The sequence below is a fragment of the Triturus cristatus genome, chromosome 5_1 (genome assembly GCF_964204655.1).
Source record: "Triturus cristatus chromosome 5_1, aTriCri1.1, whole genome shotgun sequence".
Lineage (NCBI taxonomy): Eukaryota > Metazoa > Chordata > Amphibia > Caudata > Salamandridae > Triturus > Triturus cristatus.
In genome coordinates this window covers 321,590,534-321,734,712 of record NC_140587.1, presented here as the reverse complement: position 1 = coordinate 321,734,712, position 144,179 = coordinate 321,590,534, and the positions used below count along the sequence as shown (strand labels likewise).

The following is a 144,179-nucleotide window of genomic DNA, read 5'->3' as shown; positions in this document are numbered from 1 at the left end:
GATAAAACACAACCACAAGAGCCTCCCCCATCATCCTCTTCAATGTATAAACCTCAGCTGCAGTACACTATGATTAGCATCATTTTTCAGCATCTCAACCTGCTCTGTGTTTCTTTCTGCCATAGCTGTGTTTAACTTTAAATGAACTGTGATTATATCATTGCAACTATTTTCAAAACCCAACACACCTTTTGTTTATTACACACTTCTTGGCTTGAAAGGTAATAACTACCATGGACAGTTTTTAACCTTGGAAAGTATGGCTGCATATGGTGTTGAGACTTTGCTTAGCAGGTTACAAAACAGTTTTGCCTTTTCCTAAAAGCATCAAACATAAGCACGCGTTGGGGTAGAGATAAACAAGGAACCCGCTATATATATACACTATAAAAAGATTCTGTCTTCCGCGAAAAAACCTAATTGTCCCCACAGATTACGATTTATTTGAACTCTTTGTGTAGTACCAGAACTGACGAGCAGTATGTTGCTTACTAAAGTTTTAAAAAACATACAATTTGGTGTATGAGAACAGGCACAGGGATGCACTGTGATGCCATGTTGTCCCTCTACTCTCTAATACATGTGAAATCATATTACTCGTCCTATTTTGGAAAGGCTCCTTTGATGGATATAAATGTTTTTGTAATCGCCTCCTTTGACAGCACCTAAAGCTCTTACCCCTGCTGAGCTCTTTTTAACACCTACCTCAACTTTACAACATTGGTAATAAGGGCTGATAGGGGCCTCTTCCTCATATTTATTAAGGTGAGCTTACCTCTGACACTGGAAGACATGTATAGCCAATGCTGAAAATGCCCCCACCCGACCTGCATGACACAAAGAGAATTAACATGCCCAGCACCCTCCTGCTGCTATCCTGTCTCCCCTAAGACAGTAAGGGCCAGTCGAAGGTCCATGCAGGAGGCTGGATTCGATCACTGTCGTCTTGACATCTCCTCTTACCAGGCACAGAGGGTTTGGTGGGAGCAAAACAAAAGATCATGGGGGGGATCAGATATCTCATTCTTGCAGTTATGGACATTTGCATGAAAGAGCAGGGCATTGTGAAGTGAGGCCCATACGTGGTACTCCTGTGCCCCCCTCTTCAAATAGATTGATGGGTGCATAAAACTCACCCCAGCCCCATCAGCGCTTTAAAAACAATATTTATCACAAAGGGGCACATAAATATGTCATACTGTTAGTGTTGGAGAAGACTGGTTACAGCAATGAGTTTCTGGATTTGTCTACCACATTAATTCGTCTTTTCTACACTATGCCCATGGGTCGTGTCATGACCAGTCGGATTATTCTAACATGTGAGCAGTGGAGCAGGGTATGTGGAAGGGATGTCAATCTCACCTTTACTCTTCACACTGGCGATGGAATCATTGACAAACATTGTTCCGATGGAGGGAATCTACAGGGGAATCATGTACTATGGCCTTTGATAGAAGAGAGATGCTTTTAGGTATGTGGAGCTTCAAATTTACAAGACGGATGGTGATGTTCTTGCTGAGAATCACAACCTCAGTTTGAGAATCAGCCTCCTCCTGAAAGCAAATACCTTGTACTGGTCTGAAATGCGCTATCCAAAAGGATTATCCTTCCATGACCTGTACACCACTTTTCTATGTACCAATAGTCATCCCTTAACATACATTTAAGGATCTAAACCTGCAGTTAATCAACTTAAATTCGGGTCTCGGCCTGAGCATGGTGGCCCTCCCTAACTCCAGTTCCCCATGGCAGAGATTGGACTTGATTATGAATCCCATTATTAGGCAGCACAGCTGCAGTGGGGTGATGCTTCTACAGCCACATCTGACAAAAGAACAGTATCCAGAACAGGTGTCGGTGAGAGTGAGAGTGGCTGGGGCTTTGATTGGTCACGATCAGGGATGCTGCTCATAGGAGTCCTATCTGATAATGGCAGAATGCACAACACTGAAAGTCCTAGATTTGTATATGACATCCCTGGGGGACAGTTTTTGATACAGGGGTTACTCACTGGATCATTCTGGGGATGGAAATCAGCTTTGACTATGATGTGAAAAGGCCTCCTGACAGGATAGATTTTCCAAGGGGTAAGGCATAAAAGATCATTACATGTGCTCAAGAAAGCTTACTACAAAATCATTTCATGATGAGAATATCTATCATGGGAACAGCAACACGTTGGATGTAAACTTCAACAGGAGAGTTGCAGACTTGATTAACGTTGTACAATTTAATTACCTTACTGTAGTAGTTCTACCAAAGTGCATCATGGCAGATGTGCAGAAAATCTGCTTGCTCGCATTTTTCATAGTATTTGTTGATCACTATTTCCATATACTTACATTTATAAACATTCCGTTTCAATTTCTGAATTTCCACTCGTAAATTAATATTTGCCACACCGAACTATTCACAAGTATGGTGAATATTCACTATGAACAAATCTGGTACCAGGGACCGTTTTGTGCTGGCACTACAGAGTGGGGCAGATGTTAGTCAACAACATACAAAAAGTTACATGTCTGTGATTATTTGCAAAATATTTGTAAGCTGTTCTTCACCCTCAAAATCATTCGAAATGTACTTTTGTCAAGCAGAGGATTAAAAGTATTTTTGACGTGGGATCTCAAAGAAATGTTCCAAAAATGGCGAGGCTTCTTCACGAGACAAAAATATTTCCGCTTCCGGGAAATAAACAAAATAGGTTAGGAAGTGCAATTGTAGCTTAGTGTCTTATGTCTGCCTGTTGATGTGGTGGCAGATGCAAATAGTCCTGGAAGTCTGGACAGTTACAGCTTTCCAAGTATACTGCAGGAATTCTCTGACAATTCCATGAAAGTCCGAAGATTTCCTCAAAGGAAAAGTTCGAAAATCAGGCCCTAGGAACCAGGATACTTTGAAGGAACTGTACATGGGATGCAATTTATGTACTGCTATGGTTGAGACTAATTTCCAAGAGATTCATGCAATTAAAAACCTCCAGTGGCTATTGGCATATTTTTCAAATCAAAGCAAAAGTATAAAAAAAGTGATGGATGGAATGTTTCAATTAATCCCAGCCGGTGGTAATTTCCTAGGCCACATTCCAGTCCCTAGTTCTTTTGCACACCATGCCACCTCAGGTTAGACCCAGACATTTGCAAATCAGTCATGACCCTCTCCAATAGGAACAGCTAGACCTAAACTACCAGGTCAGGTCCTCCCTGAACAGGAACACAATCAGCTCGAGTCCAGTTTCGCCCTAATTGGGTTTGTCAGTTGGATGCACCTTGGGTTCAGTGGCACAGTGAGCATGGGACCCATGTCTGGGCATACCCGTTACACTTAGGACATCGCATTAAAGAACACAAAAAAATGATGGATGAGTCCATGAATTAATGTCAGCCACTGGTGGCGTCCAAGTCCATTGTTCTTTTGCTCACCATGCCACCTCAGTTTGGACCCAGCCAAATGTAAATGCCTTGACCCTGTTCTAATAGGAACAGTCCAGCCCGAACTGCCAGACCAGGTCCTCCCTAAACCATAACAAAAGCAACACAGGACCAGTTTCGACCTTTTTGGAGATCGCCAGTCGGGTGCAGCTGGCAACTGGCAAGAAGTGATGTAAATCCCAGGGTCCTCCATGTACCCTATAATTTTTAGGCATTGTACTTAGTTGAGCTATTTTGCTACATTTGGTTTAACATACAAACTGTTTCGTACATTCTACTATACATTATGAGTTATTTAGTGTGCCTCTCTTACTCTTCTAGGAAGGTATAATGCGAACGGTATAGGCTCTACTGCCATATAACGATAGATTAATATACAAAATGAGTAGGGAAGTTAGTCACCGCGTTTGAAAACACAAAGAGGGCGTGGTAGCGGCGCCGAAACAAATACTTCTTTCATTTTAATTCAGAGAAGCGAATCCGTGATTGGCCAATAAGTGTTGCCAAGCAAATTAACATCAGGAAGCCAACAAACAAAGGGATCATTATTTTACTCGAACCAAAAATAATCACCTGACAGAAGAGAATAAGATCTCCGGGCATCAGCCAAAATATTTGCAGAAGCTTCGGTGTTCTGTTGTTTCTCACACCTCCCTAAATCCGCTACTTGCACCACTCTTGGCACTGAAACAGCAAAATTCAAGAAGTGCCCACCTCTGTCCCTGCACAAGCATCATTACAAGAACTGAGGGGATCAGCACCTGTGACATAAACAGTAGCTGTGTGTAGGTTTTATGACCTTGACGGGAAGCACCGGAAACCTTGACAAGTTTATAAGCAGTGACAAACAAAGAACGAGGAAATATGAATCCTGCACAACACTGGGCATGGGGGAGGAATACACTCTCACCAGCAAATGGAGCTAAAATGTGGTTCCCAGCCCCCTTCTTCTTTCACAGATATTAATGGCAGAGCCATATGGACATGTATGGAAATCCATTTTTTTTCTGTAAACCCACCATATTTTGGGCTGCCAGGCAAGTGTCAGCTTCAGGGTACTAAAATCAACAATTTTATGTTTGTTGTGGCCTTGACATCACCAATGGCGCCTAACGCTGGGCCTACCACTTACCAGTGATCATATTAGTATTAGATTAGCATAAATGAGGTTAGCTCTTTTTTACCCTTGGGCTGCGGTGGTGACTCTCTGACCTTTTTGCTGGTGCTGTGCCTGGTCCCGTGTGTGCCCGGTGTCTCGCCGCCGCTTCCAACATCTACTGCGGCCGCGGAGCAGACACCGGACACCGGACTCCATCCCCCAGAGCTCCTAGCGGCAGGAAGCCGCCGCCCACGCCGTCTTTCGCGCCAGGAGGCGCATATGAGACAGCTGTGACTCCGGCAGAGCGGGCAGCTCTTTTTTACCCTTGGGCTACGGTGGTGACTCTCTGACCTTTTTGCTGGTGCTGTGCCTGGTCCCGTGTGTGCCCGGTGTCTCGCCGCCGCTTCCAACATCTACTGCGGCCGCGGAGCAGACACCGGACACCGGACTCCATCCCCCAGAGCTCCTAGCGGCAGGAAGCCGCCGCCCACGCCGTCTTTCGCGCCAGGAGGCGCATATGAGACAACTGTGACTCCGGCAGAGCGGCCAGCTCTTTTTTACCCTTGGGCTGCGGTGGTGACTCTCTGACCTTTTTGCTGGTGCTGTGCCTGGTCCCGTGTGTGCCCGGTGTCTCGCCGCCGCTTCCAACATCTACTGCGGCCGCGGAGCAGACACCGGACACCGGACTCCATCCCCCAGAGCTCCTAGCGGCAGGAAGCCGCCGCCCACGCCGTCTTTCGCGCCAGGAGGCGCATATGAGACAGCTGTGACTCCGGCAGAGCGGGCAGCTCTTTTTTACCCTTGAGCTGCGGTGGTGACTCTCTGACCTTTTTGCTGGTGCTGTGCCTGGTCCCGTGTGTGCCCGGTGTCTCGCCGCCGCTTCCAACATCTACTGCGGCCGCGGAGCAGACACCGGACACCGGACTCCATCCCCCAGAGCTCCTAGCGGCAGGAAGCCGCCGCCCACGCCGTCTTTCGCGCCAGGAGGCGCATATGAGACAGCTGTGACTCCGGCAGAGCGGGCAGCTCTTTTTTACCCTTGGGCTGCGGTGGTGACTCTCTGACCTTTTTGCTGGTGCTGTGCCTGGTCCCGTGTGTGCCCGGTGTCTCGCCGCCGCTTCCAACATCTACTGCGGCCGCGGAGCAGACACCGGACACCGGACTCCATCCCCCAGAGCTCCTAGCGGCAGGAAGCCGCCGCCCACGCCGTCTTTCGCGCCAGGAGGCGCATATGAGACAGCTGTGACTCCCGCGTCGCGGGACGCGCGCGGGCGGCGCCGGGAGAAGCCCGGGACAAGGGCGGGACCGTCTGTGGCCGTCCGGGGCTGACCGTGGCTGGGCTGGGCCACCTCCCTTGATTTTCACCACAGGTATTTAGCTGCTCTCTCATTCTAAGGGGTTCTGTGTATATATTGAGCGTAGGGTGACTGTGAACAATGGGGAAAACTACACGGATGGCCACTCGTTCGTCTGTTAAAACTAAAGCCCCAACTAAGACCCCTCTTCCAAGTCTAACAGCAATAGACAGGATGTTGCAAAAAACAATTGGGGTAGTCGCCAATGCTATTGAGAGCACCGAGAGGCGGCTATCACTACCTCCTAGCCTATGTTTGTTAGCGCAACAGCAACAGGACACAGAGGATCACTCTAATGCCATGCTGAGTATGCAATTATCGCAAGAATCTATATTAATGGCCTCTTATACGGACTTCCCGGTCAAGGACTCGAACTGTGTTGTAATTTCGCAAACTACACCTCCTGATGATTTTATGAATCGAGAAAATAGGTTGTCTTTAACTCCTAGATTAGGATTAAGTGAGGGACAATCTAATACAAACAATGTGCCTGATCATAGGGAGGAGATAATCATTTGTGAAAATGAAGATATAAACACTGTGGGTTCGACAATTGGTGTAACCTCCCTGCAGGAGATACAGGAGAGTAGACCAAAAACAAAAGTGGCGCAGATTGTGCGCAAGAAAGGGAAACCAAAAGGGAAAAATAAGAAATTTGTTTTACCCCCCCGCCAAGAGAATGGAGTCAAAAGAAAGTCATTAAATAGTATTGAAGATAACTCCACCCTACAAGAAGGCATTACATTGAGTGATTTGGTAGACTTCATGATAAAAATAGAGCAGGTAATGAAGTCCTTGATATTGCCAGTGGTAGGAAGATTAAAGACCCTTGCTGATAAAATTGAGGGCTTAGAAAAGCAAGGGGCAGGTACTCTAGAAACTTTGGAACATTTTAGTGCACTAATTAAATCTAAAGCTGCATTAAGTACTATTAATACAGATGATGTTGTTATTAATGTTCCGCATACATTAGTACCTGCGACTCTACCTGAAAGGAGCAAGAAGGATGATGCACCCCTTATCCTACCTACGGGGACAAATATGTCGAATAAAATAGATACTGGTGGAAAAAGAATTGAAAAAGAGAAAGGTAAGGGATATGATGAGAAGGAGGGAATGGCAGACCAAAAAATCTATAATCGAAATGATAAGGATAAAAGAATACATATTGACCTCCCTCCACAGTCAATTCCCTATACCGTAGTGCTGACAGGGGTACCAGAGTTGAGTAACGGAAAGGTAGAAAACTATCAGGAACTCAAGAATAAGGTAATTCATTGGCTGAATCATAATAGGCCATTGCCTGGACAAACTTGTGTAGAAATTCTAAATGTTAGGAGGGTACACTGGATTGGACAGAGGCATAAAGATGTTCAAGGAGATTGTATTATCGTGAACTTGAGGGACAGAAGAGCTGTGAGTTTTATTTGTCAATGGGAACCTAACTATAACACTGGCAGAATTCATACTTTAGACCTAACCTACTTTTACCCGGTAATGGATTTAAGGAGAGATGATACCTGGCATTCCGGGGAATATAGGTTCAGACATAGAGGTAATGTTAGCCCAAACTTTAAAATCCCTCTAGCAAATAGATTTCAGATCCTGCAGGCGCTAGAAGATATTGACTGACTCAAGGGAGACAATAGACCTACTGATTTGAATATTCTCAAAAGCTATAAGATAAGGGACCAAGGGCTTCGGAATACCTCCGCCGAAATAGAGACAGCTAAGGTGGTCCTTATTAGTGAGAGCCCACAAATTGAGGTATTTTGTGGTGAGGAAATACCTCTTGATAGTAGTAATGATCTAGAGGATGATCGATCTAGTGGGGAGGCTTGGACCCTTATGAGTTGGAACATTGCAGGACTGAGGTCCAAATTGGGCAATGAAAACTGGGAAAAACTGGTAGGCAACTTTGACGTAATTAGCCTCCAGGAAACATGGACAACTGAACCTATACACATTAATGGATTTAAAACATTCTTTTCTCCAGCAGTCAGCTCAACTCATGGTAGGGCTAAAGGAGGTTTGTGTACTTATGTTTCGAACCTGCTAGTAGGAGTTAAAACTGAGTTAGTTTTTAACAATGTATATTATCATATCATAAGGATCACAGTTAACAAGGGGTTTTCCATAATTTTGATTAATTTTTATGATAACATCCAAGGAGAAGACCCAATGGATGTTTTTAGATTATTAGGTAGTAACATCATCTCAGCAACTGGGCGGAGGACAGAGGATACCTGTATTATTTGGGTAGGAGACTTTAACTGCCAAATATGCAGGAGTGGTGAGAATGGGCTATGTGGGATAAAATTAGATAGAGACATTGGCTCTAGTCATTTTGAACACTCTGGACGAGGGGATTGTCTAAATGAATTAATATTTGAAAATGATTTGGACTTTGTAAACAAGCTGATTAGTCCGGAAATCCCCTTTTTACCAACGTTTAATGGCAGAGGGGCAAATACAACTATTGATTATGCCCTAATGACTTCTAGACATAGGGATATGATACGGAACTATAGAATCCTGGACTGCCCACTTAGTGATCATTTCCCTTTAAGCTTTAAAATAACCATGGGACTTAAGAAATATCGTGGTAGGGCCAAATCTAAAGTGATAATAGATAACATCGTTATGGCCCGTAAAAATGGCTATGCTCTGAAGTGGACAAAAATTTGCCCCGCAGATTTCCAGGAGAAACTAATAAAAAGCATGTTGCTTCAATTTTATGTATGTACAGATGAAAATGCCAATGATTCTGATTTTATTAGTAATTTTTTATTGATTATTGCCCAAACAAGGAAGTTATTGTGGGTTGGTACAAATGGAGGGAACACAAGGAAGAAGAGGTGGTTTGATTCTGAATGTACTAAGGCTTATAGAAGTCTAAAGCATGCTATACATGCTACAGAGAAGGATACTGACTTAATCAGGAAGTGTAGGAGTGTCTATAAGCAGACCCTTAAAAATAGGAAAAATGCTTTAAAGCTGGAAGCATGGGATGCTTTATGTGACGCCTCGTTAAGCAAAGACTCTGCCTCATTCTGGAGAGTTGTTAATGCCCCTTTTCTAAATTTCAGCGATACGGACCCACTAGATGTAGCAATCACTGAGAATGAGTGGGCCGAATATTTTACTAAGTTGTATTCCATTGTACAGGATCACATGGTTAGTACCAATGATAATAACCAATTGAGAGATCATGCACAGAGGAGTATCCAACTTGAACCTGAAATAACAATAACAGAGGTGCAGAAATGTATTGATGCAAGTTTGGCGGGAAAAGCACCTGGCCCTGATGGAGTCCCTGTTGACCTATTTAAAAATAACAAGGAACTTTGGGCACCAATCCTTACACGTTTGTTTAATGCCACTCTGAAAAGAGGCCTCCTCCCATCGTGGTGTGAATCCCTGATAGTCCCAATTTTTAAAAAGGGTGACCGTGAAAACTGCAAGTGTTACCGCCCAATATCACTCCTGGATTCTACTATTAAAATTCTAGGAAGGGTAATCTTAGATAGGTTACATATATGGGCTAATGAAGCTAATATCTTAAGTGACCTGCAGTATGGCTTTAGGAAAGGTCTTGGCACTATTGAACAGTGTTTGAATTTGCATATTTTAATTGAAAAATATACCAAAGTGAAAGAGGGACGAATGTTTTTAACTTTTGTGGATCTTACCTCAGCATTCGACTCAGTAACACATTGTAAACTTTGGTTAGTAATGGACAAACTGGGTGTGGATAAGCAGATTATTGACTTCCTGAGAGATCTTTATGCAGGAGCATCGGCCAGAGTAAGATATGGAAAAAATGGTGAATGCACTAGATCCTTTGCAGTCAAAAGGGGTGTAAGACAGGGCTGTGTCCTGGCGCCGTTTCTTTTTACACTTTATATTAACAACGTGGAAAAGACATTGATAACAGAGTGTAGGGACGTACTAATGGTAGGAAAAAGATCAATCCCAATTCTGTTATATGCAGATGACGCGGTACTGATGGCTAGAACACCGCAGGCCATGCAAAGAGCAGTTACTTCCTTTTCGGATTTTATGAATCAGCTTGATTTAAGCATAAATTGTTCTAAGACATTCACCATGCACTGTGGGCCGGGTGCACAGAGGAGGAAAAAAGCAATTTATATTGGAACTACCCCAGTAGAGGACACCTTAACATTTCCCTATTTAGGGGTCTTAATTGATAGCTCCGGGCTATGGACGATACAATTAAGACAAGGAAACTGTTGTACTGTAAATCTATCATGGCTTTAAAAAATTTTAGCCGAAAAATAGGGAGAAAACCAATTAAGGAAATAATGACTGTTTACAAAGCAACTTGTGTAGCTATCGTCACTTATGGGGCAGGCCTATGGGGATATGCAAACGCCAGCATATTACAAGTGGTCGAAAACAATTTTATGAAATATCTCCTAGGTGTCCCACAGAGTGTTTCAACATATGCTTGCCATATAGAACTTGGGGAACCATACTTAGAAGATATAATAAAAACTGCACCAGTACTATTATGGCATAGAATATGGACCGCAGATGAATCTGGTTTAAACCGAATGATTATGGAAAATGCGATGGGCCTAGAGAAGTGTGGTAAAATTAGATGGCTGAATTATATTAATAATTTTCTTACGCTATTAGGGCTAGGGGACTATTATACAGACCCGCCCTCTCTTTGTAATATTTCTAGGAAATGTCTAAAAGATAGATGTATGACCTATTTGCAAGAGACCAGAGCTAGAACAGAGTTTAAGAAATCTACGGTAGTAGCTCATGAGCAAATTGTAATTTGCAATAGCTTACAGCCATATTTAAAGCTACAAACGAGTGATTATGAAAGGTTCTTACTGACACGTTTTAGATTTAATCTACTATTTAGATCACTCAGCTTTCCAGCTATGAATAACTGGTCAAAAACTATGAGCAAATGTCCCTGTGATGATTTATCAGTGCAATCGGATATGCATATACTTTTCTTTTGTAAATTTTATACCAGACCAAGACAAATGTTTGTTGTTCCTCTGCTAAAAATGATGGAAATTAATCGGTGTCGCCCTGCTTTTTTAGCTGTACAGAAACTGGATAATATTTTAACAGTCATATTTATTTCCTCATTCCTTAAAAATGTTTTTAAATTACGGAAAACAATTGAGATCTGAACTTACTCGGTTTTTAATATGTTTGGTCCCTATAATTGTCATTTTTTATATATGTGTAATTATGTCTTTGTACTTTTATGGTTATTTTGTATTAATAACCGAATAAAGATCAACTTGACTTGTTTAATTGATTTAAATTAACATACATAATGGATCATTACTCCACCCTATTGCAAACACGAACTCTAACTTTAAAAAATGTTAAATATTCAATTATAACAATTTAATGTGATTTAATTGATTTCTTTTTTTGTGTTGTAATTCTTTTTAAAATTTTGCATAAGATTTCAGCTGCACTTTTACGATAGACAAGTAAACACATTAATAAAAAACAAGTGAAACTTGAGCCTCTTAATGGTTAAGAAGAAGATGCAAGAAAATATAAATAGATATCAAACTCAGGGAGCAAGGGAAAAGGGAGGGGGAGGGGAAGAAGTACAAGGAAATCCGAGAACTGATAAGTATAACAATAATAGCAAATTCAGTGCTGACCTAATGCGTGAAGACCTAAGAGTGGGAGCTTTGTTCAGATAATACATATCTAATGGTAAAATATTTCTACTAAACAGTATTCGAACATTGAAGTGTGGAAAGCCCCATTGGCCAGATGTAAATGTAAATATGAGGTCTTATAATGTCTTATGCGTAGCAGTAATGTACAATGAATTGAAGTCTGTGTATACTTCTAGAGCTGCTTGTAAATCGGTTATATCAACTTGTGACTCTGGGTGAACGCTCACCATGCTGCTAAGTGTAACTACTAGCCTAAAAGGGAGGGAGGCAGGACCAAGTCTCGTGAGAAAAGGGAATTGCGATAAGCCTCTTTTTGCAGGTTTACTACTAAGCCTTTGTGCAAAGTGTGGAGTAGTGCGGAGTAGTGCGTCTGCGTTGCTCCAATGTTGCGGATCCAGGGAGGTAAGGGTATGAGGAGAGAGTGATGGGGGGGTAATGTTAGATAGACAGCAGGTGTGTAGTAGGAAAGGAAAAAAGATTATCGGGATACGTATCTGAAGGCGCAAATAGCCTTGAATGTGAAGAATGTAGGATGAGTGGTACAGAGCATTTCAAACATGACCATGTGGGAGAGAGAGAGGAGGTGAGGATTAAGATATATGCAAGACTATGCGAGTGCTAATGAAGGAGACAAACTCTAAAGTGAGGGACAACTATCCATTTTTTTAGTTTAGAGAAAGTCAAAGTCAACTAATGTCGTCATTGTCACTGCTTGATTTGGGTTATAAACTGTGAGATTTTTGTTCTTATCGCATAGAAAGGGTGACCACACCTGAAGGAACAGATCTATCTGGTCCTGAAGGTTGTAAATGACTCGTTCATAAGAGGCCGTAGGTATCATGGCTACAAACCATGCCTCCTGCAACGGTAGGTTCGGTGGTCTCCACAATATACATATATTGGCTGTGGCTAAAGCTGTGTGTAAAAGTCGGCGTTGTGGTTTTGAGAGCTCTTGTGATTGACGCAAATCATGTAAGGGGATAGTGGCAGATGTAAGTGGGAGGTGTAAAGGCATCGTAGTGCATAAGGCCTTGCCCACATAGACACAGAAAGGTTGTATCGACGGGCATTCACATATGATGTGAATAATTTCACAGCCAGTATCAGTGCATCTCCAGCAGTTTGCATGAGGAAGTAGCCCTGCCCTGTGTAGTTTTATTGGTGACCAGTGCCAGTCATGGAGGATTTTGAATAGACAAAATTTCAATCTTGCCACTCTGGTGCCATTGTTCAAATCATCTAGGATCTCCATCCATTCATCGTCCTCATATGAGACTGATAACCTGGTTTGCCAACTGGCGCGCAGATCTTGCAATGGGGGTTGCGAAAATAGATGGGATGTGAGTACTTCGTATAGGCCAGATTTGACCCCCTTGTGTCTTCCCCAGGTATGTATGTACAATACTACTGGTGCGGTCTGTAACGACCAAGGTTGCAGTCCTAAGCTTTTCTTCAGACATTACCGAAGTTGTATGTATTCCCCGGATTGTTGCGCAGATAGGCCAAACTCCAGTTGCGTGAATGTCTTGAGACCTCATCATGGAGGAGCTGGTCCAGGGTATGAATGCCTGCTGCCTTCCATGGGGGCCAGGATATTGCTTGTCTGTTAATGAGAATGCTTGCATTTCCCCACAGAGGGACTTTCTCATGGATTCGAGGATTCAAACCCAGCAGTCTATGCGCCCATTGCCAGGACCTGCGCATGGCTCACAGAATCGGATTAGTGGGATCATTGTGCCCTGTCCCTGTCCCCTATAAATTGGAAAGACCTGCCTCTGTTGGTAATAGATGCCTTTCTATATGCACCCATTGCGGCACATCACGAGCCGTTGATAACATGTAGGACATTTGGGATAACTGTAGTGCAAGGGCATAATGTTCCACTGAGGGAAGACTCATTCCTCCGCAGGAGCGATGTGCCTCCAGTTTCAGCGCTGCTAGACAGGGTCTCGCTGAGTTCCACACAAAGGATTTTATCTTGGAATCTATTGAGCGCAGCATGGTTAGAGGAATCTGAAGAGGGAGCATGCCAAGAATGTATATGAAATGTGGGAGGGTGACCATCTTTACAGTTTGTACTCTACCCCACATTGAGAGCCCCAATGCCTTCCATTTTACAAAGACGCGTTGCATCTGGGTTTGCAGGGGAGTTAAGTTGTCTACAATCATCCCTTTCATACCTTTGTTCACCAGTACGATTAGATATTTGAGGCATGAGGGATGCCAGTTAAAGGGGAACCCATGTATGGTCACTTTGTGTCCAGTCTGAAATGGGCGGTGCTTCACTTTTGTCCCAATTATTTTTGTAACCGGAAAAAGAGGAGAAATCATCTATAATTTGAAGTATGGATGGTAGGGAACGGGGTAAATCTGTGAGGGTAAGAAGAATGTCATCCGCATACAAGTAGATTTTAGATTCCCCCGTTGGGAGGCGTATGCCCGTAACATTGTTAGCTTGACGTAATGTGGCTGCTAAGGGCTCCATAGCTAGGAGGAAGAGGAGTGGGGATCGGGGAAACCCCTGATGCACTCCCCTGCGGATCGGGAATGGCTCCGACACAAAGCTTCCACAATTTACCCGTGCAGTGGTGTTATTGTATAGCAGTCACACTTTGGCTATGAACTGATCTCCCAGTCCAAATCTTTACAATACTTAAAAAATATATCCCCATTCAATTCGATCAAATGCCTTCTCCGCGTCAAGTGACAATACTAGTGCATCAGTTTGAAGGCGTTTTGCGGACCATAGCATGTGGGCCAGGGTGCGGAGGTTATTCCTACAGGAGCATCCTGGTGCAAATCCCAATTGCGTACAGTGAATCAAGGAGGGTAAGACTTTGCGTACACAGGATGCTAGGACACTAGCCAGAATTTTGATATCATTATTTAATAGCGATATGGGACGGTAACTGCCACAAAGTAGGGGGTCCTTCCCAGGTTTGGGTAGGACTGCCATTACAGCTTTATTAGACAGGGGACCCAGAGAAGCCTCACGCTTTGCCTCCTGAAACACAGTCTGAAGCCACCCCTGCTCCCGCCCATCGGTAAAACTCAGCTGAAGAGGCATCTTCTCCCGGGGTCTTGTGATAGGGTAGGTGAGCTATTGCATGTGAGATCTCCTCTTTGCTGATCTCCCCTTCTAGAAGTTCTCTGCCTTTTTCCGAAAGGCCAGGTAGATTTGCCCCTGTAAGGAAGGCATCCAGCTTGTCACCGTCAGACTGGGTCCCAGGAGTGTAGAGAGACTTGTACAACAGGATAAATTCATTCACAATGTCCTGGTGTCTAGTTCATGTGACTCATCTGGCTGATTTTATAGCCTGTATGAATATGGCTACCTCTCTTTGTCCTAACTGCGCAGCCATTAGCTCCCTGCCTTTTTTTCCCTGTTCGTAATGTCTCCCCTTCATCCTTTGAAGGGCGTATTCTGCCTTGGAAGTAAAAAGATTATTCAACGCCATACAAGCTTGCTCCAAAGATTTGCGGTGCTAAAGGGTAGGTTTTGCTGTGTAAAAGCGGGTGTAGGACACTATATCTTGTTCCAGTTCTTTCTGTCGAACAGTTGTTTTTGCTGTCTTTCTTTTAACTGGCTTTAGGATCTGCGCACCTTACCACTGCTAACGAGTGCTAAAGTGCTCTCTCCTTTAAACATTGTAACATTCACTTACACCCAATTGGTACATGTAATTTCCTTTTAATTCCCTAGTAAAGTGATACTACATGTACCGAGTGCCTGTAAATTAATTGCTGCTAGTGAGCCTATAACGCTAATTGTGCCAACCACTTAAGTAGCCTTTTAAACATGTCTTAATCCTGCCGTTGCAGCCTGTGTTTGCAGCTTTAAACACTGCCATTTCGACCTAGCAAAATAAACCTCTTTCCATGCCTAAAATCTTAATTTTTAATACATATGCCACTTCTAGGGTAGGCCCATAGGGAAGGGTGCAGTGCATTTAAAAAGTTGGACATTTACTTTTAAGTTTTACATGTCCTGGTAGTGAAAAACTCCTAAATTCGTTTTTCACTGCTGTGAGGCCTACCTCTCCTATAGGATAACATTCTGTTGCCTTTTTACTTTTAAACTTCCAAGCGGAAGGAAATAGGAATGTTGAGTTTGCTGTTTAAAGAATTGTAATTTAAAACCTTTTTAAATGTAAAGTTGGGTTTTAAGTCAGTTTTGGAAAGTTGCCACTTTATTTTCCAACCATTTGGTGCCTACAGCCTGTATCCTGGGTCACATGACTAGGTGTAGCTGGCCGTTGGCCTTTGTGTATTTCTCCCAGACAGTGAGACAAAGGGGGAATAGGTGTTGGCAGGGTGGCTCATCTCTGACTTGATGAGGGGAAGGAGCTATCACCTACCACAATTGCACATCAGAAAGGCTCTGCTCGGAACACTCACAGACACGCTGGGGCCAGGGAAGGGAGGCAGGAAAATTCCAAGCACCTCTATGGGGTGGAAACCTCCGGAACCTTCTCTTACTTCTAAGTGGGCACCAGGTTTAAATCATGGACCCTCAGGCCCAACTCTTCAGTACAACTCTGGACATGTGGAAGATTCAGAAGGACTGCTGTAGTGCTCCACAAGAAGCACTGCTACTCTGCTACCTTGCTGCCCTGCAACCTGAGTAAGATGGACTTGACCTGCATCTTGAACCCAGGAACACCAGAGTGACTCCAAAGTCTAGTTGGCTGGCCTCCTGATCAGAGCTTCAGGGACAGAAAAGTCTCCATCCACCTTGAACTCAGCACCTGGATTCTGACTGCTGTGATCCCTACCCCTCAAGTGGTGTTGTCCATTCTGAGACCCTTGGAAGTGGGCCTGAAGGTGCTGTGCCAGCCCAGCTGTGGCCCTATGGGCAGAACCGATGCAGCACAATACATTTCCTCGCAGCTCCACTTCACAACCAGTGCTGCGCAATGAATCCCTGACTAGGATCTTGCACTGCAGCCTTGCAGCTTCTTCGGAATCACCAGCGCATGACAAATCTTCGATGTAGGACTTTGCATTTCAAGCCCATCGTTGCCGCATCCTCAAAGGCAGCGCAGGACTCCACATCGCAGTCCCACAGCTTCCTTTGAACCACAGCTGCGAGACGCATCCTCGACGCAGGACCTCATAACGCTCTGAAACCAAGATTTAAGGTACTTTGCTCAGCAGGCCTAACTTAGTCTCTGAATCTGCCCGAGCTCCATCGTGGTCAGCCTGAACTTATGACTTTGTCCCTGTCCGGTGTAACCATATAACCACAGTTGGCGTTTTGTACTTCTAGGCACTGATTTAACTTAAATCTTTAAATCGCAAATACTTTATTACATTTTACTCTATTTTTCCAAAATTGGTGTAGGATTTTTCTTGTGTTGTGTTTTCACTTTATTACTGTTTGTAGTATAGAATAAATACTTTACACATTGCCTCTAAGTTAAGTCTGACTGCTTTTGTGCCAAGCAAACACAACAGGATGATGGACGGAGTGCGGAAACTTTTCAACCGCTCACCCCAGTCACATATCTGCGTTTAATACATCATTCTTTTGCTCAATATGCCACACCAGTTTGGACCCAGCCATAAGCAAATCAGTCTTGACCCTGTTCCTCATGGGAACAGACCAGCCCAAAATGCCAGGCTAAGTCCTCCCTGGCCCAGAAACAAGCATCCTTGGACCAGTTTCCGGGTATTACTCCTCATCAGCCAGGCTAGCTTGAATCCAGTGGCACAGTGAGCAAGAGACCCACATCTGGGCATACCCTTGGCCAAGTTACCACAGGGTTAAGCACAGGTTAGTTTGGGGTTTGCTTGTGTTTCACCCTGACAGAGATTGTGGTTGCTGCTTGAGTAAGGTTTCACTCCCCTAAACCAGTAACCAATTTACTACAATTCATCTGTAATTGGCTTCCCAGAATTTGGTTATTACTAAACAAGCTTATTGCCAAAATCTGTATAAAGAGCACAAAAAGAAGGGTGAGGGGGAAAGGACTCTAGTGTCTTTGTCTTGACACAAAAAGGTTTGACAATCTGTTTGATGCTTTGAAATTATGATAAAGAACCTTCTTCATCACATTCGTTAAATTAGTTGGAAATCCAGGCTTGTCCCTAACTGTCGATAAGCAGCCCCATAAGCAGCCCCACTGAAATAGATTGAAGACCTTCTCCTCATCTACCAGAGTGACCTTTAATCAAAGGGAGAATGATGCTGGTACATCAATGCCTGATCGAAAAGCAGTGGTATTATTGTAGTCTAGTGTGCGATTTAACAGGAAACCTTGTTGAGCGACATGATTAATTTTCTTTAATATCTTTTTGAAGCTGTACTGCAATGATTTTAGGGAGGATTTTACTGTCATGATTTAACAATAAAATTGGGTGGTGTGAGGAGCAAAGATCTGGATTTTTGCCTGATTTACAACTTAGAAATAAACTAGCTACTAACCAGGATTGTGGAACCTGTGTTTGCTTAATATTTTCATGCATAAACTTCAGGAGTGTTTCCAATGTTTGTGGTTTCAAATATTTTCAGAATTTGCCTTGGAGGCCAGCTGGTCACGGTCTGTGCCTCCTTTCATCGAGCTAATGTGGTATGAATTTTGACAGTGGGGATTTCCTGTCTGAATTCTTCTTGATCAGACTCAGAGAAGGAAAAGATTAGAAGGTTTGAAGCAAACTGAGGTAAAAGATTTAAATTGGATTTTAGACATTTCTTGATCACGTCAGTTAATTTTTCTAAGGCATTAATTAGAATCCACTGAATACATAGGGCCCGATTCACAGAACTAACTTAAGACAAAATCCGAAACGTACTACCATTTTGGTATTCACAGAAGGCACTTACTCATTTTGGTATTCACAGAAGGCGCTTACTCATTTCGGTATTCACAGAAGTTAGGTGTCCTAACTTTAGGACTCCTAAATGCCTTCTATGAATACCGAAAGTCTTAACATTAGGATTTTTCTCAGTTTAGGAGTAGGAAAGTTAAGGCTCCTAACTTTAGGATTCCTAAATGCCTTCTGTGAATACCGAAAGTCTTAAAATTAGGATTTGTCTCAGTTTAGGAGTAGTAAAGTTAGGAGTCCTAACTTTAGGATTCCTAAATGCCTTCTTTGAACACCTAAAGTCGTAAAGTTAGGAGTTTTCTCAGTTTAGGAGTAGTAAAGTTAGGAGTCCTAACTTTACTACTCCTAAACTGAGAAAAATCCTAATTTTAAGACTTTCGGTATTCACAGAAGGCATTTAGGAGTCCTAAAGTTAGGACTCCTAACTTCTGTGAATACCGAAATGAGTAAGTCCCTTCTGTGAATACCAAAATGAGTAAGGGCCTTCTGTGAATACCAAAATGGTAGTAAGTTTAGGATTTTGTCTTAAGTTAGTTCTGTGAATCGGGCCCATTGTGATTGTTTTAACTTGTCAAGTTTGTCAAGACAGTGTTCTTTTACAGTATAATTTGCAGCCTGTTCTCAATGTATCCGTGCTTCACCAATCACTCCTGTTCGTTTTGCCTTTTATTGCATGCCCAATGTTGATACCCCTGATAAAGGCCATGTATGAATCCCTACCAACAAAATATTTACTGAACCCAAATGCCCATCATCTCCTAATTGATAGCTTATTATAAATACAGAATGCATGGCATGACCTGATATGTGTCATGGGTATGATCTCGCCTGAGGCTTGTCTTGTAAAAAAGACTTTGAAATGAGAACAAAGCCTATTTATGAGAGGGTTTTGTAACTCAAGGAAAATCTGTATATCCTGGATCCTGTGGGAATTTTCTTCACCACACATTGAAGAGATCAAAATTATGAATACGATTTTGCATTGTCTCTAAGGTTTTATGTTTCGGAACACCTGATGATAAATTTGAATAACCCTTGGCTATTAACACCACATTCCAATCCCCTGCCAATATAACTGGAGGAGGAGCCCGCTCAGTTCAAGCCTTAGTTTTATATCGCAGTTTGGTTCATCAATATCGGGCCCTTAGAATTGAAGTATACTAGTTTTAAATACTACAATGGCCCATCACACAGTAGGGTCTGCAATAGATTTAACAATATTAATTGCAACTGTTTTTTAATCAAATTTGCAGGGCTTCGAATGGTGGCTTTTTGTTCAGAGGTGCTCAGTATGCACTTAATAAGTCATTTTTTGCTAGCTGGGATGTCTCTTGATTCTTTAATTTTCATTTAATTCATTCCTTCATTTAATTGTAAATCACTCTTTTGTTTCCAGCACTATGTCACTGACTTTCCATGTATTTATTCTAATTGTTTCATTTTATACAGAATTTTACCTCCCAACTCTAAAAATTCTCCTCTTACCACTGCTGCTACCTAGTATTGTATGCAAGCCACAGATACATATCAGTGTTTCTTTCTCTAATACCACCTACCACCATCCCGTCTACGGCCCAGCATTCTTGCCCCCTCCCTGCACAGCCTGCTAAACCCACCAATCAAAGCCCCTGTCATTGTGTTCCACAGAATCTTCTGTTCCTATAGGACAGGTACGGTAGGACTAAAATCCACACCTGGGTAACTAACACTGAGTTTTTTCATTTTTTCCAGTATATCAAAAAAGAATCAGACAGTTTAGTCAGTAATCTTTTTTCTTCTCCACTGGAGAAAACTAACTTTGGGTTACCATTCACCAGAACTTATATTTGGAAGACAATTACAGGTAAGAATCTTTCCCTATTGATTTGAACTTGCCAATAAATTGTCCCAACATTCTTTCTTATCTGATGCCTTCTTTTTGCCTCATCTGGGTGAATCAGGATATTGTTTTTCTCCTAGGATGTAGGTCTTCTGGTATTTTGTAGAATGGTATCCGCCAGGATGTAATAAAAAAAACTGATAAGCATTTTTTCGGTTTGGAAGTATATTTTGTACTGGTAGACTAAAGTTTACGAGGTAGTATGTATGCATGTTATGTTAAGTTACATTACATTATGTTATGTTAACCTGTTTTGTAGAGTACACGTTCACCAAAGGTTTCTTGGTCCTAATGGGCTGATAGATAAAACAAGTTAGAAGTTAGAAAGAGGACAGTTAACCCTAATAAACTTGTTTAAATAGCCAAGTTTTCAATTTTTTTTCTGAATAGTCTAAATTATGTTTCCGGACATTGATGTGTCGTTAATGGGTTTCTTATAGATGATACTTTCACTGAAAAGCGGGTCTACCCATGCAGGGACAGCTAGTAACTTAAAACTTTGGCGTGGTGGGGCATGGCACGATGCTGAAAAACTCACCAAGATGGTGATGCTGCCATCAAAACTGACTGCAATCCAATCCGTTGCTGTCCTCTCCCCAATAGATAAAAGGGAAGGAAGGGGTTTGACTTCCTGTATAAATCCAACCAATTCTGGAGCTGCTCGCATACTGAGAGCAGCTCCAGGATTGGTTTGAGAAGGCTACCCCAGCTCTAATTTTGAGGCTGGGAGCCTGTGAATGCAATCCCCCAGCTGCTTTGCAGTGCTCGCATTTGACAGCCGGCCAATCTGACATGTGCACTGAGCATACAATGCGTCGAAACGTTGGAACCAGCTACCTAATCATATCCACCTTGAGGATGATTATTTGTCCATTCGAAGACTGCTTAAAACCTTTCTGTTTCCTTGATGTTTAGTGGCTGTTTTGTGATGGCTCTGTTCCTAGCGCTGGGAGGCCTTCTGGTAGCCATGCGCTTTACAAATGCAAATTCATTCATTCATTCACAGGGGCAGCAGTCATCCTGCACTCTGCAGGAAGATGCTCCACCCACACCCTCACATTGGCATCTGAGCAGCACAGACCAGTGGTACACAGAATAATAAAATGGTAATGACCATTTTATTATTCTGTGTGTAACGCTGTTCTCACAGCAGGTGGGGCGATGTTACTCCGCCTGTGGGGCAACGTTACTCCGCCCGTGACGAGGAACCGCCACTGTACCAATGCCTTTTTTAAATCTGGCAATGAATAGGAAATTTGAAATCGATGACCAAAGAACACATGTTGGAATATAGTGTTTAATTCTTTTACCTGCAAAGTGGGGACCACGGCCCCAAGGAGCCTTGAAGGTAACGCAACAAATCTTCAATTATATTCAAATAGACGTATTAAGAAAGCCAGGAAAACTTGACTGACATGTAACTTTCTATTCATTTAAATCATTGCTTCACAAACAGCACGTGCCATGAATTAATAAGCACAACATTAATTAACTAACATCAGCAGTTCCCTGTTGCAGTGCCTTCTGTTTGCTTCTTCTTTCAACATTTGCATCGTTTTGGACTTTTAGGGACATTAAAGGTAAATCTCTAGGACATATAAAAATAAGGGTTAGTGTGTGCTATATAAACATATAGGCACTGTGACAGAGCCAGCGAAGTGATATGCAAGTGCCCAGCTACAGGAATGATGTTAAACACTATATTCCGGCTGTGCAAAGGTCAATTGTGCCCCCAATCGAGAAACAAAACAAACCCCACACGTAGGCCTATGCAAGTTAAACGCCATAAAACGCCTTCCTAGTTAAAACTCGCATTACTTTCACACTAACGCATGCTACACATCAAATCTAAGCAGTGTACACATTCTCTACCAACCATACACACAAACAGGCACCGATAAAACCCCACACACTGTGGCATGAGGATTCTTCTAGTTCGATTGATGGTCATTACAGGTCGGCGTGATAGAGGTCCAGATAGGGAATGCGCTGGGGTGCCACAACAAAGGTAGTCGGTGCTATGCAGTGTAAATAACCTAACCTATTCTCACGGCATCTAGCCTAGCTTAACCTAACCTAACCGCACAGAGCAGAACATTCCATAACACAACTATACTAATGTAATCTACTATTTTTTGATTCTGCAGGTTAAAAAGACGTGTCCTCATACTGACACGGTACACTGTCACATTAAATGATTTTTAATATGCGTTAATAGTTGGTATTTTATATTAAAAACCTACTTACATTTATTAACATACATTTTTGGTTCATGGAATATTGGGCACTAACAAGGCAGACAATAGCCGTTATTTTGTAACAACACTAACTGTAGCAAACATTAAATCTATTAAAAACTAGAAAACAAAATATGTCAAATCGTCATCATGAATACTACATTTATGTTTTCCTTATTTTCCAGCCATTTGTCCACCTGTACGTTTGTACATGGGAATTTCTGTCATTTGGCCTTTAACATTTGTGGCATATATAGCTATTTCTAGCTTTTTATTTTGTAGAACTTTGCATTTTTGTACATGTAATTTTGGGTTCGACATAGGTATATGATTGGGTGTATGGAAACCTACACTTGTAATTTCTGTAAACATGGGAAGCTGTAGGTGTATAGACAAAGTGCACAGATGATCATATGTGCATTACTCTGTGTATCAGAACTTGCAGATGTCTTGAATAGTCTACACACATGTATATGTGCATCTATGTCTTCAGTGTGCATCTCTGAGTCCAATGCAGCGCAAAAGTTAGCCCTATACCGTGCGTCTATGCTTCTTTCTTTCTTTTTTGTCATTTGTGCAGCTCTCTGTTTCTGTCTCTCTTCGGTTTCCCATGACTCACCCTAAACACTTATGTGGAGTTTGTCCAAGTCACGCCTCAGTGGTATATGACGAAAATAAAACCCTCTTCAAATATGAGTTATGTAACTAAATCGTAGTTTCATTTACATACCTTGTGGTCTTATTGGGCAAGATGCTCTTCCATCCTGCTAGGAATGATGTACCTCAAACCTTCAAGGTGACATAACACTACAGCTCTAGGTGATGACTAACTGAATACCAGGCAGTCTTCTCAGTGTTTCCAAACTAAAAATCATCTGTTATTTATATAACACTTTTGCCGTAGATAGATCATTTCAGTGTACCAGGACATAGGAAGATATAGACGCAAGGAGACATAAACACAGAGAGAGACAAATAAATGTTAGAAATGGGTGTCGCTAGTTGGCAATGGTTTGCACCTTTGTCCAAATAGGTACCCTTGCTTCTAGTCAGGGTAAGGGGGATACACTTCTAAAATAACCCCTGCTCACCCCCTTGGTAGCTTGGCACGAGCAGACAGGCTTATCTAGGAGGCAGTGTGTAAAGCATTTGTGAACACATACAGTAATACAGTGAAAACACTACAAATAGACACCACACCAGTCTAGAAAAATAAGTAATCTTTTCTAAAGCAAAACAAGACCAAACGACAAAAATCCACAATGCAGTAATAAAAATATGACTTTCAGATGGTAGAAATAGTTCAGTTAAAGTAAATTGCAGATGCAACACTTTTCACACAACGTACATTGGATGCATCATGCAAACAAACAAAACGGGCCACAGGGAAGGTGATGCGTCGGTTCCTTACACTCAGGGAAGGTGATTCGTCGGTTCCTTGGTGATGTCTTGCTTCCTTACTGCTGCGCAGGGGAGCTGATGCGTTGGTTCCTTACAGGAGAGGAGGTGGTGCGACAGTTCCTTATTGCGTGGGGAGGTGAAGCGTCATTTTATTTACTGCATCCCCCAATGATGTGATAGATTTGGTGCCATGATGCAATGATCCGGAACGATGCGTGGATTCTTGCAGCCACACAACAGGGCTTGCATCAGAATCGGTGCAGTGATCTCGGACTTCAGAGATCGTTGCACTCGATGCGGCATGCAGTGATTTCTCAAGCCGCGGCAGGTGCTGCAACGATTTCTTCGGCGATGAGTTGGAAACAGGTACGGATGCATCACGCTTCTCAGTGTTGTGTTGATTTTCCAGCTCCCAGCGGAAAACAGTCTCTTGAGGTGCAAATCCACATCAGGCACCTCTTTGCAGCTCAGAACTTCCAGTAAGGCAGTTCAGGGGAGCTGGTGGTGAAGTTTTTGTGTCCCTGAGACTTCAGAACAGGAGGAAAGCTCAGTTTCAAGCGTTTGGAGAGCTTCTTCAAGCAGGGTACACAGCAAATGGCAAAGTCCTTTTCTCCTTTCCTTGGCAGCAAGTAGCCACTGCAGGACAACCCCAGACAGCAAACAACACAGGGGCAGTATTCCTCCTCAGCTTCTCCGGCTCTTCTCCTTGGCAAAGGATCCTCTTGATTCCCAGAAGTGATCTAAAGTTCTGGGGTCTGGTCCCCAACATTTATACTACAAAATCCTTTGTTCTCTGGTGGTAGCTCTCTGGCAGGCGGTGGAGACAGCATTGTGTTCAGGCAGACTAAGCCCATTCAGGTGAAAGGAAAGCTCTAAATGCAGCCCAAAGTCTATTCAGCCCAGCCCTGGCTCATCAGGCTCTCTCAAACCACTGCTCCTCGCCACCCCCTGTCATCAAAAGCCAGACATGCAATACACAAACCTAGCAGAGGCACATTGGATGGCTAAGCAAGAAAATACCTACTTTCTAAAAGTGGTATTTTCAAACACAGAATGTAATAAAAATCACCTTCACTCAAAGATGCATTTTAACATTCTGAGTTCAGGCAAACTAAACTTTTTTTCCTACCTTGTTCCCAGGGGAATTTATGTTTATAAGATGTTATAAACAAACTCCCAATTCTATCCTATGGGAATAGGTAGCCTTGCAATAGTGGAAATCGAAATTGGCAGCAATTCACTATCAGGACATGTCACACACACCAGGACATGTCTACCTTTCACGTACACTGCACCCTGCCCAGAGGGGTACCTTGGGCCTACCTTAGGGGTGACTTACATGTAAGAAAAGGGAAGGTTAGGGCCTGACAAGTGGGTGCACTTGCCAGGTCGACATGGCAGTACCAGACTGCACGCAGGCTCTGCAATGGCAGGCCAAAGTTACATTTACAGGCTGCTTATGTGGGTGGTACAATCAGTGCTGCAACCCACTAGCAGCATTTGATTTACAGGCCTTGGGCACACACAGTGAACTGTACTAGGGACTGACTCAATCAAATTAGCCAATCATGGAAACACCAATCCATAACAACAATTTACAAAGGGAGCATTTGCACTTTGGCACTGAACAGCAGTGGTAAAGTGCCCAAAGCATCTAGACTAGCAAAACAGAGTCCAACACACAGCTAAAACACAGAAAGAAAAGGCAAGGGCAAAAAATGCATGGGAGACCCACGCCAATGGTGCCATATCTAACAGGAGACAATTGTGATAAAGACTAAGGAGGAAGGGGACATGAAGAGATGCTAATAAGGGGAGACATATGTGAAAGAAGATAGATATTGACGACATGGACATGGAGAGACATGAATACAGTGAGACACAATAATGAGCATTCCGAGTCAAAGACATGAGAACACGCGTGCACCAAGAGGCATCCGAACATGGGCAGATGCAGACACAGATATGGACACATGCAAATGTTAATGATTGCTGAAGGTGCACTCCTGTTTTGTACTTATCTAAATGATTTACTATCTGATTAGAAAGGGTGCTGAGGTATTATGTCCGCTGTCACTGCGGATATGTAAAGCATCAAGAACAAAAAAGTGGGAAAACCCACTTTGTGCCTCACTATTCTATTATTTGCATTGTGTTTTTTATCATGATTGTACACTCTATTAAGAATCATTAATATGATGTTGTTTACATTTGTTCTAACAGCATTGTTAAAATGAAGAATTGACAACTGTATCTGCATGTGTTTAATCAATAAACATAGTGATCCACCCACAGATGTATATGTATGTCAGAATTTCCCCGGACAAAGTGTAGATCCCCACAATGGTAGAGAGTTGTTAAAATACCCCTCACACACCAAAAGGGCCCTTGGTGTCATGCTTCATCATAGGGGTCTTCCCGCCCCTCTACGGGACGGGGCGTGCTACGACCTACGTGTACGTGGGAGCACTGTTATTATGAGACAACTATGTGTATTGTGAGGGTGTGAGAGGAAGGGTCAGGGGTGAATGGAGAAAGTGAGATAAAAAATACCTGCCTCGTCGGTCTAGAAGACTTTAATATACCTATGAGCTGGTATTAATAAAAGGTGGGGGGAGGAGGTATGTATGCCTCAATGAGCTGTGCCTCCTATGTCCGCCGACATGTTTCGAAGCTCCCCAAGCTTCTTCTTCAGGACCATAAGGATCCCTCCCTAAACTCACAGTGGTGTGTAATAACGTGAAAGAATCATCGTGTAAAGAAAAAATGTTCTTATAAGTGTTAAGTAAATACTGCCTCAATGGATCTTTACGGCCAATATACCTGGAAAGAAACACATAAATGGGGAAAGAATAAAGACATATGTCCTCTGCTAGATGTACCTTCCATCGTGAGCATTCAGTGACCTGAGAAAAAGTGATGAAATAGTCTGCTTTTATCATTAATCAGCTTGCGTGACGTGTCTTAGTGCTACGTGGGGCAAACAGTAGTACATTGACAAAAAACAAACAACAAAAACACACATAAAACATAAAGCAGGGGGCGCTAGGTGGCGCTGGACCGTCATGGCCGCACTTCTGTGAGGCTCTCGCCGGCCGGGCGAAAATACATCCTGCCATACCATCCTCCGGGCCGATAATCTACCCTGAAACGCTGTGAAAGGGCAGCGTAACTGAGCGGGACATCCTGGAGCGAGTTTGGAGGGCATCGGTGGCCGGACGCGGGAGATACTGCCTGCGGTTGCCGGAAGGCGCGGAGCAGCATTCTGGGCGGAGCTGGTGAGCGGCGGACTCTGCCTGCGCGAGCCTGGGGATCCGCGAGGCCCTGTGGGCCCGGGTCGAGACGCTGACTGTGGCTGAGGTCGCTTCCCCCCTGCGGACTATCTGGAGGCTGGACCGGTCCCCCTCCCCCGTCGCGCTGCCCCCGATGGTGGATCCTTCCTACAGCGGACGTGCTGGGCCCCCGAGGTGAGGTCGCGCTGCCTCTGCGTCTTCCGCGGTGGAACCGCCTTGTGCTCGCCTGCCTGATTGAAGCGCCTGGGGGCTGTGGCACGCTTCCCTGAATCTGCCTGCTGCGGGGGAGCTCGGAGAGGGGATCCCCAGCGCTGCCTTGGGGTGCGGCCGTCGCCCTTGATCTGGCACCGGAGGGAGCTGATGGAGTGATCTGGGGACCCCCGCTCGGCCTAGGCCCCGAGACCCCTGGTGTGAGAAGCCGCGGTGCTGGTGCTGAGGAGGCCGCTGAGAGGGGGCGGGCTCCCGTGTGGGGCTGAGCGACACGCGTGGAGGCCTTGTGGACCCGGGTGCCCCTGCCGGCCTGCGGGGGACTGGACAACTAGAGGGCCCTGACACGGCTGGTCACTTGTAGCGCGCCTGGGGTCAGATCGCTGAAGCTGCTGAGTGGACTCTATACTGGTGGCCTTGGGCCCTCGCTGGCAGTCGCCATGGGCAAGTCAGAGGCGAAACAATCGACGCTCCAATTCAACGCCTCTAAGAAAAAAACGCGGGCGCCGACGGGGGATGGCGGAGAGCGGGCCCCCGGTGAGGAGGAGGAGATAGACTGGAAGACGATCCTCCTAAGCATGCAGAAGAGCCTCACCTCCATCGACGCCAAAATCGACAATATGAACACGCGACTGGAGGCGGTTGTACACCGGCTGGACCAACATGGGGAGCGCCTGAAGGAGGCGGAAGGTCGCATTTCGGAGCTGGAGGATGGCGCCGTGACTGGCAGGGCCAAACTGTCGCAGATGGACCGACTGCTTAAGGTCATTGCTGACAAAAATGAAGATCTAGAAGCGCGCTCCCGACGCAACAACGTGCGCCTGGTCGGCCTAGCGGAATCTAGCGGTGGAGGCCGCATGGAGGACTTCATCGAGCGTTTGCTCATTGACAAATTTGGCCGAGACTCCTTCTCGCCGCAGCTTGTGGTGGAGCGTGCCCATCGCTCCTTGGGGCCGCGGCCTGTCCCCGGGGCTCCGCCGCGCCCAGTCATCATCAAATTCCTCAACTACAGGGACCGTGATGCCCTGCTACGACTCGCCAGGGAGAAACAACCGATCCTGCACGAGAATGTCACCATTTCCTTCTACCCTGACTTTACCCAGGCGGTGCAGGAGGCTCGCCGCAAATTTGCCGGAGTGAAGAAAAAGCTGCAACAACGGGACATACCGTACGCCATGCAGTACCCTGCCAAACTCAAGATTACTCTCCACGGCAAGCCCCTGTTTTTCGGTAACCCGCAGCAGGTGGAGGACTTCCTGCGGGAGCTGCCCTCTGCGGCATCACAACGTCGTAGCCCTGGGGCGCAGTCGGGCTCTTGCTCCACGCTGGATGCATCGGAAGGATGAGTACTGCTATCCTGGTTATTTCTGTTTCTCTTTCCCCCTACGACTGTCTCTTCCCCGTGGTGGGCACGGCCTTGCCCCTCATTGCTCCTGTTTCTTACAGCTTGCTGGGATGGGGACCGGGCTGTTGCCATGGAGTGTCTGTTTGTATGAGGGGGCTCGCCTCTGTCCTGGCAGGAACTGCTACTGCCCTCTGCCTTGTCCTCCGTGATGGGGGGCTGGCGGCCTCTAATTTCTGGAACCCTGCTTGGACCGTTGTCCACTGCCTATGCCGTTTTGGACCGGACATTGAACTGTTTCGCCCTGGCACTCCCCCCCCTGTCCCACGTAGTCTCCTCACCCGCAGGGGTGTTGGTGCGGTGGGTGCAAAGAGGGATTGGGGAGGGTGGGTCTGGCACCCTAGTGGCTCCTATGGAGGGTATACCCCACTTCTATTGTTATGTTCGTTGACAGGGAGGGGTGGGAGTCTAGATTCCGGCAGGATTGGGCTGCTGCGGTGGGTGGGGGTGGGTTGGGGGTTGGGGGTTGTTTCAGGGGATTGATGTTTGGGGGAGGGGGGATTTGTATCTGTGAAAACACACTTCAATCTCGGCACATGCACTGTCCGCTATTTAGGCTCCAGCTCAACTGCTTTGGGTATTGGGGCCTGCGAGGGGGTGTTTGGCACTGTCCTGCTACTGGGCGGGCTGCTCTGCGGGGAACAGGGGGCAGCCTGCGGGATATCACCAGGATCAATGAATGGGTTCTCCACGAGTAACATTGCTTGGAGAACGGGGGGAGCAGCTGGATCCGCACTGTAAGCTCAATATCTTGACATGGAATATTAGGGGGCTGGGGGACCCGCGCAAGCGTCGCCAGGTCCTGGGTTATCTAGACCGCCACTGCATACATATAGCGTTATTACAGGAGACCCACACTGACCCCCATAGGGCGCCTACATTCGCGTCACGGTGGGCTGCATACAGTCTCTATTCCTCCTACTCCACTTACTCCAGGGGAGTGGCCATCCTTGTCAAAAAACACACCCCGTTTGTTCCCCTGGGGGATAGACTTGACCCCGAAGGCCGTTTCTGTGTGGTGTGGGGACGGATGGGCAATGCTACTGTTACACTTGTCTCCTCCTACGGGCCTAACGTGGATGGTCCTGCACACTTCATTGCCTTATGGGAAGTTATTTTGGAGATAGGCTCCGCACACCTGATTTGGGGAGGGGACTTTAATGTCACACTTGATCCCGCCCTGGACCGTTCCAGCGCGGGCGCGGCGCATCACCCTCGCTCCCAGGCTTACGTTCTAGACCTCATGGCGCAGCACTCATTGCTTGATGCATGGCGATACATGCACCCAGGTGTTAGGGAGGGCACGCACTGGTCGATGTTGCACTCCACTTGGGCCCGGTTGGATTACATGCTCCTGTCGAGGACGCTGGGGACCTCTCTCTTGGGGGCAAGACACTTACCTCGCACCTACTCCGACCACGCGCCTGTGCTCCTTACCTTGGCCCGGTCCGGCCTGGTGGGGGATCCGCTTCCGTGGCGCATGCAGCCTCACATCCTCTTGGATGAACTGTTTAAATTTGAGATGGGCCAGGAGATCACAGAGTTCATCGATCGTAATCGGGGGACAGTGGATAGCGTGGCGACAGTATGGGAGGCCTTTAAGGCCACCATGCGGGGTGTGTGTATTTCTAAGGGCTCGGGCATGCTCCGCTCGCTTCGCGCGGAGTTGACGGCCTTGGAACGAGCTTTGCAAACGCTGGAAACTGACCCTGCCTTCATGCGTGATCCTGCGATCCAATTAGACTACCGCACTAAGCTGACTGAGTTCAAGACTGCGGCTGAGAGGGAGGTGCGCTTCCGCGGTAAGCACTTTAAGGCACGCGCGTATGGGGAGGGTGAGCGCCCCGGCAGGTTTCTGGCGGGAGCGGTAAGCCCCCCCCGCGGCACCAATCACATATTGGAGGTCAGGGCTCCGGATGGCACCCTGCAGCGCGACACACCCTCCATACTGTCTACCTTCGTGTCTCATTATTCCGCCCTGTATACGTCTCAACGGGTAGCGCCCCTGGAGATGACCGATTACCTGTCTGGGCTCACCCTCGGATGGTTGTCGAATGCCCAACGTGAGTTACTGGCGGCCCCTATAGGCCTGGATGAGATCAAAGAAGCCATCATGCAGACTGCGTCGGGAAAATCCCCAGGCCTGGACGGTTTCCCAATTGACTATTATAAAACTTTCATCGACCCGCTCGCAGCGGTTCTGCGTGAGGTGTTTGAAGAGGCAAACGAGACTGGCTCCCTCCCGCCCAGTATGTCGGAGACGCTCATTGTCTCTTTCCTTAAACCGGGGAAACCCCCGGATAGCTGCGACTCATACAGACCGCTCTCTCTCATTAACAGTGATGTGAAGGTCCTGGCCAAGGTGCTGGCGAACCGGGTAAACCTTCTGGTCGGGGGGTTGATACTGCCGGACCAGGCGGGTTTCATCCCGGGCCGCTCCACATCCCACAATCTGCGGACGCTTTTCTCGGTGCTGAATAATGCGGACCCCTCTCTTGCTTTGGTGGCGGTTTTCCTGGACGCCACCAAGGCGTTCGATTCGGTCGAGTGGGATTACCTCCACTTGATCCTTCAAAATATGGGTATGCCTGTGGCGTTTTCTAGGTGGGTTCAGATACTCTACTGTAGCCCCAAGGCGAGGGTTCTTATCAATGGCCGAGTCCCAGCTCCATTTCGGGTGACTAGGGGTACCCGACAGGGATGCCCGCTGTCGCCTCTTCTTTTTGCGCTGGCAATTGAACCTCTGGCGTCCCGTCTTCGACAGAACTATCTCGCGGCCTCCCTGCGATGCCAGCAGCGGCAGGTCCTGCTGTCGCTCTATGCAGATGACCTCACACTCTACGTTAAGCATCCGCGGGATAATCTGAACCCCATCCTTCGAGAGTTTGTCCGCTTTGCGCTCTACTCGGGAATTCACATCAATTGGGGCAAATCCACGGTCTTCCCCCTCACGGATGGTATAGAGAAAATTCCACTTGACTATCCGCTGGAATGGTGCGATGAGAGCGTGAAATACTTGGGAGTTTGGGTCTCCAGGGACCGGCAGGAGGTACTGCGTATGAATTATGGCAGGGCGCTCGAGATCATACACTCGCATGTGGCCCGGTGGCTGACCCTGCCCCTAACCATGGCGGGTCGAGTTTCCCTTATAAAGATGGTCGTGCTCCCCAAGCTGCTCCACCTCTTCCTCAATATTCCGTTTCACCCGGGCGGTTTTTTCTTCCGGGAATTAAGATCGGAGCTTATCTGTTTGGTGTGGGGGGGGAAGAGACCTCGGCTCAGGTGGTCGGTCCTTACTCGGCCTTATGGGCAGGGCGGCTTCGATATACCGGACTTTCAACTTTATTATCACTGTGCTCAGGCGCACTATGCGTACTACTGGTATCGACCTTTGCCCTTTATGCCGCAGACGGCGGTGGAACACTGGTTGGCGGATCCGGTGCCGCTTGAGGGGGCAGTCCTCGCGGAGGTGCCATCGTCTCGTGCGGATCGCAACCCCGTGCAGGCTACGGCGCATGCTTGGGGCGCGATCGCGGATCGTCTGGGGTCGTCATTTCTCTACTCCCCACTGATGCCCCTGGTGTACCACCCGGCTCTTCCGCTTCTAGGAGAAGAACTGTTCCGGAGAATCAAGCTGAAGATGGGGTTTGCTAACTGGGGTGACCTCTTTCATGCGGGTAGATTTCGCGATCTCCCGCTCCTCTACGGGGACGTTGTCCCTACCCCCCTGGAAACTTTTGCCTTTATTCGCCTCGAAGCGGGCTACAGAAAGTGTTGCCGGCATATCCGAACGAACCTCCAGTTCTGGAGCCGTTTCATAATATGCTTTCTTCTCCTTCGCCTTCGCATATGGTCTCTGCACTGTATCGGGGGATATATGACCGAGACGGGGGCCTGGTGCTGCGGTCCCGTGCGGGCTGGGAGGCCGAGATTGGCACTGAGCTCACGGATGAACAGTGGGGGTTCTGCTGTTCGCAGACTGAAATGATCTCGTCTAGTAGTAGGTTCCGCATCATCCACTACAAGTTTCTCCATCGCCTTTACTGTACTCCTGCCCAGATGCACAGATTCCGTCTCCGTGACGACGACCGCTGCGACAGGTGTCATTCTCCTGGAGCGGACTTCTTGCACCTGGCCTGGACTTGCCCCAGCATAGACGAATATTGGGATCAGGTGTATGAGGCCTTGGGGGAGATGCTGGGATCCCCGCTGCCGCCCTCTCCTATACAGGCTCTTCTGGGGTATACTCGGGATGTGCCGAAGCCGGATCGCCGTTTTGTAACCTGCGCACTGCTGCTTGCCAATCGCCGCATAGCGTGCCGATGGGGGCGGGGAAGGCGGCCCAAATTTAAGGAATGGCTGCGGGATATGGTTACTTGTCAGGAGAATGTTCTGTTGTATTCAGAGTTGCTCCCACCCAAATCCCGTCCCCCCGACATTTGGGGACCTCTGTCACAGTACCTGGCGGCGAACAGCGCCCAGCGATCGCCGTCTGCCCCTGTAGGGGTGGACTCACCGGCGGGTGGCTCCGGCTAGGGGGGATGCATGTGGTGCGGTTTCCCCTGGGGAGGGTCGTCCAGTCTGCGGATGGGAGGGGTGGACGCTGCTGGCTCTGGGGGTTCCCCTGACGGCTGCCTTGCGATCTTTCTCCCCCACGACGTGCTGGCACACTGCCTCTATGGCCCGTATGGGCTCTCCGCGAATGGGGATGGGACGACACGACTATGTGTCTGCAGGGGTGCCCTGTACGGTTGGGGAGGGTATACAAGTACGCGCTGAGGGGTAGTGGCTCTATGCAGACTAGGAGGGGAAAATGGAAGAAGCTCTGGAGAGGAGGGTTCTGGGCTGCCACTTGTCAATGATTAGACTGTTAACTGTGCTCTGTTTTGCTGATGGTGCCTTTTTCATTTACCCATATTGCCAATGTCCGGATAAGTGTGTAATGCTGATGCACTGTATGACAAGAAAAGTTAAATAAAGAGTTATAAAAAAAAAATAAAAAAAATAAAACATAAAGCACACACTCTAGAAAATAGGACAGCACACCAATAATTTTTTATGTCCAATATCTATATGCTGACCATTAGTTGGTGGTAGGGCAACAAAGGTAGAATTACTTGATTTCTGTAAATTCTACAGCGTCATGAGCCTGATGCACGGGTCGTAGGAGTGCCTGATAGGCTATCTATAAAAAGAATAGGCAAAGTACATGCCTCTAGGATTGATCAAAGGTTGCAAGCCAAATTCTCCTGATTGCGAAGTCTTCTAATCTCGGCTGTGCCGTACTTACGACTCCCGGGTTCACTGCCCTCCTGAATACGACCTCACCGTGTGGCTCCGTAGGACAAGTGAGTCCGTGGTGGAGGTCAGTTTAAATACCGCAATCCGCCGATATTGTTAATTGGTACTGGCGCGAAAGCAGATTTGTGGAGCTTGCAGGCAGGGCTCCGCTCGTTCTGCCATGGATGATCCGGAACCGGAAGTGTCCGGGTCCGCGTAAAAAAAGTAAACATAGGGAATAGCCCATTACGGGAGAGTGCCGTAATCATCTATACGGCGCTTAGAAGTCGGAAGGGAAATGATCTTATTGTCACCCAAACGGCTGTAGGTATGAACACCAAAACCGGGAATACTCCGGTTCTGTCAATGTGCGATCGGGGGGTAATGTGGAAAAAGGGGAGAGAAAAACAATAAAGTATGGCAAAACACTCAGGGGGGTGTTATCCTGGGGCGGAGGAAGAGGTCAAATATGCATCGCTAAGCGCGAGTTCAATCATTACGTGGTTCAGCCCATAAGGGGAGGAGAAAGGCGTAGTGGAAGCGCCAGAGCAACACAATATGATCTATGCATATTTCCAGACATGCGTATGGGATCAAAAAAATGTTATTTATTTATTATTATTTTATATTATTATTTCCAGGGAAAAGGAAAAGGATAGCTTGCTCCATAATATATGGGGGTGCTGGTGTTTCCAGGATGCACCACAATACACTAACATGATTGGTCATTCTCACATGAAAGGTGTATGTATTCCCTAAGTTACATTATGGGGATAATTCGACCCAGGGGGAATTAATTTTGGACATATGAACTAAGAAACTCATCGCACAAGAGCTCATACAATCAAGATAGGTGGCAGGCTGTCAGAGGCTCACAATTATATCGGATTATTCTTGTCTTTGTTCCCAAAGTGTGCAAAAAAATACTTGCGTAGGGAAGTCATTGGTATATACATACCCTTAGGTTAGGTCTGTGGAACGTTCAATTCTGGAAGTATAAATGGGGACATATGGACTCATGTCCTCATAGTCTACACAGGAGGTCAGCCATCCATGCAACATAGATGGCAAGTTGAATGAAATAGTATTATTCCAGTGGCTCAAGTATATTCTGTTGTTCATCGGTGGAATTGGTTCCATGGGATCTCATCGTTAAGTCCCTGGATGTGTGTTCCCAGACGGAACACCCAACGTTGTTCCTTCTCAAAAAGGCCGTTTTCTCCTTCCAGTCGCTCTATCACTGTCCATTGTAGGTCTTCCACTCCGTGTGTTGTGGTTAGGTAATGGTTGGACATCTTTGTTGTGCTTCTCCCACATCTGATGTTACTTCTATGTTCCCCAATGCGTATTTTTACCGGTCTAGTAGTCATACCTACATATTCTAATCCACAGGGGCAGGTGATTAGGTATACTACATTCTTGCTGTTACAATTGGTGAAACTCCTCTGGTCCCAGTCACTGCCATTCCTGAACTTGATATGTGTACTCCTGTTTGTAAGATGGCACGTGCTGCAATTTCCGCATGGGTAATGTCCCTGTACAGGGGGTAGTGTGCGTTCAGGTACGGTCCTCGGTATTCGCCTTGGTCTTGTCCAGACGAGCATATCTTTCAAATGTTTACCCCTCCTGTGCGCGAACATTGGTTTCGCGATGTTGAGATCGCAACTATTCAGGAGGCACCAGTGTTTATTCACTATTTTTGTGATCTGGTTGGAGTGAGTGTTATACGTGGTAACACATATAGGCCTTTCTTCAATAGATGTTTCCACTCTGTCTTCCAAAAGGGCTTCCCTATTGTTATTTTTTGCCCTCTTCATTGCTTTGTCAACTATTTTTCCAGGGTAGTTGCGTTGTATTAACTTACTACGTAAATCAGTGGCCTGTTGCTTGAAATCTCGTAGTTCGGTACAATTCCGAATTGTCCGTAAGGTAGATTCTCCCTCAGATGTCGGGGGTGAAAGCTGTTAAATAATAGAAGACAGTTTTTGGCCGTTACTTTAAAGTGTGTAGTTGTCTTCAGTGTACCTTCCTCCGGGTAGATGTTCAGATCTAAAAACACCAAATTCTCACCAGATATTGTGTGTGTGAATTTGAGAAATGCATTCTGTTGGTTGAGCCATACTAAGAAGGATTCAGCTGAGTCACTGTCACCTTCCCATATTACCAGAACATCGTCGATGTATCTCTTCCAAACCTTGATGTGGTGCAGGAAAGGGTTGATGTTATTCAGAATATTATTTGCTTCCAGGTGGTGGACATAGAGGCCTGCCAGACTTGGAGTAAATGTGCTTCCCATGCTGGTACCTTGTCGTTGTTCATAGAAAGTGTTGGCGTTCATAAAGAAGTTCTTGGTAAGTGACAGTGACTCAGCTGAATCCTTCTTAGTATGGCTCAACCAACAGAATGCAAACTCACCAACTCAACTCACAGTGGTGTGTAATAACGTGAAAGAATTATCGTGTAAAGAAAAAATGTTCTTATAAGTGTTAAGTATATACTGCCTCAATGGGTCTTTACGGCCAATATACTTGGAAAGAAACACATAAATGGGGAAAGAATAAAGACATATGTCCTCTGCTAGATGTACATTCCATCGTGAGCATTCAGTGACCTGACAAAAAGTGATGAAATAGTCAGGTCACTGAATGCTCACGATGGAATGTACATCTAGCAGAGGACATATGTCTTTATTCTATTTTTTCTTTACACGATAATTCTTTCACGTTATTACACACCACTGTGAGTTTAGGGAGGGATCCTTATGGTCCTGAAGAAAAAGCTTGGGGAGCTTCGAAACATGTCGGCAGACATAGGAGGCACAGCTCATTGAGGCATACATACCTCCTCCCCCCACCTTTTATTAATACCAGCTCATAGGTATATTAAAGTCTTCTAGACCGACGAGCCAGGTATTTTTTATCTCACTTTCTCCATTCACCCCTGACCCTTCCTCTCACACCCTCACAATACACATAGTTGTCTCATAATAACAGTGCTCCCACGTACACGTAGGTCGTAGCACGCCCCATCCCGTAGAGGGGCGGGAAGACCCCTATGATGAAGCATGACACCAAGGGCCCTTTTGGTGTGTGAGGGGTATTTTAACAACTAGTGTGTACTCTCCACCATTGTGGGGATCTACACTTTGTCCGGGGAAATTCTGACATACATATACATCTGTGGGTGGATCACTATGTTTATTGATTGAATCTTGGGAGGACGTATCCACCTCCACCACTCAGGTTGAGTGGTACCTCTCTACTCCCCCCTTTTGTTTTCCTTAAGTCTGAATGTGTTTAACCAAATATATTATTGTAACACGTTATTCATCTAAGTTTGTTTTGAACGTAAGTTTACTCATACGTGATATTTTTGTTTTTGGATAGTTTCCAATCCAGTGAATAGTGCGAGGCACAAAGTGGGTTTTCCCACTTTTTTGTTCTACATGCAAATGTTGACATAGGCAGACACAGACATGGCAGATAAGGAAATGGTAGGCAAGAGGAGACACAGACAAAGGGAGACACAATCATGAGGAAACACGTGAAAGAAACATATGAAAATAGCTAATGGATCAGCAAGACATGGGAAAAGGGAGGAAGACATTAATTCCCTGATGTGGACATGAGGACACTGGGAGAGAAATGTGCTGGCAACACCACAGAGATAAAGGCAATGGGAAAGGGGGCCTCCAACGTGGGCATGATGTGACATTGGATATGACAACAAGCGCACAGGGGAACAGAAACATGGCATAAGGGGGCAATTTTATGAGAACGTTGTGTACTCTCTGCATATTTAACGTGTGGACTGCTGAGGCTGCTGGAGAGTCATCTGCTTGAACAAAAAATACACATTCACCTCCCCGTATATCAGGGCACAAGTCCTAAAGAAAGAAGTGTGGGGGACTAACTTAGTTAGGCAGTATGGAAATGACATCAAGACGTGTGACATCAAGGCGCACAACATCACGGTGTGTGACATCAGATATGGCATCATAGCAATTGACATCACAGGAAGTGGCATCACAAGCCATGACTTTACAGCAAGTGGCATCACAAGACATGGCATCATATCTTAAGACCTTGTGTATATGTTTAGCAGGTCTATTACTAGTACATTTGAGTGTATTACGAGTATACAGTCAAACCCTCCTGATTTAGGCAGAAGATTCACACTTTTGTAAGCTACACATACATTTTTTTTTGCCTTTTGTCAGCATAACGCTTCCTTTACCCAAGGGATAAACCAACTAACTCCACCTCCAGCTTACTCAGCCAGGCATAATATTCCATATGCAGCACAATTCCATTTAGATGTGATAGCTTTAGCTGCATGCCCTCTCCAGAGGTGAGACCGCTCTCTTATGCAAAGTATTCTCACTCAGCCTTACCCACCTGCACTCATTTTAGGAGACTGGGACTCATTTTACACCAGCAGACCACGACTAAAAGCTAGATAGAAAGAAAGAAAGAAAGGGAAGAATGGTCAAAGAGATATAAGAAAAACAATGATGAAGGCAGAACGGGGGAGGAAGAACCTGCAAGAGTAAGTAAATGTAGGGCAGTGAAAGAAAAAGGTTATGGCAACCTTGGCTTTTAGCAATAAGACCCTCAGAAAAAGTATGGCGCCCTGCAGTTATGTTTTTACACAATACACAATGCCCCCCAAAATGTCACATCCACCATTAGCAGCAGACTGATTATAGGCATTACTATATCTAAACCACCGTCACAGTCACCATCACAACCTGTCAGCTCACCCTGGAATCAGTACCATTAGAATGCCCACACAAAGAATAGACTATACATTTTAAAGTAAGAGGTTTTAGCTCTTAATCGAAATATATGTAAGCCGCACAGTATCCAAGGATGAGTAGAAAATGGTGACAAAGGTAGTGTACAAGAAAAAGGTACATACAATTCCAGTCCCAACTAGCACTTTCAAGAAAATATTGGCCTTCAGAAGGAAATATGGCATGATACCCAAGTGGGGAGATGTAGGAACAGTGAGAGACACCACAAACTATGGGCAGTAAACAGAATCTACACTAGACTATGCTCGCTAATAAGAACAAATCCTAGACATGTTACACTGCCAAAATGGTGCACTGGAGACAGCCTACTTTTTTACAGTAACACTGACTTTTGGGCCCGCCTATTCATTATAACCTCATGCTGAAGGTGCCAGCCCTAGGTAAGCACACATGATCTTTCATTTCATACATAGCAGAACTCTGAATTACATCAGTCTCCCAGCCCTAAGAGAATCAAAACAACAACACTCCCCTGTTTATTGTGTTATAATACAGTATATTGCAATCTTTTCAACATCGCTGCAGTAGGTAAGTGTGAGAATGACAAAAAACAAAAACGCCCACACCTTGGCAGGTTAACAGCTTGCCAAAATTTAAAACAGCTATATCCAGCTATATCTAGAGCCCGGAAGCTCCGCCTCTGGCCCGGAAGCCCCACCTCCGGCCCAGAAGCCCCGCCTCCGGGCCGGAAGCTCCGCCTCCGGGCCGGAATTTCCGGCCCGAGTGCGGACGTAAAGTTAGTAGTCGTAAATCCATTCTGTGAATAGCAAAAGTAGTACGTTTATTCTGTGAATCGCAAAAGTAGTAAGTTCATTCTGTGAATACCAGAAGTAGTAAGTGCATTCTGTGAATACCAAAATGGTACTAAGTTTAGGATTTTGTCTTAAGTTTGTTCTGTGAATCGGGCCCGAAGACTTGTGTCAGCTGCCCTCTTCCAAACTGACTACTAGGAGAAAAACAAGGGAACCCTCAAGGTGGTTAAGGACCTTGGGTAACAGTTATGTAAGAAAAACAATGGTCCTTAAACAATTAAGATGACAATGAGATAAAAATAGATTAGAATCAATGCTATATTCAGAGTGTCCAGCCGGACAAACGATTTAATATAGGAAAAAAGCAATAAACAATTATGAAAACAAGATTCTTGTGGGACACAGTCCTGTATCCCATGGGGAACATAACAAATACACAACACACAAGGACATTTCAGGCAAGACAATTATGGCTTGTAAAGTATCAATTGTGTCAAGCTTTGAAAAACAGTCAATGCACTTTTTTACACAATGGATTAATGTGCAAGCTGTTTTTTGGGGTCGACGACGTTTCGATCCTTTCAGGGAAATGGTAGGATCATCATCAGGACAATGATTAAGTACATGCCTGATTCAAGAGAAATTGCCTGTGGAAAAACAGGGATGGGAGGAGAAAAGTGGGACCGGGGGGGGGAAATAGAGGGGGTTAGAAGGACAGAATTAGAGCAACCTGATAATGGTTGAGCTGAATTAGATCATAGGTTGAAAAAAAATTGGTGCGAACGTGATGTCCGATGTGTCTGTGAACATGCGTCTTGCCAGCAAGTGGTGAGACCGTATCAATTCAGTGGGACATCAACGGAGATGAATGTGTGCGGTGATGGTAGAGGGGCGGAGGTGAAGAGGGTCCTCAACTACCACGAAAGGAGGGAAAGTGCCACGAATACGGATGAATTGAGACAAGTGGCGATGGAACAGTGTGATTTGAGCATGCCACACGTGGTTGGAAGCAACCAATTAATAATCACGAATTTAGACAAGGCGTTAGAGACTTGTAAAACGCGAAAACGATAAGGAGCAAGTGCAAGGGAACGATGTACAGGTGAAGGAAGACTTCAAAATGGCATGTGGAACCAAGTTAAGCCTCACCTTGGTACGATGAACGGAAGCGCGCTTTCCGTGTCAATAGGTCTGTCAGTGGCCCGGTTGTAAGGTTGTCGAACCACTAAGGAAAAAGAAGGATTGGATGGAATTTGTGCTGGGGTCCTGCTGTGTGTAGGTGAGTATTGGAGTGAAGGAATAAAAGCGCTCACCTAAAGCAGAATTAGCCGAGTAAGGGAATCTCGGCGGGAGTCAATCCAGGTTAAAATTGGTCCGGCAGCATGAAAATGCACTGAGGAAAATACAATACAATTAACGAGCATGGTGGAGAAGCGCCGTAACCAAAACTTCCAGGGAGCTTAACAACCAAATAAGGGGTGCCAGTGCTTACCGATTTACTGCAGCGTTCGCAATGGAGCTTTGGCCGAGTGACTCTGCATGCGCGCTGCGCTCAAGGTTAAAAGCGCTCGTGACTAGAGACGTGGTGCGTTAACGGACGTCATCTTAGGTGAGGAGATGGAAATAGAAGAAAGATTCTGGAAAGGGGATGGGGACGGTGGGTGAGGGACAAGGTTATCTCAATAAAGAAATAATTACAGAGAACGGCTGAAACAGTTACAAATAAACAATAGAAGCATAAAAAGCAGTAAGACCGAGCACAGCAGGGAAAATCATGTAATGAGAGAAATATGTTAAGGAAAATAGTGAGAAAAGATATATGGGTTACATTACAAATTATGTACAAAAACCACGCAGTTCCTTAGTAAAGATGGCAATTACCAATAGAGCTAAAAAAGGGGGTGAACCCAGGCAAGGCAAAAGGTTGTTAATGTAAACAGGAGACATAGATGGAATAAATGCTTAAATTATATTACAACAGTGTGGTTTGTTAAATGAGGTTGGTCCAGTCCTCATTTCGATTAAGCCCATTTCTGATGCTGTTTGTGCGGATAATCATTCTTAGTTCTTCTTTGTTGAGGATTTTGGCAATGTCTCCACCACTTGGTGGTTGTTTGATGACTTTCATTACAGTCCATTTGATGTCATCCTCTGTGTGCCCCATTTCAATAAAGTGTTCCACAAGAGGGGCATTTGGAGATTTACAACGCACTCTACTCCTGTGTTGTCCGATTCTTAACTTCACCTTTTGTGTGCTCTGACCAATGTAAATTTTTTTGCATGGGCAGGAAATCAAGTAGATAACATTGCAAGTATTGCAGTTGGAAAAGGAATTCAGATTAATAGAAACATTGTTGAATAAAAAATCTTTACCTTCCATAGTAGTACCACAAACATTACAATTTCCACATTTGGCATGTCCAGTAAGATGTTCTAAGCCCCAATGGGCATCAAGAGTCATGGGGGGTTTGGAGGATGGTAGGGCAGCCCTTACAAGGTGGTCCTTTAGATTCCGGCTTTTTCGGAATGCAAAAAGTGGCCGTTCTATTGTGAGATTTCCAGCATTCACTATTGGCCAGTGTTTCAAAATGGACTTGCGAATAGAGTTGGAGGCAGGGGAGAAAGTGGTGACACAGACTAGGCGGTTGGAATTGGTTTTCTGGTTGGGAGAATGTAGGACTTCCCTTGGGCAATACCAAAGCCTGTTTCTGTGCATTCCGTACTAGCCCTTTTGGATAACCACGAGCTCTGAGCTTACTGGTCAAAGTAGAGGCTTCAGAGAAATAGTCGTGCTTAGAGAAGCAATTGCGCCTGATGCGTAGAAATTGCGAGTAAGGTAAGGAGTCCCTGAGTGCTCGTGGGTGGTGACTTTCGTACCTCAATAGAGTGTTTCTCTCAGTACTCTTTCTGTATAGTTTGGTGAGTAACTCCCCATTGTGACGGTAGATAGTTAGATCCAGGAATGGTATCTGCGATCTGTCATGTGTGCTTGTGAAGTTAAGACCTGAGCAGTTGTTGTTGAGCCAGTGTAAGAATTGGGAGAGTGTTTCTTCGTTGTGATGCCATATCAGGAAAATATCGTCAATGTAACGACGCCACATTGTTACTCCGGTGAGAAATGGATTGGTGGTTGAGATGATGGAAGTCATCTCTAGGTAATCCATAAAAAGAATGGCTAGATTGGGAGCAAAAACCGTGCCCATTGAAGTGCCCTTCACTTGCTGGTAGTACTCATTATCAAAAAAGAAAAATTCCTAGTCAGACAAAGTTCAAGTAATTGGATAATGAATAGTGTAGGGACCGGGTGGGGACGTGGTCTGGAGTCGAGGATCCCTTGAATCACAATGAGTGCCTGGGTTTGTGGAATATTGATGTAGAGGGATTTCACATCCATCGTGCAGAGTAAATCATTGGTGGGATCAAAGGGGTGGTGTTCAATCAGGTTAATCGTGGCCATGCTATCCCTGAAGTAGCAATAGGTCAATGGGACGAAATCTTTAATGAAGTGGTCAATGTATTGGCCAAGTGGTTCTAAGATTGAGCCACAGCCAGAGACTATGGGTCATCCTGGGGGATAGGTTTGGTTTCTATGCACCTTAGGCTGAGTATATATAACTGGGGTGCGTGGGGATTTTACATTCAAAAAGAGGTATTCTTTCTGACTGAGGAAGCCGTTTGATTTATCTGTAAAATCAGTGTCTGTAATTCTTTTGTTGGATTAGTTGGTAATCTACAGTAATGATCTGTGTTGGATAGTTGTCGTTGGATCTCTGCTTTATATGTGTTTTTTTCCTGGAGCACAATACCACCACCTTTATCGGCCGATTTTATGACTAATGAATCATTCATTTTGAGTGAATCAATGGCTTTCTTTTCAGGAAGAGTGATGTTATAAGGAATGAATTGTTTTTTCGATTCCAAGATGGTTAAATCATTCAGTATGAGTTTCTCAAAAGTGGCTATTTCACCGGGGATCATATTGGTGGAGGGAGAAAATGTGGATGGAGGCCTGAAAGGAGTATTTGAAATGGACAGAGGGGATGGGTTCAAAAGAAAAAAGGCATGTAAACGCAATCTTCTGAAAAATCTGAGAAGTTCGGTATGTAGTTCTAGAAAATTGGGGTGAGTGGTAGGGACAAAAGATAGGCCCTTACTCAGCTTTTTATGCTTCTATTGTTTATTTGTAACTGTTTCAGCCGTTCTCTGTAATTATTTCTTTATTGAGATAACCTTGTCCTTCACCTTGAGCGCAGCGCGCACGCAGAGTCACTTGGCCATAGCTCCATTGCGAACACTGCAGTAAATCGTAAAGCACTGGCACCCCTTATTTGGTTGCTAAGCCCCCTGGATGTTTTGGTTATGGCGCTTCTCCACCATGCTCGTTAATTTTAATGTATTTTCCTCAGTGCATTTTCATGCTGCCGGACCAATTTTAACCTTGATTGACTCCCGCAAATCCCGCCGAGATTCCCTTACACGGCTAATTCTGCTTTAGGTGAGCGCTTTTATTCCTTCACTCCAATACTCACCTACACACAGCAGGACCCCAGCACAAATTCCATCCAATCCTTCTTTTTCCTTAGTGGTTCGACAACCTTACACCCGGGCCACTGACAGACCTATTGACACGGAAAGCGCGCTTCCGTTCATCGTACCAAGGTGAGGCTTACCTTGGTTCCACATGCCATTTTGAAGTCTTCCTTCACCTGTACATCATTCCCTTCCACTTGCTCCTTATCGTTTTCGCGTTTTGCAAGTCTCTAGCGCCTTGTCTAAATTCGTGATTATTAATTGGTTGCTTCCAACCACGTGTGGCATGCTCAAATCACACTGTTCCATCGCCACTTGTCTCACTTCATCCGTATTCGTGGCACTTTCCCTCCTTTCGTGGTAGTTGAGTACCCTCTTCACCTCCGCCCCTCTACCATCACCGCTCACATTCATCTCCATTGACGTCCCACCTAATTGATACGGTCTCACCACTTGCTGGCTAGACGCATGTTCACAGACACATCGGACATCACGTTCGCACCAATTTTTGTTCAAGCTATGATCTAATACAGCTCAACCATTATCAGGTTGCTCTAATTCTGTCCTTTTTACCCCCTCTATTTTTTCCCCCCGCCCCCCCTTTTCTCCTCCCATCCCCGTTTTTCCACAGGCAATTTCTCTTGAATCAGGCATGTACTCAATCATTGTCCTGATGATGATCCTACCATTTCCCTGAAAGGATCGAAACGTTGACGACACCAAAAAAGAGCTTGCACATTAATCCATTGTGTAAAAAGTGTATTGACTGTTTTTCAAAGCTTGACACAATTGATACTTTACAAGCCATAATTGTCTTGCCTGAAATATCCTTGTGTGTTGTGTATTTGTTATGTTCCTCATGGGATACAGGACTGTGTCCCACAAGAATCTTGTTTTCATAATTGCTTATTGCTTTATTCCTATATTAAATCGTTTGTCCGGCTGGACACTCTGAATATAGCATTGATTCTAATCTATATTTATCTCATTGTCATCTTAATTGTTTAAGGACCATTGTTTTTCTTACATAACTCTTCCAAACTGAGCCATTTGCTGTGCCCCACCCAGTCACTGATATCTTTATAACATTTCATGTATGGTGGTCTATGGAGCGAAGAGGGGGCGTGGTCGTGCTCGTCTCCTGTACTGGTTACACAGGACAGTAAAGAATGGATACATATAGGATTTAGGGAGCACTTGGAGGCTGCTGCTTCCTTAACCTCTCTACTTCCTCTGCTACAGAAACATACAAAGTCACACTCACAAAGCAGATCCCTAGTCACTTTGTCATGCAGATTGTTGCATAGAGTGGAAAAATCTCTTCTCTGCCTTATTTTGTTTTTTAAAACATTATTTTTTATTTAAACAATTAACACAAAAAACAACACATTATAGACAATATCGTACATCATTATTGCAATCTGCAATGCTCCACGTGCGAGATTTATCAACAGTCAGGGTAACAATATACAACAATATATCAATCAGGTGGCATTCAATCCATGTCCATAATTGGTAGAACTCTCAGCGGCTCATAAAGGTCCCCCCGGTAAGCGTTCCATTTTTGCCAAATTTGCGACCATTTATTTGGGCATCCTCGTGAAATATATACCGTTTTTTTCTGTGAACATACAATAGTCCATGTCATTTTCCCAAAGTCTCAGGAACGGTTTTTCGCTTGCCCCCCACAATTTTGCAATATTTTGTTTGGCTACCATCATTCCCAATTATACCCATACCTTATCTTTGACATTTAAATCTGTAGGGGACCAAATATTTAAGAGGCATTATTTTATGTTGCAATCTGTATTTATCCCCATGACTTCTGTCATGCAGTTCGTTACCCTCTCCCAGTTTCTCTGGATTAACGGACACTCCCAAAGTATATGTATAAATGTACCATCAAGCCCACAGCGCCTGACACACAGGCCGTCCTCCCTAAAACCCATCTTCAGCAATATTGGCCCCGAATAATATATTCTATGTAATGTTTTGAGTTGAACTAGTCTTTATCTGGATGAGACAGCTTCTTTTGGGGATGCTAGTGCTTCTAACCATTTCTCATCATCCAGCCCAGCTACATCATGATCCCAATGTGAACGGAGTCGGAGAAGGGTATCGGGGGAATAGTTTATAAGTTTTTTTTATATATAATGAAAATTGCCTTCTCCGGGAGGTGGCCATCTAGTATTCTGTCCTCTAGCGGTGAGGACTCAGGTGCATTGTCACCCTTGGATATCACCGATTGCAACACAAGCTTAACCTGGAGATATCTGAGGCCGCAAGGTCATATTCGTCTCTCAGCTGGTCAAAGGAGAGTACTTCTCCATCTCTCCATAGGTCACCTACTGAGGTTAAGATAATTAGGTCCCATTTGTCAAATCTTTTTGTGACTCTCAGATTTCAAAACTGGGCTGTGTCCCAGAGTAGGGTGGCCAACGTGACTTTATCCTTCCACCCCAAACTCAGAGTGGCTTCTCTCCATACGTTAACTGAGTGGTTGGTAGGCCCCGTTAGTTTTAATTTGGAATGATTGTCATATAGCGCTCCCCTGTAGCTCCCCCGGGCAGTAACCATTTGTCCATGCTGAACCCAGGATCCAACTGTGGCCCGTACGTACATTGATTAATGGCCGCAAGATGAGATGCCCAATAATAACGTCTTATATCGGGGAGAGCAATGCCTCCGTCGTACCGCCCCTTTGTGAGCTTAGCAAGTGACACTCGTGGAAGTTTCCCCTCCCACAGGAGCTCCCTCAAAACTGCATCAATTGATTTGAAATGTGTTTGTGTTACCAGAAGCAGTACATTTTGGAGAGCATAAAGGAAACAGGGGAGTGGCATCATTTTAAACAAGGCGGCTCTCCCCAGGAGGGACAGAGGAAGCGATTTCCAGTGCACAACATCACTTTTTAGAAGCTGCAAAGGGGGAAGTAGATTCTGACCGTATGATAGTGTCAAGTCTCTGGAGACATGAATCACCAGATATTTAAAACTGGTGGGGGCAATTGTTATGGTGAAACCTCTGGGTAAGGTTGGGGTTTTCGCGCTCAACACATATAGGATCCATTTAGACCAGTTGATGATGTATACTGAAAATTCCCCAAAGACCAAGAAGATGTGGAGCGCTCGGTTTAGAGAGGCTGCCGGTGAGGCCAAATAGAGCAAAATATCATCTGCATAAAGTGATATGTGGTCTTCCCAGTCTGGCGCCCATTTCAATCCTCTAATTATTGGATCCCTCCATATCCACATCGCCAGTGGTTCCAAGATGAGGGCAAAAAATAATGGGGAGAAGGGGCACCCCTGACGAGTACCCCTGCCCAGCGCGAATGGGGAAGATACCCGATTGTTGACTACTATCCGTGCCAGGGGGGCAGCATAGAGGAGGCGTACCCAAATGAGGAAGCCAGGGCCGAATCCTAGTTTTCGCAACACAGCCAACATATACGGCCATTCAATTGTATCAAAGGGCATGGCTGCGTCGAGTGATATTACCACTGAGTCTTCCTGAATAGTGTCAGCCCTAGCCAGAACTCCATGAAGTCTCCGCAGATTCAGTGAAGTATTCCTGGCTGGCACAAAGCCGGACTGGTCGGGATGTATGAGTTTGGTGATCACTGTCAGAAGGCGGGTAGCGAGTATCTTGGCCAATATCTTGGCCTCTGCATTTAAAAGCGATATCGCACTATAGGTTCTCTTAATGTGAGAAACATTCTAGGTGCAAAATGTCTGTCATACATGCAAATGCATTTATTGCACAACTAATGACCATGTTAACACACAGCTGTACAATCCATGTTGCATGTAACATCAACAAAGATAAAAAGCCATGCCAAATATATCACTGTAAAAGTTGATTTGGATTTAATAAAATGTGTGCTTAAAATTATCGACATTTCGTCTCTAAAATGAAAACATTGCACTTGACAGAACTGTATTTTACTCTGAATGACACAACTAAGCCCGAGTTTTGCCTCACTTCCATCTTGGATTGTCTACATGACTACCTCCACTGAGAAGTGTTTGCATTGTCCATGAACAAATATTGCAGTCCTTCTGTAAGCAAGTGTCAAAGTTATGCAATTAATGGCTTGGCAGCGCAGTTCAGATATATATGCACCCAAACCTCAGGTATATCAACTCTAATGGAATATCTTGAGGCATTTGATTAAAAGTATGTCACCCCTGCCGAGAAGCGTTGGTGCCGAGAAAATTGTAGGGTTCCTACAGCGAAGTGCTGGTTCAGTGTGATGTACTCTTTATCAGTGACAGAGTGGGAACTCAAAGCAGCCCTAGCAATTTGGCCGGACCAGCCCCCGGGGGGGGGCGGTCGGGAGGGAGGAGTGGGTTGCAAGTGTGAAGCACTGCTGCTTCTATTACTGGGGGCCCACAAAATTGCCCCCAGTAACAAAACCAGCAAGCACTGCTGCAAAACTGGCTCCCAGCCTCGCAGAAAAACGCCCAATGAACGGTACAGCCAGTCCGGCCCTGCTCTTCATTTCACCTTTTTAACAATGGGGCATTGTAGGGGCTAAACTTTTGGTTACCAGGTAGCCAAATACTGGAATTCCTTCTCTCGGTCTTTGGAATCTACTGCCCTTTATTTGCCTTTTTAAGAAATATTTAAAAACTATCCTCTTCAATTTTTCAAGTCTAGGATTTTGTGTGCTTTTGCTTCCATATTTTTTTTTTTGTTGCTAAGTCCCTAGCACACATAAAATTTACAAAAGCACAAACAATGACAGCAGTAGCTATTGTATGTCCACAAAAGTATATACACAAGGCAAAATAGATTCTGCAATCTTTCTTTTATTCTGTGACAGAACGAGAGCCGACACGTGTTTCGTCGCTTCTGTTACATGCACACGCAACTTTTTCAAGGTTATATGAGAGATAGACCACAGTCACTTGTTGTTATATCACTAATAAATATATGGATCATCGAGACAAAAAACCACTTAATCCTCAGTCGTGAAGAATACATATGTTAAAAAAAAATGTCTCTTGTTGTGATATAATGATCAAATTGGTACAACAAGAACTTTTGGTTTTTTTGGTAAATAAACTACCACCGTAACACGTAAATTCATAACAAGAAGGCCTCCAGAACATATGTGTTATGACACATTGCAATTTCCCGTGACCATGCCATACAAAATGGCACAAAGGGTAAACTTCACCGCAACAAGTGAATCCACAAACAGGACTAGTGACAAAATGTACTACCACAGTTCTAAACCTCCCCAATGTGTGTTATGTGTTATATAATCGTCTAATATGTGACTATTCACCCTATTATCTTGCACCAATGAGTAAAAAAACAACTCCCAACAACAACCACGCACTCGAACTAAGAGTCCCTCTAACACCATAAGTGAAGAGAACCGTAAGGCACGGACCTCAATCGTCTTTGCTATGCAATTGCTGCAAAAGATGGCAAGAAACAAAGAACAGGAGAGATGTGTCAGCATCCATCCTCACTACTGTGAAACATTGTTAGAACTCATACGCTTAGAGTGTGCAGCAGTAACTAAATTAATACATACTTCACGTGTGGTGATATTTCCAACTCACACAATCCTCCGGCGTGGGGAAATAAAACATGATATGCTCCAAATAGCGACACTCGCTCTTTCCAGTAAGGTTTTCGAAAATGAGAAAATAACAAATCAGACAGATAGGTCTGAGAAACTGTGCAACACCACTTTTAATTATACGTTAACATGCTTCACAAGATTAGTATCATCTCGTGCTTTGTTAATAATCATCTTGTCTTTTTAATTCTCGTTCGGTTTGCATTCATATCTCCGGACCGTCTAATCTAAACATCCTCTCTTAGATGCCAGCTCACCGGAAGTCATATTAGACTATTAAAATACTCTGCTAAGTACACCCCAAGTTTATTACTTTCCAAAATGCCTTCTATGCGGATGACATGGTTTTGTTTACTAGATACCCAGACCAAAATTTAAATGCGCTTATTCGAAAATATATTAAGTTTGCATACTTTTCCGGTCTATGTATTAACTTGGACAAATCGGTGGTCATCCCGCTTATTCCCGCGATGACCAAACCGTCCCTTGATTACCCGCTGCAGTGGCTGACTGACCCTATTAAATACTTAGGTAACTGGATACATTGTGATACTGAAATAGTGATACGCGAAAATTACGGCAGGGCAATATCCAAACTGGAAGACCAGGTGACTAGATGGATCCGACTACCCCTATCGCTAGCCGATAGAACTGCGTTGCAAAAAATGATAGTGCTGCCTCAGTTTTTATACTTATTTATGAATATACCTGTCTGGCTGCCATGGGTTCTGTTTTCCAGATTGTGCACGGTACAGCTCGGCCTAACCTGGGCGGGAAAGCACGTGAGAGTGGGCTGGAAGGAATTGACAAGACCCTGCATCCAAGGCGGCTTTGGCGCACCAGACCTGCAACTATACTATTACTGGGCACAGGCACAACATGCACACTATTGGCTACAGCCACATGGTCACGTGCCACATATTGCGGTGGAACACGAAAGTATGCTTCCCATTCCACTTCTCTCGCTTATATCCTCTCCCAGACACTATGTTTCCAATCTGGAGATACACCCAGCGATTTGCACCTCGAGGGCCTGGCATACACTAGCGAAGAGGGAACACAAACTTCCAGCAAATGCACCAGTACTTCCCCTCCAACATCACCCACAACGTACGGTGACACAAGAGCAGAAAATGGCACAGGAATTACACGAGATGGGACTCCATACCATGGGAGACGACTTTCCGAACAAAGAATACATATCGCAAGACGCTGTGGCCTTAAGCGCATATCGCACCCCCTTAAAAGTTTTTGCATACCTACGACTACGCATGGCGATCAAAGCCTTGTATCCCTCCTCCCCGGCTGAAACGCCAACGCATAATGCACTGCAGACACTTCTGACATCCACTACGCGACAACGTCTAGTTACAAAACTATATACTATGTCACAACATGAACAGTTCCGCGTGGTGGACGGACCCCAGCTAGATGGGAGGCAACTTTAGACATATCCATTGCCAAAGCAGATTGGGACTTTGTGTGTATGCAATTCCAGCTGCTCATGTCTAATTACAACCTGAAAATCATTCATTTCAAGTTTATTCATCAGGTATATTACACACCTAAGCAACTACATACATATGGACTAAGGACTGACGACCGTTGCCTACGATGCCAAGCCTCCAGTGCAGACTTTTTACATATGGCATGGGCGTGAACAAAACTTCAGTTCTACTGGCAGGATGTCTCTGACACTCTCACGCATATGCTAGGGGAATATATAGGGGAATATATTCCAAATGCACCCCTGGTGTGCCTGCAGGGTATCTATAAAATTAAACAAGTGCATAGACACAGGTTCTTAGCAGTGGCACTGCTACTGGCAAAGAGAAGAATAGCAATGAAATGGTGCAGTAAACAGACACCAAGACACATAAATTGGATCAGAGACATGTCTTATTGTAAAGCACAACTAGACACGTATGCAGAAAACATACCCCAATCCTCAGGACCACGCGATTTCTGGAACCCACTAGGGCAATACCTGCTTTCCACGCAAAAGAAGGACTGATTCTGAGCTTAGGATGGCATACAGGCATGATGCGACGCATGTGGTATATGACTCATCAAGGCTATTGAGGGCCCACAACGGGACCTCTATGTATATATATGTGCCAGATATAGTACCAATGCTATCTGATAACTAGTTTCATGATGATACTGATGCATCATTTATCTTTTTCTTTTAATGTGATGTCGGCTGAATTGTCAATTCATTGTCACTTAAGGCGGAAAATTGAAGAATGCTGATGTGAAACCCTGCTGTATACAATTCCATTGTACTCATATGTGTACGCAATATGTGCAGATGTTCTGTTTGACTGACCACGTAAAATAAAATAATTGATTTTTTTTTTTTTTTTTAAGTTGCCAAACTGCCTGTAAAACTTCTTAAAAAACAGCATATTAAATTGTCCGGTGGATCTTAACTTCAACTAGCTGTAGATATTCATAGCACAGAATAAAAAATATATACCTTTTCTCAAATCCGTACGTACACTTCCGGTGAGCTGGCATCTAATAGAGGATGTTTTGATTAGACGGTGCGGAGATATGAATACAAACCGAACAAGAATTAAAAAGACAAGATGATTATTAACAAAGCACGAGATGATACTAATCTTGTGAAGCAATACTTCAAGTATAATTTAAAGTGGTGTTGCACAGTTTCTCAGACCTTGTTGCGGTTATTCTACCCTTTGTGCCGTTTTTTATTGCATGTTCACGGGAAATTGAAATGTGTCATAACACATATGTTCAGGAGGCCTTCTTGTTATGAATTTACATGTTATGGTGGTAGTTTATTTACCAAAAAAAGCGAAAGTTCTTGTTGTACCAATTTGATCATTACATCACAACAAGAGACATGTTTTTTGAACATATGTATTCTTCACGACTGAGGATTAAGTGGTTTTTTGTCTCGATGATCCATATATTTATTAGCAATGTAACAACAAGTGACTGTGGCCTATCTCTCAGCTACCCTTGAAAAAGTCACGTGTACATGTAACAGAAGCGACGAAACACGTGTTGGCTCTCGATCTGTCACAGAACTTACTTATGAGAAGAATCCACATCAAGGATAAAAGACAGATTGCAAAATCTACTTTGACTTATGCAGATACTTTTGTGGACATACAATAGCTACTGCTGTCATTGTTTGTGCTTTTGTAAATTTTACGTGTGCTAGGGACTTCACAAATACTACAGTTGCAGCTGAGGCCACAGAATCTGGGGAGGCAGGTGGCTCTCTCCACCTTTTAGCAGAGGAGAATAAATACACACATATAGTTAATAGATCCTGTGGCGCCTGTCCCGATGAAAAATACCACCAGTCAATCTTCAGTATGCTTTTGCTTCTTGCTGGATTTAGCACCAAATCGCCTTCTCAGGTAACAGTTTGAGCTTTATAAATCCTTATCCCATAACAGGATGGGATATGACACTACATGGCATGACTATGACTTCTCACTGGTTTATTTTATAGTATTATGTGTAAATATATGAACATAACAAATAATTATCATGTGGATGTATGAATTTGTTCATAACCAAATGGTGAGTGATAACAAAACTTCGGGCCAGCTTTACAAAGTTCACACGCAGCGCAGGGCAGCAGCCGTAAATGCTGCGCTGCATGAGGAGAGAGTGACAAATTCCTTGAAATAAGGCACTCTCCTCGCCTCTCCCTATCGCCGGCACTGAAATCTGCTGCTATATGCCTCGGAGAAACCTTTGCGCCATGGTGCATGGTGAGTATAGCATAGGTATTTGTACTGGAAGGGTCCCCTTCCATTTCAAAATACCATACATACACTGACTTCAACCCTTTTCTGACTTTGTATGTGTGCTGTAAACTGCAGCACATGTACAAAGTTGGAAAAGGAAAGAGAAAAGAAAGCATTTCTCTTTCCTTTTCCCTACTTTAAAAGGGCACCATTTTCTGATGCTAAACCCTGTCTACTTTGTTTAGTAAATTGGGTCTAATGTCAGAAACCTTGGGTGGTTTCATGGGGACACCCATGCTCCGCCCCCTCGGCACTAAGTAATGCAAATCCATGGTCTGCACTGCTTTGAGTTACTTTCACATTATTTCCAGCGCTAAACAAGTTTAGTGCTGGAAAGTAAATTCGAAGATAAAAAATTGCACCCATTTGCATCACTTTTGTGAAGCAAGCACGGCGTAAAATCTTAGTAAATCCCCCCTTAAAATGATAACATAATATTATTATGGTAGTGTGCGCCAATATGATTTAAGGGTAAAACTGTAATATAGCATTACATATGCATCTCATGTTCAGCCACCATTGAATTGTGTTGCATTGTGGCTTGAACATCTGTTTGCTCAAACTGATAATACTTTTAATAACGCTCTCCTCAGAATACCAAGCACTGCTCTGGGATGTCAGAAGGATTGTTTATGTGATGTTCTGTGAGACTTCAGAGACATGGTGACCCTTGGTCACTTCATTAAACCACTCAAAGCATAGGAGACACTTGGAGAACAGGGCACTGATTTCGGGTAGGAAGATGATAAGTCATGCAAATTACAGTAAATGTAGTTTGAAGGAAATAACACACAGCACTCAGAAGTAAAAAACGTTTGTTCAAATAATTTATTTTCCTTTTCTCATATTTTTAATTCTTTAGCAAAATAAGAAAACTTCTATAAAAATGTAACAATAAAAAAATACATACAAAATAGAAAGTCGAAACATCAATTGAATAGAAGTAGCTTATGGAATACAACGTTAATGTCTGTTACGCAGATTCAAACACATAGCAAAATATGTACATAAATATATACTTTTGAGTTCGTTCCGAGTGACAGTGATTCTTTCTTTAATCAGTCTTAATAGTAAAAGTTATCTTGGGATTCTGATGCCATAAATATTTACTTTAAGTGCTAGTTATATATACAAGTAGTTTGAATTAAAAAAAAAGTTGCAGAGGAAGTTATGTATAATGCATTTCCAGTTAAGACGACTCTATCAGGATTCCTGGTATGTTTATTCCAAACCTCAGGCCCTGGTTAAACAATTTGAAGACACCATTAGGAAGTTCAATGTATATGTTAAGGATTTAAATTCCAATGTTTTCATTGGTTTTAAATGTGGAAACATTTTGTTGGTTGTTTTATTAATTAATATGATTGACTATATTGTTTAAATACTGAATTTGAATTGGTTGGTGCAGATAGAGTTATCGTACTTGTGAGATCACATGCCTAAATTCTGATTCACAAAATATCTTACAGTCACAATCATCATTTATGATCGAAACAAATAGGAGGGTTCATTATGAAAAGTGACGCATCGCTGGGCAAAAACAGCGATGCATCACTTTTTATAGCGCCATCCTCACGACACCATAAATGTGCCTTATTTATAATACGGTGCTCCATGGCGCAAGGATTTACAGATACATCAGGAATTCTGACGCAACTCCAGAAATGTGTCATGACCCATGGGCGAGACCCATGTATAAAGACCTGCGTCAATCCTTACGCCTGCTTGAAGCAGGTGTGAGGATTTCGATGCAGTCAAGTTGTAGAAGTGGCGTAGTGAATTCTCATAAATTTCACTGCGCCACTTCTACAAGGCTTTTCTTATGGGAGAACGCCCACCCTGCATACATTATACCTGAGGCATTATGTCTGCCTAGATGCGTCACTTTGTAAATAGAGCGCATTGATTACGCTGCCGCAGCGTCACAGAAATATGGTGCAACGGCGGTGCAAGCCCTTCATAAATAAGAGCCTATATTAATACTTAAATTCCCAAATCCTTATTCACAGAATGAAGAATTGTGTATTTTTAAGCAGCAACTTGAAGTTTCTACAGCAAAATACCTCTGCACATTTGGCAGATGTTTCAGACCCGTGTCTAGAGTTTAATGTATGAACATGGATATTTCAAATGGAGGGGTTGTGAGGTGCCTTTGATAATGTGACATTGTGGATATTCCCAAACATTTTCAATGGTTTTTCACTCAATTTCCATAATCCTACTGCTAAACATGCCTTAGTAAGTGTATTAGTAGTTAGTAGGAAAGTGTTCAAATCGGTGGTCCAAAGATTGCTAAAATCCCATATATTTTAGGGGCAAATGGGAAATAAATAAAATGTGCAAATGCATGTTTCTGTTCTACAAAGTACTGAGTATACTTTGGGTTTCCTGTGAATCCTCAAAAACATTGCTAATCTAGGCAAATCATGTAGCTAGTCTACAGTAAGTAGATGTAGTCATTTTTCATGCTTCTTCAGAAATTCTAAATCTATCAGACAAAGCCCTATCAAGGATAGGATATGCCACAACGTGTACATCTTACTCTATACCACAATCCAAAATGACGTTTTAAGGAATTATTCAGCTGCGGTGAATACAAAAGTCAAAATTTCTCCTTCCATGTTTTTGTTGGTAGCAGTTTTTCAGGAATGTTCAATAAAGATTAAACGTAAAATGCCCTGCTTGTTTTCCTGGCTGTCATTGTTCTAGGAGCATTCAACATTGCCAGTAACAGCAATTTGGTGAAATTAGGAAATTTTGAACAGAGCTTTGTTTTGATCAATAATGTTTTTGCTGCTAAATGGTCTTTTTAGAGTGCTAACAAGTTAAAGGTTGATAGAATCAAGACAACCAGATTCATTGAACAGGTTGAGGTGGCCTCTGGCTCTTGCCTTTGAGGCAAGTTCGTAGTTTGATGTAAAGAGAAGAATGTTTGCCATGTACCAAGGACTTAGAAAGTCTGAGAGTGACAGGGAGGACATTCCTGAGAGTCGAGCATCGTAGATAGGAAGTCACCTACTAAAGCATACATACTTGCTTGGAAAAATAGCCATCAAGTTGTAGAAGGTGGAATTTAGCCATCTGTATGGCTGGTAGGACTTGACAATCTGATTTAAGTACGGAAGTCTACAGTGGTTCCAAACTTTCTGATCTCCGTTAACATCCTAAAAGTCAGGGTAGAGACTTCATGTTAGGAGCAATTTGATAAATCCTTTTAAAACCAAAGCCTGTGAATGTGACTTGCTTCAAGACCCTTCCTATGTTGCTCAGCTCATTGTAATAATTAGGTGGGGCATGAAACATTCCGTGGGCCAAGGAAACCTGTAGGGGGTTATCAGTAGGGAATAGCTTTCAAATAGAATGGGCAGAGGCAATGTCCTCCTGGGTGAAATTTAAGACCCAAAGCTACCAAAATACGCCTAAATAATTAAATGACACCATGCCATCCTAGCCCTAAAGGCTCACCACTGCCTCTCAGTGGATACCAGGTTCAAATTCAAGATACTCGTGACTATCCATAAGGCCAGTGGAACTAGGACTCAACATACTTCCAAATACTCACCCCACATTACACCCCATCCAGAAACCTTCATTCTGCTGCACAACATCTGACCTCAAAATACCTATACAAGGCATGCAAACATGTAGACATGGTGACCAATCCCTGTTAGTACCTGTCACCAAACTGCAGAATGGCTTACGCCCCCAAAGCAGAGCTGAACCAAACAACCACTGATTCAGAAAACATCTCACAACTAAACCATTCAAGGAATCATTTGTCTGAGTTCCCTTTTGGATCAAGATCTAAGAATGGAGGATGATGGTTTATTCTCAAAACGTGGACTACTGGATATTATTTGCATGCTATCGCACCTTTAAAAATACAAACACCTTTAAGTTATTGGAAGATGGTACTCAGTGCTTTACATTCTTTAATGGGTCACTAGACATCGCTAACTCCCTCACAACAGTGGAGATAGAGTCTGATAAAGACAATGATCCCAGACCCACTAGCTTCATTCTTTTAAACAACAACAGAGAAATATTTACAACATACATATTATATTCATACTTAATGACTGACAAAACATATGCACGATCATATCAACTTTACATTGGGAGTCTTCAAAAACCGAATGTTGTACATAAACCTGCTGGCAGACTTTTTGAAATGGAATTTGTGTCAACATTTTGCAGAACGTCCAACTACATTTTATTCGCACTTCTTAAAAGACATATGTTTAATTTATGAAAAAATAATATAACACTTCGTTATGAATTATGCGATTCTGCAGCATCATGTTTTCCATGCAACTACGGATTGGCCGCACTTGCCCCATAATCCCCTAAATTCTGCATAAATTGTTTCTAGCTCAATCGGTTCAAAAGTTAGAACAAAGATATCAAACAAGGTACAATGCTTGGGACAGCTCTTTTGCAAAGCTTAACTGAACACCTTTCAGTTGATGACTGCTTTATTCAGGAGTTAAACTGGTACTAATGAGGTGAAACGTTTGCGCTGGTAGTATTTATATATGTTAAACTGAAAAAAATAGCAGAATAATATTGCCACAGAATCTGTCATTTTTCTATATAATTTAGTCATTCCTGCTGCATAATTAGGTCCTTCATTGCCACAGTGGACCCTCATTTAGGACTTAATATACATTTTTAAATCTCACACTACCACACACATGCTTCAATAAATAATCAAGCTGAAAAAAATAACTTCTTCCAGGCCACTGTTCTTTCAGCCACTAAAATAGTTTTTGTTTGTAGTTACAAGCAGCTATGTTTCAGTGACTGCATCTGATTTCCAATAATTTCCAAAAATAATTTCTGGTATATTCTATACATCTTTGCGCCATGAAGGAACTTAACCAATTTCTTTAGTTTCTGTCCTAATTCTTCAGGGAGTTTTCTAAATTTCAAACGCTGCAGTGCTTTAATTGTGTCAGGATTGCCACTTTTCGTCCTCCATAGGCTGAGCAGTTTCAGAATTTGCCTTGAAGGAGGACATGTCACTGGGATCTTCTCCACAATCTCTTGTCTTAGTTTCTTGCCTGGCAAAGCGTGCTTAAGCGCCATAAGATGCTCCAGGGTGAGATTCAAGGTTCCGATATGATTAAACACCTCCTTTTCACAAATATCTATGTCTGCATAAAAAAACACAAGACAAGCAATGAGTAATATTCATTAATCTCTGGGGATAGTTATAATTACAACTTGTCTCAATAGGGGAGTAGAGTGATGCCTCTGAAGAAGGTGTTGGCTTTGCTCTACACACATACTGAGGTTTTTTAAAGTGCTAACTTATTTTGTTTCATTCCATGCCATGTGCATTACTTTGCTTCTATTTTGGTATTTAGAGGATCTTTTATAGTTTGCCATAGTGGAAGCCTTACCTTGACCCATCAGGACTCCCGCTCCTCCACTCCTGAGGTTTTCTCACCCCATTTAAAACTGAGGGTACCACTGATTTATCAACACTCCAGCTCTACAATTGGTCATTCCTTGGCCATGATCAATTCACCACAGGCCTCTTTTTTTAATGCATCTTGAACCTAATGGTTTCAATCATTTTCATGCAATAAAAATACATAGATCCCTTGTGCTCATTCCAACAAAGCAGATATGGATGTTTTATTAAACTTTAAATATTTAGGGTGCACTTATCAGTGGCTGTTTTTTATTTGTTTTCAAGCTAACTACATACCTGACGTGACATTTGAAAGCCATTGTTAATGGTATTTCCTATTTGCAGCCTTGGAGCATGGTATTCATTTATTCTTTCAGAAGAGAAGTAACATAAAAAAATAAAACATGACACAGATATCTGCATCTCAATACATAATTTATGTATACCATTACATACCATTTAAGGTCCATGATATTAATGAGGTCTGGAACCCTTCTATCAGAGCCAAGACCCAGAACTTAAGAAGAGTTGGCTTGCTTTGCCTTGTGCCCATAACCAGTACGGCTGAGGGATGTGAAAGTTACACCAGCCCATGGTGCTGATGAGCAATAAAATACCTTTCTGTCAATCTCTTGAACCTCTGAAGCAAGCGGATTGAAATTGTGTAATAAGGTAGGTCTGCTTGATCAGTTATAAGCCACACCAAATGACTTTGCCAATGCTTGTTTTTAACTAGCTGTATTTGGGTGGCATTCTGTGTCTGTACCACTGCCCTGCAAAATGCCTCAGCACACATTGTAGTACATACTATACAGGCTCCAAAGTAGCAGGATGGCAACCGAGAAACCTAACTCCAAATTACACATCTACCATATCCCCTCAGGGGCGGAAAATGTGACTTTGGGAAACATTTGCAGCTGCAGAAATTATGAAATAAACCATTGGTTGACTGGGCCTCTACCATCAAGATGATGGTGCAGAGAAATGGAAAATGTTTGATGCTGCTGGGCATGCCAAGGAAGACAAACGGTTCCCAGAGGTGTTAAGTGTACAAAAAAAAACAATACATGAAACAATGCCTCAAAGGATATTTCAGATATGCTCGAGAAGGTCCGTGACCCACACAGAATAAGCAAGAGGTGAAGCCAGGCCCTAACTAAGAACGCTACAGAAGAGACGTTGCGCTCTTCATTTGTTATTCAAGGAATTGCACAACAAGTCTAAATTCCAAGGCCATTAAGGACCTATCAAAGAAGAAACCCAGTCTAAGGCATTTTCCTGGGCACAGACTGTTTACGGCAGACTGCATCTTGCAATCAGTTCAGTTCAGTTCATGACCAAGTTTATTTGGACTCCACAGTCCTTAAACACATAAAAACAACTTAAATACCATACATACAATCATACATTTTTTTTACATAAACTCATCATCTTAAAATTCATGATTTAAAATACTATACCATGTTTCAGACCTAGTAGTTCACTTTACATACCATAAGCCAAGCCTTCCATTACTAACTCTGGTCGGGTTTCTTTAGATTTTATATAAACTCCCCCCAGGCGCCGGCAATTAATACATCAATTTACAATTCTGGATAAACATCCTTAAACCTTCATTTGAATCATATGTCTTATCTCAGCTGTGTGAACAGGGGGGCATAAAGATACTAGACACCTTTCAAGTTTTCTTTTACTCTTTGCATAAACCTCCCCAGGGCACAGACTGTATCGAAATTCTTCATTTCAGTTAAAATCTTGCAATCCCTACCCTGATGGTGAGAGCCTCTTGGCAGGTCCAGGTGATTTTGTGCTTTGTGTTAATTTGTGTTACTTTGTGACTCTAAGATGAGTCAATAAAGAACATAAAGTGTTGGAAGAAAATTATTGGACTAATCATAACTACTGATCATTCACCCAGGTAAAATGATTTTCTTTAATTCTTTGCTTTGCTCTGTCATTATAGAGGAAGATAAAGTGTTTATACCATCAGTCTTGGCCCTGCCACACCAATAGCAGTTCAGCACCTAAATTACTAGGGTATGTCCCCTCTGCACTGGGGCACCAGGCATGTTTATTCCTCATGTGTCCTCATTCGGAGATACAACTTCAATCCCTAGGCACGGCAAGTTATGGGAACCATGTCTGGACTTATCTATGCCTCTTAGAACGACCCAGTGAGAAAAACAAAAAGGAATTTTTGTTTCTGAAAGGCAGTAGAACTAAGGTGTGGTGTTACTGAGTTAGAATGTAAAACGTTGTTGGCTATGCAGTTTAATGCATGTAAAGCAATCTATGCACCAGAGTTTCTCCCTGTCCTTAGCAAAAACCAATTGGCTTCTCATATGAAAACACTTGATGACAAATGCAGGGATACCAATTACAAGTGATATGAATACGAAACCTATAAAATGACAGCATTTAATCTCTCGCTTGCAAGTGGCAGCTATCTATTGCAAAAAGGTATGAGCCACTATTTTGAGCCCCTTATGAGTGGGGATGTTTTCTCATGCCACTGAAATACAATAAATAAAAGAGAAAAACTAGAGACCTCAAACCTTTAAATGGTTATATCCAGTGCAAAGTGGTGGTAAACTAGTTGTCACAGTTCTGCCACACATATGCGAATATGTGACAGACAACCCAGAAAGGCACTGGCTGCAGGGGGTTCACACAAGAAAAGCCAATAGTTGAAGTGGGCTGACCCAAAGCCACTCTATGTTATATGTAGGGCCGGACTGGCCGTAGCGGGCACCGGTAGCCGGTTTTGCATTAGTGCTGCAATATCAGCCACTTGTAACAAAATCGGCAGAAGTGCTAAAGCAGCTGGTGGCAGCAGTGCTTCTCACTATCACCCCTCCCCCCCCCCGTGCCACCCCTCCCCCCAGTCCAGCTGTATTGCCAGACTGGTTTGTGTTACCTGTCCGGCCCTGGTTATATCCTGTGTGCTGTGCTGTGCTGAAATGGAATTTGTCAGGCTTTATCCAAATCCCCAAAAAGCTAGGCACACTTGTGTGTGCTTCCTGGCATTGCCACTAAGAATAGTATAGCTCTGAAATTTGACGCTGTGTGAAACAGTTTCAGATCGCAAGTGGTTGGGTGAACTTTGATTGGATACTTCGATGAATCAGACACAATGTAGGCACTTTGGGTCTTACCGTCTTTTTCATTCTGAATATGTTCCCATCATGCTCCTCAAACCTAAAAAAGACCTCCTCAGTGACTCGAAGCATCTGCTCTCTATGTAATGTTGCCTAGTTAATGTCATCTACGTAGAAGAAATGCATTCGAAATGCTGGTTTAATGGCAGCGCCCTATACCTCTTTCCCCTGAGACTGTATGCCATTCTCTATCTCGGTCTATCATGCATGAAGGTCACCAAACATGTTTCTGTACATAGAATGGTCGGTCTGTTTAGAAGTCGTCTTATTTGAATACAGAAAAAATCTCTGCTGAACTGTAATGGGATGTTTTAGAGCTTTCTAAGTGATTTCATTGATGAGTGATTTTTCTTTTGCGTTTGTGCTGTTTTTCTTCGGACCCTCTTCTCATTCCTGCCTTTTGCTCACGATACTGGCATTCCCTTACAGGTCTTAGCAATAGTTTGTCTCCTTGCCTCGTGGCTCTAAAAATACTTTCACTGACCTGTGCCTATGGCCCCCGGTCTACCTGCCTTGCTCTTCTCTGCTATGTAAACACAGTTATGTGTCTACCAGCTGCCATCATTATTGGTGTTAAATAAATCCTAATTCTCATTACCCTTTCATATAGAAACAGTATTGAAACAACACTAGCCGTCACAGACTGAATGCAAACCTTAAGGTAGACTTGGTACAAAGTTGAGCCGTGAGCAAGGTACATCTTGGCAAAAGAAGTTAGGACCAGTTCTTTGACTGGTGAGCTCCCCGTTGCAGAGTGCAGTCACGGGTCTTCTTCCACGGCAAAGGGCTTCTGCCACAACTGGCATTGCCCATCATCCAGGGGAGGTCAGCAGACTTTGTGGCATGGGTGGTGTCTCTTGCACCTGAAGATGGATTACACCATTTATTTCTCACCACTTTAAAGCTGTCTTTTGGTCTCCCTTCTGCTCCAGGTTTACATCACTTGCTTTTGGAGCACCATGTGGCTTGTCCACGGCCAGACTGGCCGTAGCGGGTACTGGGCGTTTCCCCGGTGGGCTGCCAGGGTGGAGGCTAGTTTTGGACTGCAGGGGGACCATTTTTGTTGCCAAGGGGTGGTTTTGCAGCATAGATGCAATATCGGCCACCTATAACAAAAGCATCTGTGTGTTTTACACGCATCCATCCCTCCCCCCTTCCCAGCCCGCCTGACTCAATTGCCAGGGCCGGTTTGTGTTCCCAGTCCGACCCTGGGATTGTCCCTTAGCCCCACTGCAACACTGAATATTATATGTCTTTCCTTGATTCTCTCTGTCTTGCTTCTCCCTGCCTATGATACACAGATGATGGTCAGGCTATAAGGCCCTAAAAAAAACAGGCCAACGCTTTTGATCTTGTTTAGTGACAGACTGGATAGCCAGAAATACGTTTGGACAAAACTCGGATAAAACTGATGTTTTGATGTCTGGTGGGATTACTCCAGTCAATAAAATTCACTTGGTGGTCTGCTCAGCTATGGTCTAAGCAAGATTATACAACCAGAGGTTTTATTTTTGACGCCTTTGTTGCCCCAGCTCCTAAGCAGGGCCACCTACTCGGACTGGCCGTAGCGGGAATTGGGCGTTTTCCCCAGGAGGCTGGAAGGGTAGGGGACGGTTTTGCCACAGTGAGTCCCGGTTTTGTCACGTGGGATCCATTTTTGTTACTGGGGCTGGTTTTGCAGCTTTGCTGCAATATCGGCCCCCAGTAACAAAAGCAGGAGTGCTTCACACTTGCACAGCCCAACCCTCCCAAGGGCTGGTCGGGCACAATTGACAGGGCTGCTTTGGGTTCCCAGTCCGGCCCTGCTCCTGAGTTTAATAAAAGCACTTATCAAAGCACTATGGAAAATTCTACCTTTTCTAACTACTACAGGCAAACGTCTGTTGATTCTTGATGTAATGCCATCTTGTCTGGATTATGCAATCATATTGCAATTGGGCTTTCACAAATATATATTCTGAACAGGATGCAGCACTGATCCAGAATTGTGTCCTGCTTGTATCTTGCCATATTTAATTCGGACCATATATACCATCAATTAGCCCAATTGCACAGGTCCCAGTAGCCAAGAGTGTATTGATTAGGGCCCTCTAATACCTCAATTCTGAGTTTGTCTTAACTTGGTAGTTCTTTATTTTTCAGAGTTGATAAATACTGTAATTATGCGTTTTGCATGAAAATTAAGAACAACGTACAGATTTTGGTTCTTACCACACCGAATTTTTGTGCCCTGCATTTACCGGGGCTTTTTCACCCAGTCCACTCCAGCAGGGTTGATATTACAAAATGTATCCAATGAATAATATGACAGTCAGAAAAAGTTGACATACAAAGAATTCCGACACACGAGCAAACAGTGGTATGCAAAGCTGTTGGAACTTTACCTTGCACTTATAATCGAAGGGTTTGAATAGTTCATCATTCAGTACACAGGAAGTGTACTAAGTACCTACATGCTCTCTCTGGTCTACATCTCAGGGACTGTTGCTTATCCCTTGTATTAAGGAGGAACATCCGGGTCTTCCTCTTATCTGTCAGCCTCTAATTGGAGCAAGCCTCCTATCAATCTTTGCTTATTAGAGATCCATTTTGCTTTTCATATACAGCTCAAAACAAATGTGTTCCTCTCCTTGTAACTGCCTTAGTTTTCTTTAGTCTCAAGGAGAATGCTTGGTACCTCTAGGTTTTTAAATGTTATAATCATTCAATTACTCTTTTAGTAAAACTGATGCATTCTGATATTTTTATGTTTTTCTAGGTTCAGCCAAAGTTGAAGTGGGTCTGACAATTGCATTGCTCTAGTCAATCACTGTAACAATCAACAGATTGCCATAACACCAATGTCAATGTTCTTATGTACTTTCAAACACCACATTTCACACTTACCTTTAATAATCTTACGGACAACATTTTGCCCCTTGTTTTGAGATTTCCATAACTTCAACAGATGAAAAATCCTTTCATGGGAGTTATGCCTTTTATCAATCAGTTCTATATTTTCTGCATGCATTTTCATGCCAGGCAAGCTCTGCATTAGGATGTTCAACCATTTTGGAGCAAGGTCCGTAGGAACAGCAAACCGGAACAATGCTTCCTCACACAGAGTTATATCTGCAGAGAAAGGAGAAGTAGTGATTTAAACAAACATACATCATATCCTGCCTTGCATAGGAGTACATTTTAAACCATTAGAAACTGCATGGAAAGAATGTAAACCACATATTTGACCAATGCATGAAGCAGAAACCAAGTTACCTCGCTCATTCATTGAAAAGAACTATCTGAAGCATTTTTTCTTTTCAGACTGAGGATGCTAAAATGTTAGTCCTTAAAAATATAGAATTAAATGTTATATATCATCTCTTATAAGACTACTCCAATAAAACATGAATGGGTAGAAGTACAAAGAACTGGTTGCAAAAGACGGGTTGCAATTTGCGACAAGTAAACAATTTAACAAACAGAACTATGTACTAATAGGTCGGTTAATAAAATTCAGATTCATAATGGTTTGCAACCTGACAAACCTCATGAATGTAGGTCGCAAATTGTGACTCACTCCATTTAATGGCCCTCAAAGGGAAAGTTGCCTTTTAGAGTCACCAGACCCCAATACCTTTTACTGCCTTTAAATTACTTTTTCTAAATATAGGCCATTTTCCTGAACCACAGCCTAATCCACAAAAACCTTTCCCAGTGGGACCCCCTGCGCTTTTGCAACTGGCTGACCACCCTTACTCTGGTGTCAGTAATTTGTTTTGTGACCAGGATTTAGACACAAAACAATGACACATCTCATATGTTATCCCTATTTTTAAGGGATATCTACAACATACTCCTACCAAAGAGCGACTCCGTATGGAGTCGCAAACACATTTTAGAACCCTGTAAAATTGTACTGATTAATAAAATGCCGTAAGTACATGGCAAAAAAATGTTTTTACAGTCACAAACAACGATTTCGACTGCTTGCTACATTAAAAACATTCAATACTTTTGCCACGTAGATCTAAAAAAAATGAGTAATTCCTGATTATTAGCTTCCTTAATTTTAAAACTGGTCATAGTGCACGCTGTAGGACATGATCTATTTTCCCTACTAAAACTTTGCAATGATGTTGGTCTCTATAATCAGAGTTTAGTATTGTCACTAGAAGACTGGCATCATTTAAAAATCACTGCGCCTTTCACAAACCTCTTTTCAACCAGAGGTGCTTGCATGCAACAGGTTAAGTAGTACTATACCTATTTCACATTTAGAGGCTGAAGGATCTGCTGCAAGTTGCTGACATATGTTGTCATGTGTTGTGTTTCCTTTGAAGACCCTGGTTAGTCCCATTTTTTCGCAGTCTGTGTGCCTCTGACACGCCGCTCTTGTTGAGACCTCATTGGAGAAGAATCCTTGGGGGCACCGCCCACAAACAGTGTCGCTCTCTGGAGTGCCTTGAGGAATGTAAAAAACAATCTTGTAGTGCAAAATAGAAAACAAGTAGAATTTGAAAATAATAGCATTATGACACTGTAAATGATGTTTTCAGCTTTGATGTATATTGTTATTATTTTTTTTTTTGCATTACTTATGTGCTGAGCAATGATGGGATTCTGCTTTACATTATTATGCATGGTATTCCATGGAGAGTCCTAGCTCAGGGAGGTATGGAAGCAATGGTGTGCTTCACAAGACTGAAAACACACAACATATATAATCTTTCATATTTCAAGTATAGAAGTTCTTTTGACCAAGAAGTGAGATGTGATCCATACTTGAAGTATGCCTTCAACGCAAACATTCTCAGGAGGAGATTAAACTTGGAGTTAGGTGAATTGTATCAAAGCACTGCTCAAGAGAAATCTTGATTTAAAAGTGTTGGGTGTTAATTTAGAGTTTAAGCAAATGGAAGAAATATTTGGTTTTAAAGAGCTAAACGGTGCATTTAAAAATGTTTTCCTACTAATATATTGCTGCATTTTTACTGCTTTGGTGGCCCGTCTGTCAAAACATTATTATAAGTGCAGCCTCTACCATTAAGCACTTTTCTGTGAAGGATGCTCGCGCTATGATCCACTTGGGAAATGATAAGCGACTAACATGCTCTTTTGACCATCCACAACGTCCATGGCATCCCTGGACCTCCTTCCTCTCCTTTTTAGGGAGCACACTGCTTCTCATGTGGCTTCAGGCCACTGTTGACTGCACAAGGCTGGTTCACAGCTGAACTATGAACAGGGTTCCTGTCCAGGGAAAGAGTCACCACCATGATGTCATTCTCCTTCACTGAAAGCGGGACAGCGCTTCGCTTTCTGAAAACTCAGGTATTAGGATTGTGGCAACAAAAGATGACTGACCATAAGGATGCCTCCAGAATTGTATCACATTCTCATATCCTTTGAGATGTCATCAATGATGAAATTGAACATCTCATGAGTGATGTAATATGTAAGGTCATAAAAAATTCATGGCGGGAGTGCAAGTTATAGTTAGCTCTGTAAACTTACTGGTGTGTTTCAGTGGGTTTTTTACACAGTTTTTATTTACTTTGAACACTTAGCTATAATGTCAGTTAAATATTTGCATATTTCAGTGAATTTTAAGGTTCTTTTGAATGTAAGTTAACACCCTATTACCATATATACCCATTAAGTCACTTTAGGCTTTGGTTTTTCAATGAATTTCTGTGTTTTTTTTTATCATATTCATCCAACGCCCCCATTGCACACTGCTTTCGGCCATGAGCTAGTGGGGTTTGGCCACAGGACTTGGACTCTGACCAAGGTCTGTGCCCAGCCTCCTTCAGGTGGTGCCCAGCACCCAACCTACATTTTCTTGTCTTCCTTTTTAAGAATGTTTTTGCAGGTACCATAGTACTCAGGTACCACAAAAGATTCCTCAGTGAAACTTTTGTGGAACTGCGGTACAATGGCCAGCACCGGGTCTTGCAAACCAAGTTGTTTTTAATTTGGCATTTGACCGTGTCTCTCTGGGTCACCCCACATGTGCCAGACAGTTGAAGGTATCCCTTAGACTCTATTTTTATTAAACATTTCTAGGACATGGGGACCGATTCCCCGAATCCTGTAATAGGGCAAAAAGAAAAACTGTGCTGAGGCCAGCCAATCAGATTGCCTATGCAGCGGATTGGTTCCAGTCCGTGATACCGAAATGGTCAGCAGTAGAAAGAGTCCCATCTGCCAAATAGAGGGACTTGTTTTGGTACCGCTGGACTATTGCTAGACCAACCATTCAAATATATCTAATATTTTAACCCCTTTACGCCTACCACAAACCTTTCTTTAAATTCCATTTTCTCGAAAATAGCTAAATGGATTTCCATCAAATTATTAAAAACATGCGTTCTGAATTAAGTTCTGACTTTCTCCAAAATTTGGTGTAATTCTGTTCATCCTTTTTTTCTGTATCAGAAGCAAGGTTTCCCATAGGAATTAACATGTGAAATCAATGTTTTGGGACCTCCCCTTTGCCTTGTCCTCCACTTGATGAATTGGAGCAAAATCTTCTATGAAGGAGCCAAGGTGGATAAACGTCCTTTTCTTTCAGGAAAGTTTTATGAAGATTCATAAAACAGCCTGGACCTGACTTGGCAAGTTGAGTTCCGGCCACGCAGAAGTCGACATTGGATGATGCCACTCAAGCTCTGTATCAGAGTCAGATATGATGATGGGGTCAATCCTACTGTGGGATCGGCACCAGGAATGACGTCGCTGGAATGGGCTCCGGGGAAGGTCGCAGTCTCGCAATCTGAGCCAGTCCAGATCCAGAACTGGATCCAGGGGGCCTGACTGGAGCCAAGGGTGGATCTGCGGGCAGAAATCCAGTTGGGGCATCCACTGAACCCATGGGGCCTGAGGGTGCTCCAGATGGGTTGGGCCACTTAAAGATGAGGTGCATGGCCTCATAAAATTCATGGAGTTGTGCGAGGGTCATTCCGGCTCCAGGAAATTCAGGGATGTGGGGAGTACACTTGTGGTTCATGGACCGCAAGTCCTCACAGGCCATGGAGTCATGGTCTGGGTCCAGGCACCAGAGTCAAAACAAATGGTGGTCTGTCATAGACATCTGTTTAAACCCCACCATATTTTGGTGGAGGCATCCCTAACACGCTGGAAGACAAAGTCTAAAAAAGACTCAACAAAGTGCTAAAAAAGTTGTCCAAAAAGTGAAGAAAGGTAGCTCTCTCTAAATCTGCGCTGATGGCTTGGAACAAAAAGAACTGATGTCAGCAGGTTTAGGTGAAGCCTATATAGGCTCTGGGCATGCCACTACCAGGGAAGATGATGCAGAGTTTAATGATGCAACCTGCTGGCACGCAGAGGTACTGCTCAAAAGCTTCTGGATACAGTCTGCACCTTGGGGAATATTTAAGGTAACGAATCTGAGGCTAGAAGTCTCTATCAGATAGAAGCAAGCTCACAGAAGGTCTTCAAGTAAAACCACCCGATAGAAGGACCGAAGGATCCTGACACCGCTTGTATTTCAGGAACTGATTTCCTTTGGGCCTACGTACGATGTGTGCAGGTGAGTGTGACTTGAAGGTCAATAGAAAACTTCTTGTGTTTGCATTTTTCCATGAGAGCCATTGGAGGACCCAGGCACCAGCATCTCACTGACCCTGCAGCCAGCATATTTACCTACAGAGGGCATGGGAAGCATGTAAGATTGCTCACCTTCTTTGGTATATCTTACACCTGGGAAAATTTCATCACACCAGAAAGCCATATGATTACTAACAGAGGGTGGGTAAGTAACAAGAGGGCACTCCTTGGGATATAACTGTACTTTGCAAAAATGGAAACAAGCAAAGCTTGTTGGGCACCCCAGGAAGCCACACGGGTGGCAGAAACTCCACCTCTGCATGCCTCACAGCAGTCTGCCCACTATGTTGGAAGTTTGCCATTGCTCCAGTGGGCCATTTTGTAAAGCAATTCATAAACCACATGACTAGTCAACACATGCCCTCCAATAACTATATATTTCTTTATGACCTAAACTTTAATTGGCATAACATAATACTGTAGTAAAGAAGAGACTTTGGTTCTGTTGGTAAGGTGACCCTATTTATTACATCTAAGCCAATAGAGTATTAGCAGTAGCAATCTCAAGACTCTTCTGCTTTGTAACCCCAAATAACTATTCCAACCCCGCATGCAGGCAGCAGGCTCAAGACAAATGACTCAGCATGAAAGGAAACTGCCTTGTGGTGCCACGATACACATACATATCAAACCTTATGTAGGACTTGGCCTTTTTGGCTAAAGTTCCCTAAACTTTTTGCTTTCCCCCTAGACTGTTTTCCTGACATAGAGTTGTCAATTTAGATGCTTTGTATGCTTTGCCACTGCTGATCAGTGTCAAAGTTCAAGTGTTCCCTATGTAAAGTGTAATGGTAATTGGTAGGCCATGATTGGTATGTTTGCCTTACTAGTAAAGTCCCTAGTGATGTGCACTGTGTGTGCCAGGGCTAGTAATGCAAAGGCGTGCGGAGAAGGGAAGTCAGGCCTTCAGTGTAGGGCCTGCGCACAGAGTGCTAAGTTAGCATGTTGTCCTGACAAGTGCAACCACTTGTCAGGCCTTACTTTCCCTTTTGCATACACATGGGGCACCCCTGTGGTAGGTCCCAGGTAACCCCCTGGGCAAGGTGCAGTGTAGGTAAAAGGCAGGACATCTACCGAGGTGTGTGCTATGTCCTGACAGTGAAAAACACTCCATTTCGTTTTTCACTGGTGAAAGGCCATTCTGCCCATAGGACAGAATGGGGGAGGCTGGGTACTGTATTTTGTTAGCCTAGTTTCCTGTAAATTTACAATGGAGAGGTGAAGTTTACTATATATGAACTCACAGTGTCATAACACATCTTTCTGTGAAGGTGGTTTTGTCACTGTGTGTTCAGAAACCACTCTTTTAGAAAGTGGCTGAGTTTTTGAGTTTTGTGCTTTAAGCATTTCTGTGTGTCTCTGCTGAATGTGGATTGACTGTCTGGATCTGTGAGGGTAGAGGAGCTGGGAGAGGTCTTGACCCAGGGAGGTGTGCAGATGGCACCAGGCTGCCTGGCATCTGGAGAGTAGGGGGAGGAGAAGCTGGGAGGTGAAAATGCCTGGGCTGGTGCTATAAAGCAATCTCCTGCTGAGTGATTAAGGATCCAGTATCAAAGGGAGAAAGGTGACACTGGAAGGGAGACACCCAGAACTGATTTAGGGAGGGGTCAGGGACCCCTGAGCACAAACGAACTTCAAAGACATTAAGGGATATAACTATGAGAGCTGAAACCCCTGAACGTTGGAATGAAACAGAAATGGATTGAGACTGAAAAGGCTTGGACCCATTCTGTGGTCAAGAGGAACCTCTGCTAAAGAAGGAGCAACTGAAGAGACTGCTGTGGAAAGACCAATCCTTGCTTCGTGATCTGGGGCTGGTCTGCAGTTTGCTGTTCTAACTAAGGTCGAGACTGTTGGGACTGTGCTTGGAGGCGCTGGGTCCCCTTGCTTGAATAGGACTGTGCTTTGTGCTGTGTCTTGAACCCCAAGGGCCTGAGGTGAGCTGGCTCCCTGTTTGGAAACACGGGAACATAAATGTTTCCGGAGAAGTCCCAAGCAACGCGGTGTGCGCGTGCTTTTGCAGCTTGAGACCTTCAGAAGTTGTGCCTTGTGATCGTGGGCACGCAGGAGTAAGCAGAGTCTTGGACGCGCAGGGTACGTGTCGTGGTGCAGGCCAGGGCATTGGTGAGGAGCACCTGGTCGTTGTGTGCACCAAACGAAGAAGTGGGTCTCAGATGCGCAGAGTGCGTGTCGTGGTGCAGCCAGGATGTTAGTGAAGAGCGCCTGGTCATCGTGTGCACCGGGAGAAGAGGTGAGACTCGAAAGCGCAGAGTGCGTGTCATGGTGCAGCCAGGGCGTTCGTGAAGAGCGCCTGGTCATCGTGTGCACCGGGAGAAGAGGTGAGACTCGGACGCGCAGAGTGTGTGTTGTGGTACAGCCAAGGCGTTGGTGAAGAGCGCCTGGTCATGGTGTGCACCGAGGGAAGAAGTGACTCTCGGATGCGCAGGGTGCATGTCGTGGTGCAGCCAGGGCGTTGGTGAAGATCGCCTGGTCATCGTGAGCACCAGAGAAGAGGCGAGTCTCGGACACGCAGAGTGCGTGTCGAGGTGCAACCAGAGGCGCTGGTGAGGAGTACCTGGGTAGTGTGTGCACCGAATTCGAAGTAAGTCTCCACAGTGCTGAGGGCGGGTCTCAGTGTTCACTGAAACCGCTGGAAGGAGGGCCAGGTCATTGACGGCCCGGATCGGCAGCCCTGGAGGAGCTGAGCTGCCGACCCAAGCCCGCCGTACCCATTGACGGAGTTCTGGATCAAGGCCCAAGTCGCTGAAGTAGGAGAGGAGAGTGGGGTTGTGCTCCCCCAGGTAACATGGATCACCACCTGGGGTGGGGTGCGTGCCCGGAGGGACACTCTCTCGGCCTCTCGCTTCTGTCAGCTGCAGGAGCCTGTTGCTTCGGCTCAGATCTAGGCCCATGCTGGCCCAAGGAGAGGCAGTACTGGGGCCGGAGTGAGAAGCAGTACTTTTGTGTCATCATTGATCTATATTGGGGGCACTGTTAACGGAGCACCTAAACTGTCGTATTACACTTTGCATTATTGCTGCTAACGAACTATCGAACTTTCGTATGACGCCTAATCTCATTTGTGCCTGACGAACTGCATGCTTGGTGCGCTACGCACTGCATTATTTTTCCCTTGCAGAGTACATGATTGTAACATGGCGCATTGCATTATTTCTTCATCGCACAGTATCTGATTATAATGTGGCGCAGTGCATTATTTCTTCATTACACAGTACATGACTGTGGCACTACGTATGGCATTGTTTCTCTGTTGCACAGTACAATAGAATATCGTTACGCATTGCAGTATTTCTTTTCTTTTGCAAAGTGTGTGATTCTAGCAATACGTCTTGCCTAACCTTTTGGCAACAGTTAGAAGTGAGCTTAACTGTTGGTTAGAAGTGGTGGTTGGGGATAAGAACCTACCAACCCACCAGAAGGAATACTACCCATTCTTATATGTTGGTTTTGTATCGTGTGGTCATATCATATAACTTCTTATATAAAGATTATACTCATTTTATAAAAACCCGTGTGGAGTCTATTTGTGGTGACATCATTGGGTTGCTGTGAGTGTGGTTGCAAATATTGTACACTCGTGCCTTGGAGATAAGCCTGGCTGCTCGTGCCAAGTTACTAAGGGGGTGAGCAGGGCTATCTCAGACGGTGTCCTTACTTAGCCTAACGTTGAAACGAGGGGTCAGGGACTCCCGCTTCCAGCATTTGGTGGCAGCGGTGAGGGATAAGGACCCTCACTTCCAACATTTATTTAGAAAATAAGAATAATCAAACACATAACAGATGACAAAATAGGGACACAATATTACATTGAACCACAACACTTAACATATAAACAAACATTTAAAAAACATGCTATTAAACACTACAATGGAAATAACATCAACTTTAAAAAACAGAGGTAAAAGAAACTAGACTGAGTGAAGGTAGACAGCTTGCTCAGGGAAACTAGATTATGTATAATTCATAATCCTTCAACCACACAGGTTGCATCGTAAACTGTTTCCTATTAGTTTTTGGCCTCCCAAAAGTAATCACGTACCCTTGGAGCGAAGCACACAAAGAAGATACACATTTCAGCTCTGTCACCAGACTCAATCAAAGAGTCATCACCATCAAGGAAAACATACCGGAAAATAGGCACAACAGATTTATTACACCATTTTCCCACTTCTAGACTGCTGACCTGGATAAATCAGTAATGCGCTGTTCAGAACCAAGCCTGGGTTCTTCTTCCTGATCACTCCTGGAAGCTTGAATCTAACAATGTCACCCATTCTAACCTTTCTATTCTGCTCCAACTTTAGCAGGTGCTTACAGCATGATTTCTCTTGCTTTGATTTCACTCTGTCCATAACTTCCTTTCCCTTATGCACACACATTACCTCTTTCAGTGGTTGACTTATCTACGACTGTTCCACCAACATGAAACGGCCTCCTCTCCTAATAGCCTCAAACAAGGAAATCTATTGTTGTCTGAGAGGTTGCATGGTATGAGCTTAACATCTTTTGCAAAACCTTGTCAATTTTCAATCCACTAGACAATGCTTATCTGGCACACTACCAATCAACCTTGGGGTCCTCGCTCTATTTTTTCAATATTTTTTATTGGTATTATAAAATCCATCAATCGGTCACATTATGAATATTTCCTGTAGGTATCTTCCCACATGGCACACATCAATTATACACTGATAACCCCGTGTTCAACAACTGGTTTGTCCAATAGTGATATAGACCTTATCATAGCCCACTGTTTAACAGTGACTGAATGCTTTCTTGTTATGCTGCTATAGCACTCAGATGTGCAAACGTAAGTGTCTTGACAGGTAAGTAATGCCTTTACAAATACAAACAAACAAAGTAATTGTTCTCCTCAAACCAGTCTACAAATGGAGAATATATTTGGCGAGTTCATTGAAGCAAAGGCCTTGTCAATATCAATGTTTAGTATACTGGAGGATATCATGCTGGATGATAAAACCCTTGAGGTGGTGAGATGAAGGTGGGAGTGCAATTTTATGGTACGCTGAACAGAGGAGGAGACTGCTGAATACTGTGGCCCATTCAATTTGATCATAAGATCATCAGATCTGGGTTGCGGATGAACATCTATCCATACACACTAGTTGAGTGCTCTTATGTCAACATAAATTAGTGGCTTTTCTTTCTTGCCACTATGACAGGGGGTATTCTATCAGATGGTAGACTGCACATTGTTGGGGCCCACAATATCTTTATACAGAACTCTCTTACACACTTTACCCGAGAGAATAACATCAATATTTTGCCTGGGATATGAGAAATGAATTACCTTTCCTGTGCTCTTCTTTGGGGGGAACTCAGAAATTTCTTTGAGGGGATCTGACTAAATCGCCACGCTCCCTATGTACCGCATTTGAGTTGACTCCATCAAATATCTTCCTCATAGAAAAGGATGAATTCTGTATTTCCATGTCATTCTGCATGTGAGTCCAAAATTTGTTGCGTTACTTGTAAATTCATATGGTATGCCTAACTGCACTGTCCTCCTATCACCTGATCAATCCTAGGCCAGCAAATACATACACTGATGTACTCCATTTGTTCTGACCATATTAGGATTCAAAATCTATCTCTGGATCTTCATTTTCTAAAATATATATTTTTTACTGGTCTAGCTAACAGAACATAGCTACAGGATATACATTTCCAAGCAAAAGTCACTTTACTGTAGTGGCATAGTGCAAAATGATAGGGCCCCTTGCAGAATATGAGTCCCCTGAGTCTACTATATCTCGTAGATATTCGTTGGCGATGGGCTGAATGAGGGCCATCTGAAAGGTTTGGGTCCCCATAAGAGTTGTGCCTCCCCCCGCCACCCTGGCCAGTCCAACTCCATTGGGTTATTGGTGTGGGGTTCCTTCCAGTGGAACTTGCCGATTCTAGATAGAGCAGACAGAGAAAATGTAACAATACAGTAAATTTTCTCAATTACTATTGCTAGGAATAAGAAAGACACCATGGGGAAGTGGCAAAGGACTTTTGGGAAGGTACTAAAGGCCCAGAATTCCATGCATTTACTTATATTGCATTTCTTTCCAGTGGCTTTTTCAATGTGACTTTGCAGATGTAGGTTTGGGAATAAATGTGCAAATGGGGATTCGAGAGATCACCATAAACTCCCATTTCTCTAGTGGATTTCTCCCCTCGTAAAAAATATATAACTGATGTAAAATATATTAGCATAGAGCTAATTGGGATAATGTACATTACTGTCAAACATACTGTTGCAGAATGTATGCCCTCAATTCACAGGAGTTAAGTGTAGAAAAAGTGCTCATGTTAATCTACGACTTGAGTTGATTTCTTGACTAATATTAGAGATTTTGGCATGCAGAAATCTCTAGATGTAGGCAAAGTCCACATATCATAGCCATAATGCTACAAACAGTATTCAAGGCAGTGGTGTGAATAAGTCCATAACCTTTGATTGCGATTCTGTGTCATTATGTTTCAGAGACATACCTGCGAGCAATACACCAAATCCAGTAGGACATTTCGTGTGCGGCAGGCAGAATTCTAAGTCCAGGTACCATCCGTCCATGCACTCGCACACCTGATTGTGAGTACTGTTACATTCCTGTTTCACATACTGCATCTCCTTACAGATGCTTCCACAGTAGAGGCATTCCTCACTGAAATGCCAGTGCTCAGAGTAGTAATGGTCCGGGCAATGGGCGCACTCGGTTTTCCTGGACGCTGTGCAGTGTTGCTGCACATAGGTTCCTGGCGGGCACTGGTCACAACGCAATTGCTCCCACGTCTCTGGATCACGGTGATGATACTTTGGTGGAGACATTTCATGGACCGTCCACGCAAAGGAGAAGCTGAAGAGCTGCAAGAAAGGTAGAATTCAATAAGGAAGTGCTGTGATTCTCTAAGTCTACACAGACAAATAGCATTCTATAAATATAAACCATATTACTTATAACAATAAACATAGTTTAAATAAAAAAGTAGTACATAATATACCCATCTTCCCCAAATGGTGCCACTTTTGGAACTAATTAACGTAATAAAGCGTGAGATACATTTTGAGAAAATGTTTGACGTTAGAATTCTTACACCTTTTTGACCTCTTCAGATGTGTGTTAGCACTTATAGTCCTGTTTTTTCAGAAGACCTTTGAAGTTTACAATAGGTACCCCCACTTCCAGCCTCAGGGCAGTTGAGACCAATTGACTTCAGAGGCCGGCAATCACGATTAGAAATAGCACAAAGCTTGCATGAAATCGCTAACAGCATACTATACTGAATAGATATTCTGAAGACAAATAAAATAACCGCCCCTTCTCTGAACAATGAGTAGATGATACCTACAAACTTGAACTCCTGGACAAATGTAGCTCTTTTTTGAGCTGATGTATTTATTTATTTACATATTTATTTATGTATGTATTTAAAGTATTTAATAAAGCTTGAACCTAACCATCGGAACTCTTTACAATTAACAAGTAACTATGGACATTAGAAAACTTGGAGGAATAGGCAATGAGTTCAGTCGGGAAAGTGGAGTCTGAAGAAATATCTTTTTAATTTCCTGAAAGCAAGGTTAGGATTTATCCTAATTTGGTGTGGATAGAAGTCTACTGTCTACATAGGAGCTATGTTTTGTTGGTATGGCTTTTTTGGTTTTAGGGATTTATAGATTAAGCCAATTTCTGGCCCTGGTTTTTTGTTTAGAGATTTAGTTCATTGTTTAGATAGGGTGGCATGGATTGCTTTATGTATGACACACGCAATCTTACAGCCAAATTGTGCTTTGAGTGGTAGCCAGTAAAGGTGTTTTAGGTTTGGGGAAATATGATCAGATTTTCATTCTCTTACACTACTCGGACAATCACAAGTAGTACACTGTGGAGAGGTGCTGTAACAGATTTTGAAAGGCTGCTAGGACAGAATGTCTTTCAACTAGAAGATGAATGAGTTAGAGGGTCTGTCCTATGGATCTGAAACTGTAGGGAGGATTACAGGTTTTTAGTTTTCTGAGCAGGAGAACTTGATAGGGAGCTGATTTAGTTATCTTATAAATATGATGAAGCCAAGTGGTTTTGCATAGGTACCTGGAATAGGTTGATGCCTATGGGATGTGAAGCGGCGGGCCACTTCTTGTCAGTAGGAGGGTTACCAACCATGGAGAAAGAGTGTGGTCTTCAGAGGGTTCCGTTTCTGTGAGAGTGATATCATCCAATTTGCTAGATTAAAGAGGGAAGCCTTCGGAGTTAATATGGTTTACAGCTCAGACGCTCAAATGAATAGCTGGAGTTGTCAGCATATTGATGAAAGGATAAGGAATTTTCATAAAAGATTGTTACTAGACTTTCCATTTATAAGTTAAATTTTTGATGTTATAGGGTGATCCTTGTGGTACACTATATTTCAATATATGTGAGGGTGACTAAAAGCAGCTGAGTTTCACAATTTAAGATCTTGAAAAGAGGAATGATAGCAACCAGTTTGATACTGCTCCTTCTACTCTCATTCCAGAATTGAGACTCGGAAGAAATTGTTTCTGGTTTAGCATATCAAATGCTGCAGAGGGCGTCAAAGATCCATACATCATGTAAGAAAGACTTTTAGGGCATTTTTCATTATTTGAATTGTGGCTGGGTCTATAATAAATTTGCAAATTAGAAAGGGTTTAGAGGTTGTAATTTGCAATATGTTTTAGAAGTTAAGATGCAGTAGCTCTTGCAATTACTTTTTACAGTAATTTAGTGCCCGGCAGAAATTCTGAAGGTTTTTTGGTTCCAAGTTTTAAGCTTGGAGAGTGGAGTGATTGGGCAGAGTTTAGAGCTTTTGTGAAAATGCCTTTTCCTAGAGATGTGTGCATGAGAGGTGAGATACTGTGCCTGATCTATTTTAGTAAAATGATCTATAGGATCGTTTGAGTATGAGGAAAGATGTATGGAAGAAACCATTTACAAGATGGACTATTTATCATGTTTTTTTAATGCGCACCATTTGGGAGTGGTTCTTCTTTGTTTGAATCTCATTAATTGGATAGTTTTTCCATGTTTCAGTGAACTCAGAATTGATCACATTGATATTGTATGAAAAACAGTATGATGTTGTTGGCATGGGAATGAGAGCTTGTCATTTTTGAGTTAGAAGTAGAGTTCAGACAGTGCATTATGGAGTTAAAGAGAGTTCAAGGTCAGTTTATAGTTTCTTCAAATTTATTTTTGAAGACGTTTAATTTAGTAGCCATGATGAGAGCTTCACGGCGTTTCATCTAATCCTCGAAGGCAATGAGTTATTCACAAACTTTGATCCTCTCCAAATCATTTCTATGTAGTTTGTTTGCTTTTGTTGAGATGTCATGAGTACTATGGTGCAAGTGGTTTGCCCTTTATAGAGGATTGATTGTCCCTGATGGGTATGGTGGTCTCATTATAGCAGTTGGTGAGGTCATTTGTAGAAGATGGTAAGTTTGGAGAACAAGTTATGGATTTGAGCTCTTCCAAAAGAAGGTTCATAATCAATTCCATTAATTTTCTCCTCCGAGGTTTCACTTTTTTTTAACTTGGTTTCTCTTTGTGGAAATGTGAAGGAAATCACATATATAATTGGGCTAGGTGATAGGCAGAGGATTATTTAGAGAGTTGATTTTTAGGGTAGAGTTGATGAGGTTGCCGATTTCAGCTTTTCTTATGAGTTTGGAAGGAATGGCCTGTGCCAGGTCATGGTGCAAACATATGCCAGATAGTTTTTTTGTAAGAATTTTTTCCTGTATATTCTGTGGATATTGAAATCTCTCAAAAATATGTTGCAGGAGTTGTGAGTTTCCTTCACTTTGTTAAGTTTATCAAATAGTTCAGAAAAGGACGGTCTGTGGCCAAGAGACCAATAGAACTCATTGCAAGACACATACAAGTTGTTCAAAGGATGTAAACGTTGGAGAGACTGTGGTGGAGTATTCTTAGAAGTGTTTGGGTTTGCAATGCTTCCTCTATTTTTTGTATCAGTTATTGTGGGGGATAGAATGGTCTTTAGAGATTAGTATGTCATAAGAAGTAAGTGAAATAGGGTAGAAGAACTAGAATGACTAAAGTTAGTAGATCATCTATTCCACGTTCATGTGCCTGAGATACTATTGCAAAAATGAGTGCACATTTTTAGGTTTGTTGACATAGGGTTGTTTTGTTGTTTCAATCTGTCAATCTTAACTTGGATAAGGTTTAAAGATGAACTCCTTTTTGGGTTTCTTTTGGTTAGGTTGATGTCTGTTAGTATACTTGAGGATAGAAATGGATAAAATAAGTTGGGCTTGGAGATGCACCTCTGTGTATACCCGAGATAATTTCAGAGTTCTGAATTCCCTTTCTCTTAAACACAATGATGTGTTTAGAAATATTGAGTTTAATTTCTGATAACTGCTAGCTGGAGTAACCAGAGGCCTTGTAATTCATTCATGATAAAGTTTCCTCAGTAGTTGGCAAATCCTCAATATGCAGTAAACACCACTGTTAGGTTTTATCACCAAGAGATAGTGTTTCACTGCAGTTACACATTTACCACCAGATAGAGCAACACTGGGATCTGATATAGGATAATAGCTGTGGTGAAGCATGAGGGTTTCTTGTAGCAGGAAGCAGATAGTAAGTGAACGTTTTGGAGTTGTTAGCAGTCTAGTGAACTGTTGTTGATTTTCTGTTGTATCAAAGTGATTGCTTTTTAGGAACTTGGGCATGCATTCTAAGCTAAGAGGGACGATTTCAGATGTACTCTGTAAAGAGCACCTGACTTTTAAAGAATTGAAATGCATTTTGTCGTTAAGTGTAAAACTGGTGAACTCAAAGAGGACCCCCCTAGTAAACCTCCAAACGCTATTTGATGTACTGTGGGTGGGAGCTTCCCAGGGTATCATACAGTGCTTACTCGTCTTGTTCATTGACCAGTCAGGGCAAGTTTCATGTCAGAGAGATGGCTATCCAGCGGTAGGCAGGTAAGAATAACATTCATGTGCAGATTCACTTGGTTGTACACAGATTCGTGGTTGCAGCAGAGGCCTGGCTGGTGCTAGACAGGAGGGAAGGCTGGGCCTTCATTAGTCTCAAAATCAGGTGAGAGACTTTGCTTTCAGTCCGATCTTGAAAGCTTTGGTTTTTGAGGTGTAGTGATGGTTGCTGTGTATGGGTTCCTTGATTTTAATGTAGTGAGGACAGCAGGAGTTTCTCAGTGTTAGAGACCTGAACCCATTTGTCAGCTGTGAGGATTTTCAGTCACTGATTCCTGCATTGTATCTATATATGCTTTTGTCCACCTGCACTATTAGAAATGGCTATCTTTGCTGCGGTATTCCGCCAGATTTTTGCCTTCACTACCGTATTTTGGCAGAACCTGTTTTTCTTGGCCTTAGGACTTTGCACACTTTACTCCTGATAACAAGTGGTACAGTCCTTGTGCTATCCCTACTAAACATGGGGTAAAATTGTTATAAACCTAATTGGCACATTTAATTTGATCTCTCATCCACAACTCATGAGTGAGTCATTGAAAGACTAGATGGCATCTTTGCAAAATGGGGTGTTCCAGTCATTTTGAAGTCTGATGTTAGCCTGCCTTGTAGTAGTCGAGAATTCAAGGATTTCATGTCACATCTGAACATAAAGCATCAGAAGAATACATCTTTATGGCCGTAGGCCAACAGACTCGTTGAGCGCCTTATGAGTATGCTAAAGAAAGCAGTACAGTGTGCAAATACTGAGAGTGTATTGAATCTAGGAAAATATACAAAAGCAAATGACTCAGCACAGGTAACCAGATGCCAGGGGAACCATCATTAAACGGAAGTGACAATGAAAGACTGAAAAATCAACTATAAATGAATGTTTAATAACTATAAAATAAAATGTTTCACTTGATGAATTATTAGGTAACCATAAGGAGATGATGTACAGAGCGCTGAAACTTTTCTGAAACTCGCCCCCAGTCACAGATCTGGGTTAAAACCATCATCATTCTTTAGCTCACTTCTCCACCCCAGTTCAGACCCAGCTATATGCAAATCTGCAAATCAGTCTTGACCCTGTGCCTCATGGGAAGAGTCAGCCCGAACTGCCAATCCAGTCTTTCCCTGGACTGGATAAAAGCATCCTGGGACCGGTTTCAGGGTAACATCCCTCATCAGCCAGGCTAGCTTGTATCCAGTGGCAAAGTGAGCGAGGGACCCACGTCTGGGCATACCCTGCCAACTTACGGCGAACAAAGCAAACACAAGATGATGGACGGAGCGCTGAAACTTGGCAGTTCGGGAAGGACTGTTCCCATGAGGCACAGGGTCAAGACTGATTTGCATATAGCTGTGTCTGAACTGGGGTGGCGAAGTGAGCTAAAGAACGATGATGGATTCAACCCAGATCTGTGACTGGGGGTGAGTGTCTGAAAAATTTCAGTGCTCCGTCCATCATCTCCTTGTATTTGAATTATTAGGTAAAACGCAAAAATTAGGTACATTTCAAAACACAAAAAAGTAATGCATACCTATGAAGGAGAAATAGAGCTAAAATGCATAAATAGTATCAAATCAATGAAGTAGAAAGCAGTACAATTAAATAAACATAAATTGACAGCAATCTACAATTGCTACAGGAGCACCCTAAATATATTCATGAAACATCCTTTCCAATAATGGAATTCTGTTTGCAGAAACGTGGTAGATCATATCATCAATTATAGAGCATATATTTAACAAACTCTTGCGTTTCTATCTACTGGGCTAGCTAGAGGGTAAGTCCCTTCTAGCAGGAGTGAAAGAGGAGCGCTCAGTGGTAGGTCGCCCATGTACTTCAACGCTAACAAAGGACATTCTCTTTTCAGTGCTCACTTCCTAATGTCTCTCTAACAACGGAGTGCTAATACTAGGAGTCGCCAATATATATTTTCATTGCATTTCCTTTAAAGGGGCCACTGGTGAATGATGTCACAATAGGTCTTAAAATCCAGACAGACATCATCAAACAGGGCGTCGTGTTTACAAGTATATTATGGCTTTAAAAGCACCTGTTGCCACATTCTTTGCCTCCAGCAATTTTCAGGTAACAATACAAATGTCAAGATAACTCAAGTGATTAATGTTCTTGTTGGAGAGAGATCAGAGTTTTGTCTAGTGGAAGTTTTGACTCATCATAAAGTAGCACAGAGGGATAATATGCCTTCTGCAAAGAATGTGTACCATGCCGATCCCAAAGTGCACAGAATCAGTAGGTTATTGCTTTTGTCAGAGAGATCCATTTGTTACCTGCAGTTTATTAGTTAAAATCCTAATATCGAGCAGTGAATTATTAAACTGTCATCAAAGAGCTGCATGAAAACTGCAGGGTATAGGTTAGAGCGTTATAATTTTTCCCCCATTCTTTCATTATCTTAATGTTGCAAAAAGGGTTCATTTGGGTAGAAATCAATTCTTATTAGTAAAGAGAGCCCCCAGCCATGGTGTGACATTTTAAATTCTGAGTTTGTGCTTCCAGCCCAAGTACTCTTACACTATATTGCCCACCAGTATGGATGACATGTGACTCCTACATCTTGTAGTCCTCTGTCTTATGTAACATTTCATATACACTGATTTACACATGTACGATTGATTGTCTCCATGTATGTGTGATGTAAATTGCTCTGACACCCTACACTGGTATGAGTGGTGCTATAAAACTAATTAAATGCATCTGAGAGAGAGAGGTTATGGAGACTCATAGGGCACTGTTAAAGGGTGGTAGTGAGGGAATCCATGGCGAAGGTGGTCATTGGGGGACGCCAACAAACATTGTAACACCTGGCGCTACCAACAATAAAGCCGGCTTTGCCACTCTTAGTAGTATTCTATTGAAAGAACTACATATGTAGATGCCTACAGTGAACCCCAATGTTTCTAAATACCTCTTCTTTATCAATTCTTAGTCAGAAAACCAACAATCCATGATCGCTGACCTGGATTTGGACAGATGCTGCTTCATGTTTGGCATTACATGATCTAAGCACATCTTCGGGCCTCATGCCCACTACCCAACTTTTCAAATTTAGGACACGTTACCTTCATTCACATGCAAACATTGCAAATGTCCATACCTGCAACTGGCACATAACCAAGGTCAATAACTCTAATTGGAAATTACATTGATCCTTCAAATTAGTTATTGTTCACAAAATGGCATCATCAATATTGAAAATGCATTGCTTGTCGAGAGTTAAAGTATGTCCTTTTGAGTCATTGAGACAGAATAAAAAAATTCCATTCCAAACAACTACAAAGAGTAATGCAAGATAATGACTATATGTCTATGATAAGGAAATGTAAACAAGTTGGTGGATACATTATGGAGTGTGTGTGTTTTCAGGATGGCTCTCAGACTCCTGTTTCAAATCAGGCCTCTGAAGTCCAAAGAGGACCCAGTGTTTTGCTAATGTTCAAAATTATCAGCTTTAGTGCAGAACTTCCCTGCTTTTCACTTCCCTGGATGTATAAACACAGAATTGTTTCTCTATTCTCCCTGATACAAGAGCTCCCAAGACAAAGTTTCACTTCATTTTTTAATCACAAGCCTCTTATCAAAGGCCTTTTGGAAAAAACTCTGAATGTGAAAAATCAACATGGCTTCAGATTTATGATCCAATTATAATGAACCTCACCTTCCCTCCCCTGTACTACAGCTCAGTCCGAGGTCACCTATGTGTTGTGCTGGTCTACGGCAAGGAGAACACAGCGGAGAGGATAGTGTATGAAGCGTTTGTGAGTGGAAATGATTTACTGAACATTGATCATTTTAAGGAAGAGCAAAATACAGGTCAATGTTCAAATCAAATTCTAATTAAATGTACAAATGATGGGGAGAAGTGATGCACAATACTCCACCTATGCATACGTCGCAATCAAAAAACATATAGCAATGATCAATGCAAGCCACGGGGATTGTCCACTCTACAAAATCTCACCAGACATTTAAATGATCAGCTATGCAGATTATGATGAAGGCAGCTTGAATTTTCTCTGTCCTGCCTCACAAACAATCCGCAATCATGATCTTCCTTAGGGCCTTCTCTCAGCTGTGCTGTTTTACACTGGAATCAGAGTTTGCAAAATTTTGAAGTGGCCTGAGACTGAGGTAATTTGGCACAATGTGTCTAACAACACTATCCTTCTGTTGAACGCATAATTCCCCTGCTACACCCACGTTTCTGGCACTCCTGTTTAGGAAGATTGGCCAACTTACAACTCCACATACAATTCCACAATTACTGCTGTATTTGAATAGAATGTCTCACACATGAATAGTCTGTTGGGTATTCACCACTTAATCTTTTGCATATTCTGTTTATGTGAAGAGTAGGCTATGGTTGTGGATGTCCATGCAGTAGTTTCCCTATAGAGTTGCGTGTCGTGGTATGTGTGTCTCAGCATACATATGTGTTATTTGTGGCTTCTACAGAGTAGAAAGCTCTTTGTTCGCAGTTTATAAGGTGCTCCCATATATGTGTTTGGAAATCTTTTGCTCATGCACTGCCGCTACTGCTTCTGTGGTGCATGTGCTAGATGCCAATGTCACTCTCCCTCTCCACTGAATGCCAACTGCCTCTCCAGGGTCCCATTGCCACCTCCCCATGATCGATGTAGAGAACCAGTGTCAGAGGGGAACTCAAACATTGGAAACTGGAGATCATTCCTTCTAGTCAGGGTAAGAGAGTTACACACACAAAATAACCCCTCCTCACACGCTTGGTAGTTGGCACAATCAGTTAGGCTTATCTCAGAGGCAATGTGTAAAGTATTTGCACATAAACACGCAGTAACACTGTGAAAACACTATAAATGGACACAACACCAGCTTAGAAAAGTAACCAGTCTTTATCTAAGCCAAACAAGACCAAAACAACAAAAAATAAAACATACAGGGCCTCATGTAGGTAGCGTACCAGTTACCACTTCTTAAATACCGAGCCGTACCGACTCTGTATTTAAGAAGTGGTAACTCGTATGTAGGTAATGAGTCGGTAATTTTTACCGATTCGTTACTAGTCGGTAATTACCGAATCGGTATTTACCGATTCGGTAATGAGGCATACCTTCCCATTGATGGGAAGGTATGCCTCATTACCGAATCGGTAAATACCGATTCGGTAATGGGGGGAACACATACAAGGGTGGCAGGGTGTCACATTGACACCCTGTTGCACCCCTGATTCGGCCATGTGTGCACATGTGGCACACATACATGCCCTAAGGGCATGTATGTATGCCACATTGCACACTGCTACGCGCGTAAAAATGCATTTACACATACATTCATTATTTACCACCAACTATAAGTTGGTGGTAAATACCGACTCATAAACACACACACACACTCCCCCTACATCTCGATTTTGCTTTCGGAATTTACCGAATCGGTAAAATTACCGATTCGGAAAAGTTACCGATTCGGTAACATTACCGATTCGGTATTATTACCGATTCGGTAATTTTACCGATTCGGTAAATTCCGAAAGCAAAATATGTCCCCCTACATACCAATGGCCAAAATACCGGTCGGTAACGGTATAATTACCGAAAATCGGCCGTTACCGACCGGTATTTGGCTACCTACATGAGGCCCACAGAGATCAAGATATCACTATAAAAAGGTTTAAAACAGTTCAGTCCATATAGAACTATGGATGCATCACATTTAGCACAAAGTACCTGGGATGCATCAAAATCACAAGAGGCAAACAGGCGCAGGGGAGGTGAGGTGCCGGAAAGCTAATCAATGGGTTGATTTCTTTCACGCAGGGAAGCTGATGCATCGGTTCCTCACTCCCAGGGGAGATGATGCATTAGTTCCTTACTGCTATGCAGGGGAGGTGATGTGTCAGTTCCTTACTGTGAGAAGAGGTGATGCATTGGTTTCTTACTGCGCGGGGAAGTGATGTGTAGTTTCTCTGGACACGCGGCCTCGGTTCCTTACTGAAGACTTGGTGCACAGGTGCGATGCATGGAAAATCCAGATGTGCTGCAGTCAATGCACCGAAACAGGTGCTGTGTCAATTGTTTCAGGTGATGCGTTGATTCCTTCAGCCACACAGCAGATCCTAGGCCGGAGTCAGAATGGGAGTCTCGGACGTTGAAAATGAGTTGCTCTGGATTAGGGCCAATGGTTCTTCCAGCCATGAAGAGGTGCTGCATCAATGTTTTTGGCTGCACCATAGCAATGCGTTGGCTTTTCAACCTCATGGCAAGGTTGCAGCAGAAATAACGGAGCTGAAGGGGAGATGCATGGATTTTCAGTTCTTGAAGCAGCAAAACCACCTCCAAGGGCCCAGAACTGGAATTGGCACCTAATGCCAGGTCAGAACTCCCAGCAGAGGAGTTCAGGAGGGGGCTGCAGGTGAAGTCTTTGATGGCCCTGAGACTTCTTAACAGGAGGCAAATACATACAAGCCTTTGGAGAATCTTCTCAAGCAAGATACAAAAGCAAAGTCCAGTATTTGTTCTCTCCAAGACAGAAGCAGCAACTGCAGGCCAACCCATCAAAGCAATACAGCAAAGGGGCAGTACTCCTCCTGACAGCTTTCCAGCACTTCCTCGTGGTAGAGTCTCCTCTTGATCCACAAATGTTCTCAAAGTCTGGGGTTACAGGTCCAACACTTATACCCCTTTTGACCTTTGAAGTAAGCATACTTCAAAGGATAGTCTTTGTAGTGCACAGATCCTGCCTTGCCCAGACCTGGCTCCAGACATACTACAGGAGGGTGGAGACAGCATTGTGAGAGGACAGACACAGTCCTATGCAGTTGTCAGTGACAAATCCTCCCACCACTCTAGCCCAGGAAGCCTGGTGATGGGTCATCAGGATATGCAGGGCACACCTCAGCTCCCTTTGTGTGTCTGTGTAGAGTGAATGCACAAACAGCTCAACTGTCAGTCTAAACCAGACGTGGATTCTACAGGCAGGCAGAGGCACAGATTGGTAAAGCAAGAAAATGGCCACTTTCTAAAACAAGTCACCGTTCTAGATTGCCTGTTGTTGCTGATTGTTGGAGATGAAGGACTGGGGAAAGAAAACTGTTTATTCGCTATGCTATATAGATGGCCCCACTCTTAGTTATGTTCTATCGAAAGGACTACATGTGCAAAAAACCACAGTGAACCCAAAGATTTTCAAACACCTCTTCCTTATCAATCCTTACTCATCAAACCAACAATCCATCATTGCTGACCTGGGTTTGGACAGATGCTGCTACATGTTCAGCATTACATGATATAAGCACATCTTTTGGCCTCGTGCCCACTACTCAACTTTTCAAATTTAGGACACGTTACCATCATCCACCATGCAAACATTGCAAATGTCCATCCCTCCAACTGACACGCAAACAAGGTAAATAACTCTAACTGGCACTTACTTTGATCCTTCAAATTACTTATTGTTAACAAAATGTCATCATCAATATTGAAAATGCATTGCTTGTCCAGAGTTAAAGTATGTCCTTTTGAGTCATTGAGACAGAATTGAAAAATTCCAATCCAAACAATTAAAAAGAGTGATGCAGAATAATGATTATGTGTCTATGTTACAGAAATGTAAATGAGTTGGTGGATACATTATGGAGTGTGTATGTTGGCCAGGATGGCTATCAGAATCTTGTTTCGAATCAGGCCTCTGAAGTCCAAAGAGGACCCAGCGTTTCGCTAATGTTCAACATTATCAGCTTTAGTGCAGAACTTCCCTGCTTTTCCCTTCTCTGGATGCATAGACACAGTATTGTTTCTCTGTTCTCTCTGATACCAGAGCTCCCCAAGTCAAAGTTTCACTTCAGTTTTTTATTCACACACCTTTATCAAAGGTCTTTTGACAAAAGCTCAGAATGTGAAACATCAACATGGCTTCAGATTTATGATCCAAATATAATGGCCCTCACCTTCCCTTCCCTGCGCTACAGCTCAGCTCGAGGTCACCTGTGTGTTGTGATGGTCTACGGCAAGGAGAGCACAGCGGAGAGGATAGTGCATGAAGCGTGTGTGAGTGGGAATGATTTACTGAACATTGATAATTTTAAGGAAGAGCAAAATGCAGGTCAATGCTCCAATCAAATTCTACTTGCAAGTAAAAATGAAGATAATGTGTTCCATTTCTGATGGGGAGAAGTGATGCACAATACTATGCATATGTCATTACCAAAAACCATATAGCAATGATCAATGCAAGCCGCAGGGATTGTCCACTCTCCAAAGTCTCACAAGACACCTAAATGACCAGCTAATCAGACATAGCGTATAGCTCAGTACCTCATATTTAAAAAACAAGTACAAAGTCAAAGAATTTCCATAATGTGCCATGTGTAATTAACAAAGAGCAGACTGTATCAACATCATCAATAGACAAATTGGCATCCTAAGGCGCAACAACTTATACCACCTGCCCACAGGTTATCAACTTTCAACCCTTGTTTTCTACTCTTTACACTTTTCTCGTTTAATTCTGTCTCAATATTCCCAAAAAACCTACATGAAAATAATGTGATGTATAGCTTGGGATTATTCTCTCTCTTACCTTCCATTTGAATGTTAGTCTCCTTGCATTCCATCCTCTGCCTGCTTTAGTGCCGCTGGGTATATGTACACTCTCACATGCCTGCTGCCTTACTGTCTACCACCATCTTACAAATCATAAACTCCCCCTGAATAAGCATTGCTGCTATATCTAACCTTTCTGACTACACATCCCACTCCCATAAATCACAATTTCCCCTTTTGTGTAACTTCTCCTTGAAATCTAATAATTGCTAACCTCCACAACCCCCATTTACTTATCCCATTTTTTTATTTGTATGAGCTCACCCTAATAATTACACCTAACTTCCACCAACTTAATCCACTACTTGGAACCGGAGGAAATGCTTTTGATTCCTCAGAGAGAAGACCTAACCCAATAACCAACAAATTTGTAACAATAATTAATATACATTTTTATTAATTATTAACGTGGGTTACAGAGTAGCACGCTACCCACCATGAAGCACTTCAACATCTTGTCAGGGATAGTAAGTGCTATATAAATGCAATTACAATGCAGTACAATGCTCAGTGAGAAGATAACTGGCCGTATGGTGACCAGGCATCCCAGATGTGTCGCGAAACAGTCCCTGTTTTCCACCAGGTGACCCTTCAGATTTCAGTACATTTGATACAGGGCCGATATTCAGCTATGGTCAACTGAACCGAGAGGATGGCAAGTTTTTATGATTCCCAGGTCGTAATTTGTAGCAGTCCCTACCAAAAAACAAGTTAGTTACCAAAAATGATACTGTGTGCAAAATTTGCATTAAGCTGCTTTTAGATTCTTGTTGTCTGTGTTTTCAAAGTTGGTGACCGCAGTCAAATAAGTCAATCTGTGCCCCTCGGTCAGTGCAAAATTATAGTCCTATTGCTATGTTAGTAGAATTGCCCAGTTTTTGTTTTTTTCAATCTGGTCGCCCTGATTGTCAGCTTTGTAGGATTGTCATGTTACTTAGTGCAGGCAAGAAATCATGTGCAGGTTCTTTGGCTTTCATTTAACATACCAGTGGATTTTGGGAATTGTAGTCTTCATATGCTGCATTTCAACTAATTGGATCAGCATAATAAATAACAATGGGCTGTAACAGGAATCCTAGGGCTAAAACATATATTTGCATGGAGGCACTTATGTTGGGGCTTAGTGTTGACTTGTATCAGCCCTAGCATGAGCAATGTATCACAGGCACTCTTTACAGGTCAAAGGAAATGGTTTAGGAATTGGTGTAATTGAGAAGGAAGGCTTTGATGAATGTAAATCTGCCTCCAGGCAGGCCACTGTATCCTCCTTTAAGTTCACAGAGCACTTATTGCTTGTGCGACCATTTGTGAAAAATAGTGTATTTGAATTATGATAAAAGAATGAACTAGACAAGTACACTTCAAAAGAAGCTGGACAATTGCACTTCATTCCACAGCATCGATCTCCATAGGGAATGACATTACTGTAGCATCCAGCATCCACCTCTACAGGAAGTGCTATGACTTCCTGCCTTCTTCCTATTTTAGTTCACTCCTTATGGCATGTTACCACCCAGTCACCCCCAGTGAAAGACAGACAAGGATGAATCTTTTTTTGGTTTATTTTACCCACGGAGGACAATGGGCCAGAGCCTCTACACCACTGAAAAATAAAATGAATGAACAGTGGTCACAAAGTTATTGGCAGGTCAAGCTGCAAACTGGATCTGATGAGGGGCTTGATGACAAGGGGTTGCTGAAGAAAGGGGTCCCGTTGCGCTCGCCGATTAGGTGAAAAAAGATCAGAGTGGGAGAACACTGTGTCCAAGAAGTTCTCACTGTTGACGGGTTGCTTCTTGGTTTCGGTCCCGATTCAGCCCTCTATGTTTGGACTGAAAACTTTTCTGGAAGTCAGACATCCTACAGCTGGGCAAACAAGCAAGTTGAGGCTTGATAGCGTTTAGGCTTCGAAGGCTGTGGCAAAACGTTTCTAAGTGCCAGCTTTTGCAGTTTGGACAGGAGAAGTACACTGTAACACCAGCCAAGGGTTGAGGACCTGTGGGGCACCATTTGGGGGTTAGGGCTGACTCCAACAGAGGCCAGGAGAAGGGTCCAGGGCAGTGGGGTATCTAGAGCTTTTGCTGCCCAGTTTGGTCCCTGAGTTTGCCGTCCAATGACAGCCAGTGGAGGTAAGAGCAGGGGCAGGTGTCAACAGATGACAACGATGGAAAATAAAATGTATAAAAAAGAAAAACACTTATCTTGCGCTCGCCAAATTTGCTCATTGACATGAAGTGCCGTTGCCCCCCAAAAAGTGCCGCCCGGGGTGGACCGCCTGCCCCTCCCCACCCTAGTGACACCACTGGTCCAGGGCAGGTCCAGTTGGTACTGGTCAGCTGGGCAGTTGCAGGAAAAAGCCTCTGGATACTTGCCTTGTCACTCACGCTCAAACAGGAGGTCAGCCAACTGGACTTTGGAGTCGCTTCTGGGGTCCTGAGTTTAGGGCGAGCAGGTCCAATCTTCTTTTAGGTTCTCCAGACAGCAGGGCAGTCCTTCTTCTGATTCTTCAGGAGTTTTCTGAGGAGAGGTCTGTGTGGTTGACTTTTATTCTCAGTGCCAGTCTGTGGGTGGAGGGCAAGCCTTTGTCCAACTCATAAACCAGTTCTAGTCAATTCCTCTGCCCCCACTGGATTTGGTGCCCACCTGCCTAGAGAGACAAAGGGGAGGCAGGCCTAGTTGTGAGCTCAATCTGCCTGTGACAATGTAGGCATCATTTGAAGCTCTGGAAGGGGCTGGGCACAGTCACCTAGGCCATCATGTCAAGGAAGGTGTCCCTCTCCCCACTTGCAGGGCCCTTTGTCCACTGTCTAGGAGCAATATACTTCTCACCACAGGGGTGCCAGTGGGGATCAGATTACAGCTGGATATTGGCAGGAAAGCCTTTTGGTTTTGGGTAGCAAAATGCCAACTTTATAAAAGTGTAATTTCCAAGATAGTAATATAATAGCCAGCTTGCACATTAAGTTGGATTTACTATTAAAATGAGTCCCTGAACCCTTTTTCTATCTACTCCAAAACTGAATTTAGCCCCTTATTAAAGGTAATAGTGTAAACCAGTGTTAACCTACGGAAGAGCCAGCCTTGCCACAGTGGAAAATTGTTTCACTGTCAGGACATGTAACACATAAATTATACATGTCACACTTCTCAAATAGCATGCACCCTACCCTATGGGCTTTCAAGGCCTATCATAGGACTGACTCATAAGTATTAACAAGCATTTGCAATGCAATAGGTCTCGCATTTATAAGAGTTTGAGCTATTGGCATTGTAAATTACAATGCCTTTTATTTTTGTTTTCGTTATTAAAACAAATAAAAGCCATTGTCATTTACAATGCAAATAGCTTAAACTCGCATAAATGTGAGACCTATTGCATTGCAAATGCTTGTTATTTGCTTGGAAAGGAGACTTTTAGCGAATGTTTGTTAAAGGACAGGACTGGAAATCACAGAAGTATCAAAATTGTTCGATATTGCACTCTTGGATCACCCAGAGGAGGAAACTAAACACTAACGCAGGACAACAGGCATGGACAATGCAGACCGTTTTCTATTTCCTTCTTCTTATTCTCCTGATCTCTCCTCTTATGGCCACTCCTTACTACATTACAGTCACTCTGAAGCTGCCGTCAAGTGGTAGTTGGTGCCAAATGAAGCACCAGGAAATAAAATAATCAAATGCATCAGATCCCCAGTGCCCAAAGCTTAATTGGGTCCAAATAACAAATAAATGCATGGAACTACGCCTGGAGAATTTCACTTCCTGGTAAAATGTTATGAATTTCTGACACTGACAAAACTGTACCTATTATGCCTGGAAGCCAACCACAGTTATAACTTTCCATGTATTCTCCAAGAAAAGTTTTTGGATTTTGTTTTCTGCGTTGTCATTGCTTTTTCGACAGTGCACAGATGTAAGAAGGGCACATTTGCACATTCTAAAATGCAAGAACCTTCATGAAAAGGCACCACTTTTTAAAATGTTTTTTTCTACATGAAGAAAATATTTTTCAACATGGAGAACATTTCCACCCATATAACGCTTGAGTGGGTTGTTACCCTTACCACCCGGAAAAAAAGAATTTACTCCATCGTTTGCTGGGAGTAAAATGTGACCATTTCCAGCATTAAAAAGAGTGACAAAGGAAGGCAACAATCTATTGTGACTGAGTGTTCACAAACTTTCAAGGCTAACCATACTTTGAAAGGGCTATTCCCGACCCCTTGCATGGGGCTTTACAGGATGGATGGCTCATGAGAAGGATTTACGACTACAAGGTTAGTTGCTGTTGTTGTAAATGCTTTGCTGTCATACATCTTGTAATTTAGCTCAAATCTGATTTACTGGGGGCAAAGAGCTCTGTGAATCGGGTCGACTTACATTTCTTTTTAAAGGGCCAACTCTCACCTACTCAAGTGGGCAACATAGTACTTGTTTTTTTGCTGAAATAATAACTAGACACCAAAAAGCAAACAAAACAAAGAGAAAAGATACATTATTAAAGGTGCGTTCTGGACATCTGAATTTATGACGAGTTTTTCATAAATGCTATTGGGTTCCTTGCAGTTGGTTTCGTTCACCCTTGTTTTGGCAGACAGTCCACCTCTGAATTATTTTGACAGCTTTGCATAGAAAATGAGAAACCTAATAGCTCAAGAGTTAAAATTGATTATCTACAGTTTTAAATGTCATTATTGTTCATATTATGGGAACGTTTAAAAAACCCTTTGTTAGATCGTTTACAAGAAACGCAAGTACAGCTATGCTATAAAAGTTTCCAGTCATAAAACAATATTTTAACAAAACATTGCAAAACGGAGGTCTAGGGATGTGCAAATTTAGGGATTTTCATTGTGCGGAAAGGGGTTTGCTTGGCATATTTTCCATTTTAAGAGAGAAAAAGAAAGGCGGTGGGGACAAACAGATGTGCAGGGATTGCTCGTTATTGACGGGAGAAACGAAGAGAGGCCAGAAGGAGACGAATTATGTAGCACTGGAATCAGCTGCTCGCGGGGGGCGGATCGGAGCAAAAGGAAAGAACGAGGGAATGAGAGCGCGAGGGAGAGAGGAAAAGGAGGCGAGGTGAGGGAGGGGGGAGAGGGTGTCAAGGAGTGGGAGGGTAGGAACGGGCCGGTGGAGGGGGGCTGGGTGAGTAAAGAAAATCAAGAAGTAGATCCCGAGAAAGGGAAATACGCATGGGGGCAGAAAAGAAAGAGTGAGTGAGAAAGAGGGACAGATAAGAAAAGAGAAAGTGCCGAGTGGTGCAGGAAGGAAACCAAAGAGGGGCAGTAAAGACAAGCTGATGGATGAATAGTGGGGAGGAAGGAATGAATTTGAGAAAGAACCGGAGGAGCGAACGAGATGAGGAAGCCAGAGAAAAGAGGCCGGTGGGTGACAGAGAAAGGGGGGCATGATAGGACAAGTTTGTGGAGTGCTTTACTGCAAAACCTTAAGTTTAGCAATGTCTCTCTTTAAATAGACACATCAATAACACCAATGCTAATCAAAATTCAGATGTATGGCAAGAAAAAATATAATGTAATCCGTGTAAAAAAAAAACAAGTGAGACGAGGGTAAAGAGAATGTCTCCATGAGCCTTGTGCTCGGCTGGCGCCGCGGGCATGTTTACTACGGGAACACATGGGAATGCAAAGCCATTAATCAAGCAGGATGGCTCTGTCTCCACTTCACGCCCAGGGAGGAGGGAGATGCGAGCAGAGCATCAAAGGGCTGGGTGAGAAGGGAGGGGGGAATGCAAGGGTCAAAGCGGCGAAAGTGAAAGTAATCGAGCAGAGCATCAAAGGGCTGGGTGAGAAGGGAGGGGGGAATGCAAACAGCAGAGGAGCAGCTGTGCACGTGCATGTGATCGTGCACTCAAGGTTTAGGCCAGCCAAAAGACTGTGGGTAGCACTTTGAAAATCCCACATATAAAATGTCTCTTCGAGCCTTTGGCTCGCGAGACCTAAAAAGGAAGGCTTAGGACTGGCAAAAGGTTTATTTTCGTAGGATGATGGTACAAGCACACCTGTTTTCAGGACAATGAAATTCTGGTGTTGGTCCAAATTCGACAGTGTGATGCGTGCAGATTGGGTATCGCTTACTGATCCACAAGCATCAATAAAATATATCGCAAGCACCACCCCAGGGGTGGCGTCCCCTCAGTGCACTGCTTTACATCCAATAAAAGGAGTGATCCAATTCAAATCATTTAATCAAGTTGGTTGCAAAAGTTCTATTTATTCTTCTTTACAAATTCTTTTTGGTGAATATAATTTCATATTCAACCTAGGTTGCCGGAGGCCGGGGCTGAGCTCAGGTGTTTATTTTTCCCCTGATGAAGGGCCCCTATGAGCCCGAAATGCATTGGGACAAATAAATAGAAGGTCACTGTCTATTAACTATTGATGATGTACGTTCTTGGAACCGTATTGGATATAAAGCAGTGCACTGAGGGGACGCCACCCCTGGGGTGGCGCTTATGATATAAAAAGTTTATTTTGCCAGTTTAAAACTGCAGACTCAGGCTACAGTTGCAAGCCTGGAGACATATTTTTATAGTGCTACTTTAGTGGGTGGTACAATGAGTGCTGCCGCCTACTATTAGAATTTAATTTACAGACCCTGGGTGCCGGTAATACCATATCTTAGGACATTATAAGTAAATTAAATATGCCAATTTTAATAGGTTTGAAAAGAAGAGTAGCAGCACTTTACTGCTGGTTAGCAGGGATAAAGTGTACAAATTCCTATGGCCATCAAAAAACGGGTTCAGTAAAAGAAGGCAACAAAATCCAAGTTGACCCTAAGAAATTGCAAATTTCCAACAAATAACATGTTAATGAATCACTAAGGGCCCGATTCCGATCTCGCTGGGAAAGCCCTGCGGCCGACTCGCGCTCGTAGAGCTTTCCGACCAACTCGTGCTCCTGGGCTCCGAGCGACAAAGTACGATGTGCTGCATCGCTGATGGACTCGAGTCACTCGGAGCTCCATTGAAGTCTATGGGAGCCTGGTGTACGTTATGTACATAGGCTCCAATAGAAAAAAGTGCACGTCTCGGACAAGGGCGCCCCCTATCGCGGGTACGCCTCGGTCCCGCCCGCACCGTGCATGCATGTGTAGGGGGGACCCTTGGGACCCCCCCAGTGATTGAGTCGTAGGGCCCCGGGTGAAAGAGTGCCTGCAACGGACCCCGAAAGTCCGCTTCCCGGAGCTTTTTTGAGTCAGAGGCTTCGACTCGATCCATCTGCTCTGCGTGCGCATCGTACTTGGTCATCCGAGAATCCACCCCGTAGCGCTGTGCATGTCTGCCATGGCGGAGTCGTCCAGAGGGGATTGTTGACGCGTACGAGTCGCTCGGAGCACGAGGCGAATATCGCATCGTACTTGCTCGCTCGTACAGCTGTACGAGTTGTTCGGAAATCACGCGTACGACTTGAACTCGCTACTGACAGATGCCGTCAGGAGCGCTTCTAAGCGAGATCGGAATCGGCCCCTAAATGTTTAAGAAAATCATTATAAATCACTATTTAGAAGCAGTGTGTTTATAGTGTACCTTCCAAATAGCGATTCCTTATGGCATAGTTTCATGCTTTGCAATTGAAACCCAGTCACAAAAGATTTATATGTTACCGACCCCTCAAAGGAGGTGGTAGCCTATTTACCAATGAGATGGGACCCTTCCCGTTTGTGAATCGTTCCAAAACATTTTAAGAGAAGGCAGTGGTCAGTGGGACCACCGCCTACTCTTAAAATAGTTTTACAAACTTTCCTTTTTCTTTTTTAAACACATTCCCTTTTCCTTCGAAGAAAACCGGCTGCGTTTTTATTTAGAAGCTATCACAGACATAGGCGTCTTCTGACTCCAGCAGGATACAATCCCTGTTATGGCAGCGAATCATAGGGAGTCGCATTTTGTGATCTTCCTAAATAATATTTATGAGGCAGGTCGATTGGCAACCCACAACGATTCGGTATTTTGTGAACTGAAATATCAATACATAGGTCGGTTCACAAAATACCACGTGATTCGCAAAAATGCTGTGCACAACTTGCGACCATTTTTGCAAATCCTTTTTTAGTATATCTGACCCCTAGGTTCCTGCACTTGTATCTGCCTCACTTCCCTAGCTACCTCTTTCTGACAACATAGTATAGAAGTTTAATTGAGATTATTTTTATTTACTTTTCATGTGCTTTTCATTTACTTGTATTTCAATACATTCGCGGATGGTAGTTTCAGACGTATGGAGTTGAGTTATGCTGCCGAGTGTTGCATTGTCCTAGCAGAGCCTGCATATGTCTAAGCAGTGCTTGCACTGTGTGCATTTTGGAATGAACAGAATGCTTCTGATATCAGATGTACACATGCATAGTGTGCAAGTGTGCGCAAATCATTCAAAGTCAGGCTGTATGGATCGAAGTAGGTGGCGCTTGACAGACCTATTCGTATGGCAGGTCAGGACATGAGGGAAGGGAACAGTTCAACTTTAGTTGCACCTTTGAATGTTAAATAAAATGCTTTAGTTGTACTTGCAATATATAACGTAATGTTTGTTTCATTTAATAAGTCTCTTAAGTAATTTAGGCACAAGCGTTTAAATGCTTTTGTCTACTTTGCTATTAATTATTTTCATATTTAATCAAACGTTTCAATTTCAATCGTTTTCATTTATGGCCTGGAATATTTCCAAGTGCAATAAGCAGGTTAGGTTTCAAACACGGGCAAAGCGTCTTACAATGTTTCAGAGACACATGGAGGTGCTTTGGAAAGCATGTTTATAGTAAGAGCCATACAAATTGTTATGAGTAGCTACTGGAATTTACTCCCCAGAGCTTCCCAGAGTAATATTCCCTCTAGCCTCTTTCTGTGCCGAGGAGATGTATTGGTACGGCGAGATATGGACATCAAATAACTTTCCTAAAAACTCCTTGTGTGGCAGCTTCTCACCCCCTTTCCTGTTTATGGCTGAACTTCACACCCACATTTGCAAGATAATATTGATTTTGGTAAAAGCAATCAAAACAGCAAACACACTTCCCCTTTATACCGTGGGCACGTCTCCCCCTATGATATCCTGGTAAATGAGCAGGCACAGGCCTAAATTGTTACTTTGTGAGATGCAGGGGGAGGGAGTGGGATAAATGCTTTCTGTATGGTTTTGTGGTCTTGGACAGGAGGTGAAATGTTCACTCGTTGGTCTACAGAGAGGAGTAAACAGTGAACCCAGCTTGTATATTTGGTCAGGGAACTTGCTCGGTTTGTGCAACGTTTACTTTCGAGTGATCTCACTGTGTATTTTCCCTCCTGGTCTTACTGAATACTTTCCTAGTCTGGCCATTCAAAGAATCTCATTCTTTTTTTTCATATTTCCAGTGTTTACACCTGTGAGTTTCACATCAGTTGAAGAAAGTGTCTGGGTTTGTGGAAATTCACCCACGTTCGCTTAATGCTTCAGACTCTGATGAATGTTTTATCTGGAGAGGGTGAGGTGTTTGGCTGCTGAGAGCCCTCCTGAGACCAACACACTTTGTGATGTTCATTATAATAGAAAACAGAAAAAACATTCATAAACCTTAGGAAAAGTAAGAAAGGTGGATTGACAGAATTAAAAGTCAGAATCCAACCAAACTTTGACATTTTTAGACTTCATTGGAGGATTATCGGAAAACGTGAGCATGTCACGCTACCTACATGTAAACTGCGTTCAAACTTTTATAGATGCCAACATGCAATTAGAACTTCCTAAACCTGATTACTATTTTTGTTGAGTCCGATATGGTTAACCCATATTTTCCTTTTGTATTTTTAACAGTATCTCAAGAGTTGAATTCTCCAATATTTATAAGCTTTTTTTTTACACTGGAAGACAGTAATCTACATTACTAAAAACCCACACTTGGAGAAGCCAGTGCCTGTCCCATAGCGTCCTCTAGAACACATTCTACAGCAAGTCTCACAGGCTACATCCAGGAGCTCATAACTCACTTATCCTCCTAGAAGGGTTGTGGGTTTGCTTCTGTATCAGGTCAAATTTCAGGGAATCTTGATAACAAAAAGCACATACATGTTCGACTCCACGATGACGATGAAATATGCACCTCCCACACCTAGGGTCGTCGTTTTGGCTGTAGTTGGTATCAGTCTGTATCACATTTTACTTTTCCAAGAAGATCCTGCCAATGATGATCCACTGTAGGAGCTCAGCTGTTGCAAATTGCAATCAGCAAGTGGAAGTTTAGGGGCCGAGACCAAACAGCAAACCATAAGTAGGCCTGGTAGAAAACAAATGTATACCAAACCCCGTCCGCCCCCAACACACACACTGCACTGTGTACGGTGGGTTGGAGCCTAAGGTGTTCTCCTAAGACATAAAAAGTTTGAAAGAATTGAATCACATTATTTCAAACATATTGACTAGAAAGACAAAGGTTTCATCTGCAGTTCTGGAAGGGGAAATAATCAAATATTCCATAACTTCAAAATGTGCGATGGTACCCAGGAGCAGTATTTATCCATAGCAGCAAATCCTGCAAATGCCCCTGAGATACTTGTAGATCTGATATAAAATACTGGGAGCTTGATTCACAAAAAAAGGAATTCATAAATGTCCACCTGCAGCTTTACTCCCTTACATGAGTGTAAATATTCGAATTTAGAGAATGCACAAATATTTCCATGGTACTCTGGGTACTTGCAACAGTCACCTGTCTCCAGGAGCCCTCCTGGAATATTTTGGGGAATTATCACTTGCATCACCTCAAAGGGCTTTCCACATGTGCAATTCTACCTAGTGTATAAGAGCACATGTGAAAGCCGGTCGCATTTGGGCAATTGCATTTTTATCTATTTTCTTCCACTTGCATAAATTAACTATTTCCAATTTTAGTGGTGTTCCGAGCCCATTTCGAAAATGTGAAAGGGACTTAGCATAAAAATGTAGGACTTCATACGCAAGGTAAAACTGAAAATACATGAGTATTCCTCAGATATACTAAGTTGCTAACAATTATACTAATAAAAGTGATGACAGAGTTGTCAGCCTGCCCATGGTGCTGTTCAAATTTGCCACATTTCTGATCAAGGTGCTAGTTTCTCTATGGTGATCACAGTTTCCATATAGCCTCTTTATGTAAAGCGTACATACCTGCAATAGTTTCTGTTATACACCTGCATGTTATGTTATGTTAACTTGTAGAGTACAGCTTATCACCCAGGCCTGAGGGGGAGGAGGTGATCATTCCTGTTTCATCTGGAAGAGCCATGTCTTAAGGTTCCTTCGGAACTCCATGAGGGAGGGAGAGGTGTTTCGGGAGGTCGTTCCAGGTCTTGGCTGCGAGGTATGAGAAAGAGTTTCCTCCGCATCTGGGCTTTTTGATGCAAGGGAGTTGTAGTCTTGCCTTGGACACAGATCGAAGTTGTCTGGTGGGTTGGTAGAAGTTGAGGCAGTGGTTCACATAAGCTGGATCGGTTTTGTGGAGAGCTTTGTAGGCGTGGGTGAGTAGCTTGAACTTACATCTTTCCTGGACAGGGAGCCACCACCGACTGGCCGTCGCCTACAATGGTGGCGGTGCCGGCCAGGCACCGCTGTAAGCATTACGATGTTCCTTTCTGCCGGCCCTTTCATGGCAGTGAACCCGCCATGAAAAGGCAGGCAGAAAGGGACATTTGGGGCCCGTAGTGGGCCCCCTTGGCCCCATTGGCTTCAGTTTTGGTTTTTGGGGGCTCCCTACGGTGCCCTCTACATATCCCTGCACCATGTGGCGGGCACCGCATGGTGCATGCCACATAGTGCAGGGATATGTACAGGGTGCATTCTATGCATTGTGGTGAGTGCTGCAGCCAGTAGCACCCGTCGCAATGCAAAGAATACATGGTGCGACCGCCTTGCAGGCGGTTGCATCATAATCCCCATGGCAGGACTGCTGACGGCTCATCGGTCGGTCCCATTTCCGATAGGGTATGACATTCGCCCGGCATCCTAATTGGGATCTGAATGTCCTACATAGAAAATAGGAGCACAGAAGATCCAGTATTGAGCACCATCTAGCAGATTAAGCATTCTCGGCTGCCTCATCAGGGATGAAGATGGCAGTTCTGCTTAAAAATTGATAACAAAATGCTTTTTACATGATCACGGGGACTTAAAAAAGGCAGGCCTGGTGAAAAGTGGCATCTCTGCCCCCCCCCCCCCCCCTTCTAAGGGGCCTGTTCCCTGATACTACCTCCTATTTTTAAGCACAGGCTTCCTCTTAAACAATAGCAGGATCATATGCAGAACAGTTGCCTAGCAAGCATTAACAAAGCCAGGAGGCAAAGCCTCTTACAGTGAACAGGTTGAGTGGGGTGAGCATGAAGATGGCTGTGGGTCAAGTTGGGAATAACTTTGTGCACAAAGAGAGTATTGATATTTGTTGGTAGACTAAACAGAGCAGGCAAAGAGTCGAATTCCCACAAGGTGCCATCGCCCTGTTACCATTGTGAAAAGGTGCACAATTCCCTGCTGCCTGGGTGAGCAGCATGGTGCACACTGATAGGAAGTGTGGCGTGCTCTCTGTTGTTCTCAGGTGTGCGGCTGTGCGTTGTATGGAACAGACACAGCACCACTGAAATAGTCTGCCATCCTTATAATACAGTGCATCTGTCACGTCATTGCTGCTAAACCTTTAATCAGATACACCATGCCTTATTACCAGCACTGCGGTAATGGAACAGTATGGCCGCCCCCCTGTATGGCTGCCAGATGTTTCATGTTCTCGGCAGGGGTGCCATACTTTTAATTCACTTCTTAGCAAGCCCTGCCCAAACGTAATGGAGCAATTAGTAGAACTGCTATAGTTCAATGGGGCAGTGTCTGTACTTCTCTTCAGAGCTGTTATGTCTTTAATTAAACATTTAGGACAGGTACATCGATTCTCAGCAGAACTGGTAAGTTTAATTGATATTTCCAGAAATTCTAAGCATGGCTGCGGTACGTCTGTCTGGACAATAACTTATATGTTTGCAAACTCAGTAAAAAAGAATATTTGAATGAGTGTGCAGTCTGACCTCTCTCTTCGTACTTCTAGGCGCATCTGCTTGAATAGTAATATGGTCGACACAAATTAACATACGTGCAAGCTTTTCTCGTGCACAGAACATGTACAACACACGCAGCAACTGTACAGACGACCCTCACACACCGCACAGGTACATCAAGATCATGAGCAGTGCACATTGTTTGCATGCACAGAATTAGTGTATCACAGGCACCAACGGTGCTATATGTTTTCATGCACAGAATAAGTGTATCACAGGAACCAGCGATGCACGTTGTTTGCATGCACAGAATTAGTGTATCACAGGCACCAGCGGTGCACATTGTTTGCATGCACAGAACAGGTGTATCACAGGAACAGCGATGCACGTTGTTTGAATGCACAGAATTAGTGAATCAGAGGCACCAGCGGTGCACGTTGTTTGCATGCACAGAACAGGCGTATCATAGGCACCAGCGATGCACGTTGTTTGCATGCACAGAATTAGTGTATCACAGGCACCAGCGGTGCACGTTGTTTGCATGCACAGAACAGGTGTATCACAGGCACTAGCGTTGCACGTTGTTTTCATGCACAGAATAAGTGTATCACAGGAACCAGCGATGCACGTTGTTTGCATGCACAGAATGAGTGTATCACAGGCACCTTCAGTGCTAGATGTTTTCATGCACAGAATTAGTGTATCACAGGCACCAGCGGTGCACGTTGTTGGCATGCACAGAACAGGTGTATCACAGGCACCAGCAATGCACATTGTTTGCATGCTCAGAATTAGTGTATCACAGGCACTAGCAGTGCACGTTGTTTGCATGGACTGAACAGGTGTATCACAGGCACCAGTGATGCACGTTGTTTGCATGCACAGAATTAGTGTATCACAGGCACCAGCGGTGCACGTTGTTTGCATGCACAGAACAGGTGTATCACAGGCACCAGCGGTGCATGTAGTTTGCATGCACAGAACAGGTGTATCACAGGCACCAGAGGTGCACGTTCATTGCATGCACAGAATAGGTATATTACAGGCACCAGCGGTGCTAGATGTTTTCATGCACAGAATAAGTGTATCACAGGCACCAGCGGTGCACGTTGTTTGCATGCACAGATTGAGTGTATCACAGGCACCAGCGGTGCACGTTGTTTGCATGCACAGATTGAGTGTATCACTGGCACTAGCGATGCACGTTGTTTGCATGCACAGAATTAGTGTATCACAGGCACCAGCGGTGCACGTTGTTTGCATGCACAGAACAGGTGTATCACAGGCACCTTCGGTGCTAAATGTTTTCATGCACAGAATTAGTGTATCACAGGCTCCAGCGGTGCAAATTGTTTGCATGCACAGAACAGGTGTACCACAGGAACCAGCGATGCACGTTGTTTGCATGCACAGAATTAGTGTATCACGGGCACCAGCGGTGCACGTTGTTTGCATGCACAGAACAGGTGTATCACAGGCACCAGCGATGCACGTTGTTTTCATGCACAGAATAAGTGTATCACAGGAACCAGCAATGCACGTTGTTTGCATGCACAGAATTAGTGTATCACAGGCACCAGCAGTGCACGTTGTTTGCATGCACAGAACAAGTGTATCACAGGCACTAGCGGTGCACGTTGTTTTCATGCACAGAATAAGTGTATCACAGGAACCAGCGATGCACGTAGTTTGCATGCACAGAATGAGTGTATCACAGGCATCTTCGGTGCTAGATGTTTTCATGCACAGAATTAGTGTATCACAGGCACCAGCGGTGCACATTGTTTGCATGCACAGAACAGGTGTATCATAGGCACCAGTGAAACACGTTATTTGCATGCACAGAATTAGGGTATCACAGGCACCAGTGGTGCATGTAGTTTGCATGCACAGAACAGGTGTATCACAGGCACCAGAGGTGCACATTCATTGCATGCACAGAATAGGTATATTACAGGCACCAGCGGTGCACGTTGTTTGCATGCACAGAATGAGTGTATCACAGGCACTAGCAGTGCACGTTGTTTTCTTGCACAGAATAAGTGTATCACAGGCATCATTGATGCACGGTGATTGAAATCACAGAATTGGTGTATCAGGATGCGCACCCGTTATTTCTTTCATTCCGATTTCCTTACACATGACCAGACCGCGACATGCACCCGTCATTCTCGCCCTCCCTCTTATATCTACTTCCATGTCCCGTGCTAATGCTTTCATATATCACATTTGGATTACAACGGTTCACACGTATTCTATTTTCTCACAGATCCATCGAGTGCTGGGCCTTATCAAGGAGGCCCACGCAGACACATTAATTTGTGCTTGTCTGATGCTACATTTGCCACGACTTCACGCTATGGTTAGAGCTCGCGCATAGCTCTCACAGAACATCAGGGGGATCTTAGAACCCTTTCCCCCAATCTTCATCCATCATTCTATGGTATGTACCTGCTATTTGCACCATAGTCACGTTCTTTTCTGTTTCAAATCATGATATCTGGTGCCTCTTCGGACTGTCAGTATAGCCGGATGTTTTTCTTTCTACAAGGTCAAGGGATCCACATGGTCAGTGTCCATGTGCCCTTTCAGATTGCTCCGGAAACCCGGCTGGGATTGTCCAGGACAGGCTTAAGGCCCCACATACGATATACTCATGCTAAGAATGATTCTCACACATGCCATATATTGTTTTTGGGAAGGCTTTTCTTACATTGGAACATGACCTGACTAAGGGCCATTCGCTGCACCGAAGCCGGGAGCAACACGTCAGTTCCACCCAACAAGGCAGCTAACCTGTAGTCACACAGTGCGTTTCTAGCCTTGGCAATGATGTCGTTACACACGTCTAGGCAGATCGCTTTTAACTACATGTAGAAACACATGACCATCACATATATGTTTTGACATGTTCTTATATGTAATATATCAGCTTGTCTCTTAGCGTCTGTGTTTAACAACACAACTTATGTTCGCACATTGTGATGATGTTTTTATGCTCTCCGGTCATTACTTTGTCTTGCTACTCACCCCTACTCCCCCCTGCTCCCTCCCGCCCCCCTACCCTTCTACCTCCATGATTGATACTCTCCACATGTCACACATCATTTTCCTTCCTCACATCTATTTGTCACAATAGTCCTGTGTCAAGCACTTTACATTGTGTGTCTGTATATATATGTGTTTTATATTGCAATTTACAGCCCTGAAGAAGTTCATTGTATATGAACGAAACGCGTTGGCTGGTATCTTTTACTGTTGGATGCTTATGAAAAATAAAGGATTTACTGAGACAATATAACAAGACTAAATGACTTATTGAAAGCCAACTTTTGACCGAAGTAGTGCACCACTCCAATCTTTTAATTTGTTCTCCCCTAGCAACGGTCACCCAACGACGGCAGGTGCTGGAGTTGCATGTGCACACTCATCTGGACATAGTGTTGATAAAATTACAAAGGGAACACAGCAGGGAGTGCGGTCATCATGTCCGCTGTTGTCCGCAACTGTTCTCAGGACAAGCAGTGCATGTTGTTCGCATGCACAGAATTGGTGTATCGCAGGCACCAATGGTGCACGTTGTTCGCAAGCACAGAATAAGCATATCACTGGCACCAGCAATGCACGTTGTTCGAATGCACAGAATAGGTTTATCACAGGTACCAGCATTGCACATAGGTGTATCACAGGCATCAGGAGAGCATGTTGTTTGCATATACAGAATATGTGTATCACAGGTACCAGCAGGGCACGCTGTTTGCATACAATACATGTATCACAGGTACCAGCACTGCACGTTGTTTGCATACAATAGGTGTATCAGAGGTACCAGCATTGCACATTGTTTGCATACAATAGGTGCATCACAGGTACCAGCATTGCATGCTGTTTGCATGCAATAGGTGCATCACAGGTACCAGCATTGCACGCTGTTTGCATACAATAGGTGCATCACAGGTACCAGCATTGCACGCTGTTTGCATACAATAGGTGCATCACAGGTACCAGCACTGCACGCTGTTTGCATACAATAGGTGCATCACAGGTACCAGCATTGCATGCTGTTTGCATGCAATAGGTGCATCACAGGTACCAGCATTGCACACTGTTTGCATACAATAGGTGCATCACAGGTACCAGCATTGCACGCTGTTTCCATACAATAGGTGTATCAGAGGTACCAGCATTGCATGTTGTTTGCATACAATAGGTGCATCACAGGTATCAGCATTGCATGCTATTTGCATACAATATGTGTATCACGGGTACCAGCAGGGCACGCTGTTTGCATACAATACATGTATCAAAGGTACCAGCACAGCACACTGTTTGCATACAATAGGTGTATCAGAGGTACCAGCATTGCACTCTGTTTGCATACAATAGGTTCATCACAGGTAAAAGCATTGCACACTATTTGCATACAATAGGTGCATCACAGGTACCAGCATTGCACGCTGTTTGCATACAATAGGTGCATCACAGGTACCAGCATTGCACGCTGTTTGCATACAATAGATGCGTCACAAGTACCAGCACTGCACGCTGTTTGCATACAATAGGTGTATCACAGGTACCAGCACTGCACGTTGTTTGCATACAATAGGTGCATCACAGGTACCAGCATTGCACACTATTTGCATACAATAGGTGCATCACAGGTACCAGCATTGCACGCTGTTTGCATACAATAGGTGCATCACAGGTACCAGCATTGCGCGCTGTTTGCATACAATAGATGCGTCACAAGTACCAGCTTTGCACGCTGTTTGCATACAATAGGTGTATCACAGGTACCAGCATTGCACGTTGTTTGTATACAATAGGTGTATCACAGGTACCAGCATTGTGCAGTTTGCATACAATAGGTGCATCACAGGTACCAGCATTGTGCAGTTTGCATACAATAGGTGCATCACAGGTACCAGCATTGCACGCTGTTTGCATACAATAGATGCGTCACAAGTACCAGCACTGCACGCTGTTTGCATACAATAGGTGTATCACAGGTACCAGCACTGCACGTTGTTTGCATACAATAGGTGCATCACAGGTACCAGCATTGCACGTTGTTTGCATACAATAGGTTCATCACAGGTAAAAGCATTGCACACTATTTGCATACAATAGGTGCATCACAGGTACCAGCATTGCACGCTGTTTGCATACAATAGGTGCATCACAGGTACCAGCATTGCGCGCTGTTTGCATACAATAGATGCGTCACAAGTACCAGCACTTCACGCTGTTTGCATACAATAGATGCGTCACAAGTACCAGCACTGCACGCTGTTTGCATACAATAGGTGTATCACAGGTACCAGCATTGCACGTTGTTTGTATACAATAGGTGCATCACAGGTACCAGCATTGTGCAGTTTGCATACAATAGGTGCATCACAGGTACCAGCATTGTGCAGTTTGCATACAATAGGTGCATCACAGGTACCAGCATTGCACGTTGTTTGCATACAATAGGTGTATCACAGGTACCAGTATTGCACGTTGTTTGCATACAATAGGTGCATCACAGGTACCAGCATTGCACACTGTTTGCATACAATAGGTGCATCACAGGTACCAGCATTGCACACTGTTTGCATACAATAGGTGCATCACAGGTACCAGCATTGCACGTTGTTTGCATACAATAGGTGCATCACAGGTACCAGCATTGCACACTGTTTGCATACAATAGGTGCATCACAGGTACCAGCATTGCACGTTGTTTGCATACAATAGGTGCATCACAGGTACCAGCATTGCACGTTGTTTGCATACAATAGGTGCATCAAAGGTACCAGCATTGCACACTGTTTGCATACAATAGGTGCATCACAGGTACCAGCATTGCACGTTGTTTGCATACAATAGGTGTATAAGAGGTACCAGCATTGCACACTGATTGCATACAATAGGTGTACCACAGGCACCAGCACTGCACGTTGTTTGCATACAATAGGTGTATAAGAGGTACCAGCATTGCACGTTGTTTGCATACAATAGGTGTATAAGAGGAACCAGCATTGCACGTTGTTTGCATACAATAGGTATATAAGACGTACCAGCATTGCACGTTGTTTGCATACAATAGGTGCATCACAGGTACCAGCATTGCACACTGTTTGCATACAATAGGTGCATCACAGGTACCAGCATTGCACACTGTTTGCATACAATAGGTGCATCACAGGTACCAGCATTGCACGTTGTTTGCATACAATAGGTGTATAAGAGGTACCAGCATTGCACACTGATTGCATACAATAGGTGCATCACAGGTACCAGCATTGCACGTTGTTTGCATACAATAGGTGTATAAGAGGAACCAGCATTGCACATTGTTTGCATACAATAGGTGCATCACAGGTACCAGCACTGCACGTTGTTTGCATACAATAGGTGTATAAGAGGTACCAGCATTGCACGTTGTTTGCATACAATAGGTGTATAAGAGGAACCAGCATTGCACGTTGTTTGCATACAATAGGTATATAAGACGTACCAGCATTGCACGTTGTTTGCATACAATAGGTATATAAGACATACCAGCATTGCACGTTGTTTGCATACAATAGGTGTATCACAGGTACCAGCATTGCACGTTGTTTGCATACAATAGGTATATAAGACGTACCAGCATTGCACGTTGTTTGCATACAATTGGTGTATAAGAGGTACTAGCGTTGCACATTGTTTGCATACAATAGGTGCATCACAGGTACCAGCACTGCACGTTGTTTGCATACAATAGGTGTATCACAGGTACCAGCATTGCACGTTGTTTGTATACAATAGGTGTATCACAGGTACCAGCATTGTGCAGTTTGCATACAATAGGTGCATCACAGGTACCAGCATTGTGCAGTTTGCATACAATAGGTGCATCACAGGTACCAGCATTGCACGTTGTTTGCATACAATAGGTGTATCACAGGTACCAGTATTGCACGTTGTTTGCATACAATAGGTGCATCACAGGTACCAGCATTGCACACTGTTTGCATACAATAGGTGCATCACAGGTACCAGCATTGCACACTGTTTGCATACAATAGGTGCATCACAGGTACCAGCATTGCACGTTGTTTGCATACAATAGGTGTATAAGAGGAGCCAGCATTGCACGTTGTTTGCATACAATAGGTGTATAATAGGTACCAGCATTGCACACTGATTGCATACAATAGGTGTATAAGAGGTACCAGCATTTCACGTTGTTTGCATACAATAGGTGTATAAGAGGAACCAGCATTGCACGTTGTTTGCATACAATAGGTGTATAAGAGGTACCAGCACTGCACGTTGTTTGCATACAATAGGTGTATCACAGGTACCAGCATTGCACACTGTTTGCATACAATAGGTGCATCACAGGTACCAGCATTGCACGTTGTTTGCATACAATAGGTGTATAAGAGGAACCAGCATTGCACGTTGTTTGCATACAATAGGTGTATAAGAGGTACCAGCTTTGCACGATGTTTGCATACAATAGGTGCATCACAGGTACCAGCACTGCACGTTGTTTGCATACAATAGGTGTATAAGAGGAACCAGCATTGCACGTTGTTTGCATACAATAGGTGTATAAGAGGAACCAGCATTGCACGTTGTTTGCATACAATAGGTGTATAAGAGGTACCAGCTTTGCACGATGTTTGCATACAATAGGTGTATCACAGGTACCAGCATTGCACACTGTTTGCATACAATAGGTGCATCACAGGTACCAACATTGCACGTTGTTTGCATACAATAGGTGTATAAGAGGAACCAGCATTGCACGTTGTTTGCATACAATAGGTGTATAAGAGGTACCAGCTTTGCACGATGTTTGCATACAATAGGTGTATCACAGGCACCAGTACTGCACACTGTTTGCATACAATAGGTGCATCACAGGTACCAGCACTGCACGTTGTTTGCATACAATAGGTGTATAAGAGGTACCAGCATTGCACGTTGTTTGCATACAATAGGTGTATAAGAGGAACCAGCATTGCACGTTGTTTGCATACAATAGGTGTATAAGAGGTACCAGCTTTGCACGATGTTTGCATACAATAGGTGTATCACAGGTACCAGCATTGCACACTGTTTGCATACAATAGGTGCATCACAGGTACCAGCATTGCACGTTGTTTGCATACAATAGGTGTATAAGAGGAACCAGCATTGCACGTTGTTTGCATACAATAGGTGTATAAGAGGTACCAGCTTTGCACGATGTTTGCATACAATAGGTGTATCACAGGTACCAGCATTGCACACTGTTTGCATACAATAGGTGCATCACAGGTACCAGCATTGCACGTTGTTTGCATACAATAGGTGTATAAGAGGAACCAGCATTGCACGTTGTTTGCATACAATAGGTGTATAAGAGGTACCAGCTTTGCACGATGTTTGCATACAATAGGTGTATCACAGGTACCAGCATTGCACACTGTTTGCATACAATAGGTGTATCACAGGTACCAGCACTGCACGTTGTTTGCATACAATAGGTGCATCACAGGTACCAGCATTGCACGTTGTTTGCATACAATAGGTGTATAAGAGGAACCAGCATTGCACGTTGTTTGCATACAATAGGTGTATAAGAGGTACCAGCTTTGCACGATGTTTGCATACAATAGGTGCATCACAGGTACCAGCACTGCACGTTGTTTGCATACAATAGGTGTATAAGAGGAACCAGCATTGCACGTTGTTTGCATACAATAGGTGTATAAGAGGAACCAGCATTGCACGTTGTTTGCATACAATAGGTGTATAAGAGGTACCAGCTTTGCACGATGTTTGCATACAATAGGTGCATCACAGGTACCAGCACTGCACGTTGTTTGCATACAATAGGTGTATAAGAGGAACCAGCATTGCACGTTGTTTGCATACAATAGGTGTATAAGAGGTACCAGCATTGCACGTTGTTTGCATACAATAGGTGTATAAGAGGAACCAGCATTGCACGTTGTTTGCATACAATAGGTGTATAAGAGGTACCAGCTTTGCACGATGTTTGCATACAATAGGTGCATCACAGGTACCAGCACTGCACGTTGTTTGCATACAATAGGTGTATAAGAGGAACCAGCATTGCACGTTGTTTGCATACAATAGGTGTATAAGAGGTACCAGCATTGCACGTTGTTTGCATACAATAGGTGTATAAGAGGAACCAGCATTGCACGTTGTTTGCATACAATAGGTGTATAAGAGGTACCAGCTTTGCACGATGTTTGCATACAATAGGTGTATAAGAGGTACCAGCTTTGCACGATGTTTGCATACAATAGGTGTATCACAGGCACCAGTACTGCACATTGTTTGCATATACAGAATAGGTGTATCACAGGTACCAGCACTGCACGTTGTTTGCATACAATAGGTGTATCACAGGTACCAGCATTGCACGTTGTTTGCATACAATTGGTGTATAAGAGGTACTAGCGTTGCACGTTGTTAGCATACAATAGGTGTATCACAGGTACCAGCATTGCACGTTGTTTGCATACAATAGGTGTATCACAGGCACCAGTACTGCACATTGTTTGCATATACAGAATAGGTGTATCGCAGGGAGCATCAGTGCATGCTGTTTGCATACATGGAATAGGTATAGCGGATGTACCAACAGTGCACGTTATTTGCATGCGTAGAACAGATACATCACAGGCACCAGCAGTGCATGCTGTGCTCAAATACTGCAGCACAGGCAGATTTCCAGTTTCACGCCCAACACGTATAGCAGAAGCAGTGCAAGCTTCACCAACACAAAGAAAAGAAGCAACACAGGCAGCAGATGTTCAAGCTTCCCTCACACACAAAGAACTGGCAGCAGCTGTGCAGGCTCCTCCCTGCACACACAAAGAGCAAAGAAGGCAGAGGCATCAGACAGGCAAGACGGATACAGCAAGGGCAGTAGCACAGACCAAAGCTCTCCATGCCTATGGGGAAGTAGAGGAGTGATAAGGGAGATGGAGGGACAGCGAGAGACAGAGGAGAGAGAGGAACTCCCAGGAGGCAGGGCTAGGGAGAATCGCAGAACTCCACACTCTGCATAGCCTGGTAGGCCACACCCTATAAGGACCCTGCGCGCGCAGCTGCGAGGCCTGGAAACAGAAGGCGTCTGAAATAGGAAGAGGCTCTCTACGCAGATGAAGGCCATTGAGTCGTGACCAACCACAACCCAAAATTCCAGCACCAGCAGAACCCTAATACACACTCAAAAGCAGACATGCATGCTGTGTGCCAAGGGACCCATCAAGAACTGTGGCCAGGCTTACCTCGCCCAGGAGCCAGTCTCACCTGCTCATCTCCCCTCGGTGCCAAGCACCATTTTCTGCTGCTGCTTCTCTCCCAGCAGGTACCCAGCCATGGTGCTGAGGGCGGGTGTCAAACGGAAGTGCGGTAGGGATTGGCAGGTCGCTCCTAATTCATGTAAACTGGACTGTCACCAGCACTGTCAGTCATATGCTCAGAGAAAATTGGTACACGCGTGTTGTAGTGCGTGTGCGTGGCCTCAGCATATATAAAGCCACCCCGCCTCTGACCACCACCCAAGCCCGGGTCTCTAAAGCACTGGTACCCCTGAGACAGGGCCCATTGCACTGCCTGCAACCCCTGGTAGCAGCTGGCTGGGAGTGATAACTGTCAGTGCAGCCCCCCCTGCATCCCATGACCAGGGATTTACCCCTTACTCCAATGGCTCTGCCATGGTCAGGCACATAGCAGACAGCGTCCTGATCTCCTCCGCGATGACCCCCAATAAGGGCCGCCATTACTAACTGATAAACACCTCAAAACAGAGGATTCTACTCCTCTCCTTTATAGTACTGGGCTCTCGTGCAGTGTTAGACCGTAACAAGGTATGTCAGTCAGGGGCTGGGAGCGAGCGAGCACTGGGGGAAGGAAGTACCGCGGGATCCCTCTTTGTGCTTAACACATTTGGTAGTTTTCACTGCTATAAAATGGAGTCGCTACTGACGTGAAATATGTCAGCGACAATTCAGATTGACATAGGGCCTGATTTACAGTTTGGCGGGCGGGTACCAGGACATGACGCCCTTGTAAGAAGGTGAGCGGGATATCAGTCACGTTTGTGACTGAGTACCCTGCAGAGACGTTTCAAGGCATGGGCAAAGTGGCCTCTGGCCCAGGGCCCCAGCCCTTCAGGTGACCATGGGTACAGCCACCTCTGTTCTGCAAAACATACTGCCCTGGTGACCTTGAATAATTCTTAAACAGATTGTTTCCAATATTTTTTTCCTTTAACTTATTTTAATGTGGGTGATGTGTGAGAATCTATTACAGACAGTTTGCAGATAAATGTATCGTTTGTTTCATCTTTTAGATCAAAACAGGACCGCACATATTCATGTCACAGATTATTTGTAGTGATATTAGTGAGCTGCTGCTGTGGTACAATATTGAAAACACACGTCACCAACCCTGAATATTAGATGGAAACACATTTACAATTTGGAAGAGTGTGGCAGTGCAGTGCCAGTCACCTGGCCAAAATGGGCATGACAGAGCTGAAACTGGATCATAAATCCAAAGCTGTTCTGAACAGGGGCACCGAAAATGCGTTTAGCCCGGGGCCCCCAAAATCCTTAAAATGTCCTTGAGTACCTCTCTGCCAAACTCTAACCCAGGACAACTTTAGACGTCATCTGACGCTCACTGGCCAATGTAGTATGCAATTGTAAACACAGGCAACAAGTGCAGTGCACTAAATAACACTGGCATTAAATTAACCTTTACTTTTCTTAAATCTAACAATCGGAAATTGATCTTGAACGTTCATAGATGAGAATATAAACGCCGTCTTCAAGCGCTGGGCCTTATGAGGACGAAGACATTGGTGCGTTGTGTCTATGGAGAAAGGCACAAGCTGCCCTTACTGCTGAGGCTACTGATTTCCAGCCATGTGACAATGGCTGCTCCCAGGAAGTGCAAGAGGTACACACACCCACCTGTGCACTGCTGTGCCTCCTTTTCACCTGTCCCACCTTTCTCAATGTCACAATAATAATAAATGGAGCTTTTTGTTTAGCACTTGCTACCACAGTTTTGACCATTTTGTAGCACTATACGGAACAGATATTATTGTAATCCACCTCCCCTGTCCACAAATTATGAACATCAGAAGGATGAATGGCTGAGCCTGGCCTCTAGGGAATCGAGTGTTTCACCTCAGGCTGCAGCTGCACACAGACTAGGTCACGCGTGTTTGGCACGGTGGCAAGGCACCTGTATGCAGCCATATAGGTCGTCTCGGACTAGACTAGGGTGACTAGATTTTGAGAACCAAAAACCGGGACATTTGGGGAAAATAGAAAAAGGACTACAATTTTTCATCCACTGAATGGCGCAGAATGACAGCTGTCATCAACATAGGATCACAGAAGATGCATTAAGAAAGTACATACAATGTAGTTTCTACAATCAAAATCATACCTATTAATTAAATTGCTTTCTTTTAACAGTTTCTAACTAGGAAAGCTTTAGAACACCCAAAAAAGTGCCTCTCGCTGTTTCAGTTAATGGTAACCCCTTCTAAAAACCGGGACATGAGACAAAATTGCCGAAATCTGCCCAGACACCTGGTGAAAAACGGGGACTGTCCGGGAAAATCCGGGACGTCTGGTCACCCTAACTAGACTAGACGGCACCCAACTGCCTCCAAGAAACGTGAGCTAATTGCAAACAGCAGGGTAGTAAAATCTATAATTGCTTCTGGCGTCATAAGAATCCAAGCTCCAGCCCCAAGGTTACCTTCTAGCCATCAAAAGAGCTCACTGATCATGGGCATCAATCACAGAAATCCGCGTCTAAGATACAAGTCGCTTAGTTGAATCCTTCAAGGGCAGTTCAGTCTCTCATCCTTCTCAAGTCGATACAATTAGTACCACTGAGATGGGCAAATAAACACCTGGTTCGTACAGTGCATCACATAAATGCGGTGATCATTTCTACCCGTAGTACTTTGAATAACATCGATATAAGATAATAATTTACAAAGAGCTCATGCGAAAAAAGAAATAAAAACACTGACCTGAAAATGCAAACATCACACCTGAAGCAGTAAGAGGGAACTTCCCTTTCAAAGAGCCGCAGCCAGGGCAGTGAGGAAGAGTTTACCTCAGTTTACTTCAGTCATACTTCAGTCATATTACTAAAGCACAGAGACGAGCAGAGGGTGTCACTCAGCAGCGGAGCCGGGAAGCTTTCCAGCTGCCTTAAGAATGAAAGCACAACACTCACCACAAGCGTGCAGCCGAGGAGCCGGTTCATTGTGGTCTGAAGGGAAACCTCTGGAGCTGGGAGCACAGGCACTCTCTGCTGGCAGGCTTCGAACGTCCCCCCAAATTACAGAGGGCAGGTTATATATAGCCCCGGAGCTGGGAGGCTTGGCTCGCTGCTTTTACTCACTCTTTCCCTTTCGTGATGAAACCTTTCAGGAACCTGTCAAATGTGAGGCGTCGAACCCTTTCAGGGCTGGAGCTGGAAGGGGCGCGCGCGCGTGGAGTCGCGCACGCGCAGGGACTCGAGGGAACAGCGCCAGCGCCTGGCATGCATGGCTCTGCTTCTCTCTGTCTAGCGCTGGCACCGCTGTGAGTGGGTTTCCAGAGTAGCCCGGAATCCTGGAAATGGGCATCAAGAACTATCTGGTAACCGAAAGAAGCGCGCGCTTTAGGAAAAGAGCTTCCTTTGAAAACAGGTTAATTTCCCAGCTGTATCCCACGCACCCTGAAAAGAACTGCCAGTTAAAAACACACACACCCCACAGCAACGTCTCTAAAGGTACTGACTGAAAAACCTCGTACAATATATTTACCACAGGAAGCGCCGTTCAAATGACATCAACACCCCTCGACCCCCTTGCAAACAACCCCAGGCCCCCTGCCCTATTTTATAAATGGAGAACAAACCTTGATTAAATTGGTAAAGAGTTATTAAATCGCGTGAGAAAAAGGAACAGGAAACAACTGTGTGAAAAACGCACAACTTATTCCTTCCATGGTTGGTTGAGATGTTACTGCACATTGCTTATGTATAGCATTGAGTTGTGTTGTGATTAAAGTACATTTTTCACCCAGGGTTTTGCAAAAAACAGTGGTTCAGCATTAAAAGAACGGCCAATGTTACCTTTTTCTTTCAATGCACTGCCATCACTGTGATTTTATCGTCTTTTGTCAATGAAATGACTAAAAATTCTTATGAAATATTTTTTTAAAATATTTTTCCACCTTCTGATGAAATGTTCACAAGCTGATGTATTATTAAGCTTTTTTAATCCTACAATAGAAGTGATATGAAATGGTTACTACGTGCACGTATGCTATGATTTTTAATAACTGTGGATTAATAATGAATAAACTAAAAGAGCACTTTTCTTTTTCTTGAAAGAAAAGCTGGGCGGGGCATTCACTTATTTTGTCTATTAGTGGTCTGCTTAGGTCCTAAATCTCTGCCCCACTCTCCCTTCCACAGACTGCCCACCCTTGCTCCCCTGAGAGTCAAGTAGTAGGGGTGTCATTGACCCAGTTTGCAGTTACAAAGTAGGACAGAGCCCAGAACACCAGAGGTAAAAGATCCAAGCCCCCATATCTGTGGCTGAGCAGGCCTTACTCTCCCCGACACCCCCACCCCAAACCGGGTCCGATGCTAGGTGTTTGATTAATCCAGGTTTGCAGGGGTATTATGCATCAGTGTTGTGAACGACGTGAGGTGTTGTGAAACTTCTGGTTCCATATTCTATTCTCTGTGGGGGTGCATTCTTCACCTGTCCGGTGCCCCTTATATGCACGGCCAATGCATGTTGAAGTGTGTCAATTAGTGAAAGACAGCCTTACCGGTTAAATTATATTCGGTCCGCCACTGTTCAAAGCTCGTCAGCCCTTCTGCTCTCTATTCATCATTTAACATAGAAATGCCAGTCAAGTCTCAGGTGATGTCAATTTTTGCAATTCTGTGAAGTCATCGCTACACCATAGAGGAGTAAATCTGGTCACTGTCTCTCCACCCCCGCTTGATAGTAGCATGATGCCCTGCTGTAATCACTGCTTCAGCATGTGCTGTTAAATGTGCACGCTGCCTGCTGATGTACAGAAATGCTAGATGTCCCGTCATCCCCAGGGCATGCATTATACTTTCCTTAATGATGTGTAAATGGCCAGTCATTAACTATCACCAGCTGGGATGCTCACAATGTGCCTGTAAGTCTGACAAGGTGACACCAACACAATCACCTCTACAAAGGCTTCCTAATATTATTCTTGGAGGGCTGTCATACCACAACAAAGTGTACTCACTGGTTTTAAATAACTCTCTTCTGACCAGGCGCGGATCGTCCATTGGGGCGTTGGGGCGTAGCCCCCCGCCCCCGCGCACCCGCCCGCACCCGCAGCTCCCTCGGTGTCTCTGAACTTAGTTTACTTAAGTTCAGAGACGCCGAGGGTGGGGAGAACTAACTGACAATGCATGTCAGTCAGCATGACGTCGGACCGTGGGCGGTCCGTCGTCATGTTGACTGACATGCATTGTCACAAGCCAGGGAAAGGCAGCACAAGTGCGCATGAGTGGGCATGGAGATTAATTTTTAGTCCGTGCCCAGTCATGCGTACTTGTGTTTTTACTGCCTTGCGCATGCCCATTAGGAGCCCCTCGGTCTCTTAATGGGCAGGCGGCGGGCGTAGCGTAAGCTGTGCCCTCAGCCAATCCTGGCGCTGCTGGCAGCGCCAGGATTGGCTGAGAGGGGTTGGCAGGCCCCTCCAGTACCGTTAGTGAAGGCGCCCAGGGGATCAGAGGTCTGAGAGGTGGCGTGGACCCGTGGACCGGCTGTGAGGTAAGTTTTAAAAAAAATATTTCATTACCCCCGTGCGCGAGCCCCCCCGCGAGCCGCGACTGCACGTGAGCCCCACAGCTCTGAACTCACATCTAAACTGACATCAACATCATGAGCTCTCCCTCTGACTGGTACTACTGCAGAGATGAGCATCATCTACCACTATGCCGGCCCACCACAACTCTGAGCTGCAGTGCTGCAGTCTTCAGTGGGTGTGATGGCACAGACTGCTGTTGAAGCAACAGCGGCAACCCGAGGCAACAGGCCAGACAAAGACCTGATAGATAGAGATTGGAGTTTTCCATAGTGCCTGTTTTGAATAAACGCACCATAAAGAAGTGGGGGTGGGTCATATGCCTGCTGCAAAGAATGAGTGCCATAATGTCACAGAAATGTATTTAATGTGATAGCTCAGTGGGTTACTGATTTTGTCGCAGAGATCCTTTTCTTACTTGTGGTTTGGCCGCTGTTGAATAATGTTCTTGCTGAAGAGAGATTGTAGTTTCATCTAGTGGCAGTTTTGAGTCACCATAAAGTAGCACAGATGCTTAATATGCCTGCAGCAAAGATCAGGTGCTTTGCAGCAGTTTAGCTATTCTTGTAGTTTCTCATTGCTCAAGTGGGTGTCATTTGTTATATTTATCTGTTTCATGGACTTAATTTCTTGATTTTGATTGCAAGAAAGTGTCACTCGAGGTGTCACACATTTGGTCATTGCATGTCGCTCATTAAACAGAGATGCACATCTGTATCAGAATCGTGCCTGCCACAGAGATCCCCACCCACCAGGATTTAAAACATCTCTGAAGCAGACAGGCCACTGCACATCGGCTCGAGATGCTTAAATGATTAACCTTGAATGGGCCAAATGAATTAACTCTTGACACACAGAGTTTTCTTTACACTTGAGTTTTAAAATGCTATATTTGGATCCCCTTCGTTCAACAATTTGTAGTAAACATGTGGTGTGAAAGCCATCATTTGATCCGTTATTTTCAAGATTTTGTTGCGGGGGAGAACTCTCTCCCCGCACCCTCCTTTTACACTTAGGGGTCGCTCGCACGCTCATTATACTCGGGTATAAAATTTCCGCCCTACCACTTTAAAAATCCACCAGCTGCCACTGCTTCTGACCAAACTACAAAGGCCTCCTGACCACTGTCTTTTGGGAAGGACTGAAGATATCTCAGAAAGAGCTGACTGTCTCTGACATTCCTACTCTTAATAATGTCAGAGTTGAATTTTTTGTCATTTATTGATTAATGGTATGCACGCCTCTTGTCTCTTTTTGTCCTTTCTTTACAATCCCAGGTTCTTTCTATCATCTCTCTGTCTCTCCCCTTCTCAATTTTGATTCTTGTCCTGAGCCACAAGCCTTTCATCCTTCTCTTCATCCCTCTTCCTTTTCATCCCACACGTGTTTGCAGAATTGAAATTGTACTTTGCAAAGATATTGTGCATGTGGAACTATGGCTGGCTGCATGGTGGTTAAATAACTTATGGTGCAGTAGCGCTATAGCAAAATACACAAAAAAGGAAAGGAATAAACATAGTCTTTAGGGGTTATGCTATGTTATGTTAGGTTATATTCCGTTGTGCAGATTTCTATGGCACAGCTTATCACCCGTGACGGTTTCCAGGTGCCTGAGCAGGAGCATAGGTCTTGAGGTGCTCCTAGTTGAACATCCAGTTCTCCAGTTTCTCGCAGAGGTTGAGGAGGAGAGGGGTGGTCATGATATGTAGAGGGAGCTCGTACCAGTTTTGGCTGGGATGAAGGAGAAAGCACAACCTCCTGTCTTGCTTCTGCAGATGTGAGGGATTTGTGCAAGGACGGTTGGTAGAGTTGGAGTAGGTCTTTGAGGTAGGCTGGTACTGCATTGTGGAGGGCTTTGTAGGCGTGGATGAGAAACTTGAAATTAAACCTTTTCTGGATAGGTAGCCAGTGCAGTTCAATGAGGTATGGCGTGAGTTGTGTGCTGCAGGGCATGTCTAGGATGAGTCTGGCGGTGGTGTTCTGGATGGTTTAAAGTCTTTCAGTGTGTTGGCTGGAGATGTCGATGTGTAGTGTGTTGCTGTAGTTGAGTCTGCAGGTGATGAGGGCCTGGGTGACCACATGTCGAGTGTATCTGGAGAACCACTTGAAGATTATGAGAAACATTATGAGGGTGTGGCAGCATTGTGAGATCACAGCATTGACTTGTTTGTTCATTGAGAGCTTGTCATCAAGGCTGATGCTGAGGGTTTTGCATGATCATTGGGGGTGGGCGTTGGACCTAGGTCAGGTGGCCACCCGGAGGAATCCCAGTGGGGAGTTCTTATTTCTGAAGATCTGGACCTCTGTTGTATTCGTGTTGAGTTTGAGGTAGTTCTCTCGCATCCGGTTTGCTACATTGGACATCCAGGTGGTGAATATTGGTGTTGTTCGCGTTGGTGAGGTACCCTGTACAGTATGGTATGAAGCTTGTACTGATTTTTCAGCTGTATAATAATGTTATAGAGCTATGCTCCCCTCATCAATAATAAAGGCAGAGTTCTCCAGTGTTGGACACCTTGTCCAAAGCCCTTCAGAACTACAGTCAAGTTATATTCATGAACTAACTTTTTTTATCATATAATGTACATGTCCAAAGAGTGGAATCCCATCATTTCTATCCTAATGGGATCCTTAAAGTATATTTGATGGCGCCACTTAGACAGGGAGAAAACAGCAATTTAGACCAGTTGGCAATACATCCCAAGCATTTCCCAAATACCTGTAATATGTTGAGTACTCTAGTAACAGACATTTTCAAATCAGTGACATAAAGAAATATGTAATCTGCAAATTACAAGCTTATCTTTGCCTAGGAAGGATCCTATCTCAGTCCTCTGCTAAGGGGGTCTTTCCCTTTCCAACATGCCAACGCCTTCATCAGCTAAATATATTATCTGGGCTGATTTGAATTGAAGTTCTATTTTGACTTTCCCTCCCGAGAGTTAGTATCAGTGTCACCAAACAAAGGTCATTGGGTAGCTTCCCCCTTTCTTACATTAAATAAGTAAAGGATGTGGTCAGATGCCCTGCTCACCAAAGGTCTCAACATTAATTAGGGATCCCTTAAAACCCACTGATTATCCGGTTTGTAGTTGGCGAATCGTCTCTTTCACCTTCTCCACTACTCTCCTTTTAGCAATTCACTATTGGATCCTGAATGTCCAGTAAGCCTGAGTTTGTCAAGCAATGATTCCCATTTTATTTCATATAGGCAGGATCTGGAGGCATAAACGGAGTAGAAAAAGGTAGCAAAAGTCTGTGCTAAGTCTTTATTACCTTGATATCTCTTGTCGTTATCACCCCTGACGCTAATTTTCCCTATATCTTACTCATCATATCTGCTAAGCCAACCATGTTCATATTGTTGAACTACTTTTGCATGAAAGACTAGTTGATTCCTCTGTTTGTGAGGAGAAACTCATTCTGTGTTTTGTTGAGTTTCATATACAGAGCAGAGATCTAAGCTTCAATAACATCCAGGCAGGATCTGAGTTTATTGTTAGACAACAACAGTGTAAGGTGTAGTTGGAAGTTGTCAGTAATTTGGAGGATGGCAATGTGTTCTTGTACAATACTGCCAAAAGCGAACCACTTTTAAACACTGCCGGTTATCCCCCTGTACAAAAGGTAAGCTTTAAGAGTGGAAAGATTCAAGTAAACTATGATGTTCAATGGTAGCCACATCTTCTGAAATGACATGTCGCACCAAGGGACAGGGATCACCATTATTAGGACAGTGATTGGTAGAATGGCATATATAGTACCTGGATGGAGGTGGGGGAGCCAGGGCCCGTATTGCATACACTTCCTGATGGGTGCTATGGGCTTGTGCACCCACTTTCTGCACCCCAGGGCACTTTTGTATTACAGAAGGGGTAGCAAACTCTTGCACGTTCCCTTCAGTAATACAGATAGCACAGCCGGAGCTCTGGCGCTATTCTGCAGTGGCATTCTCTCATTTGCATGGGGTCATGGCCTCATTTAAACGAGGGAAACCCTTTTTTCTGCTCCAGACCCGTACTATGGGCAGAGGCACAGCGGCAAAGACATGGTGGACAGTCAGTGTGCCCACAAAGGCATCCCTCGGGAGGGGTCACACCGGTTTCACCCATGCTTTCCCCCAAACATCTCCAGGCAGTGAGTGACTGCACCCCCCTTGAAAGTGAACGCCGGGTGCTGCCTGCACTGAGAAAGACGACCGGCTGCTTCAAACAGCCATTGTGCCTTTGCCTTACGTACTGCCCCTAGGACAGTGTGAGTTTGTGGTTGTCTTAAGAGTGGCACCTTATCAGTAATTGGTCGCCCTCTCCATGTTTGCAGCTGCCACACCTAGTTGAAGGTGCACCATGGTGCAAACAGGGACAGTGTCTCCTTAGCATAATACGACCCTAGATAGCTACGTTTAGAGGAGGTTCTAAACATCAAGGTGCTTTTGCAGTGATTAACAAGTTCCCTTTCAAGATTTTTCCCTCAAAGGGAAAGTATGTGATGGGGCTGGTAGGGTGGAGGATTGCAGGGCTCATTTGGGCCTAGCTTGGATTGTTTCAAAGAGGGTTCATTTCTATGATGAGGGTAAGCTGTCTGTCAGAAGAGAGGTATCAATGATTTCCATCATGGGTGTAAGAGCCACAGACGGAAGGGATTTAATTAAAGGAAGTGTAACAATGTCACAATCATAGGAAACTAATTTTTCAAAATGTAGGTTGGTAGTCAAGGACTGTGTTTTCAAGGGTTTGAAGTAGTTGTGAGATATATGAGTTTTTGCAGCATGGATGACAGAACTGACAATGTAGAGTCTGATTGCGCCGGTTCATCAATAAAATACTCATTTGTGTTAATGGATTGGTCACCAATAAGGCATGGTGGTGTTGAAAGGAAGTAATTGTCTCATGCCTGCAATATTTCCTTTGTGTACATTTAGTTCCTTGCAACACTACGTCGCTGAGAGTTTACGTTTGACCTTTTTCAATTACACCTGCGCATTAGTGCTCAGTAGGGTCTGGAGGTCACTTCTCAGTGTGGAGGGAGGAGGATCAGGGTTAGAGGACAAAGTAGAAGTGAATGAGTTCGGATTTGAGATGAGATTGTGCTATGGGAGGTCCTTCAATTACAGCTGGTTTTGGGAGTGAGTTGTGCGAAGGGTTAAGGGTAGCAATATGAACAGAAATAACTGTATGGTGAGTCCAGTTTAGGTGGATTCTTGCAGGTTAAACACGGTCAGGTCAAGGTTGTTGTCCAGGCTGTTGCCTCTGGAAGGATTTGCAATAGTAATGCGAGGTGAGACTTTGTGGAGTAAGGCATCTGTCACGTCTCGTGGTGTGCCCCATTGGAGGTTAAAACCCCCAAAGTGAGTATTGTTAGAAGAGAGCCTCGGGTTGAACAGAAAAAATCACAGAAGTCAGTAATTGATTGTTGGATGTATCCAGGAGTCTGATATGTGATGGACGAGATAAGAGAACTGTCTTCAAAAGGGCAAAAGGAAAATGTCCAGACTCAAAACCTGGACGGAAATTCTGTAGAGGATATCTGGGGTTGCGTGGAAGGGAGCCGAATCGCTGCAAAACAAAGTGAATATCAGTATTGGTGTGGGTGATCAGCTCAGCAGTGTCAGGTGCATGCCAGTGCTGAGAGAGTGCTTTTGAGTTTTAAATAAAGGACGAGTGTGTCTGGAGTGATGGTGTGTGCTTGTTGCGTGTTTTGATATTGACATTATCTATAGGAGACACTAAGCACATAAGGGTGGGGTTGGTGGTGTGTGTGATGGGGATAAGTCGTGATGAGTGGAGAATGTTGACAAGGAAGTTAATATACAATGAAAGCACACCACAGCTTACCTTTTTTAGTAGTGCAGAGGAGTATCAATTAGTGCCTAATTAGATCAAACCAAGTCGTTAGTATAGAAACTGCCTTTAGCTGATGATGGCATCTTATGTTCATTCGAATATGCTAAAGAGTTCCAGAATGCATACCTAATTTTTAATTCAATGCTTCCTCTTAGCTGACATATTTTAAATCTAGTTGTTGGAAAACGAGGCAGCATCTGTGAGACCTGCACAAATAACATGACTACATTGTCCTTCACTGGGAACCAATCACCCAATTGTAGCGCCTGACTCTCAGAGGGTAGCGTTGCAGAGCAGTCTGAGGCTTACTCAAGGGAGGTAGTGTGGGTTAGTAATCACCATTTGCAGGTGCGCAGAAATACACTCAATAATTGATTGTCCAGTCTGTACTTTGCTTTATAAAAGTAAGAGTACATTTATTAAACACACACACTACTCAATACTATGCAACAATTTACAAATATATATAAGCTGTTGGAATTACTTTGTGACATTGCATAACATCTCCACCCCTCCCGCATGGTGGGTTGGGCTCTAGTATCACCACTCCCATGTATGCACATCATCTTGCCCCCAATGTAGTTAGTTGAACATAATCTGGAGCGAGGGACCTGCACACTGGCACCTTCCCAGTGGCGGCCCACCCCATTATCTCAACAAGCATTTAAAATAGGTAACCCTGCCTTGGTGACACACAACCCTGACTGAGCATTTCCTACTGACCATGAAGTATGCACCTCTACATCCTAAGGGCTAGCAGTCTGGGTTCTTCACCTAAGCGCAGCAGCAAGAATACATGTTTAAGCATCACTTTAGAATGACAGTACTCATTACATTTGTGGATCATTAGAATTCATTGCAATTACAGCCCCTAAAGGCATCACAGATGACATCACAGGATTACGCATCTACAGCCAGACACCCTAGCAGGAATGTCTGGCAACATAACCCCACTTTGCTTATGACATCACCTCACACAAGTCCTTCACATTACACATGTGACCTTCAGTCCCTCCAACCGAAATAACATTAGTAAATGCACTACGGGTGCAATTACACCGCTTCACCTCCAGGGGATGCTCTTCTCCAGACATCTCCAACTCAGCCCTTCATCCCTTGGTGCACTTCTCAATCCTCCTCCAGCTATAGAACAAAAGTTCCAGCCCAAGAGGAGTTAAAATGCTGGCTGAGCCCTTGAGGGGTTATTCCTTTCAAGTCCCCAGGAGACTTAGGGAGGGACTTCCATTTTCGTGCTTGGGGAGACAGCGTTGCTCCTGCAGCTCCCCCTGCACCTTTGCACACGTGTAGCGGTGATCCCATTCTCCTGGGGCCACCACAACCAGATGAAACGCCGTTTTTCCCTTGCAGGCCGGTCCTGGCCTGCAAAGCATTATGGAAATTCCAGCATATCATAGCTAGGGGTGGGCGGAATTTGCGGAATTAACCTTCGCAAATTATCGCGAGAATGTTTAAAATTACCGCAAACAAGCAGAAATATCGCGAAGATGCGGAAGTTTTTTTCCGGCATGTTCGCGAGATTTTCTGCATGGTTGCGGGTCGCCAACTTACCCATGTGGTTGCTTGCGGACGCGGCCATCTTGTTTTGAGTTGTTCTCGCGGTGCATGATCGCGAGAAGAAAGACGTGATCGCGCGACGCATGACGTCACTGCGGGCGCGAACTGTCGCGAGACAGCGCAAATGGCTAAAAACAATACAACATCTCATGGAGAACGCGACCGGATCAAGAAAACTTGTCGGCGAACGCAGGGATTCAGGTAAGGCGATCGCGCGCGCGCAAGAATGTATCATTTTACAGTGCGAGCAAGAAACAAATTATCGCCAAGCTGCGGAAACCGGAATTTTTGACATTTTCGCGCTCTCCGCGGAACGCAAAAATGTCAAATTATCGCAATTTCCGCGAACGGAACGAAATTTTTGCCCAGGCCTAATCATAGCATCGGCTCTCCCGCTGCGTCGAGGTGAGCGGCGATGTGGGCCTCCAGCCGCTGAGGGACTTCCGTTGGAGGGTCCGGTCCCACCCGGAGACCCAGGTAAGTGCTACGCCTTGGGGAGCCAACCACCAGCCGCCCATGCCCATTTTGCGGGGGCCTGGTCCCACCCAGGCCCCTTCGCGTTGTACCGGGTCCCGGTCTCACCCGAGACCCCCGCAGGCTCGAGGTTGGAGGGCAGCCTGGGGAGCCCACCCCTGGCTACTGTGGTAAATAATTAAATTACCGGGACTTAATTTGATACAGAAACATAATAAAACAGCTCAGTAAATAAGAGGCAGAATCCGTGGTATTAGAGGTTCGGAATGGGCTTTATTCCAATGGTCGATTATAATCGGTTGCTCCAAGTTCCGTCACCACGAAGGTTCAGGAAGTGAAGTACATACATTATTGACAAGAAATCGCTTTTATAGAACATACATTACAATGAAACAAATGCGGGAGGCGTAACAATTGATAAGGAAGATAATAATTCACATGCGTAACCGAAAATGGGCGTAATGAGGAGTAAAAAGGAACATAATTGGTTATGACGTCATATATAGGTGGATCTATAAGATTATACTTGGCATAGATGCGCGCGCAGCAGCATGACGTGTGATTGACGTGCAACTAGGGGGTGAAGGGGACTTGACATTTAGCTCTACATGTGGCGACAGAAGTCTGGAGGGTCAAGTCAACCTAATCCCAAATCATATCTAACATCCTATGTTTAAAGAACTAAGTTATCCAAAAGAGAGGTCTCTTCGAGTAGAATCTTATTCTATACTGACTATACTGACCATTAGTGCGTGTACAAGCGTCTAAGTGTCTACACTAGATGCGAGGGCGGAAATCTTCCATAGCAATAGGGCTATGAATTACTTTCATAAAGACAGAGAAGCCGAGCCTTTGCTCGGTAGCTGGAAGAATGTTTACTTAAACTGCTAGACAGGAATGCATCGGGCAGAGAACGAAACAGATAACTCGGAGGTGAAATACAGTTTTTGGCAGGCAGCAGGCTGATGTCAGGCTTCGTGAGCCGCGCAGAGAATGAGACAAAGTTCATGGTCACGGACGCAGGCTCAGACTGGAGCTTTCAAAGGCAGAAGGCAAGAAGAGTTTGATGACAGAATCAGGGCCTACTTGCCTGGACTGTAAAATGGCATAAGTGAACCATATAAAGCCGGTGGCCTTTCATACTTAGGAATGGAATATCCGGCCTATTCATGGCGGATCTGACAGAGGACATGTTAACGGTGGACGCACATGTATTTGCGTCTTCATAACTGGAACTGGAGGGAACATACATGTACTTGTGATTCATACATGGAACCGTTGGGGTCCAAGATAGGGGACATAACTGATCAGAAAAATCCATATTTCCACATTCCCTCCTTGTCCCCTACTTGCCCGTTAAGAGATATCAATCTTCATCAATCCATTGATCTGTTCATATAACATCATTTGTTCTTCTTTCTTCTTCCGTGACGAATGAAATCTTGGTGGTGGAATACACGATGTGGCACACAGACCACAGATCGCTGGTCCACATTGTAGACATAGACAGCAACTGAATAATATGAGAAGGCCAATACCTAGGAAAGATAGGACCTTCCATCCAAAGGTAGACAATACACTCCAAAACCAACCGGACCAAGTCCAGGTGCCTGGGTTCTGGTGTATCTGGCTTACAATCTTATGAAGGCGAGTTATGGCTTTATATACAGATGGCGAATTTTCTGGTATGAAAATGCAACAGCTTGATCCGATGACCCTACAAGCTCCGCCCCTATCGGCCAGGATGACGTCAAGGACAAGACGATTTTGAAGCACAACAATCCGCATAGCAGACTGCTCTTCTGTTAAATTGCCTAAGGCGGAAATAGTTTCGTTCACTACTGCTTCAAGGGTTCTAGTTAATCTACGTATCAGCTTACTATTAGTAACGGTACCTATATAGGGGAAGAGACCTTTATTGAAATCTGTGTATTTTTCCCATGCTGTTTCAGTGTAATCGACTATCGGGAGATCTCTCCTTACTCTATTATTTACTAGATGTGTGTTTCTGTGATAATCAGGAGGAGCTAGAAAAACAGGTGGCAAAAGGAATCCAATATAGCAAGTACCATCCCAATCTAGAGGCAAACGTACATATGCCGTCTGACCACATATGAAATAAGAATGGCGGAAAGCTCTAAATGTAGACTTGCCTTGATCACTAAATTCTACTACAGTGGTGCATTTACTATGGCCCATATGTATGGAACCATTTTTCCTTACACATAGTTCACCCTTTACTGGAAATATTGACATAGCGGGCAAAATTGGAGTAGCTTCGGATTCGACATTTAGGATCATAAGATTAAGCGTAAAATTACCTAATCCATACACTTCGTTTTCTAGATCAGTTCCTGTTCTCTGGAGAAGTCCCTCCTTGTTAGGGTAGCAGACCTTAAGCAAAACTAGGTTCAAATTTCCCCATACCCAGTTGTCTTGATAAACTGCGGAATTCGAATCTAGAGAATTAATTAAACTAAACCATGCTCCACAGGAGCCGTTGTGTGTGAACGGGTATGGAAAGAGAGGTAGAATTCCTTTATAATTCTGATAGGGAGGGAGTCGGCCACATATCCAACAATTTGTAGCATTGCTAACCTGATGGGAATGATGTAACATACTGATAAACGTGTTATTGCGCAGCGCAAATCTATAAGACAACTCAAGCGGAGGTAATTCACTAAAAGAATGTTCAGCAGTAACATTATAAACATGTCTAGAAATAGGATAATATATGTGCAGCAATATACTTGCAGTAATTATTAAAAGACTTAAGAAAAACAAGATTAATAATGTCACTATGCAATGACTACGCAGTGATTTACAGTACGCCTGTCGTTTCAACATTTTCCGGGTGTTTTCTCTACTCAGGTCCAAGGGATACATGTCAGAGACAATTCAACCGCTTCACCTTGGAGAGGACTTAAACAATCAAATTGCTTGACTGATTGGGCCTAAGCTTTAGTTTATAGTGTTCGGAATTACTTTGTTCAACAAAAGGAAGTTTTGAGTCAATGGGTGAAGTCACACGAGGTGGGGTATTCACATCTGCTGGTAGTCCATGAAATTTCTTGATATGACTTGAATGAATCCATCCTTTTCTGCCCTTGATCTTCACGGCTGTTCTTGTGGTGAGCAACACCAGCTGAGGCGACCTCCACCTAGGTTCCAGCTGAGTCTTTCGATCAAAGTTCCTCACGAGGACCAGGTCTCGCGGAACCACGTCATGGGGCTTCACCTCAGTGTTGTCAGGAAAAGCTGCAGCTACCTGTGAACGACAAGATTGTAGTGCAGACATCAAGGAAGCCAAGTAATCTGTCAGCATATTACAGTCAATATCAGTTATTTTGCGTGGTATAGGCGTCCCCCACATATTTGGTGGTCTGCCGAAGATCACTTCATACGGGGATAGCCCTGTTCGAGAATGTGCTACCATTCTCATGTAAAAGAGTGCAACTGGTAATGCTACTACCCAGTCGACACCTTTCTCTCTGCATATTTTGGACAATCTGATTTTCAGTATCTGATTATGTCTTTCTACGAGACCTGCTGCCTCGGGGTGTCGAACACAGTGGAATTTCCACTGATATCCTAACAGAAGTGAAACATGTTTCATTAATTCGGATGAGAACGGCTGGCCGTTATCTGAGTGAACAACACGTGGTAAACCGTATCGTGGGAAGAATTCTCGAACCAACTGTTTGGCAGTAGTCGGGGCAGTGTAATCTGAAACCGGGTATGCCTCCGTCCAACGGGAAAGAGCACAAACAACTACGAGAACATATTTGAATCCTCGACATCGTTCCATCTGGATATAATCCATCTGTAGGACTTCAAAAGGGTGATCAGGAGGATGAAATCCACCCTGTTCTACGGGAACGCTTTTTCCTGGGTTGAACTGGCAACAGATCATACAGGTACGAACTTTTTGTTTGGCTGCTGCTCGCAAATGTTTATTGAACCAAATGTGTTGAATGCTGTCTAGCATAGCTTTTTCTCCTAGATGTGCTGGACTATGTATAGTGTTAATTATAACTTGGACCATCGAATCAGGAAGGAACCACACAGACTTTTCCTTCATCATCCATCCTTGGTCCGTTTGGATCCCTCCTGATTCAGTCCATTTCTTTATTTCGTCTGGTGTAGCATGTGTCTGTATGTCAATTACGTCAAGAGTAGGATCTTTAACCGTCATACAATGTGTCGGCGTCGGGACTATTGTCTTTGTCATGTCGGATGTTTGAGTTTGAGCAGTCTGTTTAGCTGTTCTGTCAGCTAGATCATTGCCTTGAGAAATGATATCAGTAACTTTCGTATGAGCTTTACATTTCATGATTGATATTGCAGTGGGTAGATGTATCGCATCTAGTAAGGCATGGATAAGGGATCCGTGCTGAATGTGGGCACCGTGGGAAGTTAAATAACCTCTCTCTCGCCACAGCACGCCGAAGTCATGTACAACTCCGAATGCATAACGTGAATCAGTGTATATGTTGACTTTTTTATTTGTGGCTTGAATACAGGCTTGTGTCAGAGCGATGAGCTCTGCGGCTTGAGCTGACAAGGTATTTATGCGATCAGTTTCAATTATTTCAGTGTCTGTTGTGACTGCGTAAGCAGCCACTAACTCTCCTGTACTTGTTCTCATACATGAACCATCTACATACAATGTCAGGTCTGGGTCTGACAATGGAACATCGGTTAAGTCTTGTCTGGGTTTCGTCGTTATTGTAATAACTTCAATACAGTCATGGGCTAGTGGGTCTGTTCCGATTACAGGTAAAAGTGTGGCAGGATTCAATGTGTTACAACGTCTGATTTCTATATGTGGCTGAAACAATGTTAGCTCGTACCCAGTGAGTCGCGCAATAGTCAAGTGTTGTGTTTGCGTTCTATTTACAAGAACCTCTACTGCATGTGGTACTTGAACTGTCAATGGATGTCCTAACACTATGGCGTCGCTCTGTCTTATTGCTAAAGCTGTCGCTGCCACTGATTTCAGGCACGCAGGCAAAGCCTGAGCTACGGGATCTAATGTACTAGAAAAATAAGCACATGGTTTGTGTGCTCCTGCTTGTTCCTGTGTGAGTACTGACAAGGCAGTACCTTCGCGTTCTGTAACGAAAAGTGTAAACTGTTTACTGTAACATGGTGTTGCTAAAACAGGTGCTTGACATAAAGCTTTCTTTAAGCTTTCAAAAGCTTGTGTATGTTCCTGAGTCCAAGGGAGAACAGTCGATGTGGCTGCCTCCTGTGTCGTCAACTGAATGAGTGGTTTTGCTAGAAATGCATACTGAGGGATCCACTGCCTACAATATGAAGTGAGGCCTATGAAAGCTCGTACCTCCTTTTGTGTCCTGGGTATTGGCATGTTAGCTATTAACTGGATGCGGTCAGGTGTAAGCTGCCTTCCCTCCTTGGACAGCGAGTGTCCAAGATAAACAACTCGCTGGACACAGAATTGCAGCTTAGAAGGGGACACCTTGTGCCCCTTTTCGGCTAGAAATTGTAAAACTGTCAGTGATACTTTCTCACATTCGGGTTCGCTTCTCGCGGTGATCAGCAGATCATCGACATATTGAAGCAGAGCAGTGTTAACTGGCATGTGGATACTGTCGAGTTCTCGTTTCAGTGCTTGGCTATAGATGCTGGGGCTTTCTGTAAATCCTTGAGGTGCGCGTGAGAATTTAAAGCTACGTCCATTTAAACTAAATCCGAACAAATATTGGCTTTCCGGATCTATTGGGACGCTGAAAAAGGCATTCTTGAGATCAATTACAGTAAAGAATGTTGCTTCGGAATCAATAGCTGTCAGTAATGACGAGATATCTGGGACCACAGGGAATTGTGGCACAATGCATTTGTTTAATTCGCGCAGATCAATAACCAATCGATATACTGGCGGTGCCTTTGGATCTGTTCGTTTAAGAATCGGAATTATCGGTGAATTACATACATTGGAGTCTGTTTCCACAACCACTCCTTGGGCAATGAGCTCGTCAATGATTTGTAGTAAAGCCACTACAGCATCTGGTGGTAACTTGTATTGTCGCATTCGTGGTAGTACCACTCCTGCCTTTAGTGTGACTCGATATGGTGTAATATTCATGCAACCAACATCAGTAGGGCCTTGTGCCCATAGATGTGTAGGTAAAGTCTGCAGTCGGGGATCCATGTCTCTAGACACATAGTGACCTTTAAAATCACGTAAAAACAATCTTACTCCTTCCGGAGAACAACATATTATAGCTCCTAGAGCTTTCAGTGTTTTTATTCCTAACAAGTTTTCTGGACATGATTTAGTAAGCAATAAATCTGTAGTTCTGGTCAAAGGTCCTATCGTAAGTGGAAGAGGCTGTGACACTTCATTAACAATAGGTTTTCCTGAAAAACCAAGGGAAATATTCTGTGAGCCTGAGAGGGGTGCCCCTGGAACTTCACTACGTTTTATGGTTGTTCGACTTGCCCCTGTATCGAGTAAAAATTTTCTGTCTTGGCCTAATAATTCACTATGTACGTAAGGTCCTTCTTGATCTACAGGGATCTCGATAAGGGGTAAGTCAACTTCCCTCTCTAGGCTGGTTCATGCGTATCGTTGGTAATCAGGATAGTCGTACTGTGCGGTCTGGTACAGTTGTCGTTTCGTGGTTTGTGTGGCAGCAACAGGCAGCGCTGGTGCAGCCGGCACAAACTGTATAGACTGTGGTGGAGCTGGCATGGACTGTGCATGCTGCGGGGCTCCTTGTTCATTCTGATCCTGTCTAGGTGGCCGCGGTCTTTCTTTAGTATTACCTATGGCGATATTATGTTTCAAAACTGGACAATCGTGTACGTAATGGCCTGGCTTTTTACAATAGTTGCATGTCCCTTTTACAGGTCCTGTTGAATCACTGGAATGTGTCGTACCCTTTTTATGTCCTTCAGCTGGAACTGTCTGGGAAACTAGCATTTTCATTTTCGTGTCTTTCATGCGTCTGTGTTCATGTTCTTGTTCCTCTCTAATTCTATTGTGATGGTACTGTAACATTTGTAACATTTGTGATGGAGTGTTACCTTGCCAGGTACTCTCGAATTTTAATACTCTATTCTTTACTTGGGGCAGGGCATTTTCTACTAATTTTGTCACAAACAGATGTGGGTATGATTCGCTACTTGCTTTTATGCCACTATTTATACCAAAACATTTTTCAAATCGGGCATAGTAATCACTAGTGTCTTCATCTTGCTTCTGTTTACAGGCTGAAATTGTACCCCAATCTTCCTTTTTCGTAGTTAATAAACGTGGCAGTACCTGTACTAATAAACCTGGTAGCGCTTTAGTTTTATCCCCAAGTCCTGCTCCTGCAGTTCGGGCCTTTTCTTCTGCTTCTAATACTGACCATTCTATCTTTTGGTCTCCTACCTCCCACTCTTTTTCCCTGAGTTTCTCATAAATGCCAGCAGGCATCAATACCTTTAATATTGTCATAATGTCGGGATAGGTATACTCTCCCATGAGTAACATGTCTTTAATTTCTCGGTGGAAACCCGCTGGATCTTTGTCATGACTGGGTACCACTTTCTTCATTTCTAACAATTCTATTTTCGATATGGGCGTATATACAAACACGCGTTTAAACTCATTGTCCTCGCCTTTTATTGGGTGTACTTCTCGTAAGGGATTCTGTCTGTCCATGTAATACGTGGTTCTTTCCTTGATGGGTAATGAGACATGTTCTGAGCATACAAAAAGAATGTACTGTTTTCTTGATTCTAGTATTTCTTTAATTAATTTAGTACCTGAACCTTTCCATCTATTCATGAGTAATTCAGTCAATATATCAGGCAAGGGACCAGGATCCGAATGCTGGCTCTGATATAGTATAAGGAGTTGTTGAATCATATAAATCCCAGCTAAACGTTGTTCATCTGGGGTGAGATTCAAAAATGTGCGTGCTACTGTATCATCACTATACTTTCCGGGACTGTCAACCCAATGGACAGCTGACCTGGCTAAATCTTGTTCATCCATAGAATCGAGAAAATGATAACCCCTTCGTTCTCGGAGTAATTTGTCAGCTGCTTGGAATGAATGCTCGTTAGACCTTATATTAATTATAGGTGTTTGGAAATTCCTGTTATTATCTGGACATATCGGACGTATCGGGTCAATAAGATATCTATTATTATTACAAGATCTTCCTCTACCTACATAGGCTATGGTGTCTGACTGTCCTGTGGACAGTCCTGATCCTTCTTCCTCGCTTTGTTCGAACTGGTCTACCGCTAATCTTTCTTCGTGTAGGCGTTCTATTTCTTTACGGATCTTTCGGCACATGGCTATTATACAATTTTGCTTATCATGTCTCCCTTCTGATATATTCTGGCTCCATCTGGTAAGAATTTGCATTGCTTCCGGGTCTACCCCCGGTCGGTCTTGATTTCTGATCACACAATTTATGAGGAAACGTAACAGTTCCCCCTGTATCTCCACTTTCTGGTATTCCATAGCTCTGTTAATACTTTCAGAATCTCGCCCTGTTTGAACAAAATGATATATATTATCTAGATGCGCAGTCATTCCTGGTAACTTCCCTAAATACACTGCGGCTCGTCTGATACGCAATGATGCCATGATCATTTCGTCCTCTTTGCCGGGCACAGGGTCATATCTACAATCTACAAGAAGTTCCTTAAGCGTACGGGCATTTATGAGTTTGGGGGTACGTGAATGTGCTGACTCTTGAAAGGTAAGTTTATTTATTCTGGGTGGCGTAGAAAAAATGTTGGTAGCACCTCCCGTAGCCCCGTCTGGGGTATCGGGCGTGAAAGGATTCGTTGAACGCGATACAGCAACTATAGGTGTGGACACAGCTATAGAAGTAGCTGTAGGAACAGATGCAGAAACAGATGTGCTTGCCGGAATTTGTTGCTGTAGAGATACCGGTACTGGGTCTTGGCGTTGAACCTCCCTAGCAGGCGGTCTATGTGGGGCGGAATTAGCATACTCGGGTGCTGCGTCATCTAAATATGAGGAAAGAAAAACATCTTCTGCGGTTCTAGGATGCCCCTTAGGATGTACCTTTATTGGAAACAATGGGGGTGGCAAGTCTTTTGGTATCTCTGGAGTAGCCTTAGGTAATCCTTCGGCCAGAAGGGGATACATACCATTCATAAGGGCATTTCTTTGTCTGTCTACTTGTTCTGATTTCACTCGGGTACCTTCTTCAATTAATAGATTTTCTCGAACTTTATTTGAATTCTCTCTATTTCTCTCTTCCTGTCGGAGTGCTTTTTCTGTACGTCTATGAGATTCTTTACGCCATAACTCAACGGCGTCTTTCTGTGACTGTCTGACTTTCCTTTTCCATAACTCTTCCTCGACTTTCATGATGCACTCTGCATCCCAGGTCCCCGCTGTGGGCCACCTCTGACTTTCTGGTAATTCCTTGGTGTAGTCTACCCATAAATCAAGAAATAATATAGCGTCTAAGCCATGTTTATGATACATGAAGTACCCTGGAGTGTCCCTAGGAGGAATAGGAACGGCTTCTTCGAGTACCCCTTTTCTTGTTGTGATCTGTCTTAATTTCGAGAAGAGCGGCATATTGAGAACTGATCTGATACTTGGTTTTAAACAAACTTAATACAGTAAACACGATAATGAACAGTCATTCACACCACAATATGCAGAACGTACTTAAAACATTTAACATTTAACATTTACCTGAACAATCAATAATGATGACGATCTAAGGAAAACTTAATCACTAAACATAATACTCGACATTAACTGAATCATTCTGAATTATATACTTGATATACTGCTAAACAGTACAGATACACTGCTGAAACAGTGCAGACCGGATTTGTGTACCCAAACCCGTCTTGACCGGCACAAACTATGTGCACGTCAGAAAGCCTCCCCAGTAATGGTACTCACCGGGTAGCTCGGAAACGGAAGGCCTCGGAAACTGAACTGAACTTGAACCGGACTGGACTCGACTCGAACACTGCGGAGACTGGACTCGACTTGGGACTTCGGAAACTGGTGGGCCTCTGTATACCTCGGATCTTGCTCTCTCAGCTAGGCTCTGGTCGGGATACTTCGCACTTCTCACCGCCTCGTCTGGGTGTTGATCGCAGCCTCAGTCGCCCCCGCTTGACCGGAGGGAGATACAGGAAATCCTGCTGGTACGCGTTATTGTCCGTCCAGCTGTGGCAGGAGACCGGGCCTGCAACTCACCGCCGGCGCGTGAGATGAGAAAGTGTCCCTGTTCGGGCGCCATTCATGTGGTAAATAATTAAATTACCGGGACTTAATTTGATACAGAAACATAATAAAACAGCTCAGTAAATAAGAGGCAGAATCCGTGGTATTAGAGGTTCGGAATGGGCTTTATTCCAATGGTCGATTATAATCGGTTGCTCCAAGTTCCGTCACCACGAAGGTTCAGGAAGTGAAGTACATACATTATTGACAAGAAATCGCTTTTATAGAACATACATTACAATGAAACAAATGCGGGAGGCGTAACAATTGATAAGGAAGATAATAATTCACATGCGTAACCGAAAATGGGCGTAATGAGGAGTAAAAAGGAACATAATTGGTTATGACGTCATATATAGGTGGATCTATAAGATTATACTTGGCATAGATGCGCGCGCAGCAGCATGACGTGTGATTGACGTGCAACTAGGGGGTGAAGGGGACTTGACATTTAGCTCTACATGTGGCGACAGAAGTCTGGAGGGTCAAGTCAACCTAATCCCAAATCATATCTAACATCCTATGTTTAAAGAACTAAGTTATCCAAAAGAGAGGTCTCTTCGAGTAGAATCTTATTCTATACTGACTATACTGACCATTAGTGCGTGTACAAGCGTCTAAGTGTCTACACTAGATGCGAGGGCGGAAATCTTCCATAGCAATAGGGCTATGAATTACTTTCATAAAGACAGAGAAGCCGAGCCTTTGCTCGGTAGCTGGAAGAATGTTTACTTAAACTGCTAGACAGGAATGCATCGGGCAGAGAACGAAACAGATAACTCGGAGGTGAAATACAGTTTTTGGCAGGCAGCAGGCTGATGTCAGGCTTCGTGAGCCGCGCAGAGAATGAGACAAAGTTCATGGTCACGGACGCAGGCTCAGACTGGAGCTTTCAAAGGCAGAAGGCAAGAAGAGTTTGATGACAGAATCAGGGCCTACTTGCCTGGACTGTAAAATGGCATAAGTGAACCATATAAAGCCGGTGGCCTTTCATACTTAGGAATGGAATATCCGGCCTATTCATGGCGGATCTGACAGAGGACATGTTGACGGTGGACGCACATGTATTTGCGTCTTCATAACTGGAACTGGAGGGAACATACATGTACTTGTGATTCATACATGGAACCGTTGGGGTCCAAGATAGGGGACATAACTGATCAGAAAAATCCATATTTCCACACTACCCCCGCCAGCTCGTCACGTGCTGCCGCGGAAGCCGGCTTGGCACTTCTGGTCTGCCCGCTCCAGCGGGCAGATGCGTCTTCTTCCGCTGGTCCGGCTCGACCTCGGGGGAGTGCGGCGGCACTCCCCAGGCCTCCTCCCTCTTTTCGGGGCCCGGGGATGGGACATCTTCGGGGGCGCGACGACTCTCCCCTCCATCCAGTGTCGGCAGGGGCCAGGGTGGGCTCCTGGCACCCGCTTGGGGGCACTTTCACGGGGAGCGCAACTGTGCTCCCCGACATTGCTTCGGGACCCGGGAAGGGGTCACAAGCCCCTCGAGACCTCTCCGCGGGGGACGCGACAGCGCTCCCTGCCCCTAGCTCCTCATCTTATTCGGGGCCCGGGGATGGGGTCCTGGGCACCTTGCCCTCACAATATTGCCGGGGGGGGCGCGACGGCACTCTCCCTCCTCCTCTTCACAGGGAGCGCGACGGCGCTCCCCGGATTTGCTTCGGGCCCGGGGATGGGGTCCTGGGCCCCTAGAGACCTTGATGCGGGGGGCACGACGGCACCCCCTGCCCTCCGCTGTGGCTGGGGGCCAGGGTTGGCTCCGGGGCACCCGTGTGGGGGACACATCACAGGGAGCACGACGGCGCTCCCCGACATTACTTTGTGTTGGGGCAGCCCCCGGGACCTGACCCACTCCGGGGGCAGCTTCTGGACCAGCAATGGAGCCCCACACGCTTCGTCGTCGGTCAGCCAAAGGTCAAAGGTTGCCTACCTTCCGGGGGCCCGATCTCAGCCCCCAGAGGACCGATCTTGTCGATTTTGGCCTCGTTTTGCTCCTGGTGGTGCTCCCCAGCCACTGGGAGTACTCTCCTTCGCCCTCTGGGTCCCTGAGAGGAGGGATTCAGCAGGGAGGTGTCTTTACTGGCTCCCTGCGCCAGCCTTTCACCTGCTCTCCTACTGGGCCTCTCTTCTCCTTGCGCAGAGGCCCCTGCTTCTGCGCACTGGTCCTGGACTCTTCTCCTGGCGCTGTTCAGGATCCTGGGGGCAGTCAGGGGGTTCCTCCTTCCAACTGCCCATTGCGCCAGGCTCCATCACCTTCTGCCTCAGCAGACCACACCCCAGAGAGAGCTTCTCTTCCTGTGCAAGTTCTTTCAAGAAGTTGGGGAGGTGGCTGGCAGGAAGTCTCTGTTTGCCCTATCACACAGCGACACATTACTTCTCTGCCCCTGCTCCCTCCTTCTTGCCCGGGCCTTTGGGTTGGTTCAAGATGGCGTCGTCCGGGGTCTCCTGCCACATGGTATCTGAAAAAGGCCCTTCCCCCAGAGATGCCTGTGTGCAGTCTGGCGCCAGGCACACAGTGATAGCTGCTGATGGATGAGCCTGTAGCTCCACCCATCTTCTCCTACTTGGAGAGGAGGCCTTAGTTCGTGGAAGAAAGGTTATTAATCCAGCCTGCTGAGGGCAGGCCCCAGCCAGGCCCTGGTTATGGCTGACTCAGAGAAATATGACATTTCTGAATGACCCAAAAGCAGTACAAATATGACTTTGGACTCTGCAGAATACTTCTTCTCACACCCGTTACAGTGGACTTTAGTGCATGTCTGGAATTTGTAGGCCTTAGTAAAGTAAAACTAGCCCATGTGCTCCCTATCCCCATTAGAGAATAATGGAATACACACTGTAAAGCACACTGACTTTCCCTGGCATGTTTCTTCCCATTGTATAAAGCCTATTCCATGTCACCACGCAATTCTGCATAAGTCCTGCCACACCAGTCTATCTGCACCTGCTCCTTGGCTGCACACGCTAGGAATCTCCCCTGCGCAGCTTCTACACGTGTGCACACGCATATACACATGTGTCTGCATGTAACCAGCCCGGTGCCCCTTACTCCTGCTGCTGCACAGTGGCCTGGTCAAGCCAGGGGGACACCAGTAAAATCCCTATGCAGTCCCTTTTATTATGAGTTCACTGTGGGTGAGTCTCAACTTATGAGGCTCCCCCACAGTAAAAGCTCAACAATTAGTTGCTCATAAAGTGAAAAATCTGGGCGGCCGATAGTGTCAGAACCACCTTCTAACACTAGTGTTTCGCAGTCATTTATCCTCAGTGTCAGGGTCATGCACACTACAAGGTTTTAATCTAGGGTTGTAGATTGTAGGTGGTAATATAGGGTTGTTTAATGAGAAATGACTCGAGGATTGCTACAGTAGCTGCCGGCAGTCAAGCACCTGCTCTGACCCAAACTGGAAAAGGGATTCATTCCTTCCACTAAGCTATCTGTTTCCCTCTCAACCAGCTGGTCATGAAAGAGTTCATATTTCTCCTTTTCATCTTCAGTTGCTGCTAGAAGTATCACTGCATCAGGATGACTGAAGCCGGGGCTACGTCTGTTGACATCTAAAATCCTCTCCAGTTGCCTAAGGGCAATGCATTTCTTCTTCCTCTTTACCCGTCCATCTAAAATATGCTAGAATGTATGATGTGGTTCAAATGAGTCACAGTAAATGTAATGACTTGCATGTAGTAAATTAATTTAAATTAATATTTAACGTAAAATATTTTTACTGCTCTTTGAAAAAGTTGAATAAGTATTTTAAATGTTTCCTTTGGTTTGTGCTATTAACGTAATTTTAAATTATATATGAAATTAATATAAATATATTAAATTAAAATTATTTTTTAAAGATGTAATAAAAAATGTTTCACATACATTATTATGTTCTCATTTACATATTATTAAAACATGCAAAGGTTATGCAAATTATTCACGTAAATGAATGTACTTATTTAAAAAAATATATAAAGTTACATTCATTTTGTTAAATTAAAAAAAGGTTATCCAGATATTTTATCATAAAATAAGATATACATTTTATTTATATATAATTTCCTAAACATAAAATTAAATGTATTTATATTTTTTGAAAAGTTAAAATAAATTAATTTATTTTAACATTATATGCTTCAGTGTTCTATTTGAAGTCCCTGCATTCATTAAATAAGTTAAGCCTAGCTGGTCTGTGCCATAGTTACCAGAAGTTGAGCTCAGGTTTAAATTATTGAAACCTTTCCTGGACCTAACATGAATAGTGACTTTTTTTACTTGTGGTGGACTACCATCCACCCCAACTAATAATCCACTCAAAGTGAAAATTCAGTTAGTGTGGTTTATGTCTCCAATTGAGGATTAATCAATAATTTCTTGACTCCTTGGGGACCGTGTTTTTTAAAATTATTTCTTTACAGAGGTACACAGCACATGAGTAGAGTCTACACCTGTTCATAAGTAAGCAGACAGAAAAAGTTGACCACAACATTTTGTTAAAGGATCATTATGTAGACAAGTGATCACCTGCTAAGATATTTTGAAGAGGCAGGCTGCTCAGAGTAGAAAGGGGCCAACACCTGATGTTCTGTACCTGATTTCCCTCAGTGCCGACAGCAGTCCATTAAGTAATGGATCCTTACCCTCCTGCCCAAAACAGAACCAGACCCTGTCTTTAATCTGCATAATGAGGTCTTGAAGATGGCATTTAATCTTAATCGAATCATAGCATAGATTGACTCTGAATGGTAGCTTGGTTTTGGCAAATCAAATGAAATGCATGAAGAAAAGTAATCACAAAAAGCAGCACACTGTTTTACCAACTGCTTGATTTAGAAGTGTGGTCCTTAAAAACTCTCCATAATTGAAGCCAAAAGGGATTTATATGCATTAAATGTGAGTAAATCATGGACAGCAAAAACTAAGCTGAAGAAATGTAGAGCCAGTCTGTCAACTATTGAAAGAGAATAAAAGTTGGTGATTCGTAAAGATAGATGTATTTTAACTCAAGTTCCAGTTAAGTACCCAGCAGCCACATGTAAATAATACCACAACAGCACTTGAGTGGACAATGTTGACAAGACAGCACCCATGAATGTTGACAGTGGAAAGGTCAAAACACATTGACTCATGTAAAGAAGGAAGTGAGTCCGATTATTTTAATACAATTCACCAAAATGAACAAGCCAGTACAGCTCTAGTGTCTTTGCCAATCCTTTTTGCAATGCCATGTAGCATCAAGGTAAAAAGAATAAAGACAAGTACGCAGCCCTAAATTAATCAATACCCTTATCCAAAGGTACTCTCCATCACGTAACCTACGCTCGGCTAACCTCCATCTCCTGGCAACTCCCGCCTTCAAGCTGAAGTAACAAGGGAGCTGTAGGTTCCCTACTCTGGCATCCAGACTCTGGAATTCCTTTCTCATGGAAACTAGATCATGTACTGATCTGCTGAGCTTCAGAAAATCCCTCAAGATATGGTTGTTCACACAAGTTTATGAATAAACTCCAACTTGGTCGGGCTAATCCTAGACACAGCGCCATGAAACTAACCGGTGTACGTGCGCTGTATAAGACTTTTATAACATAACATATCATAACATTAGTCATGAGTCATGACGCAACAGCAGCCCAATGTGATAGCGTATGCCTGTGCATTACCACACATGCATGCACACAAATGCAGTATAATGCAGCCACAATTTTTTTTAAAAGTTATTTGCCTTTCCAAATGGCAGACACTAAACTGGGAGTGCTAATGTAAAAACAAATAATGTAATCATGTATACACACACATTTTGTAAAAGGGGCAACTGGGCCATCCAAAACATTTTAGAAAAGCATTTTTATAAAATAAAAAAATGACAGAAGGTTCAGTGAACTAATAAAGTAGTGGGAAAAGGGGAGTTGTGGAAAGGAGCAATGTAGAGTGGAAGGAGCAAATAAGGGAATTGAGGAGGTAATGAATAAATAAGCAAATAAATGTATGGAGGTGGAGGTGGGGAAAGCAATGGACCTTCTGGGTAGAGGTAGGAACAACACAGAGGTCGCTGGTGGGGTGGGTATTTGATAGAGGGAGCAGGATATGACAGAGTGAGCAAGAAAGCACATGTTGAAATGTCTAGAAACACATGCTGTAACAAAAAAATAGGTAGCTGAATGTAAGCAGTGGATGGATCCAAATCATCCAAACAAAGGATGGTAAAAAAGATATGCTTCTGTGGAGAGACAGTTACAAAGACGGGGTACAACGCAGTTAAGCCACCAGGACCTGGGTGATTAACAGTACAAAAGATAGGCTGTCCCAGTGGGACAATTTGAAAGAACACAAATATTTATGCAACAGCATTCATTAAGTTACTCATACTATGAAATTCTGCTCAATATTATTTATTCATATTGAACATCGATCTGAATGTTCAAAATCCAGCAAAACATCTGGAACATACATATACAAAAGTGCCCCAAATGTGTATACGGGAGAAAGGAAGGACTTGTGTGCAAAGTGAGGGTAAATGAGGGAAGAAGAGGGAGTGACAATATACACATCAACAATACTATTCACAAAAGTAATGGTGTGTCCTACATGACAATTATATACAAACAAAATAATTAACAGCCATTATGTCACTGAATAGGCACAATGAACAAAGCACTGTAGCCCACATTGACATATATACAACAGTATGTAGATGTTTTGACCCCTGACAGACGTAGGTGACCTTGATCCATACAATGGGTTCTTCCTCAGGACTGGAAAAGGGGCACTTGAGAATTTAATACAGGGAAATACTTAGAACTTGTTATAATTTATTTATAAAAGCTGAGTTCCAATTAGCTTGATAGTTTGAAGGATTTATTACAAAATATTAAAGAAAATGGTGTACAAAATCAATGCCATGAAGGCTCTCATCAATTAAGGTAGTTCTGTGAAGTGCAAAATCATAAATATGCTAAGTCTTAAGTGGAGAGTAAAATCAAAAGAGAAACAGACAGCATCCTTAGTAGCAGTTAGGAAAGCTCTGGCTCACCCTCAAAATCGAGGGGTTTTCTACCTTTTTTTGCATATGAAATTTCTAAAACTGTAGAATCATCATGGCGCCTAGTTAATAAGGGTCAGGAAAACACACTACTACATACCACAGGGATTTTGATTTGAAGACGGCAGTACTATATCAATGTGTATATGTGTAATCAAGTGTATATGAATGACTGGTCACGCCCTTTATGCTTGTGCCCATGTGACGATATATCTACGCAGACTACCATTCACACCATGTGTTTTTTGTAAATGTTATACACTATTAAGGAAGAGATAGATTTTGCCTATCTTAAAAGAGTTAGGTTTGAGACAATGCCGCCCCGCGTTTTTTAAATTGCAACTTTTAGATCATGACATTTTTTACTGATTGTTTAGCCAAATACATGAAAGGGGTGGTTAGATGCAGAAAAACAAGGTAATGTCTCATCCTTTTTTATTGCGAAGCGATTTTATTGATAAATTCTTGTGTGTTAATGGATGTGTACAAAATGATGCTGTAGCTCTTATTTTAACTGAAGTTATTTTAAATGGTTTGCTAATGTACACACATGATATGATGTATATATTTTTAATGTATTGTGTTTTTATGATTTAAAAATCTAAATTGAATAAAGCTATTTTGATTGATTGACTAGTGTAATCAAGTGAAAAACCACATTCTGCACTTTCTTAATAATGTACAAAAA

General features: G+C 43.9%; 1 protein-coding gene across 1 annotated transcript; it reads right to left on the bottom strand.

Moving 5' to 3' along the window:
* Positions 1-54,400: 54,400 nt before the first annotated feature.
* TNFRSF11B (TNF receptor superfamily member 11b) lies at positions 54,401-115,899 on the bottom strand. Its single transcript, XM_085605061.1, has 5 exons — positions 115,687-115,899; positions 76,304-76,673; positions 66,413-66,610; positions 65,054-65,278; positions 54,401-58,746 (listed from the first exon to the last, which is right to left on the bottom strand). The coding sequence occupies exons 1-5, from the start codon at positions 115,714-115,716 to the stop codon at positions 58,370-58,372; spliced, it is 1,200 nt and encodes a 399-aa protein (XP_085461187.1). The 5' UTR covers positions 115,717-115,899; the 3' UTR covers positions 54,401-58,369.
* Between the last annotated feature and the right edge of the window lie 28,280 nt (positions 115,900-144,179).

Bases quoted from the DNA above. Each gene is read 5' to 3' on its own strand.
- TNFRSF11B (XM_085605061.1), bottom strand. From the start codon at position 115,716: ATGAACCGGCTCCTCGGCTGCACGCTTGTG. The intron at 66,611-76,303 runs GTATGTCTCTGA...ACATTCCTCAAG, and splicing joins ATTTGGTGTATTGCTCGCAG to GCACTCCAGAGAGCGACACT. The intron at 65,279-66,412 runs GTATAGTACTAC...CTTTCTCTGCAG, and splicing joins AGCCTCTAAATGTGAAATAG to ATATAACTCTGTGTGAGGAA.